At 53.0% G+C, this 122,582-nt stretch overlaps 6 protein-coding genes and 1 long non-coding RNA gene across 19 annotated transcripts; 5 read left to right on the top strand and 2 right to left on the bottom strand.

Moving 5' to 3' along the window:
* Window positions 1–11,137: 11,137 nt before the first annotated feature.
* Window positions 11,138–18,257, top strand: RNF215 (ring finger protein 215). 8 transcript variants are annotated; one of them, XM_027575200.2, is made up of 9 exons: window positions 11,142–11,497; window positions 11,759–11,902; window positions 12,377–12,448; window positions 12,536–12,621; window positions 13,044–13,200; window positions 16,657–16,776; window positions 16,853–16,996; window positions 17,249–17,351; window positions 17,439–18,257. In XM_027575200.2, exons 1-9 carry the CDS (start codon window positions 11,213–11,215, stop codon window positions 17,459–17,461), a joined length of 1,134 nt encoding a protein of 377 aa, XP_027431001.2. In that variant the 5' UTR covers window positions 11,142–11,212; the 3' UTR covers window positions 17,462–18,257. The 8 variants fall into 8 exon arrangements, with proteins under 8 accessions (XP_027430998.2, XP_027430994.2, XP_027431000.2 ...); XM_027575193.2 differs by having other exon boundaries at window positions 11,139–11,497; window positions 13,005–13,200; window positions 17,249–18,257; XM_027575196.2 differs by having other exon boundaries at window positions 11,140–11,497; window positions 13,047–13,200; window positions 17,249–18,257.
* A 138-nt stretch (window positions 18,258–18,395) lies between these two features.
* On the bottom strand, window positions 18,396–34,817 carry CCDC157 (coiled-coil domain containing 157). Of its 4 annotated transcripts, XM_027575188.1 has the most exons (13): window positions 34,411–34,817; window positions 34,117–34,208; window positions 31,447–31,588; window positions 28,627–28,885; window positions 26,541–26,712; window positions 25,181–25,826; window positions 24,468–24,545; window positions 23,925–24,115; window positions 22,417–22,593; window positions 22,096–22,264; window positions 20,847–20,986; window positions 20,345–20,433; window positions 18,396–20,256 (listed from the first exon to the last, which is right to left on the bottom strand). In XM_027575188.1, exons 4-13 carry the CDS (start codon window positions 28,872–28,874, stop codon window positions 20,007–20,009), a joined length of 2,160 nt encoding a protein of 719 aa, XP_027430989.1. In that variant the 5' UTR covers window positions 28,875–28,885; window positions 31,447–31,588; window positions 34,117–34,208; window positions 34,411–34,817; the 3' UTR covers window positions 18,396–20,006. The 4 variants fall into 4 exon arrangements, with proteins under 4 accessions (XP_027430989.1, XP_027430990.1, XP_027430988.1 ...); XM_027575189.1 differs by lacking the exon at window positions 31,447–31,588; XM_027575187.1 differs by lacking the exon at window positions 34,117–34,208.
* Window positions 34,740–55,010, top strand: SF3A1 (splicing factor 3a subunit 1). The gene is made up of 16 exons (XM_027575186.2): window positions 34,740–34,893; window positions 37,658–37,779; window positions 42,818–43,025; window positions 44,160–44,417; window positions 46,905–46,979; window positions 47,705–47,855; window positions 48,179–48,372; window positions 49,258–49,375; window positions 49,659–49,844; window positions 50,485–50,606; window positions 50,712–50,957; window positions 51,525–51,732; window positions 52,253–52,407; window positions 53,398–53,499; window positions 53,613–53,684; window positions 54,481–55,010. The coding sequence occupies exons 1-16, from the start codon at window positions 34,831–34,833 to the stop codon at window positions 54,580–54,582; spliced, it is 2,382 nt and encodes a 793-aa protein (XP_027430987.1). The 5' UTR covers window positions 34,740–34,830; the 3' UTR covers window positions 54,583–55,010.
* LOC113912260 lies at window positions 53,520–62,509 on the bottom strand. Its single transcript, XR_003516761.1, has 3 exons — window positions 62,358–62,509; window positions 59,822–59,918; window positions 53,520–53,655 (listed from the first exon to the last, which is right to left on the bottom strand). It is a non-coding gene; the product is annotated as an uncharacterized LOC113912260 (long non-coding RNA).
* A 75-nt stretch (window positions 62,510–62,584) lies between these two features.
* TBC1D10A (TBC1 domain family member 10A) lies at window positions 62,585–94,039 on the top strand. 2 transcript variants are annotated; one of them, XM_027575192.1, is made up of 10 exons: window positions 62,585–63,001; window positions 81,508–81,607; window positions 85,872–85,979; window positions 90,396–90,502; window positions 91,172–91,286; window positions 91,366–91,431; window positions 92,108–92,297; window positions 92,405–92,559; window positions 93,158–93,236; window positions 93,515–94,039. In XM_027575192.1, the coding sequence occupies exons 1-10, from the start codon at window positions 62,682–62,684 to the stop codon at window positions 93,646–93,648; spliced, it is 1,374 nt and encodes a 457-aa protein (XP_027430993.1). In that variant the 5' UTR covers window positions 62,585–62,681; the 3' UTR covers window positions 93,649–94,039. The 2 variants fall into 2 exon arrangements, with proteins under 2 accessions (XP_027430993.1, XP_027430992.1); XM_027575191.1 differs by having other exon boundaries at window positions 62,587–63,001; window positions 93,158–94,039.
* A 1,758-nt stretch (window positions 94,040–95,797) lies between these two features.
* On the top strand, window positions 95,798–100,856 carry CASTOR1 (cytosolic arginine sensor for mTORC1 subunit 1). Of its 2 annotated transcripts, none has more exons than XM_027577662.1 (9): window positions 95,798–96,568; window positions 97,191–97,261; window positions 98,398–98,585; window positions 98,672–98,804; window positions 99,061–99,187; window positions 99,632–99,745; window positions 99,916–99,998; window positions 100,094–100,188; window positions 100,320–100,856. In XM_027577662.1, exons 1-9 carry the CDS (start codon window positions 96,456–96,458, stop codon window positions 100,386–100,388), a joined length of 993 nt encoding a protein of 330 aa, XP_027433463.1. In that variant the 5' UTR covers window positions 95,798–96,455; the 3' UTR covers window positions 100,389–100,856. The 2 variants fall into 2 exon arrangements, with proteins under 2 accessions (XP_027433463.1, XP_027433464.1); XM_027577663.1 differs by having other exon boundaries at window positions 95,801–96,568; window positions 99,064–99,187.
* Window positions 100,857–114,411: 13,555 nt separating this feature from the next.
* OSM (oncostatin M) lies at window positions 114,412–118,865 on the top strand. The gene is made up of 3 exons (XM_027576662.1): window positions 114,412–115,008; window positions 116,608–116,741; window positions 117,296–118,865. Exons 1-3 carry the CDS (start codon window positions 114,975–114,977, stop codon window positions 117,842–117,844), a joined length of 717 nt encoding a protein of 238 aa, XP_027432463.1. The 5' UTR covers window positions 114,412–114,974; the 3' UTR covers window positions 117,845–118,865.
* The last annotated feature ends 3,717 nt before the right edge of the window (window positions 118,866–122,582 follow it).

Here is a 122,582-nt window from a genome sequence, read left to right as displayed (position 1 = left end):
GCTATGTGGAGGGAGTGGCATTGGAGCTGGGCCCTAAAATATGGGGCAGGAAGGAAAGGGAAAGAAAATCCATTCATTCCATGCTGGCACGATGGCATGAGCCAAGTTTGGGTGGTTGATGGGAAGCATGGCCAGAGAGGAGGGGAAAGCAAGAATAGGCAGTGAGGACCCTCAGAGAACCACAGTGTGGCCCTGCTTAGCAACGTCGGCCCTGCTAGACTGTGAGGTCTTTGGGAATCCCCACAAGCCTCCAACCCCCAGCACAGCAGCCTACACACAGGGGCTGTTCAATAAATGTATGCCGAATGAGTGAATGCAAGAAATGCTCCAACAGGCACAGAGTCAGGTGCCGAGGGAGCCCTGGGAAGGAGACACAAGCACAGATCATTCGGGCATCAGGCAGCTCACCTCACTTAACAGCCATGGAAATACAGACCCAGAGAGGGCATGGCCCAAAATCGTTAGTGGGGTGACAGATGTGGAGAGCTTTGCCCGGTGCCTGGCACATGAAAGACCTCCGCTTAGAGGCTGGAATTCACACAGAGCCCAAGGAATTCATCCCAGGAGCCCAAGGGCATCCCACCTCCCACAGCGGGGCCCCTGTCAACTCTACACTCAGGTCTCCAGGGGAGTAGAAAGCAGGAAGATCCCAGACTCTCTGGGTCTGAAGGCAGAGGTAGACTACAGCAGGCCTGCTAGAGACGCCTGGGAGACTCTGCACCTGACATGGCCTCCACCATGAAGGTCTGCAGCAGGGTGCAGAGAGTTGAGGGTCTCAATTCAGCTTTGTTGCTGAGAGGCCCCCCAACCCCCACCCCTGGGAGGAGTTTTTAGCTGTCCCAGCAGTTCCGCACTAAAGAATCATAGGCTTCTGGCTTAGGGCAGAAGGCATGGCTGCCTTCCTTGTTGGACACGTGGCTGAAATCTTTATATAAGATCCTTCCGGGGGCAAGATGTAGGGCCTATTCAAAGGAAAATAGAAAAATAGCCCCTTTACAGCCCTTTACAGTTTGCAAGGCACTTTCAGATCTAGCTTTTCATTTAAGCCTGTGATGACCCTCTAAGTCAGGTAATTTATCGAGGAACCTAGGGAAAGAGGCGGCCCCATAAGAGTATGTGCAGATTTAGGGCTTGCACCCAAGCCTCTGGCTTCTGGGCCAAATGCTTCCAGGAACCCACAGGCTGCAGTGTGGACTAGCCTGGGAGTTGCCTACACAGGCTCCCCAGGAAAGCACAAGGAAAACATTCACCCAGAAGGAAATCATCCCCAGCCCCAAAACAAGCCCCCAGGAATCTGGAGTTACCCACGATAAAGGTCTAAGTGAAGTACCCTTCTTCCAGTCTGCCCTTCCCAGGTCCTGTGGCTGCCTGCTTCTCCTTCCTCCCCTGAAACTTACCTTACCTCCGGCCCACTATGGAACAGCTAGTTAATCTGATAATATAAATCCTAGAATAATAATCTGGTCACCTCCTCTGAGCTGGTTACTAAGAGAGAGTCCCTCATCCACATTCCCACCTTTCCTCTCTTACCCCCTACCCCTGTCCAGCAAGTCTCGCTCCCTGCTAGGTATGTTGTTCCCCTGCTCAAGAATCTGCTGTGGCTCCCTAGTTCCTTCAGGAGTCAGCCCAATCTCACTGACTCGCATTTGAGGCCAAGGCCCATCTCGTCCCAGCATCCCCTGTGGGCCTCAACGGCCACTCTTCCCCTCTATGCACTTTCATTTTATTTTATTGTTTTTTTAGGATTTTATTTCTTTATTTGAGAGAGAGAGAGAGAAAGCGCAGGAGCAGGGGGAGGGGCAGAGGGAGAGGGAGAAGCAGACTCCCCGCTGAGCAGGGAGCCCGACAGGCCTCCGAGATCATGACCTGGGCTGAAGGCAGACACTTAACCCACTGAGCCACCCAGGTGTCCCCAAAACACTTTCATTTTAGTCAGAGAAGCTCCCTGCTGCCCCTCAGACAGAGCTCGGCCCTCCTGCCTCTGTCAGAGTTGTTTCCATCTCCTGTTTCCTCCTGCCAGATCCTCCCTGACCTTCAAAGCCCTGATCAAATGCTGTTTCCAGGAACTTCTCCCCGATCTAACCAATCCAACATGAGCCCTCCCAGACAGTAACCTCTCTCTCCTGACCTTGACACTGACTACCCTATGTTGCCATGGTTGACTATCAGGCAACAGCCTGGCCCAACAGGAAGAGCCCAGCCTCCTCGGGCAGGCAGACTGGAGGTGAGACCCAAGCCCTGCCACTTGTCAGCTCTGTAACGAGCGTGCTGTGTTGAGTATACCTTGCCAGGCAAGGTAGTGTTAACAGCTGAAAGAAGGCTGCCAGGCCTAGGAGATCTAGGAGGTGTGTGGGCTAACTAATGGCTCTAGTCTTGCCGGTTAGTGCCTTGGGGTTGAGATTCCCCTGGGAAGTGGCTGTGGGCACAGGCAGGAGCACTGGACTGGGAGTCCAGAGCCAGGGATTTCCACTGTGTTCTCGAGTGAATGTGCTCCCGTGATTACTTAGCAATGAGCCCTGGGGAGGGAGGGGGTGCTCCTCTGGGATATCTGCCTTGGCCTCTGGGCCTTGGATGACTCTGCTCTAAAACAAGGGCACTGCAGGGGCGCCTGGGTGGCTCAGTTGGTTAAGCGACTGCCTTCGGCTCGGGTCATGATCCTGGAGTCCCAGGATCGAGTCCTACATCGGGCTCCCTGCTCAGCAGGGAGTCTGCTTCTCCCTCTGACCCTCTTCCCTCTCGTACTTTCTATCTCATTCTCTCTCTCTCTCTCTCAAATAAATAAATAAAATCTTAAAAAAAAAAATAAAACAAGGGCACTGACCTCCAGATCAGAGGCCCCGGGTGCCTTGTCCTGATTCTCTGGTGCCAGTGTGGAAAGGGGTGGTGCCGTGATTGGCACCGTGGTTTGAGAGTTGGAGAAAACAGTCTTTCAAACCCTTCAACAAATATTTGTGGAACACTCTACTTCCATGGGGCCATGTCGGCAGAACTCTCTGGAAAGCCCTTGTGCTTGCAGGCGACCATGCAGAAGGACCCTGACTCCAGCCTCCTTGCCTCCTCTCCTTATCCCAGCCCTGCCACACGGGGTTTCAGATGCCTTAAGTTTCTTTCCAACAAAGTGGGGAAGGAATGAAGAAATCCACACTCCCTGGGATGACATGACCCTGACAGGAGAGGTGATAGCAGCAGAATGAAGAAGTGACAGTGATGGATTCACTCCTGTACCTGCCCGCGCTCTCCTCCAGGTGGTCTAGTCTTCAGCTCCTGCCTGGAGCTGGGAGCCAGAGCACCCTTCATTCCTTGGCTCCATGAGTATTTAGGCAGCAGGGATGGTGCCAGAACAAGGACCCCTGGGAGATCGAGGCTGACAAGGTCTTGCCCTCAAGGAGTTCTTGGTCCACAGGGAGATGGCTAAGGCAACAGGTCGTTCCGGCACAGTGCAGCCAGTGCCGCCATACTGGCGCAGTCAGGAAGCTCCCCACCCAGTCAGGGGGTAGGGGCATCTCGGGTTCCCCAGAGACCTGCTGATGACAAAGCGGAGTCGGCCACATTGGAGGGGGCAGGAGGCCTGGAAAACATTCACTCCTTTTGTTCCCTCACTTATTTCCTTGAGCACTGTGGAAATCCTCGCGTAGGAAAACTGCCATCAGGGAACTTACAGTATTGGGGTTGGGGGCATACCCAGGCTGAGCTTGGTCTGTGGATATGTGAGAGGGGAAGTGGGGGTCAGATAAAGAATCAAAGCTTAGGGGTACATGCATGTAGGAGAGGCAGGCGTTAGGAAGGACCTCTGAGCGGTGGGGAGGGGCTCTGAGCTGCTTGAGCTGAGGATGCTCTTTGCGGATGGCTGATGGCCGGACTGGGGGAGGTCCTTCTCCTTCGGGGGCCTCAGCATCCTTGGTGTGGAACCAGACCAGAACCTCGGCCAGGGCAAATTGAGACTGTGGGTGGAGAGTGCTTTCGGAGGCTGAAGGGCCACAAATGAGTCTCCCTGAGGGAGGGTGGGGTGTGTATAGGAGAGGGGGCGGGATAAGGAGCCTCCTTGTCAGGCCCCTCAGGTTCCAGCCCCAGCCCTGCCCGGCTGCCCAGTATAGAGGATGGCAACCCCTCTATTCCCGTACCCTTGCTGCCCCCTCCCAGCCCCCAGTGAGGAGGGCAGGGGTCTTCAGGGACTGCAGTCTAGGAGGTGGCAGCCAGGGCTCCGAATGACTTCCTTGGCAGCTCCTTGGCAAGGCCTCTCCCCCTGCAGTAATGCAGCGAGAGCCAAGAAAGCAGTCCTGACCAGGAGCCAGGGGGCCTGGAACAAAACCCCAGCTCCTCAGGGGGCAAAGTCACCCGCCTTCTCCAGGTGCCTGTTATCTGGGGAGAAAAATAATCCCTTGCCTCTCTCCCGGGGCTGCTGTGAGAATTCCAGGTGAAATAATGGGTGGAAAAGTGACGGTGCACAAAGAGGAGGCTTACTAGTACAATTATGTGTTATTTCTGAAGGCACAACAGAACAGGAGAAACCGAGCTCGCCCAGCTCCTCCCAAGGAGCCCACTTCCTCTTCACTTCTGCAGTCCACCCTGGCTTTGTGAAGACACAAATCCCCTCCCCGCCCCACTTTCCACACCCAAACGCCCCTAATTAAGTCCCTTACCTTCCCAGCTATCATTGTCTAATCCCTAAGCCCTTTCTCACCAGTCTCCAGTTGTCTCAGGGAGTCAAATCCCTTTAGAATGAGGTGGCCCAGTTAACTGTGAACCCAGAGGCTGGGGGCAGGGAGCAGGGACTTCGGGACTTCCCTGGAGTGGAAGGAAGGGCAGAGGAGAGCAGGAATGGCGCTGGAGACCCCACCCTGGCTCTGGACTAGCTAGCACAAGCCTGGAGACGTCCCTTGGGAAGAGTGGGTTTTCATTTCTACCCTGGTACCCTGCATCTGAGATAGAATCCAGAGTCTTTTTTTTTTTTTTTAAAGATTTTATTCATGCATTTGACAGAGAGAGAGCACAAGCAGGGGGAGCAGCAGGCAGAGGGAGAGGGAGGCAGAGGGAGAGGGAGAAGCAGACTCCCTGTGGAGCAGGGAGCCCGATGCGGGGCTCGATCTCAGGACCCTGGGATCATGAGCCAAGCCAAAGGCAGACGCTTAACCGACTGAGCCACCCAGGCGCCCCTAGAATCCAGATTCTACCACCCACCTTGTTCAGAGCAGGTCAGTGCCTTTGAGAAACAGAATGGCATGGGATGAGCCCCCTTGACTTTAGAGTGAGACTACCTGGGTTCAGGTCCTGATTCCATCACCTACCAAGGTTACTTGACCTCCATGCCTCAATTTCCCTTCCATAGGATGGCAATGATAATCTCACTCCCTTATACGGCTGTGATGAGATTAAACAAGTTTATTTGTGCACAGGGCCTTGAACAGTGCCTGGAACATAGTAAATGTATCAGCTGTTTTCACTTGTACTTCTTATTCCCCCCACCCCAATATTCTTGCCATTCATACCCCCCACACCACCTCTCAGAGAGGCCTTCTTCCCCTGGTACTGAAGCTGAAGCAGCCCCCAGCAACCCCCCCACCCTCATGCTATTTTAATCTCCTTCACGTGGCACTTACCGTGGTCTGAAATTACCTTGCTTGTATATGTGGTTATGGTTTCCTATCTATTCTAAAGGGCAGGAGCCATTGCTGGTCATGGTCGCTGTTCCATGTCCAGTGCCTAGATGACCCAATACTCACTCTGCCCCCTGAGGGCTGGGCCCAGGGAAGGAGCAGGTCCCTGGCCACCCCTCCCCTCAGTAGCCCTTCCTCTCCCCCACACCACAGTTATCTGCTGCTACTCTGCACCTGCCCTGTGTGATCTTCAGCAAGTCACCACCCCTCTTTGGGCATCCGGGTGAGGAAAGGGAGGGAGCAATGGAAATAGGCAGTCAAGTGACAGTCTCAGATTTTTCTAAGAAAATTTATTAGATGTCTTGGGGCTCACACCTATTAGGTGGAAGGACCTCAAGGATCTCTGGGGTCTGAAAATACAGCCCCCCAGCCTAGCTCTCTCATTGCCACTGGTCCTGAAAGCCCCCATGGGGGTAGGGGTGGGGTGCACTCCCATTAGCTAGGAATCACCTAGCTGAAGGCCCTTTGTAAAAAGAGCAGAGCCCAGCACTGGGCCCCTGCGTGGTCCCATTCCCCAGGGACTAGCTTGCCACCTGGTGGCGGCTTGATTACATTGGCCCTCCTCCATCTGGAAGGGTTCTCGCGGAGGGGGCAGACCCAGATTCTGGATATGGACTTGCCTTCCTGCCCTTCATCCTACTTCCAGCATCGCTCACAGAATGCTTTGTCCATTTTTATGCACAGCCTGGCATCATATTGAAGAATTCATTCCACAGCAGGGGAAGAACAGCCGTGGGCACAAACTCATGGAAGTCACCAGGCTTACCACACACTCTATCCCTGGTGTCGGTTCTAAGACATTTCACTGCCCCAACCCCGTTCCACTTTGGTAATGCATCCCAAACCTCACACTTTCATTAACAGCTTCATTTCTTCCTAGGTCCTTCTGCAACTTTAGGGGGTGAAGGAGATAGGACACTCCTCCATACAGTTCACAGCCCAGCCCAGGGCCAGGAAACCTTGTCATCCAAGACCCAAGCCACTTGGAATCACAGCATGTCTGGTGAAACGACTCCCTGCCCCCAAATTGTTTGGTCCGACTCTCATTTTCCTTTACAGATGGGGACACGAGCCAAGAAAAAGGAAGTGGCTTGCTTGGAGGGACACGGTAGAAAGAGTTAACAACTCTGTTACTCTTTCCAGCTCCCCCCTCAGCCCCAGAAGTGAAGCCAGCTGGGATCCGGGGTCTTGGCTCCTCTGGAGGGGCCCACAGGGCTGAGCATCCTGTCTGCCCAGCCCTGAGAGCAGGGAGGCCCAAGGTTCAACACCAGGCCTGCCTCTTCTCCCAGCTGGGATCTCGTCCTTCCCTGTGGGGTCCTCTAGTCTCCTCTTCCTCAGATGCCGTGCTCCCAAGCAAGGCCTCTCTTGGTACTCATTCCCTGCTGTCGATCTCCTGGCCTTAGCTGTCCTGTGCCTGGACTAATACTCCCTCCAATGCAGCTCTGACCTTCACTCCTACACCCGCCCCCACCCCATTCCCCACCAACACAACAGCAGAAGGGCCCTGGCTGGCCTGGGCTGGGCTATCCCCTGCCACATTTAGACTATCTCCCCAAGCACTTGCCTCTTCCAGGATAACTAACCATTCCCCAGTGGGAGGACAGACCACAGAGTAACTTTGGTTACTCACCAAGTTTACAGGGCCGCGCAGGCTCCCACTGATAGAAAGTTAGGATGTGGATATTCGTGGGGAAGCAGAAACTTGTTCCAGGCTGGGGACAGGTATAGGCAAGGGTCTGTGCCTGGTTGGTGTGTGTGTGTGTTGAGGGGGCAGTGAGGACCCCTCTGCCTAAGTGGGCAGGATGGGGTTAGGGAGCAAGTAGTGGGAATAGGGATAGGCAGACCGTGGAGCCAACAGCCTCACTGATTACAGGGTGTGTCCTTGCAACCCTGTCACTGGGGGTGACAGATGCGCTGGGATGTTCATAGAACTGGAGAAGCAAGACTCTCCGTGGACACAAAGGAGCCTGCATAGTGCATTTTGCAACTTACGAAGAGTGATTTCTTAGGGTACGAAAGAACATTAGTAACCCACACAAAGAATAAAGGATGATATAAGGAATACCCATGTGACTTAAGAAGCAGAACACCCCTGGGTGTCCTTCCCCAATTACACCCCACCTGGTAAACTGAAGTTAGTGCTTCTTGGTCTCTTGATTTTCTTTATAGTTTTGTTACAGATGAATTTATCTCTTAAAAAATATAGCTCCATGTTTTTTTTTCTTTAATTGAGGTGAAATTCACATAACATAAAATTAACCATTTTAAAGTAAAAAAATTCAGTGGTACTTTGTACATTCACACTGTTATGCAGCCAGCACCTTTATCTGGTTCCAAAAGATTTTCCTCACCCCAAAAGGAAACCTTGTACCCGTTAAGCAGTCATTTATCATTTCCCCTTCCATCCAGCCACCAATCTGCTTTCTCTCTCTCCTGACTTATCTATTCTGGATTTATCATTCAATATCTAGGCCTTTTGTGCGGCTTATTTCACTTTGCATAATGTTTTCAAAGTTCATCCATGTTGTAGCACGGGTCAGTACTTCATTCCTAATTATGGCTAAATAATAGCACATCATATGGACATATCAAAATGTATCCACTCATCCATCAGTGGACATTTCAGTTGTTTTCACCTTTCAGTTATTGTGAATAATGCTGTTATGAACATTGGTGTACAAATATCTGTTCAAGTCCCTGCAATTATTTTGGATATATACCCAGAAGTGGAATTGCTGGATGATACAGCAATTTTATGGTTAATTTTTTGAGGAACCACCATACAATTTTCCATAGCTGCTGCACCATTTTACATTCCCACTGTTGACCCACTTTGAGTTAAGTTTTGTATATGGTGTGAGGTAGGAGTCCATCTTCACTCTTTTGAATGTAGCTGTCCAGGTTGTCCCAGCACCATTTGTTAAAGAGACTATTCTTTCCCTTATTGAATAGTCTTGGTGCCCTTGCTGAAAATCAATCGGCCATAGATATCTGGGTATATTTCTGGACTAGCAATTCTATTCCATTGATCTATAAGTCTCTTAAGCCAGAACTACTGTTTTGATTATTGTAGCTTTGTAGTACATTTTAAAATCGGAAAGTGTGAGTCCTCTAATTTTGTTCTTCTTTTTGTCAACAGGGGGTATTCAGGGCTCCTTGCAACTCCATGTAGATTTTAGGATGGGATTTCCATTTCTTCAAAAAAGGTCATTAGAATGTCAATAGGAATTGCATTGAATCTGTACATTGCTTTGGGTAGTATAGCCATCTTAACAAGATTGAGTCTACCAATCCATTAACATGGATGTCTTTCCATTTCTTTAGGTCTTCTTTCATTTATTTTTGCAATGTTTTGCCGTTTTCAGTGCACAGGTCTTTCAGCTCCTTGCTTAAGGTTATTTCTAGGTGTTTTATTTATTTATTTATTTGGGCAACTATCATAAATGGAATCGTTGTCTTCATGTCCTTTTAAAATCATTCAGGGGTGCCTGGGTGGCTCAGATGGCTAAGCACCTGCCTTCAGCTCAGGGCATGATCCCAGGGTGCTGGGATCGAGCCCCACATTGGGCTCCTGGCTCAGCGAGGAGCCTGCTTCTCCCTCTCCCTCTGCCTCTCTCCCTGCTCATGCTTTCTCTCTCTATCTCTGTGTCTCAAATGAATAAATAAAAATCTTAAAAAATAAAATCATTCATTGCTGGCATAGAGATACACAACTGATTTTTGTGTACTGTTCTTGTAAGTCCTGATGTTTTTGAGCTTAAATTGTATGTATTATTTGGAGACTTGCTTTTTGTGCTAAGCGTTCTATTAGAATTGTCCGTGGTGAGACACACAACTAATCCATTTGTTTTTTTCTATTGCACAGTATTTTACATATGAATGTACCACAAATTTCTCTCTTCTCCTAGTGATGAGTTGTGATCTTAACTTGTATTTCCCTAATTAATGATTAGGTTGAGCATCTTTTCATATTTATTGGCCATTGCTGTTTCCTCTTTTGTCAAATGCTTACTTGCATCTTGGGCCCTTATCTATGCATTTGTATATTCTGCATAGGAATAATTTGGTTGCAAATACCTTCTCCCAGTTTGTTGCTTTCCCTACCACTCTATTACAAGGTTTTGATTAACACAAGTTTTTCATTTTATTGTGGATGCATTTCTTCAATCTTTTCCTTTATAATCTGCTTTTATGTAGAAAAAAATCTCTCCCGACCTTGAAGTAAACAGGATAGTCTTTTATGTTTCTTTCTAAAAATGCTTAAAGTATTACTTTTCATATTTAGATCTTTAATTCACATGGAATTGATTTTTCCGGTATGATGTGCAGTAGAGGTCCAATTTCATTGCTTTTTCTTATGGTTAACTCATTTTCTTGGCATGATTTGCCAAACAGTCCATCATACTGCCCCTCTCTCCAACTGCAGTGCTGCCTCTGACAAAGCCACAGTTCTGTGTGTAGGCCAGTTTCTGCCTTCTCTGTTTGATGCCCCATTTGTCTGTCTTTGGACTTACATCAGACTCTCTTAGTCTCTCCATCTTATTCCTCAGGAGCATCTTGACAATTCAACGTTAGTGGTTATATGGGTGTTCACTATAAAATTCTTTCCATTTTTTAGTATGTTTGAAATTTTTCATAAAAAAATATTGGGGGAAAGAGTGTTGTGGCTTATCTGGCCTTTGTCCTTTTATCAGGATACAATTTTTAAAAGGTTTCAGACGAGGAAATTCCCAGCAGCCACAACCCTTGGAGAAAAAGATGAGTTTTAGGACAGTGTGTGGACTTCTCGCATTCCTGTAGGCATCCGAGATTATTTGTTGGAGATGAGGCAGTGTTGCTCTAATATCGTGCCCGTTTCACTACCCAGAAAAATGACCTGCCTGAAGACCTAGCCTCTGGACCCCCCTGAGGAGCTGTGTCTGGCCTGCTCTGTTTAGGCAAACGTCCCCAGCCCCTCTTTCTGCCCCTCCGGGACCCTTGCCTCAATCTCCCCCATATGCTTCCCACGCCAATCTCTGTCTGGTTCTCTGTCTCCTGGAGTTCGGTCGGGGGGAGAGATGGAAGCCCAGGGAAGATGAGGGTGTGACTTCACTAAGGCCACACCGAGTGACCGTAAGGCTGGCGCACAGCAAGGGTCAGCCAGCCTCCAGGCCACCACACGTCCCTTGTTCCTGCCCTCTGGGGCCCTGATCGTGCCTCGGCCTTCCCATGTCGCCAACTATCTCCCTCGGTCTCCACAGCTCTGGTCTCCGCCAGCCTGACAACGCCGCAAGCCGTGTGACTACCTCCTCCCGGGCTCCGCCCCACTCCAGCCGCCACGGCCGCTGGCGCCGGAGTTCTCCGCGTCCACCAGGGGGCGCGCGCGGCCCGGTCTGGGCGCCAGAGCCGCCGAGGACTCACAGCCCCCGCCTCCCGGCGCCCCTCCCCGTCCGGCCCCGGCCCCGCCCCTCCCGGCGCCCCGCCCTGTCCGGCCGCGGCCTCGCTCCCTCCGCTTCCCTCCCCCCGCCCCGCGCCGGGACCCCCGGCGCCCCTGTTTCGTCTGCTCGCCGGGTCCGGCCATGGGCCCCGCCGCTCGCCCCGCGCTGAGGTCGCCCCCGCCGCCTCCTCCGCCGCCGCCGTCGCCACTGCTGCTGCTGCTGCCCCTGCTGCCGCTCTGGCTGGGCCTGGCGGGACCCGGGGCCGCGGCGGACGGCAGCGAGCCTGAGGCCGGGGCGGGGCGGGGCGGGGCCCGTGCCGTACGGGTGGACGTGAGGCTGCCGCGGCAGGACGCTCTGGTCCTGGAGGGCGTCAGGATCGGCCCCGAGGCCGACCCGGCACCCGCGCTGGGCGGCCGCCTGCTGCTGGTGAGCGCAGCCGAGCCATCTGGCCCCTGCCCGCCCCGCCGTAGACCCCGCACCCAGATCCGGCCTTTATCCTGGACCGAGCCGTAGCAGCTGAGCGCCCCCTCCCCGAGCTGCCCAGGTCTCAAACCCCGGCTTCCAAAACCTGAGATCCAGATGCCTTCCCCTTCAAACTCGCTCCCCAACCCTGGCCTTGCATCCCCTGTGTGTCCAGCCCCCCTTCCTCCTCCCTCCTCCCTCTGCCCATGGTCCCTTGCCCCACAGATGGACATCGTGGATGCTGAGCAGGAGGTGCCCGTAGAAGGCTGGATTGCAGTGGCATACGTGGGCAAGGAGCAGGCGGCCCAGTTCCACCAGGAGAGTCAGGGCAGCGGCCCGCAGGCCTATCCCAAGGCCCTGGTCCAGCAGGTGCACGGGGTGTATGTGGGGAAGGGGGCTGAAGGAAGCCGTTTCAAGGCATCTGCCAGAGCCAGACTACCAGGTGGGGCCCCTAAGGAGCTTCCAGAGAAATCTTGGGCCTGGATGAAGTGAGGGACCCCAGTTTGGAAAATTGAATCAGTATGGAGTGGAAGCAGGGAGGTGGGAGGAGGCCAGAGTCAGGAAGCTCCACCAGGCTCTGAGAGTATCAGATGGGGAGTTCCTGCTGAGAGTTGGTGGGCAGGCCTGTCCTACTAGGGAAGGCACATGATAGTTTGGGTCCCACAGAACATCTGGGGGAATGGCAGGAGGAATAAGAGTTTCTGCCCTTGATCTCAAGGAGCGTGCGGCCAGTCTGTCCAGAGGAAACACTCACTGCAGAGCCAGGAGCTAAGAACTGGTTGTGGGTAGTGAGACAGGTGTGTGGGCAGGGTGCCAGCTAGCTTCTGCCTCTGTCCCTTGCAGATGCGGAGGGCACTCTTCCTGGGAGCCTCTGCCCTGCTCCTCCTCATCTTGAACCATAACGTGGTCCGAGAGGTAAACCGGTTCAGGCAGTGGGGGTGTGCAGGCCAGGGAAGAGGGGACCAAGGCCAGCTGACCTCCTTGTCCATCCTTCTTCTACAGCTAGACATATCGCAGCTTCTGCTCAGGCCAGTGATTGTCCTCCATTACTCTTCCAATGTCACCAAGCTGTTGGAAGCACTGCTGCAGTGAGTTGGGGTTTAGGCTCCAAAGGACTCGGCCTGGGAGCTGGGTGCTGAGGGGTCCCTGAATCTGCCATGGTCTCAGGGGTCTTTTCCTGTTAACCTTAAGATCGTAGTCTCCTGGTCTGAAAAATGGGTGAGGGGACTGGAGCAAAGAGGCGGCTCTAGGGGCAGAGGGGAATTGGCTCCAGCAAGGAGGGAGCTGGATTCCTGATTGACAGGTTCTTTCCGAGACTTGCAGGCCTCCCTGCCCTGGCTGATGTGAGAACTGGAAAAACCAATGACCAGAAAAGGCCTGGGGGCCAAAGCAGAAGGGCTGTGGGATGTTACTTGGGAAGATCTTTCTCCTACAAGGCTGAGGTGGGTGGGTCTGGGTCTCTCCTCCCAAGAGCCCTTCTCTCTGGCCCCTCTGTGGCTTTTCGTCCCAGGAGGACTCAGGCCACAGCCGAGATCACCAGCGGAGAGTCGCTGTCAGCCAACATCGAGTGGAAGCTGACCCTGTGGACCACCTGTGGCCTCTCCAAGGATGGCTACGGAGGATGGCAGGACTTGGTGTGCCTGGGAGGCAGTCGGGCCCAGGAGCAGGTGGGTGCCTGGGGAGAGGCGGCTCGGGTGGCACTGCACACATGCCTTGTCTCAGATCCTGTGGCCTCTCCTCACCTTGGTGGCCAGGACTGCTTCTTCCATGCCCCAGGGCCGTAATGAGCACTCATTGACATGGTGGGTGCTCAGTGCAGTGCCTGATGGGGCCATGCATAATCAGTGTTAGTTACTATTGTCATGTCATTCTCCCGCTTAGAAGCCCTCCTTGGCTCCCCATTGCCTGCAGAATAAAGTTTAGACTCCTTAGCCTAGCTTTCACAGCTCTCCTGTTTACTCGCCTTTTTTTTTTTTTCCTAGTCTCTTCCTTATACCCTATCACCCTATGCCATTTCCTGGCCTTCATACACGCCCTGGCCTCCTGCCACTAGGCCTTGTCCATGCTTGGCTGCAGGCATGGACACTCTTTTCCTCTGTCTCCATTTGTCCCCATCTGCTTGCCTGCTTTGGAAGGCTTCCCTCACAACCTCAGCCCAACGTCCCTCTCTCCCTCCTTCTAAATCGCAGCAGTGCTTTGTCAGACCCTTCATAGTGTTCTTAGGATAGCTCAAAGTGTCTAAGTGTTGGGGAATCTGACTTTGTCTACCGATGGCTGGGGCTGTGTCTTATTAGTCTCTGGATTTCTCAATGCTGGGCATCGAGAAGGTTCACATTTATTCTGTCCACAAGCATCTCACGAGTCCCTGCTCTGTCAGGGCGGGCATGTCCTTTCTCCCGGTGGGCAGCCTCCAGCAGGTGTCAGTGGGATTGGGGCCATGCGAGGCAGCTTCAAAAGTCAGGCAGACTTGCAGACTTAGCTGAGTGATCTCAGGTTGAGCGTTTAATTTCTCTGGTCTCATGTTCCTCGTTTGTGAACAAGGATAGCACACGGCCACGGGATTGCCAGGGGGCATGTGTACATAAAGGTCACGGTGCGCACGGCGCAGGTGGGCCGCTCCTGCTACTCTGAATGTGTTTATTGTTATAAGTGCTTGAATAAATTAGCAGTCACCAGATAACTTTTGAGGTTCTAGGACATGTAGGGTTCGATGAGAAGGGCTGGGAGGGTCCAAAGTATCTGTGAGACCCGGGCACTGTCCTGAAGGGGCTCAGAGGCAAGCAGGGAAGGGACTCTCACACAAAAAGGCCTCGGCAGTTCAGCCCAGGCGCCATATGCTCATTCCAATTTGAGCAGCAGGAACTGAACCACAGTTGTGTGAAGGGAACAGGCACCGGGACTGGGGGGAAGGAAAGGGCTTTCTGGAAGAAGAGGGAGCCCCACCGGCTCTCCCCCTAGAGGGCAGCCCACAAAGACATCTGGGCGGTGCAGGCATTTGGTGAGGGGCTGTCAGATGAGCGAGGAAGTGCCTGCAGAGAGGCTGGAGCTAGGGGAAGAGTGGGCTGAGCAAGGGACCTGGGAGTGGGAATGTATGCAGTCCGCAGGTTGTCTGGCTGGTACAGAGGGCAAAGCTGAGCAGCCGTCCTGCCAGCCAGGGTGGGCCTGTTCAAGTGCCGGGTAGCCATGATAGCCAAGGTGGCTTACGGGTGGTTGGGGCCAGTTCTCAGCCCCAACCCTAGGGCCCAGTCACTGTCCTTCGAGCCTGGGAATCCAGAGCTACAGCACCCATGCATCAGAAAGGTCAGGTGGACCACTCCCTAACTGCTCTGATGGACAGACCCTGCCCTCCCTCCCTCACCTGGGGTCCCTAAGATGTGCTGAGCCTGAGGAGACTGGGTCTCCAGCCTGCAGCAGGGCTCCAAGCTGGCCATGCCCTTTGCCCACCCAGTGCTCACAGGCTGCTCCAGAGCATGGAGCTCCAGGTTCTGCCCTGACGAGCTTACACTGCAGTGGCCACTCAGTGAGTCCTGCCACGTGTCCGCCTGGCTCAGCAGGGCCCAGGGCACAAAGGCAGGGCAGCTCCAGCCCTGGGCTCCTGGGGCCCCGTCTGGGGAGGAGAAAGGCCATGGCCGTCACTCTGCTGGGGTGAGCACCGAGCTGGGGGTAGGCACGGGCCCTGTGGAACACAGTGGACACATCTGAGCTCAGCCTGGGGGCTTGGGGAGAGCTTCCCGGAGCAGGTGCCACCACCACCTCCCACTCCCCAGGGAAGACGGGCACAGAGACTGGAGGGGAGAGGGGAGGAACGGGAAGCTGGGGCTCATGGACATCTCTTGATAACGGCTTCTCGGGTGCCTCCACTATGAGCAAGAGCGGTGTCTTGTGACACCAGCAGCACCCAGCCTCCGTCGAGTGGTGTTCTCTTTTAGCAGCAAATCACTTCTCGGCCCCTCTCCCCCAACACGATGGTAGTTGAACTTCATCGTTGGCTGGGGAAGAACATGGTGGCAGAAAACTACTAGGAATGCGGAAACCTTTTAAATGTATGCATTTATTAGTCATGACACATCCAGAGACCCTGTGAGCCGGTGTGCCTGTGTGGGTGAGCCATCTGGGTTTTGCTTACTCTGCCACATCATTTCCTGAGCCAGCTGTTTTGTAGTCAAAGCCCAGCTGCCACACTGCTATGGGGTCGGGGGAGTTAAGTCAAGGTCAGTGCGTGCCCCCCCATCCCTGCCCCAGGAGCTCTAAGGTCCCGAGGGGCCTCTCAGATGTGGTTCCTTCCCACCAGCGGGAGCCTGAGGACCACCGAGGGCAGCAATGAGGAAACATACAGTAAAGAGTGTGAGGAGGGCTGGGCTGGGCAGGGGGAGGCAAGTGGGGAGCATCTGCCTAGCCCTGGTGGTCACGGAGAGCTCTGGAGCAAGGGGGATCCGAAGGCATTAGCTGAAGGAAGGGGTGAAGAAGAACTGGGAACACGAGAAAGAGCAAGGAGCATAGGACCCTGAAAGGACAGAGGGGAGGGGCGATCTAGGGCCTTGCCAGATGGCTGCTAGGAGTTTGGGGTCTCTCCTGAGGGCGGAGGCGTCGCAGGGAAGGGTGCCAAGCAGGGGTCCCGTGTGATCAAGTTTGCAGGTGAGATCCTTGTCGCTGTGGGAAATGAGCTGGTGAGGCTGGAGTAGGGCCCCCAAAGAGCAGAGGAGTGGGATGGAGGGGAGGGGTGCATGAGCCACCTAAGAGTGAAGCCACGGGACCATGTGAATGCTCGGCCCAGATGGAAGTGGGTAGGGATGGGGGTGGGAAAGTGATAGGGTCCTGGGCTGGGGAGTCTGTGAGGCTGCCAGAGAGAAGTTCCAAGAATGCAAAAAATACTGCGTTTGTTGCCCAGGGGAGGGGCTGGGGACAGATGTGGGTCCCCTCAGCAGCTGGATGAGTAGCTGTATAGACAGCGGGGGCAGACCTTGGGGGCACCGATGGGAGGCACGCAGGCTTCAGAAGAGGAAGCCAGGAGCCTGCAGGGACACGCTGCCAATGGACCTTACCTGCCTGGTCCTCAGAGTTGATTCACTGGGGAAGAGCGTAGAGCGGCCCCAGCATCCCTGACACCCTGTTCCTCTGCCCAGAAGCCCCTGCAGCAGCTGTGGAACGCCATCCTGCTGGTGGCCATGCTCCTGTGCACAGGCCTCGTGGTCCAGGCCCAGCGGCAGGCGTCAAGGCAGAGCCAGCGGGAACCTGGAGGCCAGGTGAGAGCCAGCACCTGGGAGCCCCCGTGCCCCCATCCCTCCAGCCTGCCTAACTGTGCCTGCCCTCCCCCACCAGGTAGATCTGCTCAAGCTCCGCGTGGTGCGGAGACTGGCATCCCTCAAGACCCGGCGCTGCCGTCTGGGCAGGGCAACCCAGGGCCCCCCAGAACCTGGTGCTGAGACCTGCGCCGTGTGTTTGGACTACTTCTGCAACAAGCAGGTTAGTGCCGCGGGCACTGGCCAGCCGTCAGCTGACCTGTGATGTCTCTCTACTCCCGAAAGACCCCAGAACCGTTCCTACCAGGCCTTTATCCTCCCAGCTCCTACTGTAACTAGGAAAGCAGAATGGGGTGTTGTGGGGCGGGGGAGGGAGGGTGACAGGCCGCAGGGGTTTCAGTTCCCTTGCACAGGTGGGGGACAGCCCCACTTGGAGGCCTGACTCTGGCCTGAAGCCTTCCCCCACACCCTGCAGTGGCTCCGGGTGCTGCCCTGTAAGCATGAGTTTCACCGAGACTGTGTGGACCCCTGGCTGATGCTCCAGCAGACTTGCCCGCTATGCAAATTCAATGTCCTGGGTAAGCACCAGCGGTGGGGGCCCTTGGCTGGCTTTACCTGCTCCCCACCTGACACCTCCCTCCCTGTCTTTCCCTCCTCCCCTGCAGGGAACCGCTACTCAGACGATTAGCTGCCCCTGCTGGGTCTCTGCATGTGGGCAAAGGACCCTCCCGCCTGCACCCTGGCCCTTGGCCTGGGCTCCTGGAACAGTACAGTGGATGGACAGGAAGCCCTGCTGGTGGAGGAAGGATAGGGGCCTCCCCTGCTGAGGGACAAGGCACCCCATTATATTCATACTGGGAAGAAGGGACCACGACCCCCAGAGTCTGGACCTGCCAGTCAAGAAAGAGAAGCCACCTTGGGGCCCTTCTCTACCATCCTGGGGTGTCTGTGTCTGCCCTCCTCGAAGGCAGCTCCCAGGACCCTGGGCAGCGGCCTGGGGAAGGAGGGTGTGGGGCAGTGCAGCTGTTCCCAGGGCTCTGGCGGTTCTCTGACCTGTCAGGCCATCCCTGGGGACTGAGGCTGCAGTGGCTGGCCGGGTTTTGTGCTTATTTATTGGGGGTTGGTTGTGGGAGGAGCTATTTGGCCTTGGGGACATCCGGCCTGACCGTCTTTCAGGACACATCTTGGTCAAGGCTGTGGCGTTCAACCCAGAGGCCCCTCCACAGATACTGCCCTCAGCTCTTGGACACTAGGAGCTGCAAGTGCTCCTGCCTGTTCAGCTGGGCTCCCTTCCCAGGCCTGGCTGGGACCAGAGGCCTTGAAGGCATCCAATCCTGTGCTTCTTGGCTGGGCTACAGGTTGCTGACCAGGATACTTGAAGCTGCAGGATAAATGTGGTGCATCCTTTAGGGACAGCCGGTTTTTTTAGATTTGGGGTAGGGGAGGTTTAATATTGAAGTAAATATGGATATATTTTAACATAAGAGATCAGATTCGTGTGGATGTCTTAAGACAAAAAAGTCACGTTGGGCTCTCCTGCCTGTGGGAAGGAGATTCTAAGACGGGCCCCAAGATCCCCCCAGCCCTCATGAACACGCCTTGTTGTAAACCTGCAACTGGGAGTCTAATGGGTTTTACCCCCATGATTAGGTTATAGTAGATGGCACAGTTGACCTTAAGATAGGGAAGGTATCCAAGAGGGCCTGACCTAACCACTAGAGCGTATTAGAAGCAGAGTTTTCTCTGGCCTGGTGGAAGAAGAGGAAGTCAGAAAGTTGAAGCAGGAAGGGCATTCAGTGCATGAGAAATTCTCTGTTGCTGACTTGAAGATGGAGGGGGCCAAGTGGCAAGGGGGGCAGACGGCCTCTAAGTGCTAAGAGTGGCCCCTGGTGACAGCAGCCACAGCAAGGAGGTAGACCTCAGTCCTACAGCTGCAGGAGTCGGAATTCTGCCAGCAATCAGAACAAGCCTGGGAGTGGGTTCTTTCCCAGAGCTGTCAGAAAGGAATGTAACCTGGCAGATACTTTGACGGAGTCTTCTAAGATCCTGAACGGAGAACCCAGCCACAGGGCCCGAACTTCTGACCTCCAGAACTGTGAGCAGAGGGGAACTGAGCTGTGATGGGTCCTCCCCCTGGACTTGGGCCCACGCCTCTTGCCTCAGGGACCTCACCCCAAGGGCTGGCTCTCACCTGTGAAGGGCAGGGCTCAGGGATCCCAGTCTCCCTTAGCAACGCCAGGCTCCAGAGAAGCCAGAGTTGGGCAGATAGTGGCCATGCCAGTTCAGCTACACACATGGCCCTTCTCGACCCTTCTCTGTAAACTGAGGCACTCTACCTGTTGGCCTTCTCATCAGGGGAAAATGTCATAGGAAGCTGGGAGAGCCCACCCTGAGAAGTCCTGAGCAAGGCCTTAGAGCCTGTCCTTCACTGACATGGTGACTCAGGGCAGGCTGGAGGCTTCGTGGAGAAAACTGGACTGTGGGCCTGGCGCGGCTGGGTGGCATGAGTGCCAGGGCCCCAAGAGACAGGTCTGGGAAAGCCAGGGCTTGCTGGGTGTCCCACTGTCTGGTTAGGTGAGGCCTTGCCCTGCCTTCTAGGGATCCAACCTCCTGGATTTAGAGAAACCCTTTGTGACTCACATTTCCTGAAGGTGAATAGTTCCTTAGTAAAATGAGGACTGACTTTCTTGGGTCCTTAATGTCCCCATCCTGGGTTCAGGGCTGGGGCTGGGGAAGGCTTCCCTGGCCTCTGCCTGCCTCTGTGAGCCCAGAGCCGGGACCCCCTTCTCTGACTCCTTCCTCACTGGACCTACCTTGGCAGCTGCTTTCCTTCCCTGACATACCCCCCTACCCTGACCCTGCTCTCCATTGGTAGGGGTCGCTGAGTCTATGTCGCCGTTTTGCCCTTGCTGTGGGGGTCAGAAGACTGCCTTTGACCTGGCCCAGGTGCTAACACTTCTTTCTGTCCTTGGTGTGCTCTCTTCTCCCACTGCCCTGTCAGGACGGAGGCAGGGAGCGCTCACTTACTGAGGGCCCACAGTGTGCCAGGCCTCTGCTGGCAGATGACCTGCAGGGCTGGGGACTCGGTGGTCCCTGCCCAGAACGGGGAAGGAAGGACTCTGCCTCTGGCTCAGCCACTGCTGTGAGGCCAAGGGAGCTGTGGGCACATGGCTGGCGCTTTATTACATTGAAGGTTGCCAGCTACCTGCCCTCCAGCCCCACTGCACGGCAGGCTACGTGGGCCGCTCCTGGGGCTGGTATGCAGGGCTGGCCTGGCCCTGGCCTGGTGACAGTCTCCTCCTCAGCCTGGCCAAGGCCCGGATGGGGTTCTGAGCACAGTTGGTTGAGTGGGTCATGTCCTCCAGGGAGGACCCGCCGGGCCGACTGCAGGATGGCTGAGGTGGGGATGCCCGGTGCTGGCATGGTAGGGTCCTGCCCGTGCTGGCTGTCCTGCGGCCAGGCAGCTGCCACCTGCCCAGGGGCCTGGGGGAGGACCAGATGGCAAGACCTCCTGTGAGTGAGAGGACCAGCCCACCCCTGTCTGCCCCACCTCCATCAAAGTCTTACTCACCCTGGGGATGCATTCTGGGCCTGGGCTGGGGACACTGTTACCTGGATTCCCTTGCTGGGAGGGACCCAGAGCTGGTCCTGGGGGATCAGCTGCAACGAAAGCCAAATTCAGAAAGGCCCAGGAAATCTCTCTGCACTGTTCAGCGAGGGTGTCATCGCCCTGGAGGGGAAGGGAAGGCCCAAACCCGAACAGCCCCTTCCTCTCGGGCAGGGTTTGGGGAGCCTTCCAGGGCCACCCCAGCAGTGGTAAGAGTGGGAAGTTTGGCTTTCTGACAAGGTTTCTGGTTGTCCTTGAAATAAAGGCAACAAGAGCTGGAGAGGGGAATTTAGAGCCGGGTAGGCACTGTACCACCCGCATGCCTGCTTGAAACGCTGGAAACCACATGTGATAAGGCAGGCTTGCAGTAGGTTCCCAGGGCGGGGTCTGAAGACCTGCTGGGTCAGGGGCCTCCTCCAAGTCCCCAGGGGCCGGCCCTCTCAGGTTGAGGAGCCAAGCTGCCCACCTTGAGGCTCCCCTGCTGGGCTACCTCCCGGATTTTGGACAGCATAGACCGGAGCCGCCCATTCTCCTCCTGCAGGACCCGGATGCGGATGTCGTTGGCCTGTACCTGCCTCTCCATGTCGTCTGTAACATTGCCGGAGCCTGCAGGGACATAATCTGTTACCTCACCCCACCACTGGTGCCCAGTGGAATAGGACCTCCGAGGGCACACACGCTAGCCAGGGTATGCCTTGGGTTGGTGGCCTGGTGAGCACAGGGGAGCCGAGCAGTTCCGTGCACCAGCCCCCCCCCCGCCCCCCCACCCCCGCACCTCATCTTCCTTCTCCTGAGGCCTTGTCCCGGTTTCCCACCCCCTACCTGCTGGGAGGTGACCACAGCATTGTAGAATTTGAGAGCTGAGTGGGACCTCAAGCTCACTGAAGACTTTGTAACTAGACAAGAGAGTGAATCTCTTCCAAAGCCTCCTGTTTTCAGAGGGCCAGAGAGACAGTGAGGTGTCTCAAGTCACGCAGCCAGCTCTTGGGTATGAGTCACAGGAATTCAGCAAAGACGTTCTTTCCACCACTTGGGAGATGGATGCTTTCTTTCTGACTCTGAACCTGAGCAAGTTGCTGCCTGCTTTGGTTCTCGGTCTTGTGGTTTGTGAAAGGGCTGTTACCCATCTTATGGGGTGGATCAAAGGACAACGGAAGGGCCTGGCACGTAGTGCTCAGGACTGATGACTTATTGTGACCAGCTAAATTGCAGTGGATCTTCCCGACAGCTCCGCAAGTGGATTCACCACCCAGGGGCGAGGGCTGGAGGGCCTGGAATGAGAACCTAGGTTGCCTGGCATCCAATCCTCTGCTGAGACAGGTACCTAGCACTCCTGTACCATGGGGTGCATGAACACTGGACAACTGGGGCGGTGCCCCTGAAGGTGGCCTTGTGGTGTGGTTTGGGGAGACACCAGGACAAGGGACACCAGGACGCTGAGCAAGGACTGGCACGTAACATGGTAAAGAGCACAGGCTACAGAGGCGGTTAGACCTACACACAGACTCAGCCATTTGACAGCAGTCCCCTCGCCTCTGGGCTTCTGTGTCCCCATCTACACAGAGTGGCGAACACATGAAGCACTGTGTCCTGGGGACTCAGTAGGGACCGTGCTGCAGGCCGGCGAGCTACAGACTCCAGTGTCTTGCCCAGGTGAGCCCTCAGCTGCCTGTCCGGGCCCCAACATGCCCTGGCCACCACCTCTGGGCCCCTACTTGGGATCTGGGCCTCGATGGGTCTGTGCAGGTCTGGAAAGGCCACCAGCAGCCGCTCCCGCTCCCGCAGCTCCACGAGCTCTCGTTCCAGCTCCAATATGGTCAGCCGCAGATCTGTCGTGGCCTGCTCCAGGCCTTGCTTCTCCCGTTGCAGGCTCTGCAGCAGCTCCTGGGGCAGGGGGAGGCTCAAGCCTTGCCCAAGGAATGGCTCCTGGCTCCCCTGGGGACACCCCTCTCCCATCTAGACACGGGACAGGCCTGTAGGCACTCCACCTGGAGAAAGGGAAGAGCCGTCCCGCACCTTGCCCTGCTGGCTCCTACCTGCTGGGCCAGGAGCTGGTTCTGCCCCTGCTCCCTCTCACTCTGTACACTCTGCAGCCGCTCCTCCACCTGGGCCCGCTGGGCCTCGGCCTCGTCCAGGCTGCCCCGCAGCTCCTCACGCTCCTGGTCCAGGCTGTCCAGCTGCTGCAGCAGGGCTCGCTGTTTGGACTGCAGGGACTGAGCCAGGGCGGGCAGGCAGGGAAGCCGTGAGGCTCACAGGGCAAGGCCCAGCCATGGGACAAGGGAGGCCATGGTATCTTTGACCCTCCTCCTTGTGCCCCGTCTGTGCAGAGAGGAGGCTGTGCACATGTGTGTAGCAGAAGGGGCAGAAGCGAGATAGGTGCACACCCCACTGGACCCCCCCAACCCAGTCAGGGCCAGGCCCCCCAGCTTGCAGACCCCTACCCCTTTGGAAAGCAATTGATTGACTATCAGTCTCGTTCCCTCTCTTTCCAGTCACAGTCTCCACTGGGAGAGGAATTCTGGGTAATACATTTTCTTCTCCTTAGGTCTCCCATGTTTCATCAGCCCACCTCACTCAGGACCCACTTTTCCTGACACCCACTGAGTGCAAAGCGGGAAGAACCAGTGCCGGTCTGCTCCAAGTCCTGGCTCTACCTCTGGCTGGCTGTGCAGCTTTGGGTAATTTCCTTAACCTCCCCGAGCCTCAGTCTCCTCATCCATAAAATAGGGATGACAAGAGTATCTACCTCCTATTGTTGTGGGAGGAAGAAGAACAAGAGGGCTACAGAGGCCAAGGCCCTGCACCTTGTTCACAGCACACATCTGATACCTGGTGACCGTGACTGTTTGCAGGGCACTGAGAACAGCACCTGCTTGGCATTGAAAGGCTTTCTCAGCCTGGGCCATGCCTGATGCTGGGGACTTCTACCTGGGGTCTTGGTTTCCCCTCCGAGCCTCTGAGAGTAAGACCAGTCAGGACAGTTCTCAGCCCTATCTGCTGCTCTAGGTGGCAGGTCACTTGCTCCCTTAGCCCTATCTTTAAGGATTCCTACAAGGCCCCAATGCCCAGGGCACAGCTATATCCTGGGTCTCGGCTCACCCTTTTTGTCCTCCCTGTCCTTCCTCTGACTGATGGACTAATCATTAGCCCTTGGCATCCAGTTCAAAGGCCACTTCCTCCCAGAAGCCATCCTGGATTCCCACAAACAGATGGGACTGTCCCTCTGTAGACCCCTGCAGTACTTTCGCCGCACCTCTTAGCCATCTGGCGGCAGAGCTATGGTGGCCAGGCTGCTTGTCCTCACCGGGCGGTGGGGCATTCCTCCAGAACAAGGCCTCCTTTGGCTGTATCTGTCCCTGGATCACTGTTTCCCCAGGGCCCGGGGTTCAGGGGAGGGCTCAAAGTCTTGGTAAAGATCAAACAAAAACCTGAGTGTGTGATGGGGAGCAGGTACCCTACCCAGGTAAACCCCCACCCCCCACCAGTGGAGCTCTCTCTTCCTGCAGCCTATGTCGCAGACACCCCCAGATGCTGGGGGCCTCACCTCCTGGTGGCGGACCATGCTGTCAACACGGGCCTTCTCCTTGTCCAGCTCTGTGCTGGCCCAGCGGATCTGCTGGCTGGCCCCATCCAGCCGCCCTGCTAGCAGCTGCACCTGCTCCTCCAGCTGCTGCACCTGCCTCTCGGCCTCTGCCCTGCGCTCGGCCTCCTCTTGAAGCTGCCGGGCCTTTGTCTCTGAAGGATTGAGTGGGCACGGGAAAGGGTAGAGCAGGTGAAGCCTGGGTGCAAGTCCCCGCACTGCCTCTGACCCAGGATGGGACCTGAGGTGGCGTGCGAGGGGTCACAGCCTGTCTCTGGGCCTCAGCGTCCTCAGCACAAAATGCAGCCTCAACCCTTCCATGGAAACAGAAGGTGCTCTCTGGGTGGGAGGTGGCACCCCAACTCCGGCCATCACCCAACAGTGTGGCCAGTCAGGCCCCGTCTCGTGGTTCCCAGAAGCCCCGGGGACAGAGACAGAGGGTGCTCATCCAGCTGCACTACCGAGCACAGGACACAGGGTACAGGGCCACACGATGGGGTTGCTCACCTATGGCCTGCATGGATTCCTGTTGCTGCTTCAGCTCCCCCTCCAGGGTGGCCACCTTCGTCTTGAGGTCACTTGTTTCTACGGCAGTCGAGAGAGAGAGGCCCTTCAGAGGCTCCCTTGGGCCTGGCTGGTGCCTTCACGCCCAGCGCACCCTGCAGCGTCAGGGCAGCTCGTGCTGTGTGGAGTGGCTGCCTGGGCCTGCAGAAGGTGCCAGAAGGCCTGGGCCCTTCCCCTCCTTCCTGCTGGCCGGCTGCCAGGTCTCTACACGGCTCTGGGCCTCCACAGAGGTGACAGGCTCAGGAAAGTGACCTGCCCAAATCCCTCAGGCCTCCTACCACCAGCGGGCACTGGCCCGCTTCTAAGTGCCATGGCTGTCTCTCTGCCTCAGCTCCCCTGGGGGATCCCCTCAGGGACACACGAGTGGGCGGATGAACTCCCCGGCTCCCTTGCCCTCTGAGGGGCCAGCCCTGAGGCACGTGTTCTACACCACCAGCTCCAGTGCTCCCCGGTGGGACGAAGCTCCAGTTGCCTGCAGGGTAAGCAGCTCGGTGAGCTGCCTTCCCTCGGTGTCTCTGACCCCACTGCCTAGCCTGGGTTTCTTCACCCCAGCGACGTGTCCCTGCAGCCCTGTTACGGGGCCTGCTTCCAGGAGAGCCCGCGCTAGGGCTGCAGCAGAGCCCGGGGAGTACGGGCTCAGCCTCCGGGGCACAGACCTGTGAGAAGCTGCTGCCTCTTGCGCCCCCACTCCACCAGCTGCCGTGCGGCCTCGTCCGCCTGTCGCCGCCGCTCCCCCTGCTCCTGCTGCAGTGCTTGCTCCAGCTGGCCCACCTGCTGCTTCAGTCCGTCCTTCTGCCCCTCGGCCTCCTCCAGCTGGGCCCTGAGGGGCCCAACAAGCTGAGTGAGGGCCCCCATGTGCTTACTGAGGCGGGTCAGGTCTTTGCTCAGCTCTGCTGCCCAGTGGCCCAGGGTGGCAGCTGGCAGCGGCCTGAGGCCCATGCTGTCCTGCACCAGCTGCTGGAACTGGCCTAAGGACGAGGGCAAGTTCTGGCCCTGACACAGGCTGATGAGCGCCTTGCCCACCTCCCGCAGGCTGCCCTGGACGCTGGTGCATGCATCGCAGGGCACCAGGGCCGTCTCCACCGTCTGGGAGTGAACGCTCCTCCTGTTCTTGGCAGTCCTGGCTGGACACCGCGGGGAGACTCTGACGGGGAGGCTGTCCAGCTCTTGGCAGGTCTGGGGCAAGCCTGGCGTCGGGGAGGGGGGCTTGATGAACTTGGCAGTCACAAATTCAGGGCTCCTGGCTGGCTCGCCCTTGGCTGTGGGCTTGGAGGTGAGGTTCTCCCCTTGGTTTACCCTTTTCTGTGGTCAGGAAAAGAAAGGGAGAGCAGATGAGGGAGATGGGCCTGGGAGGGGGATCAGTTTCCTGGGGATTATTCTGTGCAGCCTCTCCTGATGCTCAGACCCTTAGGGGTTATCTGACACCAATGTGAACGAGAGAGAGAACCTTCTTTCTTCACTGCCTCAACTTACCAAGTAGGCCAACTCTCTGCTGCCCCTGTCCCCCTCCCCAGGCTCTGTGCAGTTCCGTGCATGGTACGAGAGTGTAACAGTGAAGCCACCAGCCTCGTGCTGGTTATGGGGTTCTTGCCCAGTGGACTTGCTTGTTCTCATGTCACCATAGCTGCTCTGTTTTCCTTTCCTCCCTGTTACGGTGATGGTGGTCCTCACGGGGATTTGTGAAGATTACAGGATAAGCCATAACAAATGGGGTGAACATTTAACAGTATCACCCAACAACGCCCGGAGACGTAGAGACTGTTATTATTCCCACTGTACAGATGAACAAACTGAGGTGCAGGGTAGGCTTAGCATAAACAGCAGAGCCAGAGAGCCCAGACATGATCCCTGAGGCTTGCATTGCTAACTGCGCACTGCAGGGGCCTTGACTGGGAGGCTCCAGAGTTGACACTGTACTCCTTCAGGCAGTGTGAGGCCAGTGAAGGTGTGCCCGCATGGTGTGCAAGGAAGCTGGGACTGGGGCAGGCTGGACAGGTGTGAGGGTGACTAACCCACCTGGGGAGCTGCCTGCTGGTAGATCACACCCAGCCTCAGCAGGCTGTTCCAGAAGCGCCGCACCGTGAGCCCCACAGACATACAGGGCCCTACAGCCCGGGTAGGGGGCACTGTTTGCTCTGAGCCAAGGTCCTCCAAGAAGCTCGTGCAGCTCTGAAGCAGCAGCAGGAGCCTGTGGGCAGGGACGGCAGGGTCAGCTAGGGTAGAGCCTGGCACCAGCATGCCTGCACACCACACAACTAGCAGCCTCTGGCTCTGCGGACCTGGAGGGCCTTAGAATATGGTCTGCTGGACCAGCTTCAAATCCAAGAGCCACTTCCTCCAGGAAGCCCTCCCTGAGGGCTGAACTTGGGGGCATCTTCTGGGCCTCCTGGCTGACAGCACTTCCGCCTGGCTGTTCCCCACCACATTGGGATGCTCTGGCAGACTGGGTCTCGCTTCATTTGTATTGTGCGTGCTCCGAAAGTGCTGGGTGGTGGTGGCATTACATCACGTGGCTCAGAGCCTTCACCTTACAGAGGACAGAGCTGAGACCCCGGGAGCGGAAGGGCCTGCCCACAGCCTCAGGGTGAGCATGCAGGGCTGGGGCGCCTGCAGCTTCCTGATTCTAGTCAGGGTCTTCTCCTGCCCAGCAAGCTGCTTCTGTGACACTGGAGACATGAAGACCGCTAGGGGTCTATCCTAACTTCAATGTTCACAGTTAGAGTCGGGCTACTTTTAAGGAAGAGAGGCATTAGAAGGACAAGTTTGTATTTGCATGGGAACCAAACTATTTTAAAGGAAGAGGTATTGTATTTACAAAACATATGGGGCAGGTAAGTGACCTTGTCTTGTTCCAGGTGCAGAGGGGTCATCCTAAACTCACTAGGGTCTTAGGCAGAAAAGGCCTGGAGGAGGAGACACCAACTGCCTCCAGGCCCTGCCCCTCTCTGAGCTGAGGTGTCTTCCTCTATGAATGGGGACAACTGTGCCTTTTGCAGTGCTGGGCAGCATGGGGGGGGGGGGCGTGGGGGAGAGCCTGGAAAGAAGACAGAGCATGGTCTTGACAGAGGGGGTGGGAAGACATGTGAGCAACAGCTTCACAGGGGCATAGGGAGACTGGGCCTTGATGGATGAGTGGGGCTTGGCCAGACCAGGAAGGGATGGGCAGGGCGTTCCTAGTAGAGGGTGACAGGGAAAAAGGAAGGTGTGTTCAGGGTGCCAGGGTGGCTCAGTCGGTTAAGCGTCTGCCTTTGGCTCAGGTCATGATCCCAGGGATCAGGGGATCGAGCCCCACATCGGGCTCCCTGCTCAAGGGGGAGCCTGCTTCTCCCTCTCCCTCTGTTCCTCCCCGCCCCCCACTCATCTGCTCTCTCTCTCCCTTAAATAAATAAAATTAAAAAAAAAAAAAAAGGAGGAGGAAGGTGTGTTCTGTGCTTATACGTGTTTAGCCTCTCACGGGTTCCAAATACTTTCATACTGAGGGTGCCTCCATGCCTCTAGGTGGTTACCCTGGCTTCTTTGTCCCCAGGCAGGTCGTGCCCAAACTGTCCTTGCCTGTCAGGTCTCCATGATTTCCGTGTATGGTTTTGGTCACAGGGAGCCTGGGTGGTGGTCCCCAGGAAGTGGAAGGCTGATGGCCATGTTAAGTTTAATGACAGTGTAGAAGTGGAGGGGCTGCAGGGCAATCTTCCCAACAGGGCCAGAATCTGGAAAAACACACCCCGTGTCTGACCTTGTGACACACACTGGGAATGGCATAGCCCACAACACACCAGGAAAAAGGGCCTGGGACGGAAACTCTGAGCAGCAGCTGTGGTGTCCCCAACGCACAGAAGGCCTAAGGAGGCGGCCAACAGAAACTGGAGAGGTGGCCCTCGGAGCTGCAGTGCTGCAGAGACCAAGAGGGGACCCGCAACTCCCTGAGGGCAGACAGGAGGGGAAAGCACAGCGCACCACACAAGCTGAGATGGCTTGTGAGGGCCCTTGAGCTGGCAGGCCTCCGTATCCCTGCTTCGGGGGCAGGGGGGATTCCTGAGGCTGGTCTACCGGTTTAAGGGGCAGATGCCAGCATCCCGAGATCACCAGGTTTGGTCAAGGCCTTCACCTGTCGATGACCAGCTCCAGCAGAACAGCATGGGACAGCTGCGTGAACTCGGGGTCACCCGGCACATGGTCATAGTGCTCTAGCAGGGCCACCATGTCCAGGTCGCAGGCCACGCGGTCAGGGAACTTCCAGGAGGGAAAGCACACAGGCCCAGCTCGAGAGAACACATCCACGATGGTGCCCTGCAGGTCAGTGAGGTCCTTGCGCAGACTGTCCATGCAGGACTGGCTGCCCAGCAGGTGCGCCATCCTCGGGGCTCCTGGGGTGAGCAGAGAGGGTCCCTGTTAGCCAGAGCCATGTGGCTGCTGCCGGAGGAAACTTCCTAAAATCCCACTCCGCCCAGTTGGTCCTAGGCCAAAAGTCCAACCTAGACCCCGGGGAACAGTCTTTCCCGGGCCCAGGCTATGGGCCCATACCTGGTACTGGAGAGACCTCACCATAATCCCGCTCGTCCACCCTGCCCCACGTCTACACTGCCAGTTCCCTCCGAGAGCCTGTGTGTGCCAGACCCCTGCTAAGGGCTGGGCAGATACTGCTATGAATAAGAAGCACCCACAGTTCTTCTCTCCCTGCGCAAACCATTGACTAGGCAACTGACGACTAAGAGTTGTAGCTACAGTGTGACAGGACAGTGCTGGATCCTGCTGGGCCACTGTCATCTCCCACCTGGACCACCGCAGCTGTCTCTGGCAGGGCCGCAGGGCTGCCCCCTCCAAATGACACACTTCAGCTCTAGAGATCTGGCCCAAACCAGATCTGATCAGGTCACGCTGGCCAACGCCCCTCACGACTCCTAAGGGAGAAAGGCCACCTCTGGCCGCAGTCTCCCCACAGCCCTCTCTGGTCCCCACGCCACCACCCCACACTCTGCATTCCAACCCCCGTCAGCTCCAAGCAGCAGCTCAGGTGCAGGCACTCATTTCTGAACCTGGGCCCATCTGTCCATTCTGTCTGAAACATGCTTTCCTCATCCAATTCCCATTACCCACCTAATTCCTCCCATCCTTCAGGCTCCCTGGAAGCCTTCCCTGAGCACCCTCTAGGCTGGGTGAGATCATCTCTCTGGGCTTCCCCCCATCTGGGCCCTGATCCCTCTCTGCTGGAATGGCCTCCACGCTCCAGGCCAGGTCCCCCGTCCACCTTGGCCACTGTGGTATCCCCAGTATGGCCAGCCTACGGCCTGGCCCATGGTCGAGGCTCACTGGCAAGTGAATGACTGAGTAATTGAATAGAGAAATGAAAAGAATCCACAAAGAAAAACTTAAATACATTGATTTTGGAGGGGGGAAACAAGTCTTAAGGTGTAAGAGAGGAAAACCTGAAAATTTGTATCCATACCCAAGCTAATCACTCTGGTGATGAGGGGCCCATTATATGTGAATGCAGAGCCCCAGTCCTGCCTCTTCCTGGCTGCGTGGCCTCAGGCAAGTCACTGTACCCCTATGAACCCTAGCTGTCTCCGTTGTAAGATGGGGACACCGTCCCCAACCAGGCTGGGTAGTTGTGAGGTCATTAAAGGCATCCAAGAGTAAAGTGCTTGGTGCAGGGCAAGACACCAGTAAAAGTGCTCGAGCAATAGTGACCATTAGTCTAGTGATTACTACTCTTAGCAGTAGCAACAGCAAACACTATCCTTGTCTGTAGCCACTCCCTGCCCTCTATATGTCCCCTTTTCCCCTCTGCAGCCCACACAGAAGGCTTCTCGTCCATCTCTGGAGTCTGTGGACATCTGAAGCCAGTGATTTGGATGAATGGCCCCTGGTCCTTGACTCAGAAGGTGGAGAAGCGTGACACTGTCCTGGCCCCTCCGGTGGCTCATCAGAGGCCTTGCCAGTGTCACCCTCTTCTCTCTGTTCAGAGCTGGGCAGCCCTGGTCTCTCCCCACCCTGCAGCAGGGTCTCTTGTCCTTTTTGGGTTTCTCAGCAGCAGAAAGTGCTTCCTTCTACCACAGCTCCTCCCTGCAGTGTGGGGGCTGCTTGGGCAGTATTTAGGCCATGGTTAGTCTCTCTGATCTCCAGCAAGTCCAGGCCTGGTGGAGGAATCTCTCTTCCTCCGACCTACTTCCAGCTCAACCTCACTCATCCCAGAAAATGGCACCCCGACTATGTGCAACGGGGCACTTCCTCGGATTCCCTTCCTTTACCCCCATCCAAACACCTAGGGCTGCCAATCCCATGTCCAGACCACACTGAGAACCCACCACTGTGTTCGCCGTGCTGTTCCCCACTCCATCTTCTCCCCAGACTACTGCCACAGCATCCCTGAGGGGTCACCCTCATCCTTCTGCCCAGCACCACCTCGTCTGTCTGTATATGGCCAGAGTGATCATTTAAAAGGCAACTCACCCCCCTGCTTAGAGCCCTTGAATGGCTTTCTATAGAATAAAACACTGGAACACTTCCCTGGGTTCTGGCCCTGTGTGGTCTGTTCCCACTTCAGCATCTTACCACCCAGAATGTGCCTTCTCCTCCCCACACTTCCTCCAAATAACACACCTTCCACAGGTCCCCAGGCCAGGTGAGTTCACATGTTACATATTCTCAGAGCATTCTGTTCTTTTCCTTCCCAGCTGGTAGGGAAATATGCCACACTGGCACTGAATTATTATTTGAGTAATTATTTGCAGTTGGCAATCTGTCTCCCTACAAGCGCATGGACTGTCTTTTGAGTTCATTGTGGTATGACCTGGTCACGTGGGCCAAAGGACTTGAGGGCCAGCTGCTGCCCACAGGTCCTGGGACACTCAAAGGCACCCAGGGGTGATTCCTGAAGACTGAGCCAGCCTCTCAGGCCTCCCAGAGGACTGGGCCCTGGCCTCACCTCTGCGCAGGTGCCTGCCTGTGAAGCTGGATGTCTGGCTCTCAGGCTAGCTTGTGGGCTCTGGGGCTCAGGTCAGAGGCTCATCTAGGTGCCTGGTTTCCTGTCTCCAATGCAGGGCTGGCCCCGAGTAGCTCTTCAATCCCTGAGAATGGATGAAGGCAAGAGTGAGTGAGTGGGCAATTAGGGAGGCTTCCTGGCGCGGCAGGGAGGAGGCTGTCCCAGAAGAAGGAGAGGGTGTCCCGGGCTGGAGGAATGGAGCAAGGGAAAGCTCATGTGGGGTCACCTGTCTTGAGCCTGAGCACAGAGGTTGTGCTTTAACAGTGCTAGGCTCTGACCACAGGACCTACTGTGTGCCACTTCGTGAATCTACCTCCTTTATACAGACGAGGAACCTGAGGCTCTGGAAATTAGGGGATTAACCCAAGGTCACTCAGAGAGCTAGGATTCTTGAATCCAATATCTCTGCTCTGTCTTCAGGCCATGATGCTTCTAGGGCAGCACTGTCCAAAAGGAATATAATGCTAGCCACACGTGGGATTTTAAATTTTCTACTAGCCACAAAAAAAAAAAAAAAGAAAAAGAAATGGGTAAATTAAATATTTTATTTAACCTAATAAACCCCAAATACCATCACTTCAACATGAAATCAATATAACACCATTAAGGAGATTATTTTACAGTCTTTTCTCCATTCAGTCTCAAAATCCAGTGTCTCTCTGACACCTACAGCACATCTCAGTTTGGACGAGTCACCATTTTCAAATGCACCACCGCATGGATGGGTGGCCACTGTACTGAACAGTGCAGGTATAGAGGGTCAGATCCTGTGTGTTCAGTAAGCAAATGGTTACTGCGTACCTTTGGCATCCTGGACACCATGTCAAGAAAAGGGACAGAGAAGGACATGCAGAGCCCTGTCCCTAAGAGCCACTGTCTACCTCTGAGGATCTCTACAGTGGGCAAGTCTTTGGTATGTCAGCTCTGTCAGTTCCACCCACAGGGCAAAGAGTATCCACCCTACAACAGTCACAAACACACGCAGGCCCACATCCCTGTACACATACGTCGGTGTCAGACTCTTGTGAGCTATTGCCACTGGTGAGATTTTCTATCCCCAAGGAATGAGGCAGAAACAAACGGAAAAAACAGACTGAAACATTCTGGGTTTCCTTCCTGGAACGGGAGGGAGGAAAGCAAGCAAGCAAGCAGGCAAGCAGTCCCGCCCTGGGAGGAGGCATATTCAGGTGGAAAAGCACCTAGGACTCAGGAGCTTGTCTGTGAAGACATCGAGAAACACGGACCTGTTCACCCTCAAATAACTACAGTTGCCATCTGGGGCCATCCGAGATACGAACTCCTGTTAGATTCTGGTTCTGATAAGCAACCACAAATGCCAAAGCAGCAATAATATGTAAAAGGAAAACACAACCTTGAAAAAATCCAAGGTTACCTTATGTCATTTCTTCTGAACATTGGGGATTTGCCATTATAAACATGGCTTGAGAACCACTTCAGTGTGTGGCAAGTGAAGGAGCATTTGTAATTCTTTTCTCTGTAATTCCTGGGTCTTGAGTAGAACCCTCAGCCTAAAGCTGCTAACCCTGCACTGACTATTCCTGAGATCGTATGGGTGATGGCACTAATTGGGTCAACACTGCCCTGAGGAAGGAGCAGCATCTAACTCTGCCCTCCATCCTCAGTTCCCTCATGCTCAAGATGGACTTTTGACTTGCAGAATAGGGAAGGAGTCTTTCCCCCACTCCCATTCAACATGCAAGCCCCTTCTTTCTCTGAGTCATAGGACTCTACCTCTCTGGTAAAGATTAGGCCTACCTCCTGGCCAGTGCCCCTGCTGAGATTCAAGGTCACCACCAAGAAAACACTTTGGAAACTATGAAACCATCTATATCCCAGTTGTCAGCCTCTGACTCAGGACTGCTAATTGCCTGGATCCCGGGGGACAATGAAGGGACCGAGTGAAGACAAAGGAATAAGTAGCTGTACTAGTAGAGGAGTAAGAATGGCCTGGGTTTGGATTCCCACGCCACCAACTCTGAACTTCGCTGTCCTCGTCTGTAAATAAATTGCTATTAGAAATTAGTGATGTAGGGAAACCTGGATGGCTCAGTCGGTCAAGCTCAGGTCATGATCCCAGGGTCCTGGGATGGAATCCCGGCTCCTTGCTTAGCCAGGAGCCTGCTTCTCCCTCTGCCTGCCACTCCCCCTGCTTATACTCTCTCTGTCTCTCTGACAAATAAACAAATAAAACTTAAAAAAAAAAGAAATTAGTGATGTAATGCATGTAGTGTTTGGCACAGGATCTGGCCGGGTAAATGTTCAATAAATCCTAGCTATCACTATCATTCTACGTTAATAATTACAACAATGACATAAACCAGCTATGAAATGTGTGTGTGTGTGTGTGTGTGTGTGTGTGAAAAAGAGATGGGGTAAAACATTTGGGAGGGCATCTCTTCCTATTCTGCCTCCATTTCACAGGTGAAGAAACTGTTAAAACTATCCAGGCAAGGGCTAAAAGCCGGCGGGCAGTCTGGAGCTGGGATGAAGGGGAGAGGGGACAAGGAAGACAGGATCTCAGGACAGGAAATGGGAACGGCGAGATTCGAGGCGAGCTCGGGGAAGCTAGGGAAGTGGTCAACAAGAACGCACCTTTGGGAATGAGGGATGGAGCTTAAAGAAGTCTTGATTCGAGACTGTCCGCGGGGCTTGAGGGCGGGGCTATGGAAGGCCGAGGGTGGAACCTAGAAAAGGCAGTCCCACGGTTAAAGGGACCAGTGGGAATTAGGCCTTGGGACTTGGGACTTGGGAAGGGGATCTGGAGGAGGTAGGCGTGAAGCGAAAGAAGAGGTTAAGGAAGGAGGGAGGCGGGACTTTGAGGAGGCAGGCTGGAGGGGAAGGGGCTCTCCAAGATGACAGGCCAATGAGAGGGAGAGAGGAACCCACCTTTGGAGTAAAGGAGAGGGGGGCCAGGGCCGTGCGGTGTGTGCGAAAAGCGTCCGGCGGGTGATGTAGAACGTCTTCCCAGTCTCCTGCGTCTCAGCCTCAGCCCTTGTGGTCTGGTCGGCTCATAGAACTGCCCCTGGCGCGCCTGCGGCTCCGGGGATCCCCCCACAAATCCTAGCCGGATGCCTCGACCGCTCCCATGGCAACGGCGTCTCGCGCAGACGGCTCCAGGGAGGGGGCGGGAAGTTGCATCACGAAGAAGGGGCGGTCCCGGAAGTGCGTCAGCCTTCCCTCCTCGGCGACGACTCTCTCGGTCGCCGCCATCTTGCGAGCTTGTCGTATCGGCCGTGCGGGGAGCTGCTTTGACGCAGCACCGCTCACCTTCAGCGAGGCGGACTGGCAGCCCTGAGCGTCGCAGTCATGCCGGCCGGACCCGTGCAGGCGGTGCCTCCGCCGCCGCCCGCGGCCACCGAGCCCAAACAGGTACCGCGACCCCCGCACCTCGACCGGCAGCCCGATCCTCGGCCCGTCCCGTCCCCTCCGGCGCGGGCGCTCTTCACTCGTGCAGAGAAAGAAGCGGCCGCTTACGAGGGTTCGGAGGGACTGCAAGTCCCAGGAGGCAGCGCGCTTCCCGCTCTGCGCTGCCTTCTGGTAGCAAAAGAAGCGCTTTTGGAACAGTGGTTCTCAAAGTGTGGTTCCCCGACCAGCAGCCTCAACGTCACCTGGGAGTTTTTTAGAAATGCCAGACCTAAATACCAATGCATTTTAACAAGATCTCAAGGTGATTGGTTAAAGTTTGAGAAGCACGGATCCAGCCCATCCGCAGGTTTTCTGTGGTTATTGGGCCCACCGACGTGTCCTCCCCAGCCCGCCTGTTTTTGCCCAGTAATCCCTAGTTTCCCAGTCTGTACGGTACATTTTTGGTAATTCTTAGCATCTGCTCGGTGCTTATCTAAGCCAAACACCGTGCCAGGCTCCGACTTACCCAGAATGAATGAAGCACAACCAGTTTAGGGAGCTTACAATTCTAAGTGAGGAGATAGATACAAGTGAATATTCTATTGCTTCGATCACCATAAATGATATCAGTCAGCACTTAAATCAGCTGAGGGGGAAAGAGGTGTGTAAATAATTGCAGTATGGTGTGATAGGCCCTATAAGTATCAGATACAAAAGAAACTGTATTCAACATTTTTTTGATGGAGTGAAGGGGAAATTAAAGTAGGTGAAACCCACATGAGTGATAGGTAAATTGCTTTTAGAGGGATGAATTAGTAGTTTGCCATTCAGGTGATTGGAAAAGGTTAACAGCATCCTTTATTCGTTAAGCAAACATTTATTGAGCACATATTGTATGGTGATCACTGCTTTGGGTTCAGAATACAGAAGAGGTCCATACCCTTACCACAAATATTTTAAGTACATCTGTATCCCTGGCATTTTCCCAGTCACTTGGGGAAAAGTAAACGAGTTAATACCAGATAATTGCTAAGACACCAGGGTAGGAATCAGATGGTGTCTCTGGTCAAGAGTAAATTAAAAAGTGTTGCTGAAGCATAGGATTAGGAGAGTGGTGGCAAAAGATGCATTTTGGGGGCATTTTAACTTTTCCTAGTACACAGTGGGGAGAAAGAGAAGAGTTTGAAGCTGGATAATGACATTTGTGTTTCAGAAATTCAGATAGGTAGTGATGAGAATTGCTAGGAGCGCAGTTACTCAAAAGATGTTGAGGGCCTGCCCTAGATGTGGGGGGGTGGGACAGAGTGGATGGGCAAGCTCAAGTCACAAAATGGCTGGTGGTGCAGACTCTCCAGCTAAAGTGATGTGTTGGAATCCTGGTCCTGCATTCGGGCCAGTTAAGCTTTATGTTCCTCTGTTTTGTCATCTGTAAAATGGGGGTAATGAGTATTCACATCATAGGGCTCTTATAAGGGCCATAGAGTTAATATATTTAAAGTTCTTAGAAAAGTATATGGAACCTACTGTGTGCTTGATAAATATTATCATTGAATGTGGAGGCCGAGGAAGGGAGAGGAGGGCCATGATTCTGGCCTGGGTGACAGTGCATGGCTGGCCGTTCATGAGGAAAGCGGTTAAAGAGGAAAGTGCCTGGGAGTCAGCTGGATCTAGAGTTCTGTGACACGTAAGAATGATCTGAGACGTCAGTCTGGGGGGATTGTTCAGCCTAGAGGTGGTAGGGAAAGTAAAGGACATAGTTGTGAGTGCCTGAGGACAGTGTGAATACTGTGGAGAACAGAATTTTCGGGAACCTTAACATAGCACAGGAGTTCGGGAACCCTAACATAGGGCAGAAGGTGAAACAGGAGCCAAGAAGGAAACTTGGGTGGTGAGCAAGAAGGAAAGACACAGGAGAATGGGGCATGGGAGTTGAGTGGAGAGTTCTGTTGAAGGAGTGGTCATTGGTCATGTGACCAGACTGCTGTAGGCAGTCATGTTTGACTTTGGCAAGAGCACTTGAAATGGCAAGTGCTGAGAAGTATAGTTCTCAGGGAGGTGAGGAAGTGGGAATGGCAAGGCTGAGAAAATTCAGGATATTTAGCTACTAGAGGAAGAGGGGGAGAGCATAGCAGCAGGAAAGAATATGAGGGCAGGGAACTGCTATTTTTTTAAGATGAGAGACTGACCCTTTGTTTACTAAGGGGAAGAAGCTGGTGAAGAAAGAATATTGGAACTTATGGGACAGGTGATGTTGTATATTCCGGTGGGGTTTCACAAAACATTTGAGCATTGAGTGGTGGTTGTGACTAGAATAAGTGCAGAGGGAAAGGGCATAAGGAGCTGCCAGCAAAGAGTTTCCCGTCTTTATTCAGCAAATAGTCATTAATTATCCTGTGCCAGCCACATCCCTGGGTACAAACATGGCTTTCTGGATTCTGGAAGATGGTTTCTTAGAATGTGGTCAGATCCGCCCGCCCCCCCCCCCCCTCCCGGCCACCATCTGAATCATCTGGACATTTGGTAAAAATGCAGATTCCTAGTGTCACTGAGAGTGGCTAGCTGGGGGGTGCCAAGGAGGCTGCTCTTTTCGCTGGTTCCCCAGGAGAGTCCCATGCAAGCACAGTGCAGTTAAGAGAACCACTTTTCTGGAGCAGAGGGTCCTAACTCTAGGAAAGTCCGTGGGAGAGAGTCTTTATTCTCAATAAATTTTAGAGGAGTTTGACAGTCGGGATCCAGTCCCCCAGACCAGGAACTTCAAGGCATTATTTTCCTTTTCTTGTTTCCACAGCCCACAGAAGAAGAAGCTTCTTCAAAGGAGGATTCTACCCCCTCCAAGCCAGTGGTGGGAATTATTTATCCTCCTCCGGAGGTCAGGAATATCGTTGACAAGACTGCCAGTTTTGTGGCCAGGTAACATAGCTGCTTCTGTGTTGTCAGCCTAGGCCCATGAGCTCATCTAACACTACAGCATGGTGGTGAGGAGGGCCATGGGCAGGATTGATGTCTCCAGCATGGCATGGCAGTGGCAGAATGTGAGTCACACCCAGTCCCAGAGTCACCAGCAATCTGTGCTTCCAGAATAGGCCTGAGGAAGTGCCTAGGAAGCTCTTTTGTCACGGAGAGTATGTGTGTCTGTGTCTGAGCTGCTGATTGGAGGAAGACATAAAAAGGGAGTTGGTCATTCTCATTATGCAAGAACTGTACTTCTCTGAGCTTCAACTGACCCATCTGCAAAATGGAATAAAATACCACCTCAGAGTTGTTGAGAGGCAGGAGAGAGGGAATGGGACTGAGTGCAGTTCAGGTACATGATACAAGTGTCATCTGTCTTCGTGGATGACACGGAAGTCAGTGCGAGTTCCTCTCATCCTTCCCCATTATATTTTACATGCTCCCACTTCCTCAGATGGAATCCTCTTGATGGCCACTTGACTCCAAAGGTCAACACATCCCCTAGTTTAAAGTATTTAAAGTATTCTTTTGGCAGCCAACAGGCCACATGCAGCCTATAGAGCTCTTGTTTGTCCTCACGATACATATATTTTTAAAGATGTATTTATCAGGGAGGGAGGGAGAGGGGTGGGGAATTGGGCAGAGGGAGAGAATTTTCAAGCAGACTACCCACTGAGTGGGGAGCCTGATACAGGGCTTGATCCCACGACCCATGAGATCATGACCTGAGCCGAAACCAAGAGTCAGACACTCAACTACCTGAGCCACCCAGGTGCCCCATCACAATATATTTTTTTTAAACTTGAGTAAGTTGCCACCATTTAAAAATGAGATTGGGGTGCCTTGGCTCAGTTGGGTTAAGCAACTGCCTTCGGCTCAGTCATGATCCCAGGGTGCTGGGATCACGCCCTGCATCAGGCTCCTTGCTCGGCGGGGAGCCTGCTTCTCCTTCTCCCTCTCCCTCTCCCTCTGCCTGCTACTCTGCCTGCTACTCTCTTTCTGTCAAATAAATAAAAATTCTTTTTTTTTTTAAGATTTTATTTATTTATTTGACAGAGAGACACAGCGAGAGAGGGAACAGAAGCAGGGAGAGCCACCCAGGCGCCCCAATTAAATAAAAATTCTTTAAAAAAAAAAATGAGATTGCACAAAAAATCTGGATTTCTGTCTTTTGTCAACAAACTGGACAGCTCGTTGCGTATCAGCAATTGCTGGCCTAGAACACACTGCTGCCCTCAGTCAAGACATGTGTTCTCCAGAGGGCTATGCCTTGACCCCAAGGCAGTATCCCCATCACAGTACATCATTTTAACAGAGGATTCCTTCCTTTACCAACCTCCTAATAAAATGAAACATAGAAAGAGGTTACTCTGCTTGAGGCCTTTTGCTTGTTGGGCTCCATGCAGATTCGTATCCTCACATTTCAAAGGCTTTGATTAATCAGGGTATTGCATTAAATCTGCTCTGTGCTTGGTTGAACAGTGTCAGGTTTAGGGCAGTAAGTGTTGTGTTTATGATAAATGTTTAATGTGTCATAGCAACGCTCATGCTTCCCTTTTCGCCCTGATAATTTAAAAACAGAGTAACTAGGAAAAGAGTGTTAGAGGAAGAATCACCACAGTCTCACTATCAGAATGGTTTCTACTGGCTGTTTTCACTTTCCTGTTTCCTTCTGGTCCTTAATGTCTTTTTTTAGATCCTTGTAATACTAGTAGATACTTTCACATCCTGCTTTTTCCTTTTGTGCTGTGTTATAAGCATTTTCCCGTGTTGCTCTATGGTCCTCTGATACTGCGCTGTCCTCGGTGCACCATGTTGAGGTGACGGGCCTCCCTTGACTTGGCTGTCTCCTCTGTATTTTCCTTCAAGGTTGTTTCCAACATTTCAGTTTGGCGCACAAAGCTGTGGGGAAATCTGAGCATTTTCTTTCCTTTCTAGATTGTTTTCTTAGAAGAAAATTCTGTGTGGCACATTACTGGCTGTAAGAGCGTTTTTAAAGATTTTCTTAAACATTTTGCCAAGTAGCTTTCCAGTGATTTTGTGCCAACCTCTGCTGCCACAGAAATGAGTATCCAAGTTTTCTTAAAAATGTGTGCATCCATATTTTCTAGATTTATTTTTGGGTAAGGTTTATAGGCATTTTTAAATATCTGTGGACTTGATTTCGTTTACGTGGCAATGGAGGAACAGACCGGCATCATCTCACTCTGGGATAAAGGAAGCCTACAGGACCATCTTTTCACTTCTGTTGGGTCTCACATATTGGTTGATGGAGCGTACAGTTAAAATCACTGAGTATGTTTTTCTGAAAGAAGTTTTTTCTCTCTAGATTTGGTCTTCCCTTCCCTGCATTTTCCTGTCAAGAAACTAAAGTGGAAATTACCCTTAAAAAATCCCACCAGCTGGGTTGACTCAGAATCATGTCTTTTTCTGCTGAAATCTATTCCTTGTGTTAGAGAGCATAATTCTAAAATTAACATTAAGTTAATTTAAAGGAACAGAATAGCTTGGAATGAACATTCCTGACTTCTCATTTTCTTTCAAATTATTCCCAGATGTGGTGAGGTTATGGTTTAGGAGGCAGGGATAGAGGAGGCAAGCAGAGCCCTCCCTTTTCCAGCAGCCCTTTGTCTGCCCTGGGTGTTTGCTGGGCATGATGGCCTACTTTAGCAGTATCTAAGTGTGCATTCACCTTCCTTGTATGTGGTTTGCATTATTTGAGAAGGTGGAAGATGCTTCTTCCCCAAGCATGAGGTTCCAGTTGGACGCATGTACTGCCTAATTGAGACCCCATGGTGTTATTCATGCTACAGAGTGTGACCAGAACTTGCAGAGGAGCTAGCCTGGGTGTTGATGACAACCACCATGGCACAGTTTGTTATGGTGGCTAATCTGGGGCACAGCATTGCCTGTACCATGTGTGTCACCCTCCAGCTAGCAAGGCCGGGGTGTGAAAGTCTCAAGAGAGTGAAGCAACTTGTTGCCAGCAGTCCCTGGAACCATCCCTTGATGTGTTTACGGCATCTTTTGAGTGCTGGGCTCTGACTGAAGGAGTGAGGGAAGCCCCACAAACATCTTTTTTTTTTTTTTTAAGATTTTATTTATTTGAGAGAGAGCACATGAGAGGAGGGAGGGTTAGAGGGAGAAGCAGACTCCCTGCTGAGCAGGGAGCCCGATGCGGGACTTGATCCTGGAACTCCAGGATCATGACCTGAGCCGAAGGCAGTCGCTTAATCAACTGAGCCACCCAGGCGCCCAAACATCTTTTTTTTTTTTTTTAAGATTTTAGTTAGAGCGAGTGTGAACGGGGAAGGGGCAGAGGGAGAGGGATAGAGAGAATCTCAAGCAGACTCTGCACTGAGTGGGGAGCCTGACACAGGACTCTATTTCACAACCCTGAGATCATGCCCTGAGCCGAAATCGAGAGTCGGACACTTAACTGACTGAGCCGCCTAGATGCCCCACCACAAACATCTAATACCCAGATCATCTTTAGTGTTTATGGAACAGCCCTTTCTAGCCTTCATAGGAGTGACAGCCCTTGCATTTTAGACCGCTGTATGATTCAAAAAGACTTTGGCATCTCCTTAACTGATTTGATCTTCTAAGTACTCCAGGGTAGAGAGAGAAGGTGGTATTAGTCACATCTTATACATGGGAAATTGAGTCGAAGAGAAGTTTGGAACCCCAACTTCTAGGGAGCGGTGAGGGGCTGGAGATTGAGTTCAGTCACCAATGGCCGATAATTTAATCAGCCTTGCCTGTGTAATGACGTCTTAAAACCCTAACCAAAGGGATTCAGAGAGCTTCCAGGTCAGTGAACAAGAACACATCTGAGAGGGTGCCAGGAGGCTGATGCACCCCAGACTCTGCAGGGACAGAATCTCCTGTGCTCAGGACCTTACCAGACCTGTCCCTATGTGATTCTTCATCTGGCTGCTCATTTTTATCCTTTAAAATATCCTCTTATAATAAACTGGTAATCTAGTACGTAAAAAAAAAAAAGAAAGAGTGGGAGGTTTGGTAACTTGGTGAGTCAGTAGTGAGAACTCAAAATGTGTGTGTGTCCATATCTTATGTCTTTAGTGTGCTTTCTGAGTGACACAGGTGTTACATATGTGTGACACCTTGAAATATTACCATTGGGACACTTTAAAAATCAGGGTTCCCCAAATATCATGACTTTTTTTTTTATCCTGAGGTCTTTTAAAGGCACGCACGTAGGGTGTATGTGGGAAACTGTCTCGGTACTGGGAGAGATGGGAGACCTCCCTTTTATTCTTACTGCTCCCCTCATCATCTGGATGTGCCTTATGCAGCAACACAGGTCCACATCCTTGGAGAGCAGTGTTTCCTGCATGGGCCTCACCCAGTACTAAATGAGGTGATTTGGGGTAGTACTTGGACAAAGCATTACATGAAATTGTTGACATTTTGATGTTTTTTTCAATCCTTGTGGTTACCCAAAGGACAGAGTGTCAGTTTGGTGCTAGTATATCTTTAACACTACTCCAGCACCCTTTCATCTCCCTTTTTAATTAAGAGAACTGGCCTCAGTCTCAGCAAACTTGGAGCTTTAATATTACTTTAATACTACTTTATTCTTATTGTGTTTAATTCTGTTTCTTTTTGTTAGTAAAGCCATACTGATTTTTATTTGAAGCAGTAATATATGTCTTTCTTTTTAAGTACATTTTAAAATATGAAAAGAAAACAGTAAGTTTAGTTTTGGGAATGGCAAGACTAACAGAAGAGCTACAAGAGCGACAGAGGTCTGGGAGACCCTGTGGTAGAGGAGGCCTGGCCAAGGCTTGGAGGAGGCAGATGACTTTGGCCGCTGTCACAAGGAGCCTCACGGAGGACCTCTGCTGCACTTAGGGATGGGCTAATTTGAGTGATGAGTCGTGGCAAGAAGGGGGCTTGAATGGGCAGTGTTCTGCATTTAGGCAGTTGTAAGGGTTGTGGTGTTAATTCTTCCCTCTTTTCCTCCTTGTAGAAACGGACCTGAATTTGAAGCTAGGATACGACAGAATGAGATCAACAATCCCAAGTTTAACTTCTTGAACCCTAACGACCCTTACCATGCCTACTACCGCCACAAGGTCAGCGAGTTCAAGGAGGGGAAGGCTCAGGAGCCCTCGGCTGCCATCCCCAAGGTCATGCAGCAGCAGCAGCAGGCCACCCAGCAGCAGCTGCCCCAGAAGGTTGGAGCCATTCCCTTCCTTCTTATCCCCAGGGCTGAGAGGGAAGCCAGGCCAAGGAGGGGAAGATAATGAACTCTGCTATCTAAATCTCACTACCAGCCAGGGAGAGACATGAGGTTTCTATCCAAGGAAGAAGACACTGAGGCTCAGGTAGCAAAGTACTGCGGCCTTTGACATTTCCTGAGCACTGCTTGTCCAGCTCTGTGCTTGGTGCTTTAAGAGTCTCATTGGCACCTCACAGCAGCTGCTTGAGGAGGACAGCAAAGAGACCATTTTACAGATGAGGAACCTGAGGCTTGGGGAGGTACGATTTACCCAGGCCACAGGGTAGTAGTCCAGAGTTCAGTCTCTTGGCCTGTACTCTTTGCCTTGACCATGGAGTGAGAACAGTGTTGGGATGTGGCTCGTGGGCCCCTTCTTGAGCCATCCCTCCCATCCATCTCACCTTCCCAGGGCCCCTCCATGTGGCCTGCTTTAATACCTTAATTCTCTCTAGGTGCATCACTAGGGACAGTTAGGGTCGCCAGTGAAGGGCTGGCACATTTTGCCTCTTGTGTAACCTAGACTGGTCCCTTCTCTTTGCTGTATTTTCCTGGACCATGGTGACAAAGGCCGCCTGCTGTTTTACAGTGGGAAATAAAGGTTGGAGTAGATTCTGTTACCTTGAATTGCAATTTACTACTTCTAAGGCCTCAGGCTACCTCAGTTTTCTTACCTATAAAAGGGATTCACAGTACCTGTGAATCCACACGAACCATGTGGAGGCCAGGTGAGGTAACAAACATGGAAGTCCTCTGTCCAGCGGGTCCTCTGCACACATGTAGGGCTAACTGTGTCCTTCATCCCTGGGTGGGATTTAATAAGGCATGTTCCTGTCAGATTTTCTGCCACCCAGTTTTGGCGCTCAGTTTCAGGGCAACAGCAGAAATACAGAGGGGCACGGTTCTTGCTCAAAGCCATTCAGAGAGTTGAGGCCACAGTTGGCCAAGAAATTGGTGCTCTTATGAGTTAGGATCCTCTCACACTGTGGGCCACTGGTGTGCATGTGATTAACAGAAGTGTAGAGGTCTGTGCCATCCTGTCGGGGGTGTCTTCCCACCCCCTCTCGAGCCTCACATTCTCTCTGCATCTTAGGTCCAAGCCCAGGTGATACAAGAGACCATTGTGCCCAAAGAGCCCCCTCCTGAGTTTGAGTTCATCGCAGACCCCCCCTCCATCTCAGCCTTTGACCTGGATGTGGTGAAGCTGACGGCTCAGTTTGTGGCCAGGAATGGCCGCCAGTTTCTGACACAACTGATGCAGAAAGAGCAGCGCAACTACCAGTTTGACTTCCTCCGCCCACAGCACAGCCTCTTCAACTACTTTACGAAGCTGGTGGAGCAGTACACCAAGGTGCCTGGGCAGGGCAGGGGCGGGGGTGCTGGGCCTAGGGAAGGAAGGCACGTTAACGTAAGCACTGTATCTGCTCATGTCCACAAGGACATGACTCCTCTGTGGGCCCTCAGGCACATGTTAAAAATTCCAGTTCAGTGTAAAGTCTAGATTTTTTTTTTTTAATTAAGATTTTATTTATTTGACGGAGGGAGAGAACAAGCACAAGCAGGGGGGAGCAGCAGGCAGGGGAGAAGCAGGCTCCCCTTGGAGCAAGGAGCCCATGTGGGGCTCAATCCCTGAACCCAGGATCATGACCTGAGCCTAAGGCAGCCGCTTAACTGACTGAGCCACCCAGGTGCCCCTAAAGTCTTGATTTCTATTCAGTTCTGCCTTTTAAATGTAACATAGCCTGCTGGTTTTGAGAAGCGAAACGTGATTGATAACTGCCATTAGGTTAGTGCCTGCTATGTGACAATGCCAAGTGCTAGCTGCTTTTAAGTACATCAGAATCTCAGTTGCTTAGCACGGGACCTGAGAATAAGGAAGCCCTTAATAATTGCCTTCTTTTGCCCAATTTAATCTTCAGAAGAACCCAGGAGGTATTCCCTCCCCGCTTCCCCTTTTTCAAAAGCAGAAACAGGCTCAGAGAGTTGAAGTCACTTACTCATGGTCTCTCAACTAGTAAGTAGCTGCACTGACCCCAATACCTGTATTGTTTTTCACCCTAAAAAATACTTTGAATTAGAAATATAATTTAAATAAACATTGGGAGAGAAATAAGTATAGCCAGTATTGTTGAAATACTCATTATATACATAGCATTTTTTCATTTAATCTCTGGTAATCTGTAAGGTAGCCACTGCTATATTTATTTTACAGAAGAGGAAGTAGGCACAGAGAAGTTAACTTGGGCAGGGTCATACAGCTAGGGCTTGCTGAGTTGGGACTTAAACTCTAGCATTTTTTCTCCAGCCCCTAAGATCTGGGCTTCAGGGTCTGGAACAAGAAGGTCTTAATTATCAGGCTACATTATTGTAATCAAGAATTTGGACAAGTGAATATTAGTATTTAAAAACAATCAGATTGTTAATTTATTTTTTTAGGATTTTATTTATTTTTTTAGCAAAGACATAGCGAGAGAGGGAACACAAGCAGCGGGAGTGGGAGAGGGAGAACAGGCTTCCCGCGGAGCGGGGAGCCCGCTGCAGGGCTCGATCCCAGGACCCTGGGATCATGAACTGAGCCGAAGGCAGATGCTTAACAACTGAGCCACTGAGCTACCCGGGTGTCACCCAGATTGCTAATATATTGCAAAGCACACTGATTTGCAGTGGCTTTTCCTGCCCAACATGTAGTGGAGGTTGTCTTCCCGTTTTAGTGGCATGGTTCGTACATCTGTTCTTGGCAGTTAGAAACAGTACATTAAAGATCTGACTTGACTGTAATGATTTATTCTTAACAATTCACTCTAAGTATGTAACTAGGAAGAATTATAAAAATGTGTGTGTTTAGAAAATGATCATTTCAAAAAATGGAAGAGCAGCTAAAATAAAACGGTGGAAGGCCAAAGGGTTAGTGTAATTCATTACACAGTATCAATTTTAAGTGAGCCATGCCTTGATTTTCCCTAGTGGTCTACTTCCAGGGTTCAAGGTCCCTAAATCCCTTTTTATTCTGTTACTTTTCCTGTTCCTTCTCTCTCAGGATTGGGGTATTGACATTTAGTTCTCTAACCTGAGGGCACTGGTGTCTGTCTCTAGTCATGGGAGACTCTAGGGGCAGATTTATTCCTGAGGGAGAGGTATAGGGATGCTAGGAGAAGGCTGAGCCACTTTACCAATGATAATAAATACTGTTGGGAACCTATGCTGTTTTGAACAAAGCCATCGTTTGTTGTCTCATCAACTATGTATTCAGTGTCAGACTTTATTTCAAATGCTGGAGATACAATAGTGAATTTGTAATTTCTATGTCTTTATGTGGCGTTTCTGGTCTGGTGAGGGAGGTGACAAGCAAGTGCAATGTCAGTGGATGGATGTCCGCTGGTAATAAACACTATGGAGAAATAGAAAGCAGGGGACAGAATCTCGGAGCTGAGGTGTGTGGGCGGCAGTCTGGAGTAGGGTCGTCAGGGGAGCACATGCAAAAGGGCCTGGTGGCATGCGCAGAAGGGTGGAGCAGCCCCATGCCCTGAGAGCAGCCAGCGCATGAGGACTGTACGCTGGGTGGAGGGCAGAGCTTTTACGTGTTTTCCTGCCACTCCTTGCAGCAACCTTTTACATTGACTGTGCGGCTTTAAGCGGTGGTGTCAGTATTTGTAGAAGGCAGCCAAATTAGAGAGTTTAAGTGACTTGCGCAAAGTCACACAGCAAAGTGGAGTTGGGATTGGGACCTGGAACCCCATGCTCTCGCTTTTCCTGTGCCTTTCCACAGGCCCCGGGAAGCTCCCTCTTTGTCCTGTGTTGTACTGCACTGACAGTCGTTTTAACTCTTCCCATGTTTCAGATCTTGATTCCACCTAAAGGCTTATTTACAAAGCTCAAGAAAGAGGCTGAGAACCCCCGAGAAGTTTTGGACCAGGTAAACTAAATTATAACTAGTTACTGGTGGTACGAGTGACTTTGTGTGGGTTGTTTCATGTTTGGAAATAGGCTTCGAGGAGGGACCTTGTCGTGTTCCAGGCACAGGAGTAGGGGAAGAAAGGCCTTGTGGTCACAAAGGCTGAAGAACCCTGGACTCTCTGCTCCCTAACTTTCTGCTTTTCTCTCAGCTTTACTGGATCTTCCTCTTTTCTTCCCTCGCTAGAAGCTAACTCCTGAACAGGTTTTCTGGCGACAGATGCCTTTTGAGGCCCCAAGTTTTCAGCGTCAAGGAGAGAAGGCATATTGGCATTGCCTGTTTCGGGTGGCTGCATGAAGGCTTTGTTTCTCAGGCTCTCAGATTGCTGCTTCTCTTGTGGGTACTTGGTTGTCACACAGACTTCCTGGGACAGAGTTTGCTGCTCTGTGAGCATCGAGCCCCTTGCCAGCTCAAGCAGAAAACTCTGAGGTTATAACAAATGGCTGCCCTTGGGGCCCAGACACAAGTTTTCTATGGCATTTAGAATTGTTACATTCTGTCCAGGCTCTGGGCCTGACTGAAACCAAATGCAAATGCCATAGTTTCCTCCAGAAGTTCTCCTTATGGGTAGAGCAGCCTCCTGTTCCGAAGGAGAAGCTGGCTTTGGTGAAGGTACTGGAGGTGACCGTCCTGTCAGGAGCAGACCTTGATTCAGCTTAGCGTCATGCTGTTTCCTGTCTCTTCAGGTGTGTTACCGGGTAGAGTGGGCCAAGTTCCAGGAGCGAGAGAGAAAGAAGGAAGAAGAGGAAAAGGAGAAGGAGCGGGTGGCCTATGCTCAGATTGACTGGCATGATTTTGTGGTGGTGGAAACAGTGGATTTCCAACCCAATGAGCAAGGTAGGTCTGTGACTCCAGGTGAGGGAGTCAGGAGCTTGGAACCATCCTGGAATATCTCAGGTATACATCTCCTCCCAGGGAGTAGCACAGTCCCCCCAGAGGGTTTTATCTGTTTCATCTCTGCTGCCAGAAAACTTCAGATTTGCCACATGTCCCCAATTAAACCCAACTGAGGAAACATCGTGCCAGATCTTGGGTGGGCATCGAGAGCCGGAAGAGAAATCAGGCCCTTGGAGAACTTACAGTGTGGGGAGTGTAGACCAGTGGGCCTTTGATAAGGCGTATCTGTGGAGGTCTCCTGACTCTGGATTGCTCTCTGCCAGGGAATTTCCCTCCCCCCACCACCCCAGAGGAACTGGGGGCCCGAATCCTCATTCAGGAGCGCTACGAGAAGTTTGGGGAGAGTGAAGAGGTTGAGATGGAGGTCGAATCTGATGAGGAGGACGAGAAACAGGAGAAGGCGGAGGAGCCTCCTTCGCAGTTGGACCAGGACACCCAAGTGCAAGACATGGATGAGGTATACTCCTGGGAGGGCCTGCAAGCTGGCCTTTCCCTCTTTCACTTAAAGAGATGGGGGTGCTCTCCACAAGTCAGATCCAGCTCCCTTGTGAACCTTGAAAGGAGGCGTGGGTCCCGAGTAAGGCATCCTGGCTGAGCAGCTGCCCAGACCCAGGCAGCATAAGAGCCTCTTTCCAGCTCAAGCAACAAAGATTCATTCACAGGCAAGGATCTGAAAGCTGTGCTGGCTCTGTTCTGTGACCTTCCCCCCTTTGCCCAGAGGCCCTGCTCCCCCCTCGCCCCCCGCCCCCATGCCAGCTCTCAGTAAGGGAACACTTCGCCACATGCTTTGATGCATTTGAGCTTAGGCCCAAATGATCAGCAGTTCCCAGAGCTTTTCTTAGTGTAGCCTCTGCTTCCTTTTGGCCACCTCTACCCCCTCCAAGCAGGCATAGAGTCTCCAGAGCCAAGCTGTTCTCCTCCCCTTGGAAAGAATTTGTGTGTGAGAAGAATGGCCCCTGTGTCTGTGGGAATTGACTTTTTCTCTCCCTCCCAGCATTGCTCTATGAGCAGCTACCATTGAGCGTCGACTTGCCCCCCACGCCCCTCCCCAGCATGTTTAAGTGCCCTTGGCCTCCTGGGACTGCCTGGTGCCAGCTGCTGGAAATGCCTGGGCGGAGTGTTAGCACCACAGCCCCCAGCACTCCCATTCATGTTGTGAGGAAGGAGCTTGGCCAGCTGCCGGCTGGCCTTGGCTGCCCTCGGCTGCCCCCAGAGGCTTAGCACACGGACGCTGGCCGGCAGAGACCTAGGCTTCTTACCACCCTGAGAGCCGCCAGGGCTCAGCTGCAGGGAGGTGGCCTGTTGGGCCTTCTCTGAGTCCTGCCATTGCTTTGCTTTTCAGGGTTCGGACGATGAAGAAGAAGGGCAGAAAGTGCCCCCACCCCCAGAGACACCCATGCCGCCTCCTCTGCCCCCGACTCCAGACCAGGTCATTGTTCGGAAGGACTATGACCCTAAAGGTAGGGCCTGCTTTCCTGCCTTCACATGTTCCTTAGTGCTGTCTGTTTCTAGGAGGGGGTGAGGTGGCTTGTCACGAAGGCATGGACAGCCCCTCCTTTGCAGGCCTGGTGGTGGGGAACAGAGCTGAGTCATCTCTGGTGCCCAGGTGCCTTGCACAGTGCCAACTACAGCATCACACTAAATGGATGTGTCCTGGATGAGTGAGGCACAAATGAAACAGCAGTCTCTTAACCCGCAGCTACCTCCCAGTGTTGTGACTCAGGCATCTCTCTTTCCTTTTAGCTTCCAAGCCCCTGCCTCCAGCCCCTGCTCCAGATGAATATCTTGTGTCTCCTATCACGGGGGAGAAGATCCCTGCCAGCAAAATGCAGGAACACATGCGCATTGGGCTTCTCGATCCCCGCTGGCTAGAGCAGCGAGACCGCTCCATCCGTGAGAAGCAGAGCGACGATGAAGTGTACGCACCAGGTGAGGTGGGGTTCTCCCACCCAGTCCGTACCCCTTCTTTTATGTGGCCCTGACTCTCTTTGACCCAGGGGAATTTCTAGACTATGGTCAACTTGCTTTAAGCAAACAGCAACAACTGAGGTCAACAGAAAGTTTTGAGGATAGGTACAGCCTATGATGCCACAAAGAATTCCCCGTTTTCCAGAATCACTCTTCATAAGGCTCCTCCGAAGGCAGGCACCTGACATGGATGGCATCCCAGACATACCAGAGCTGGGAAAGTTGACCTTTCTGGGGCTGTCTTAGAATGAGGGCTCTGGTGGCTCGAGCACCCTTAGTGCTTTGAAATGAGATACGATGGAAAGAAAACCGTCCCGGAGGCAGGAGAGTAAGCTTTTAGTCCTGACTGCCACTTGCCATTGGTGTGATCCTGTGCTCTCAGTTGCTTTTCGTAAGTCACGCGGTCGGACAAGCTCTAGCGTACAGGCTTCGTGCTGGTTGGGCTTCCCCAGGCTCAGGATGGGCATGCTGTGTTGGGACCCCGACTCGGCCTGCCTCACGGGACCAGCCTCCACCCTGCACTGGGAGTGTTGCCGCTCTGTTAGGGCACCTGGTTTTAGTGTCCTTTCTGTCCCCGCCTCTGTTGTGTGACTGTATCCAGGTCTGGATATTGAGAGCAGCTTGAAACAGTTGGCTGAGCGTCGTACTGACATCTTTGGTGTAGAAGAAACAGCCATCGGTAAGAAGATCGGTGAGGAGGAGATCCAGAAGCCAGAGGAAAAGGTGCACTTCTGAGGGATTCTGGTGCCTTCCCCACCCTCACACTCCTATACTTTTGGGCTGCATCCTAGGAGCCCTGACGAGCTGTGGCTTTGCTTTCCCTTGCAGGTGACCTGGGACGGCCACTCGGGCAGCATGGCCCGGACCCAGCAGGCTGCCCAGGCCAATATTACCCTACAGGAGCAGATTGAGGCCATCCACAAGGCCAAGGGCCTGGTGCCAGAGGATGATACCAAAGAGAAGATTGGCCCTAGCAAACCCAATGAACTTCCCCAGCAGCCACCACCTCCGTCTTCAGCCACCAACATTCCTAGCTCTGCCCCACCAATTACCTCTGTGCCCCGGCCACCCGCGGTAAGCCAGTAACCACTTTGGGACTGATCTTGCAGAGCTTGGTTTTTGGGGTTGGACACTATTGGCTGAGAAGGACAACTTCCTTATAATGGGGACTAGGTGCTGTTTGGGTCAAGTTGAGAGACAAAGAACTCTTGAATTGTAAGTGGGAACCTCTAGTCTGATCATCCATCTGTGTGGGAGGATTGGAGCAGGGAGGGAGGCAAGAGGCAAATGTGAGAAGCAGACTTAGGGCAGAGAAGGGCTGCAGGGCTTAACAGGTCTTCGAGGACTGCTGGCCCGTCTCCAGGAAGCTAAGTTGAGGTCAGCCTCTTTAGTGGCTCTTCCAGTGTCTGCCACAAGCAGCTGGTTGAGTCCCAAGTGGAAAGAGTGTCACTCTGAGCCTCTCTCAGCATAGTTCCTGTCAGAGCCTGGTTGTGAGCCTGCAGTCTGTCAGCCTCAGGGGACTCCATCAGAGCTGTCCAGTCCCTATCCTCAAAGGCTGCAGGTGGCTAATCACCAGCCTCATATGCCCTTGAGGTCCAGCTTTGGCTTCCTCTGACCTCTGGGTCCCTTCTCCCCCCACAGATGCCGCCTCCTGTTCGTACCACAGTTGTGTCTGCAGTACCTGTCATGCCCCGCCCCCCGATGGCATCAGTGGTCCGACTACCCCCGGGCTCAGTGATTGCCCCCATGCCACCCATCATCCATGCACCCAGGATCAACGTGGTGCCCATGCCTCCCTCGGCCCCTCCTATCATGGCACCCCGCCCACCCCCCATGATTGTGCCAACAGGTCAGTGTGTCTCATGTCGCCTTCCAGACCATTGGGTCAGGATTATAGATTAAACACTGAGCAGAGCAGTGGCCGATGGTAGTGCCCAGCTGTTACAGCTGGGGGTCAGCCCGCCTAGCTGTTACAGCTGGGGGTCAGCCCAGAGGAGAGCCTTGGCTTCCCCATGTGAGTTATCCCTGAGCTAGGAGCTGGGAGCCACAGGTCCTGGGGGAGATAGGCTGACGTAGCAGAGCTGGGGTCTGTGCACCGGGGGTGGTCAGGCTCCAGACAGGTGCAGAGGGCCAATGGTGCCAGCGGTCATCTGTTCATCAGTCCTGCCCCTGCTGCCAGTCCCCTGCTGACCAGTCTGGGCAGTCTACAAGGTCTCCCTGCCAGGGAACCTGCTGGCTGCCAGACTCGGCAAGAAGTGACCCTTCCCAACCCTGACTGGGAGAAGTGGGAAACCTTTGCAGTCTCTCCTCACCAGCCCTGACTCCCAGGGCCCTTCCACTCATGCAGCTGCTTATTCCTGTCCTTGCAGCATTCGTGCCCGCTCCGCCTGTGGCACCTGTCCCAGCTCCAGCCCCGATGCCCCCTGTCCACCCCCCGCCTCCCATGGAGGATGAGCCTGCCTCCAAGAAACTGAAGACAGAGGACAGCCTCGTGCCTGAAGAGGAGTTCCTACGCAGAAACAAGGTATGTGATACAAGAGTGCCACCCGTGGTCGTAAGGCCTAGTTGGGGGATCCAGTCCTGCTGCAGTTACACACTCCCTGGCCCACCCTAGTCTGCTCTCATTGTTTTGGTCTCGGGGGCCTAAGTCAGCTGTTGGAAGCCTGTAAGAGCTTCTGAGTGCACAGTGGATGTGCAGTTAGCAAAGGAGCAGGCCGAATAGATGGTCCCTCTGGTGTGAATTACTGTGGAGACCAGCAGGCAGGACTTGGGTATGAATGGGGCCCTGGACACTGGAGGAAGTCCTGGGTGTGGTTCTTAATTTCTCTGTGGCTTTCTTCTCTGGCTCCAGCCCCTTGGAGTTCTCCCTGTTGTGGGGATTCTGTTGGGTGCTAGAAATAAGGGGAATCCTGGCACTGCCAGTGCCTAGGGAAGCTGTCAGGTTCTAGTGAGGAGGCAGAAACAGTGCTCGCCCCATCCCCCCAGTGCATTTGACCCGGTCTTTTTTTTTTTTTTTTTTCTTTCCGATAGCAGTTCTCATTTTCTGAGTACCAGCTGAAGTGCCAAGGTAGAGGTACACATTTTATGGGCACGTGTCTTTTCAGTGCTTACAACAGTACCATGCAGCTGTTGTGATCACTTGCTTTATAAATTTGGTGTTGAGGCTTAGCGAGACATGGTTAGAGGAGTTGGGAGCTCAGGTTTTCTGACTCTATAGTTTATATTCTCTCTTTCTTTCTTGTGCTTCTGGGGTTTACAGGGCATTTTCTTATCACTTTTCCAGTTCCAGACTCACCAGGAGGCAGGGTAGAGTTCATTTTGAAGAACAGAAACCAAATCTTGAAAAAGGGGAGTGAATTGTGCCATGTCGCTAGTGGTGTTAGTAGTGAGTTGGGCCAGAGTCCAAGAGCCCAGATGGGTAGGTGATATTGTTTAGATTGGCCCGGAATAGGAGAGCATAGTTCCTGATGGGCTCAGGGTTCCCCAGGTATAACGGCCATGTCCTGTTTTATAGGGTCCAGTGTCCATCAAAGTCCAAGTGCCCAACATGCAGGATAAGACTGAATGGAAACTGAACGGACAAGTGCTGGTCTTCACGCTCCCGCTCACAGACCAGGTATGAGTTGTTGCTGCTAAGTGGCATCTGGTGCAGGGGATCCAAGGAGTCAGGGGGTGCAGCTTTCTTCAGCTGACCTTAGCAAGGGGCTGAACAACCTCTCGGTCCCACAGGTCTCCGTCATCAAGGTGAAGATTCATGAAGCCACGGGTATGCCTGCAGGGAAACAGAAGCTGCAGTATGAGGTGAGTCAGATGTCAGTGGTCCTGCCCCTTGGGTCACAACGCCTCTGCCATCCCAGAAGCTAAATCCCCTGTGGAATCAAAGGAGTGGAGAGACATGTGGGTGTGGCCCTGTGAGTCTGTCCTAGAAGCGGTGATGCTGGCTGGGAGTACCAGGGCAGGTTAGCCTGACAGAGCAAGGCTCAGGGTGGCTGGGTCACAGTCTAGTCTTATGTAGAGCCCCAAAAACCTTTTGCCTCTGTGACTAGGTTGGACACCTGGGGACAAGATGTGGAATGCTGTGGTGGGTTTCTGGCCCAGTGGTGGAGCCATCCCAGCCAGTGTGGTCTGGGGTAGCCTGGTTTTGTGCAGAGACACAGAAGTGATAGTCCAGCTTAACCTGGTGCCCACCCGGCCACATGGGGCTGCTTTATTCTCCCTCTCAGGACTTTGACAAATGACTACTCTGAGCCTCAGTTTCCTGTTCTGTAAAATGAGACTCTTGGATTGATCTCTAAAAGGTCTTATGATTTGAAGAGTCAGAAATTCATGGGGTTGGTCTGGGCCAACTTTTTGGGGAGTTGACAAAGAGGAAGAGCATAGGTTACTAGGAATAAAGGAAAGCAGAGCATTCTCGGGGGAACTGGAGACCTTCAGTCCCACCCTGTGCCACCCCCATCCCTGCTCCCCACCATTGTCCCCCATCTTCTTTCAGGCCCCTGTATTCACTGAGTTCAGAGGGAATGGATGTTCGGAGTTGGGAGACTACACTGCTCAAGGCCAGGTTGCCCCACGCTAAATCATACCATCTGTTTTCCAGGGCATTTTCATCAAGGATTCCAACTCCCTGGCTTACTACAACATGGCCAATGGCGCCATCATCCACTTGGCCCTCAAGGAGAGAGGCGGGCGGAAGAAGTAGAGAAGAGAAACCTGATGTCAGGTCCCAGCCACTGCCGTTTTTGCCTGTCCTGTCTCCCACTGTCCCACCCTCTGCCCCAGTCCTGGGAGACCCTGCCTTGTACATTTGTTTCCCTCTTACTAAGTTTAGAAATTCAAATTGTCCTGCCAAATTCCGCCCCCCCGCCCCCGTCTCCACATTGATAAGGGAGAGCTTTCAAAGCCAGTCTCCTCCCCAGTAGTCTCTAGAATCCCTTTGTGTTTGAGTCTTGATTTGAGGGGGATTCATTTCTTTAGGTAGCGCATTAGATGTGAACCCAGAAATGTCCTATGGGGTAGTGTCATAGTACCAAGTGGCACCTGGCTGATAGAATATGGTTGTTTTCATTATTAATTATTTTGTATCTTGCCATGGGTTGTCTAATAAACCTCTTGTATCCTTTTGTGAAATCAGTGTCATAAGACTTGTCCCTTGGCCACCTGTGCCCTGTCCAGACCCAACCCAAGGCAGTACATTGTGGCTCCTCTTCTACTTTGAGGAATGTTGGGCTTTTTTTTTTTTAAGTTAAATACTCTTTTATTGAAGGAATTTTAGTATGCTAGAGGTAACATTTAAAAGTGTTAATAGGCTTTATGCTTTTTTTTTTAAGATTTTATTTATCTGAGAATGCACGTGGGGGTGTGACGGGGGAGAGGGAGATGCAGACTCCCCTCTGAGCGGGAAGTCCAATACGGGGCTCGATCCCAGGACCCTGAGATCATGACCTGAGCCGAAGGCAGACACTTCACTGACTGAGCCACCCAGGCGCCCCGGAATGTTACAGGGCTTTTAACTAAATTCTTATGACCACCAAGTCTTTCATGAATTTGTCTTAGATTTATTTTTATAGCTCTTAAAATGTTTGGATTCTCCAAAGGCATACCCTGTGTATTTAATAGAGTGCTACAAAATGCTTTCAGCATGCCAGGACCACAGAAGAACAAGGACAAGTGTGATGCAGTTCCGGGCCAGTGGGCAGCGGAGAGACACATGGAGATGAGACTGGAGGGTGGCCATTTCCTGCAGGCCTGGAATCATCCATCGCCTGATTGGCTCTGTGACCTTAGTCAGGTGGCTTACCCTGAGTGAGCACAGGGTCATGAAATTTTTTTTTAGTTTTATTTAAATAGTACTTAATTGTACCACAGCTATGAATTATTCTAAGAATTTTATAAAATTTAACCAATTTATTCTTTACCGTTTTAAGTACTTCATCAATTTTAACTTACGTCATACTGAGTTTTCCTGTTTTATGCTTGAGTCAGCTGAGCACAGAGACGGTGGGTTGCATGCCCACAGTCCACACAGTAAGAAGCTGAAAAGAGAATGTGTGCAGAATGCTTGTCACAGGCCTTACTCCCTAGTAAGAGCCAGACCCAGGCTGTTATTTTTGGAATTGTGCTATCACAGAGCTAGGCACTGCTATGGGCGTTTAGAGGGAGGATGGTGAGAGCCTGTTGAAAACTATTTCCTGATTTGAAACCTAAATCTCATTCTATTGTAAAGATCTTGTGTGTGTTTATCCTGAGAGTACATAGTGCCTTTTCTTTGCAGTCCCTCCATTGGATCCTCCTAGCTGCCCCACGAGGTCATCTCCAGGGCTCAGAGGGGTAAGGCCATTCCCAAGGTCATAGAACCAGTATTCTAGTCACCACCCTACCCTGCTCTGTACCACCAGCAGCCCCGCCTTCCCCCAGTCCCATACACACTCAGAATCTCAAAGCTTCTGACTCCAGACCTAGGGCTCAGGTGGCCCTTTTGCAGTACCACTTGTATGGCTCCATTACAAACTACTGATGCCTCACATTTTTAACTTGGTCGAGGGATGTTATTCCTATACCCTGTTCGACATCTGCCTCCCACCTAGTTGCTGGAAGTTCCCCCAGGGACCAGGGCTGAAGTGGGTTCCATGTTTTTGGGTATCTAAAATGAAGGCACTGCTGGTTGCTTCTCCATAGTCAACATCCAAAATTGCACTGAACACTGGGAAGGGGGTCAGGAGGCCTGGGGGTGTCCTATGATCCAAGCTCTCCTTTCTTCCTGGGATTGTTTCTGGGAATGGGGAACAGGGTGTGGTGTTGGGCACTCTCCCCCACAGATGGCAGATGACGGAGGCTGTGACTGGAGGCCAGGAATGCTTCTGGGTGGAATGTGAGTGAATGGGTCCTTTGAGTCACCCTCTGAGGCCCGAACCCAGTTTCCTGAAGCTCTTGAATGAACATCTGTCCTGGCTCATTCCCGTCGAAGAAGGCCCATTGACCAGGGTGGCTTTGTGACTGTCAATGGCCATGGGCCCAGCACTTGGGCCCAGCCCTCCACACTTGTGGTTTAGGGCCTGTGACATGAAGGCAATGCCTTGCTTACACAGCTTTTCTGAATCTCACTGCAGTCCTCAGGATTGTCTGCCCCATTTTTTAGATGAGTTAGATATACAAGGTCATGTAGCCAGTGAGGGCTCTGGAAGGCCAAAGCAGCTCTTCCATTCCTGGTGACCACACTGTCCTCACTGCCTCAGCAGACTGGACTGTGAAATGGGGAGAAATGTTCCTGTTGTGGGACTGCTGGGAAAATGGGCATGATTTGATGCTCTCAGAGAGGCTATCATTTTAGACTTACACAGAGGACTTTGGGAGTTGTAGACATTAAGGAATTTCACTTTCAATTCCACCAGCAGCTTGAATTGAGTACTTGTCATGTAGCCCAGAGGAGGCCGTCTGTGATTAGGCCCATTTTACTTTTTATTTTTTTAAAGATTTATTTAATTTAGAGAGTGGGGGGAGAGGCAGAGGGAGAGGGAGCGAGAATTTTTTTTTTTAAGATTTTATTTATTTGAGGGGCGCCTAGGTGGCTCAGTCAGTTAAGTGTCTGTCTTCGGCTCAGGTCATGATCCCGGGGTCCTGGGATTGAGTCCCACATCAGGCTCCCTGCTCTGCAGGGAGCATGCTTCTTCCTCTGTCTCTGCCGCTCCCCCTGCTTGTGCTCTCAGAGCTTGCTTGCTCTCTCTCAAATAAAATCTTAAAAAAAAGATTTTATTTATGACAGTGAGTGACAGCACAAGCCAGGGGAGAGGGAGAAGCAGACTTCCTGCTGAGCAGGGAGCCCGATGCCGGGCTCAATCCCAGGACTCTGGAATCATGACCTGAGCCAAAGGCAGACGCTTAACCGACTGAGCCACCAAGGTGCCCCAGGAGAGAGAATCTTACGCAAACTCTGTGCTGAGCCTGACCCGTGGCTCAATCTCACAACCCTGAGATCATGACACAAGCCGAAATCAAGAGTCAGACTCCTAACCAACTGCGCCACCCTGGTACCCCGACCCATTTCACATTTTAAGATTTTATTTATTTGAGAGAGCAGGAACACAGGCATGGGGAGTGGGAGAGGGAGAAGCAGGCCTCCCGCTGAGCAGGGAGCCCGATGTGGGGCTTGATCCCAGGACCGTGGAATCCTAACCCGAGCCAAAGGCAGACGCCTAACTGAGCCACCCAGGCGCCCCCCCATCTCACTTTAGACAATATATACAAACACTATATTAGGTTATGTTAGGATATATACTTAAATGGAAATATGTGGTGTACTTGAATTATAACAATTCTTATGTAATATTTATAATTCAAAAATCAAAAAGGCAAATACAATATGGCTTAAACACATACTAGTGTATAAGATCTTTAGAAGTTTGCTTTTTTTAAAAGTAAAATGTACCATCTTCAAGTTGAGATCATTAACTTAGGAATTTGCTCTTATCTTACATTGCTATATTTTGATAAAAGGTAAGTGAATAGGGGTGCCGGGTGGCTCAGTTGGTTAAGCGTCTGCCTTCAGCTTAGGTCATGATCTCATGATCCTGGGATGGAGCCCTGCGTTGGGCTCTCTGCTCACCAGGAAGTCTGCTTCTCCCTCTCCCTCCGCCCCTCCCCACCCTTCGTGCTTTTTCTCCCTCTCTGTCTCAAATAAATAAATAAAACCTTTCCAAAAAAAGGTAAGTGAGTTATTCTAGATACCCCTGAGTCATATAATCTGAAGCAAGACAAGATACACTCCTATTCCTTATTACAGAGAAGGTACTGCTATTGCCTTAAACTGAGTTTAAGTCAGTGTTCCCTGTCCCTGAGCTGTGGTGATTAGATTAGGGATAGGCATGTGTCCTAGTATAAACAGATGACACATGAAGGAATGCCGCCCCCTCACTATTGAGCAGAAGCTACCAGAAGAGTCTGTTGTATGGATGTGTGGAGGAAGGAGTCAACCTGGAGCTGCTGCCATGAGGGGCTCTAGTTTGAGATGAAGCAAGAAGGAGGACAAAGAAAAAATAAGGTTGCTATTACTGGTCAAGCTCTGGATCAGACATCTCCTGAAGCTCATTTACCTATGATTTTTTTTTTTTAAAGGTTTTATTTATTTGACAGCAAGAGAAGAGAGCACAAGCAGGGGGAGTGGCAGGCAGAAGCAGAGGGAGAAGCAGGGAGTCTGATGCTGGGCTCGATCCCAGGACCCCGGGATCATGACTTGAGCTGAAGGCAGTTACCAACTGCCAACCAACTGAGCCACCCAGTCGCCCCCTGCCTATGAATTTTTTTAAGCTATATAACCCACTAAATGCAATTTTGGGTTAAGCCCTTTTGAATTCTGTTCCCTGCCACTTGGACCAAAAGTCTTTCTCTTATCCTCGATGTAGGGATAAAGAAACTAGTTTGCCTACTCTTCATTGGCTGCTGGGCACCACCTGTCTACCTTCTGAACCTCAGCTCTCCTTATTACAAATAAAGGCTCTGACATCTGGACATCTACTCACAGCCAGTGCTGACAGATTTTCTGAGCACACGCAGTTCTACATTCCAGGGTCCAGGAAAGAGGACTTCCCTGGGTCCCGTGTGAGCACCTAGAGCTAAACTTTCAGGAATGACCCCAGTAGGATGAGTCTCCAGGTTGTCCATTTGGGCATTCCTGGCTAAGCATCTCCTCAATACCTACAGCAGCCAGTCTACCTGGATGTTTCACAGCATTGCCAAAGGCCTCTTACTACCCAGGGAGCCATGTAACTCTGCGGGGCATTCCTTTGGATCATTCATTCATTCATTCACTCCTACTTTCTCACTGCCGTCTAACCACCCCATTCTCTGAGCCTGCTTCTCTTTCTCCCAGATCCCCACAGAGAAGCTTACTTATTTCCATCTATTCCCCACCCCCACGAACACCCCCAGTATTCTCTATACCTTACCCTGTTTTATTGTCTTTTTCACACGTGTTCTTCCTCTAGTGCAATGTAAACTATTGATCCAGGTCTTCATCTCTTGTTCAATAAATATCAAAGAGCTCTGAAATTTGAAGAAATGTAACATTGAGTGTCTACTACGTGCTGGAGGCTTCAGAGATAGCTCATGCACTTCACCAAGTAATTTTTTTTTTTTTTTTTTTTTTTTTTGAGTAAGCTTTACACCCAATGTGGGGCTTGAACTCAACCCCAAGATCAAGAGTTGCATGGTCTACTGACTGGGCCAATCAGGCACCCCCTCACCGACTAATTATTCACATTCTTATTTTTCAGAAGAGGAAACTAGGGTTCTGAGAAGTTAATTTTGCACAGGAACGCCCAGTTCCTGAGGAGCACAGTCATGAAGTGAAGTCTCCCAAGCCATGTTCCATGGGTTAAATTAGGTAAACCCTGCTGCAGCCAACAGATTGTGATGGGAAATATTCAAGACAGTAATGGATTTGCAAAGTGCTTTGTAAACTATAAACACCATCACTCCTGGCTTCCATCTACAAAGTACCTCCATGCACCAGATGCTTAGCACATATTATCACACTGAAGTCTCAGAACAACTTCCATAAGGAGTTATATTTTCCAGTATTTCCACTTTGCAGATGAGGAAATGGGCTGAGAGAAAAGTGATTTAAGGTATACAGTGACAGCAGAGATTTGAATCCTGGGTGGTCTTGTCTAAGAAAATTAAAAGCTGGGGCCTCAAGGCCTTAATCTGAGAAACATTTACTCTCCCAGAGATGGACACCCAGGTGCTTCTTACCTATCCCTCACCCCCACCCCAAATACTTCTGAGGCAAACATCACTGTACATGGGCCTTTACAGAGCCGAACGTGTTTGGGATATGACCCTAGGACCAGAATTATGAAGTCAAAGGGTTGTGAATACTTTGCCAGGCTTAAGGCCTCACATCTGCTCCCCGGTGTCTGGCTCCTCTTTCCCTTCCCTGGGATAGGCCAACATCCCCATGTAAGGCCCACTCGCCCCTCCTACAAGCTGGGACTAAGAACCCATCACTGTCTAGAGCCATTGGAGAGGAGGAATGTCTTCCTAGACTGAGAGTTTAAGACCAAAATAGCCTGTGCCCACTCCCATGTCTGCTGTTGCCCTGTTTATGGAAAACCAGAAGCCTATGGAATGTGAAGACTGCACAGTGAAGTCTTCAAGAATGTCTGGGCCATGTGGCATCAAGGAAATGGCTGGTGAAATCACTCAAGTCTTAGGACCCCTCTGTTGGGGCCATGCCTTGGGCCCCTTAGCAACCTGTCCCAGGCCCTGCAGCCAGGCCTGGCTCTTCCGATCTTTTCCTGTTTCTGGGTCTGTCTCCCTCAGGTCTACAGGGACTATCAGATGACAACGTGGCTGCAGCTTATAAACTAAAAAGTACTGGGCTTACGTGAGGAGCTATCATTATGGCTCCAAGAGTTGACAATCCCTGGGGTGGGAAGTAGGCTTTTGGGAGCTAAGTCTATATAGATACAATTGACCCATGCCTCCTGATATAAGCTGTTGTTGGTAAGAGCTAAGTTCAAATCCTGCCTCTGCCACAGCTATTGCTGGGACCTTAGGCAGCTGATTTCACTTCCCTACACTTCAGTTTCTTTAACTGTAAAAATGGGACAAAACTGTATCTATCTCATTGCACAAAGATGATAACAGAAAGTGTGACCAATTTGGAAAACAGCTTGCCAGTTCCTCAGAAGGTTAAACAGTTACCATATAACCTAGCAATTCCCACTCCTAGGTATTTGCCCAAGAGAAAGGAAAATATATGTCCATACAAAAGCTTGTACCTGAATGTTGTTTCCCAAAAATGGAAACAACCCAAATGACCATCACTGATAAATGGATAAATAAAATGTGGAATTTGCATTTGGTGGAATATTATTCAGGCACACAGAGGAATGAAGTACTGATACATACTACAACATGGATGAACGTTGAAAACATGCTGAGTAAAAGAAGCCAGACACACAGGCCACATATTGTATGATTCCATTTATATGAAATGTCCGGAAAGGGCAAGTCTATAGAAATAGAAAGCAGATTTGTGGTTGCCAAGGATGGGGAGTGACTGCTAATGGATAGGAATTTGTTTTGGGGGTGATGAAAATGTTCTAAAATTAGGTTGTGGTGATAGTTGCACAACTCCACAAATATGCTTAAAACCATTGAATTATACACTTTAAACGGGTGATTTTTATGGTAGGTTAATCATGTCTCTCAAGCTGTTGGGAAAAAGATTACAAGAGAAAGTGGATAGAACTTGGGGCAATGAGTAGCCCAATAAACGTTGGTCATTATTCTTATTAAATAGGTCTCCCAAGAGCTAATTTAAATCCCTAGAAGCAGTGAGCAGGGGCGGCGGAACTTTTAGCTCAGCCTGGGTCTTTAAGCCGTTGAGTGCCCCTTGGGCGAGTCCCCGAATCCCGAATCCAGCCTGGGTCTCCTCAGAGCTTCTCATAAATGAATGGGTGAAACCATCCCTACCCATATCTCCTGGGTCTCGAGAGGACCCTGGGGTTCAGGAGGCAGATGCGGAATCCCCAGCGCACTTCCTCGGCCTCTAACGGCAGGCGACAGGCGGGCGGGGGCAACCCGGAAAAGCCCTGGGAGCTCTTTCAGGTAAGCTCTCTTGACTGACAGCCCGGGGGGGGGCGGGCTCCCGGTGACGGCTACCCCGCCCCCTCACGTCGAGTCGGTTGGCGCCAGTCTAGGGGAGGTGGGCGGGCCCTGGGGTCCGCGGCGCCCATTGGGCGTGGGGGTAAGCTCCCGGGAGGGCCTAGGGCCCCGCCCCTGGCCTTGCGGCGGCCAATGGACGCGGCGCATGGGCGGGGCGTCGGCGGCGTCGGCGGCGGCCCGGAGGCTGAGGCGGCTGAGGTGGCTGAGGTGGCCGCTGGGGCTGAGGCGGCGGGCGCGGCCGGGATGGCGAAGAGCCGCGGAGAGAACGGGCCGCGCGCGCCCGCGGCCGAAGGGAGTCTTTCGGGGACCCGAGAAAGCCTGGCCCCGGGCCCCGACGCCGCAGCCGCCGACGAGCTCAGCTCTCTCGGCTCGGACTCGGAGGCCAACGGCTTCGCCGAACGCCGCATCGACAAGTTCGGCTTCATCGTGGGCTCGCAGGGCGCCGAGGGCGCGTGAGTAGCGCCGGGGCTCGGGGCTGAGGGCCGGGGCTGGGCGCGGAATCCGCGCGGGGGGCCTCGACGCGGACAGAGCCGCGCTCTGGACGGACCGACACGTTCCCCTCCCAGCCAGAGACCGCCGACCCCTCCCCTCCCTGCCCCACCCCCACCTCCTCCCAGGCGGACTGACCCTTCCCTCACTCACGAGCCCGCTTCCGACTTAAGGACAGACAGGCCAACCCTACCTCCCCCTGCCCCCGCCCTCCAATAAACACATTGACCCGCCCCCAGGAAGCGCCCACAGTGCCCTCCTCCCAACTGCGGGACAGAACGACAGACACCTGGCCCAACCCCACTGCTGCCACCGCAGCCTTAGGCCTGATTGACTGTGCCACCCCTGGGAGGCTCACAGCTGCCCCTCCCCCGACAGATATCCTCTCTACCCCCATCCCCCAAGACCCACAGACGCCCTGTCTCCACTCTGCTACCCCCACACCAGGGAGATACCTTAGGCAGACGGACTTCAAAGGGACAGACTGCCCTGCCCTCATTCCACTCCAGGACAGACTGACCCTTACCTCAAGACACGCAGACTTCTGGGTGGACTGGACTGACATTGATCAGCAATCTCCCAGACAGTCCCACTCTGGGGTAGATAGGCCCTTCCCTTCATGGAAGGGTCACAGAGTGCTCTCCTCCCCCTTCAGAGGCAGATTTCTCTGTCACTGGCAACAGGTGGGCAGACACTCCCCCTTCCCAGGACCCACAGGGTGACAGTGCCTCACCTCCAGGACAGACAGTTGGCTGTCTCTGTGTATGCTGTGGAAACACCCACCTCCTCCCAAAACACAGACTTAAGGGGGCAGTCAGAGAGACAGCAGGGTCCCTGCTGGTAGCACACCCTGATCCCCACCCCCAGAGCATCCAGGACCCAGCTAGCAGGCAGAGAAACGTGAGGCAGTGAGGCAGCATCTTCTCTCCAAGGTTCTCTCCAAGTTACTGGGCAGCCACACTGCCCCACAGAACCCTCTGAGCCTCGTCCTCGCAGAGATCATATATATGGGCTGGCGGTCCCCTTAAGAAGGATAGACTCCAGACCCCACTCCCATCCCAGCTGTCCTGTCACATGAGACTAGTGTTCTGCACAGAAATGACAAGCCTCCCTCATGGTGTGCCTCCCCTTCGACAGAGAGCCTCACATAATTACCTGTGGGGGCCCATAGGACTCAGCCAGGACCCTACTCCAGATGGTCCTTTGTCCCCTTCTCTGACTGTCCAAGACTCCCCCAGCCAGTCTTATGACTTATGAAGGTGCCTTGACCATCTGTTAAGAACGCCACCCCACACAAGCAGCCCCATAAAGGTCACTTCCGGGATTTTACCCAGTCTTAAAGCCTCATATTTACCAGGCCTGCTTCTCCTTTGGAGAAGTGTAGCTCCCTGTCCTAAGGAGAGTTCTCTCCTACCCACTGGATCTGTCTCCTCCAGCCTCTCCCCACTTGCTCACAGCAGGCTAAACATTGCCCAGTGCAGGATGCAGAGAGCACCCCTTATTCTGATGCCTCACCTTGATTTGATGCTTTGTCACAGCCCCCCTGGGATTAGCTTGTGAGAAACCAAAGGAGACCTTAGGGTATGTTTTTTGAATTGAGGAGCAGTCGCTAGGGATTAGGGCCCTGAGAGGGACGGGGTCTTGACAAGTGGGAAAGGAGTTCCCAGTTGCATCTGTCGGTTCTTGGAAGGAAGAGCTCAGATTTGCTGGTGAATTCTAGGAGATAAGAATTCCTACTGCATTCTTATAGGCAGTTAACCATATATCAGGGTACAGGGCAGTGTGATTTGGTGGGAAAAGGCCAGACTTAGGGGGAAAAAAAATCACACTTGCTGGCTGTGTGACCTTGGGCAAGATCCTGAATCTCTGAGCCTGTTTGCTCACCATAAAGGGCAACAGTAACATGTACTCCCAAGATTACTGTGGGGATTAAGTGAGCTCAGGTATATGAAGGTGCCTAGCACAGTGTCTGGCCCAGGTAGTGGCCTAGAAAATGTTACTTTCCTTTCTTTTCCTTCTAAGGGTCTGAGAATTGATGAGAAGAATGAGGCCGTACCTCTGGTATTTATGAACAGAGACGCCCCAGTGGGAGCACCTCCCTTTGGCTGTGGTCCCCCACCAGGCAGCCAGACATCTGTCTTCCCCACACTCCAGCCACAAACCCAGGCTTTGCAGATGCCCTCAACATCACTGGTGTTTATAGAACTGGGGCTGAGGTGGGATCCCAGGTTCCCTCCTCTCTCCCTGCCTCACTTTCTTGACCCTGTTGATCAACCTAAAATCTCTGGTGTCTGAAAGTTTGACTGTGCCTGCTTAGTTTATATTTGTGGTTCCAAAGAAACCAACAGTACGTCCCTGCCCAAGGCCAGAAGAGGGGAAGTTATGGAAAGTTTCAGGGTGACTGCCCTAATGCTAATCTTGTGGTTAAGGGTGCTGGGAGTCCATGTGCTGTCCCAGAGAAGTGAAACGATAGCACTAATGGCTGAAGTGGAGAGGGCAGGGACTCTGGCTCCAAGATTAAAGGTCCATTTCAGCCACCGTGGATCAAAGGTTGTCTCAAGATGGTCAGTTTTGGCAGTTGCCAGGGGCTCAGGGGGTGGGGAAGAAAGCAGATCAGAGGCTACCCTGTTCAGGCGACTGTTAGGTGCCTGGCGTGAACAGATCATAAAATCATAGACTGTTGAAACTGGAAGGGATCTTAAGAGATTGACCCAGGTTAGCCTTTACTTTTACAGATGAGGAAACTGAGGCTCAGAGAGGAGAATCACTTGCTTAAGCATATTAGTTGGCAGAACCAAGACTTGAACCCAGGGTTTCTGGCTCCTGGGTCAGGACAGTTTCCACTGCCTTCACCATCCATTAATATGGCCTATGGCCCCAGCAGAAAATCAGGTGCTGGATAGGTGGAACAGAAGATTCTTAGCAGGAACCTGCCTGCCCTCATCTTTCCTGACTTAGTTCAGCAGTGTAGGAGGCTAACAACGATAAGCCAGCAAGGGTAACAATATGCTGTCATCACCGGTTTATTAGACTGATCAGCTTGAGGGCTGGGACCAGGCTTATTCACCTTTTTCTACTCAGGCCTGCAGAGAAGTAAATGCTCAATTAGTATTTATTTACTGAATGACATTTACTGACAGACATTTCAAGTCAAAAAGCTGAAGGTGACCCTAGAGATGGCTGTCATCATACAGATAGGTAAACTGAGGCCTGAGAAAAGTGATTAGCCTCACCTTTTCAGTTTGTTAGGATCAGAGCCAGAAACTAATCCCAGAACTTCTGATTCCCAGCCCTAGGCCCTTTCCACTTCTTTACCTTGTCTGTCTTTTGAGCCTACTCTACAGGATACCTTTGGTGAGCCTGTGATAGTCCCTGCCTGCTTGTGAGCAGTAGCCAGTAAGTTAGGAGAGACAAGAAAGAAACCAGCCAGTGAAGGGCCCTGTGGTTGGCATGCACACAAACAGAGGTGCTGGCAGCATTAGTTCTTTTGGCTTGGCTGGGGGCTGAGCTGGCTGTTAAAGCCCAGAAAGGACCAGAGGAGGAAAAAGAAGTGTTCTCAGCGGAGAAGGGTAGAAGGAGTGATGTCACCATTCCTATCACTTTGGAGTAGGAAGAACAGATCTATATGGGGACGTTCCTTCTGTAGCATAGAGGAGGTGGTCAGGAAGGGAAAGAAGGATACCAGTTGGATACCAGGTCTCCTGACCCAAGGGAGATGGCCTGAGAGAGGTGGGTTCCTGACCTCCCTCTTTTCCCATGTGATTGCCAGGACTGGCTTCCTAAGGCTGGAACTTCCCACCTAGTTTTCGTCTGCTCTGTGCTGCAGGCCAGATGAGGTGAGGAGCTACGCTTTCTGGGATCCCGTGGGTGTTGGCTTCCTGCTAGGGGAGAGAAGGATCTGAGCTGGGTCCAGAAAGAAACATCTGGAATAGTAGTGTCTTCTGCTGATTCAGTTCTCTTGTCCCCTGGGCCCTCCACTATTCCTAGCCAACTGTGGCAGCCCTATGGCTTTGGAAATCGTAGAACTGGCTTAATTGGCATCCCTATAGTTTGGCCTGTGCCAGTTTTTGTTGGGGCAGGGCCAGGGCCCTCCTGACAGGCCACAGCCTGTCTCCCTGCCTTCCCACCACCTTTTCCAGCTTGTAAGCTCAGAGCATCCTCTTTTCTTGAGCTATTATGGTTCCCAGGAGAGCATGGAACTGGCAGTGGAGTGGTCCCTGGGTGGTCCATCTGGAAGGAGGCAGCTGCACATGTGGAGCCCTGGTCTGTGACTTTAGACCACAGGCCATCCATTTTCTCTTTTTCTCTAGCTTCAAAGGAAAATCCAGTTTGGTGGCCTTGTGGGTGTTCTGGGGCCTCAGACAAGACTTGACTTGGTAAAGCAGGAGGCCAGTGCACCAGCTGCTGCCCTGGGAAGGTGCCTGTGTGTCCGCCTGATAGGAAATCCTAAGCTGTGGGAAAGAGATAAGGCAGTGGGCCCTACTTGATGTTTTGTCCTCCCAGCATCTGGGTCTGAAACAGGACCTCCAGAGGACCAGTGAGGCCTGGCTCTGGTCCAGCCACCCAATCTGTTTACACTGAGGTGGGGGAAAGAAGATGCTCTGTGTTCCCTCTTCATACAAACTCTGGAGTCTGGTTGTGTGTGTGACTTTGGACATGTTGCTTCACTTTACTAAGCCTCAGTTTCTCACTGTGAAATGGTTATGATAATACTGATTTTTGGAGGGGTTTTTGTGAGGTTTACAGGAGCTGATGTTTGAAGAGTCTAACACACTGTAGGTGCTCAATGAATGTTCTTGCTACTTTTTTTTTTAGTAATCGCTATACCCATTGTGGGGCTCAAACCCATTATCCCGAGGTCAAGAGTTGCATGCTCTTCTGACTGAGCTAGCCAGGCACCCCATTCTTGCCCCTTTTTAAGATTGGAGTGGCTAGTGGTCCCCTCTTTTCATTTTCTACTTGCATCTCTAGCTACGATGATGAGTGTCAGTGAGGTTCATTCCCCTGTGAGCAGGAGTGAGCCGTAACCAATGTTGCACCCTCACTTTCCCCTGAGAGGGGCAGTTATCCCCATTCTATGGACGAGCACACCAAAGATCTGAGAAGGAAGTGCCCAAGGTTTGCCAGCTGGTAAATGGCAGCACTAGGACTAGAACCTGTTTCTCAATGCCAAATCCAGTGACTAAGCCTTGCTCAGGTGGCAGCAGGCAGAAGACAGGTGCTCATTAGTCCCTGAGGCCCCCACACCCAGAGCAGGAGTTAGCAGGAACTTGGCTACCTCCCCATCCTGGTATGGAGGGCAAGGTAGGTCTCATGACAGCAAAAGTCCATAGCCAGCCAAGTCAGAGAAGGAACCAGTGAGAAAGATACTTGGGGAGGCCCTGGAAGCATGGCCAGATGAGGCCTGGTCTAGCCCTCCCATAGGCCAGAGTCCATGCTGCATTGCTGTTGACCCCAAAATACTTCCTAATGGTCATCTGACTTCAATATCTGTTCTGTGCCTTTGTTTCTTTGTAGCTAAGGCAGGAATTATGCTCCCTGTATAGGTGAGGAATCCGAAGCTTGGAAAAGCCTTGCAGTTAGTTAACAAGCCAAATTAAGGAGGAATCCTGAATCTTCTGATTCTCAGCCTGCTGCTACCCTACATGTCACTCACTGCCCATTCTCTTCCTGACTTCCAGCCAGTTGAGCATCCAGGCCGGGATACATTGTCCACTAGAGCAGAACTCAGCCATCATCCACCGATTGTCAGTGTCCTAGCTGATGACTTTATCCTGCAGGCAGTACATGTGAGGGGGAGGACGCCTCCTTTAGCTGCTTTGCTCTCCTGGGCCCAATGACCCTCCCTGGCAGGGAGGAAACTGTCCTGTCTGCCCCACTGGCAAACCAATACTCCTGATGCTTCACCTGCTTAGAAGCCTCCTATCCAGGATTTCAGGGCAGCTGCCAACTTTGGCTTTATTTATCTCACCTTTCTCTTTCCTTTCTTCATCCCACCCCGCCCTCTGCATGCCGTCTGCAGCTCCTAAGAGACTGTCACAGCTTAGTTCTTCACTGCTCATCAGGTAGGAAAGTAGGTAGCAGACTCAGGAGACCGGGAGAGAAACCCAAGTCTTACTTTTGCCAGCTTATCCATCTTAGTAGTGAGTTTATTTACCAAACATTTATTGAGCACCACTGTGCCAACCCCTGTGATTTGGACAAGGGATACAGAACTGAACAAGGCATTTGTGTCTCGTTGCCCTCAAGAGGTTCACAGACTTGTTGGAAAATAGAACCACAAACAAATCATTACAGTGTTGAGCAGTAAAGGCTATAATTGAGGTGTGTGGTTGCTCTGAAATATATAGGAAGAGGCAGCCAGCTCCATCTATAGCAGCCCAGGAAGAAGTGACATTGATCCAGGCCTCAGAAGGAGCAAGGAAGGGCATTTCATTGGGTGAGAGGGGACCTATGTGCAAAGTACCCCCAAAAGCCAGCTGTTTGAGAAATACGGTGTGCCAAGAGCAGAGGTGACAAGAAGAGCAGAAGGCAGGAGGAAGATGTGAAACAAGGGGAGGCTAGGAAAGTAGGTTGGGTGGACCATGCGTAGCCTTGAATGTCAGACTGAGGCCTCCTGTGTTTCATCAAGGTCAGTCTGGTGCTGATGTAGAGAGGAGCTGGACCGCAGGCAGTGAGACCAGTTGAGGGAGTTCAGGACAGCCCAAAAAGGCAGTGGAGAGGTCTGGAAGTGGTTTGGAGCTATGAGGATGAAGAAGCCAGCAAATCAGTAAGGCTTGATGCCTAACTGGCTTTGTGGACTGATGGGGAATTGGGAAGGCTTGGGACAAGATGAAGTGGCCCTGACCTCTCACAGAATCCATACTGGGGCCCTTTGACCACAGGGAGGGAAGGCCTGAAGTGGACTTTGGGCTGCTGCTGACTCTGCTTTGTCACAGCCTTGGGCTCCCCAAGGTGCCTGGCATGGCTGGCATGCCCAGAACACATCAAGGGGTTCTTTGTCTCTCTCCAGTAGGAGAGCGGGTTAGCTGGCCTGGTTGAGTGGTGGTGTGGGGTGAGTGGTACTGAGCTTTGTGCTCTCTGCCTAGTAAGCATATTGGATGGCAAAGAAGGCTACAAGGAGAGCCAGACTCCTCTCCAAGGAGAGAGGAGTAAGGCCTGAGGGCATGGAAAACCAGCCTTAAGGTGGCGTGCAGCTGGAGAGGGTAGGTGTGGGGGTAGGTGTGGGGCTTTGGGCATAGATAAACTGGTCAAGGGGAGGCACATGGCAGCCAGGGCCAGCTTGACCTCACCCTGAGTCTTTATTCTGTTCCTGGAACTGGGTTCTCAGCTGGGGCAGGTGGAAATAAGTCCTGTACCTGTGAGAAGGTGAACCCCTTAGCACTTAGGGGCATCGCCAGCCATTTCTCAGAGATGAAAGAGTCTGGCTGGAAATGTGGATTTAGGCTAGTAGTGGGAAAGGGCTCTGAATGAGGCACAGGAGTCAAGGTGCTGGTGTTGGCTCCACCACTGACCCTTATGGTGTGTGACTGAGGTATGTCCTCTCTCTTGACCATGAGGCTAATGCTCCCTGTTTCTCACCCAGCACTTACTGTGTGTGCAGCTGGGGATGGGGAATGGGGGATGCAGACCTGGTCCTGCCCTCCCAGGACTTACAGCCTAGCAGGGAAGTCAAATATTCAATAGGTAATTAAAGACGTGGCCTGTGTACAAAAGGATTGTCAGGATCAAATGAGGTAACTGGATTAAGAGCATAGCATAAACAAAGACTGCTGACTAGGGGTCAGGAGATCTGAGTCCCCAGCCTCCTCAGTGGATCCCTAACTAGCTGTGTGACCTTGAGAAAATTGCTTAATCTTTCTAAGCCTCAGTTTCCCTCACATATAGACCGAGGCAGTTTTAATGGGATGATGTTGAAGAGCTCTTCTGCTTCTGAGACTGACCTTGGAGTATTTGAAAAGTGCTTTGAGAAGTTTTTTATGAGGTACCATGCAAGGGCAAGGGGTCGTCATGGCACAGCCCACAGAGGCCAATTCTTCCAGCATGCTCTGTTCCTCCTGTGGGAGGACCTCTCTTTGTGTGTAGTACCAGTGACCCTCATGTCTTTGGGAGTATAATCAAATCAAAGGATGCTCTGATTTGTCTAGCTCTTTAGTCTGCAAAGTGCTTTCATTCCCATTGCCTTACAGTAGTCTTTACAGGAGCAATGGGAAATCTGTAGGATGTTTTATTTTCCCTGTTTACAGCCAAGAAAACCAAAGCTAGGCAAGTGATGGAATTGGGCCTGGAACCCAGGACTCCTCCTTTCCAATTATCTATCTTACCAAAGCTGGTGCCCACTGTGTGGCCTCTCTGGGCCACCCTCCCCCCCCGCCCCGCATCCCAGCTTTAGGACTTCAGTCCAGCCCTAAGTGTCTGTGCTTCTCCTGGTAGGCTTCTCAAGTTGTTTTGAGGTGTTGTGATGAATGGTACACTTCCTGTCCCAGATCTTCACACACAGCCCCTCACATGTACCCTAAGACAAGGCAGGAGCAGCTGGCTAGTGAGGGGGCTCAGGAACATAGTGCAGAGAACTCTTGTTCCTCCTGAGTGCACTCTGGGCCCTGGGCTCTGTGTGTCCAGGAGCGTTCCTTCCCAGCCAGCCACTTTTGGAGGACGCTGCTTCTTTCCCTTCCCTTTCTGTCTTGGTTTTACAAAAAGGGAGAACCTAAATTTGGGCCTGGGGGAGCCTGGGTTCAAGACACCAGCATACCTGGCTCTGTCACTTTCTAGTCATGTGACCTCTCTGAGGTAAATGGGCCAGGTGGTGGCACTGGGAGAGAGGGGGTGTTATGAGGATTAAGAGAGGTGATGTTGGTAAAACACCCAGCAGTGTGTGCCACAAAGTAAAGGTACAGGATGGCTCTTAACAATTTGAGTGTGAATTATCCTCTGAGGTTCACTTCAGGCCTTTGGCATAATGGTGAAGATCCAGATTCCTTCATGTGCTCTGCCCACCACCCTTGGGCTCTGGGGTAAGGCAGGAGCCAGTCCCACTCAGCTTGTTGTCTGGAGCTTTCTGGCCTCCCAGGGCAGGCTGGGAATCCCCCCCATCAGTTCCTCTTTGAGTCATTTGGAACAGAGTCCTCAGGTGACCCTGACTTCGAGGGCCTGATCTTCCTTCTCTTTGGTCTGTGAAGATAAAGCAGAAGTGAGAATAGAGGTGGGTCTGCTGAAAGATTCAACTTGAAGCCTGCAAACATAGTGCTGCCTGGGGTCTCAGGCCTCCTGGGTGGTGACAGTCCCTTGGGGAAGAAATCAGAATTTGTGTCATAATTACCACCACCCTCCCTGGGCTTTCTGTCCTGCCTCTGAGTGACCCCTTCCATCCTCCCAGCATAGTCACATGGTAATGCCATTGTACAGAGACGTCTGCATGGTGAACCAGGCTGGACCATCATAATCCCCATTTTACAGAGGCAGATACCAAATCTCAGAGAGGTAAAATGACTTGCCAAGCATCACATAGTTTATGGCTCTGAGTCCACAAAGTTCCCTGGGATCAAGGCTTGTGTGCACCCAGACTAGTAGTCAGCACTCTGTGCTGGAGTTGAGGGACAGAGTAGGAGAAGAGCAGGGACTGCATTCACCACCCAGGGCTGTCTTCTGCTCACCCTGGACCTCAGATAGTTACTGGCTTGCTGAAAACCTGTTTCTTCATCTGTGGAAGGTGGTGGTAGTGGGGGAGGGGGTGATAATTAGAGGACTTATTTCATAGGCTTGTTGTCAGGATTAAATGAAATAATGTAAGTTAAGTGCTGAACATCATGTCTGTTGCATAGCGAGTGCCTGGTAAGTGCTCTAACAGACATTCAATTACATTAATTGAATATTAGAATTATAATGTTGTAAAAGGCTGTCATCAAGCACATCTGTGCTCAGCCTTGTGCTGGGCTTCAAGGAAGATTCAGAGCTGGTATCAGGCCAGAGAGGGAATGTTCTTTATCAAGCACTTTCTGTATTTTGCCCACCTGATCTCAAGGTAGGAGAGTATTAGAAGAGTATTCCCATCTCACTGTGGAGAGAACTGAAACACAGAGTTCCAGAGATCACAAAACTAATGATTCTGTCAACACACATTTATTGGGCACTAGTTAGGTACCAAGCTCTGTTCTAGGCCCAGGACACACTGTGGAGAATGAGATGGGTAGAACCCTCCAGGAGCGCACCTTCTCATGGAATGCTGCCTCAGCAGAGCAGATAGTCGGGTGGGGAAGCCGTACCTGCTCCACTAGACTGCTCACATTCCCCAAACAAGCCATGCCCTTTTCTGTTAACTTGTGCTTGCTCATAGTGGGTCTTCTGCCTGCTGTGCCTTTTCCCCTTTCTCACCCTGGCCACTTCCTATCACCCTTCGAAGACCATCTCAAAAGTTAGCTCCCCTTTACCTGAACAGTCCCCCAACCACACACCACGTGGGGGCTTCTTGTAGTTTCCTAGCACCTTCTTCATGCTTTTGTGATAACACTTCCATGTGTACCAGTTATCTACTCACCCATCTGTCTCCTCTACCAGATTGACCTCTTCAAGGGCAGGGACTGCATTTTATTCATCTCTTTGTAGATTCAGCCCTGGAACCCAGGCTCTGGAGAAATGTGTATAGAATATAATGAGGGGCTGATTGTGTTCTGTCCCTGGAGTAGTTAGGAAAGGCTTTGTAGGCATGAGAGGGAGTTCTGAATGAGGCCATGGAAGATGAGTGGGACTGAATTGGAGTGGGGGCAGGGGTGACAGAGGGCCTTTTAGAGAGAGGGCCACCTAGAGATAGGGTTGGGGAAAGAAGAGGGATGTTTAGAGAAAATAGGAGGGCCTGAGATCCAGGGCCTTAGGTTTCTTTTGGACAAGGAGAGGGCAGTAGGGAGCCTTGAAGGAATCAGTGAGTCAAACAGTGAGTCGAAACTAATTTGGTAAGATCTATCAGTAAGATCTAGAAGTTTGGTAAGGATGGGTGAGGGGGTTGTACATGAATCAGGATGGCCCCTGGGTGTCCACAGTCAGATTGTGATCTGAGGACCTGGTTGCCTGTGGGAAGTTTCGAGCACTACTCTGTCTGCTAAGAGTGGGGGCTTGGGGAAGGGAAGTCTTCTATTGAGAATAGTCTCCATACCTTTCTGCCAGTGTCAGGGAGAGCTGCCCTGGGGTTTCTGCTGTGGTCTGTGCCTCCCTAGCTGGGTAGGGGAATGGGGATTCCTTGCTTTTTGGAGCCAGCAAGGTTGATGCCTAAAGGAACCATTTCTTCCGCTTGACATCAAGAGGGGTGGAGCTAACAGAGTGGAGAGCTGGGCAGAGGCCCAGGGCACCAAGGCCAGTGAAGGGTGGAGAGAACCTGTTTACCATTGTGTACTGACCCAGGGCTGGAAGGAGCAAAGCCAGGGAATTCCTTATGGGAAAGGGAGGCAGGCCCAGAACTAGCTTGCACTGGGAACTGGGGAGAGTGAAGCAAGGCAGACTCTCACCCAGACAGAGAGCCTGGACATTGCCCTACTCTTAAGTCAGTGGCTGCCAGACCGCAGGAGGGAGCGCCAGGCTGCTGCAGACCATCTTCCTTTTCCACACTGACTCACAGGATGGCCTCGGGCAGATCACTTACCCTCTGCCTATGGGCCTCCCTGACTGTCTGGGGTGGAGGTAGACTTACTGGGTGATCTCACAGTCCTCCCAGCCCTGACTGTCGGCCATTTGCACCACCCCCCTCCAACCCACCCTCTTGCATTCCAGTTTCCTATCATCAGTTATTATGGAGCTGGCATAAAAGCTGTTTATACTTTCAGTCATTACCACCTCTTAGGTTAATGAACTCCAGAGGTTGTTACCCAGCGTGCAAAGTAGGTCAGCCTTTTGTTTATCCTCACTTTTTCCAGCTCTGGGAGAGGGAAGCTCCCCCACCCTTGTCCCTGGTTCGGTCATTGGCTGTGCTCTTTCTGCACATCCACTTCCCAGTTTTCCACGCTTTCTTGTCACTCATTCCTGCCCTTCTCGGCACAGAGGGTAGTGGTTCTCTACTGGGTGGTAAAGAAGAGAGAAGAGAATGTGACAGGCACTGAGGCCTTTAGATTATATTGAGGCCAGGTGGTGAGACACTTTATATTTATTGGATAATTTAGTGCTTAAGTGGCAGCTTCCACTTCCAGGCTGTGTAACCTTGGTCAGATTACTCAGCCGTGCTGAGCTTTAGTTTTCTTGTCTATTAAATGGAGATAACAAAAGCTACTTCCTTGGGGAATTGTGTGCATATGTAGTACTTGGCAGAGCTACTTGATGGCCAGTGCTGGAAATGTGTCCACTCTTACTGCCTCATGTGATCTTTACCACTGCCCTCTAAGGAGGTGGTATTGCCCCCATATTACAGGTGGGGAACCTGCTCGGAGTGGAGCAGCCTGCCAATTTCAGACAGCTATAAAGTGATAGAGCTGGGATCAGAAGCCAGGAGTTACAGTCTCTGTGTCATTAAGTAAATTACTTACCGAGCGTCAGTTGCTTCATGGGTAAAATGGGCATAATCCTGCTCTGCTGCATGTGTATGTGTCTATGTGTGGGGGCCAGTCAGATGAGAAAAGGGATATGAAAGTACTAGGTGAGCTGCAAATACCAGTCACCTAATAGTTACCATTTGCTGGCTGCTCACCAGGCTGGACCCTTATACACATTTATTCCTTATTGCAGTCTTATAAAATCTGAGGTGTGTATTATGGTCCCACTTAAAGATGAAGAAGTTGAGACAGGGAACGCAAGTATTTTGCCTATGGTCTCCCACGTGGAGGAGCTGGAATGGAAACCTAGGTTGGTTGGCTTCAAGATCCCCACTCTGTTCACTCTCCCCATACCTCAGCTGGCCTCCAGTGGTTGAGATGAGGAGGATCAAATCCTATAGTCTGTGACCTTGGGCTTTCTGTTTGGGCTTTGTTTCTCTTCAAATGAAGAGGCTTTCTGTTTGGGCTGGTTTGGAGAGTGAGGCTTGGAGGAGGGGGTTAAAAATGGTTCCTTGGGACCAAGATTTATCTTCCACCATCAGATGAAGGGGGCATGGGCATGGGCACCATACCTGGTTGACTGCCAGCCAGAAGGGCTGAGGCGTGCTTGGGCAGAAGGCAGACAGCTAGAAGGACAAGTGGGGAGAGAGCCCCAGTCTTTGGTCTTAAAGCCTTGGGAACTGGTCTTGTCCCTCTGAGCTCTTGCAAACTTCCAGCTTCTGGGTTTGGAGAGAAGGCTAGGAAACTGGGAGCCTGCAGAGCATGGGGTCAGCAGAGTATCACTGCTGCCTTGGGCCATGGCCTGGCATAACACAGCTAAGCCTAGCTCAGCCTGAGAGCTCAACAGAATCTGGGATCAGTCACCCCCTGGCTGCCCAGTTTTGTCTCTTCTGTGCCTCTCTCCCTCAGGAGGGGGTGGCCAGCAAACAGCATTTTGCCCAGATTTGCCATCTCCTGACTGAGGTTCTGCTTGGGAGCTGTGCCCATCCAGCATATTGGCTTCACTGAGCGTTGCTGGGTATGGGCAGGCTGCTCCCTGGGTCAGTCAGAGCACTGGAGATGGGGATAGACTGTCTCTAGGGGCTTGGGGACCAAAGATAGAGCCCCACAGTGGCATCTGGAGAACGGCTGATTTCCTCACAGTCTTCCCAGGCGAGTCCAAAGCAGCACACGAGTCACTGTGGCAGAGGGGAATCCCTGGTTCTACCACTTAACTTAGTAGCTTTGTGACTTTGCCCAAGTCATATAACATCTCTGATTGGGTCAAGTTTCTCAGGTGCCAAATAGTAATTAATCTATTAATTAGTGAGGGATCCACCTCACTGAACCATTAGTGGCACAGATAAAATTGGCGTAAGCAGAAGTGGCTTGTAGCCCTGAATGCAATTCATATGAAAGTAATGATGTCATGAAGAAAAGCAAGCAGGCACCTGTTGAATACCTGTGAGATGCTTGGTGGGAGTTACAGAAGTTCAAGACCCAGTCCAGTTAGGGAGGGACAGTGCTAAGCAATATGAGCAAGTTACAATGAAGTGCTCATTTCATCTCTTGATTCATTAATGAATTACTGCTGAAATCAGCTTTAGGGGATTAGGACCAGCATTAAAAGAAGACAAAAGAAATAGACTAGAATAATATAAAATTAAAATGAGTATTTCAGAATGCATATAAGAGTAAATTATTTCATAAAATGTATTTCAGTTATGCGGGTGTGTGTGTGTGTGTGTGTGTGTGTGTGTGTGTATAAAATCTCAGTATAAAATGTATTTCTTATTGTGGGTCTCAGTTTGAAAACTTTGAGAAATAGTGTTCTAAGTCAAGATTGATGTCTTCAGGTTGGAGGACAGTTAATGAGATCGGGGCAGGCATGGAGACTATGTGAAGGCTGAGGGCTTAACCTGTAGGAGCAGAGGAGTAAGGGTTAAGAGCATGGGCTGTGGAGTCAGGCAGGCTTGGGTTTGAGTCCCAGCTCTGTCACTTCCAGCTATATGGCCTTGAGTGAGGCGTTTAACTTTACTAAGTCTTGGATTCTACTTCTGGAAAATGGAGAGAATGGTATTATGGTAGGGTTATTATGAAACAGGAATAGGAAGAAATTGGTAAGTAGTAAATGATGTATAAATGGTAACTACTATTGCTGCTGGTATTTGAAGCTGTGGTTTTTATTGATATATTGGGCTCTGAAAGGGTTGCTGTGACGTAGAGAGGGGAGAAGAAAGGGCATTCCAGGTAAGGATGGGTGGTTGAAAAGGGATAAGCACGTGTGTGCCTGGGATGAGACTGGTCTGGCTGAGATTTGTGCCACCTTAAAAGAGGGTGTTGAGATTATAGATAGACGTTATCAGGAAAATTTTGGCATTACATGGGGAAGAAAGTTTTAATAGTAGAAACTTCAACAATAAGCTTATTGTGATAATGAGGCCCCATCCCTCGTGGAATTCCAGCATGGGTTGGGCCACTAGAGACTGTTCTCATTAGGCTCTTTAATTGCAGAGACTCCCTCAGGCCACCTTAAAGAAAGAGAGGTTTTCTGAAGGATAAGTGAAGCCCTCAAACTGAAGCACCCCTGACTGTGCCATTGGTTCTTTAAACTGGCCATTTGGTCAGCTTCCCTGTCACTAGAAGCTGGTTCATGCTCTCCCTCCACTGTCAGGGGGAAATTACCTCAGATAGCGTCTACACCATCATGCTATTTGCAGGGATGCCCCTGACTCCATCTTCATCTCCTGGCTCCTTTCTGGGCATCCTTTGAGGATCAATTCACAATTAAAGTCATTCCAGTCATCTAGGGAAACAGGTCCAGAGAGGGCACAGGGCTTACCTATTGTGGAAGGGATTCCTATACCAGACAGCAGTCTGATCAGATGCCTTTTGAGATCCTGACTGACTACGCTGAAGGATATGTGAACCTTCTGGTTTTTTGTTTTTTTTTTTTTTTAAAGAATAGCCTGCAACTTTTTAGGGGCACATTTTGTGCATCAAGAGAAATCTGCCTGCAGTTAGAGAGCACATGATGTGCTGAGTGGTGGGTACAACCAGACCTCTAGTGTCTTCCTTTTCACCATCTCCAGGTGACTTAAACTCCTCTGCTATTGGAGGAGAAGCCACCCAAATGACCATGTTTCCTCAAAAATTTCCTCAGTTTAAGTTTTTAAAAGCCAAATAGGTCTTTCGATTGACGTGTACATTTAAAGTAGTGGTGGGGTTTTTTTATTGCTTCTTTTTTTTTTTTAAGAGTTTATTTATTTGACAGAGACACAGTGAGAGAGAGAACACAAGCAGGGGGAGTGGGGGAGGGAGAAGCAGGCTTCCCGCTGAGCAGGGAGCCCAATGTGGGGTTTGATCCCAGGACCCTGGGACCATGACCTGAGCCGAAGGCAGACACTTAACAACTGAGCCACCCAGGCGCCTCTTTTTTATTGTTTCTGAGAAGATCTTGCCAAATCAGTGGTATAGCTTAAAATCAGTAGTGTCTTAGAATCCAGGAAATATGGTCGTTTGTTTTGTAACCAATTGAAATTCCGGCCTGAGGTTTGATGTTGGGGCTTTGAAACTGCTAAAGCTATTATCTGACATCATTTAAAGGAACACTCAACTTGACTGTGTTCCCCTATGTATCTGCAGTTGGGAGAATGGGTATCCCTGAGGCCCTGCAATCAGATCTTTTTTTTTTTTTAAAGATTTTATTTATTTATTTGACAGAGAGAGAGACAGCGAGAGAGGGAACACAAGCAGGGGGAGCGGGAGAGGGAGAAGCAGGCTTCCCGTGGAGCAGGGAGCCCGATGCGGGGCTCGATCCCAGGACCCTGAGATCATGACCTGAGCCGAAGGCAGATGCTCAACAACTGAGCCACCCAGGCGCCCTCCTGCAATCAGATCTTATCAACAAAGACAGACCTGGAGGGTTGAGGTATCAAACGGGCATGTATTTAATCACATGGGAATTCACTGGAAGCTGGAACTCCCAGGCAAAAGCCTTGCCCTCTGTGAGCCTCAGTCTTCTCATCTGCTCAGTGGGAGGATTGGATCAACAATTATCCACATCTACAACTGCCAAAACTTCCTGTTAACATAACGTGGGCATCCCCTCTCATTTAGTTAACTAGAAGACTCACGTGACTTGTGTAAGTTAGTGGTTTGTAGGCGGTGGGAGGCAGCATGTCCTGTGATGTCTGGGCCTTTGGTTTCCGTTCCTTGCATGTGTAGGGGTTGTCTGGAGACATACATCTGTCAGTAAATGTCTTGATATAAAGGTGTGGTCTCTGGTTTTCTCCTTTGGGGAGGGAAAGGAAAGGAGTGACCTCCTGCCCTGGTTCTGCCTCTAGGTGGTGAGGGGGTCAGCAGTTTGAGAGGAAAATGACCTGTGTCAGTGTATTGAGGGGGCCAGGTTTGCCTCAGGCTGTTGTTTCTCCTCAGCTGTTCAGCTCCGAAGCTGCTCTCAGGCCTGTGCAGTTCCCCAGATAAAGCTCAGTAAAGAAGACCTGCCCTTTTGTGTTTTGGAGGCCTCTGTTCTGCCAAAGCCCCTCCCTCTGCTCTTCCAACCAGTAAAAGTCACAGCAGCACATTTCCTTCCGTCAGAGAATCAGAGAATCAAGGCCTGGGCCAAGCCCTAGCCCCATCATGTCCTGTTCCTAAGGGCCTCCTCCCAGCTGCCTGAGTGCTTCTGACCCTGCACTCCTTTCTGGGAGGTCAGGCAGGACTGAGTACAGGCTCTTGGCTAGGATCTAACTTGGATTTGAGTCTGGGTTTTTCCACTGATTTGCTCTTTGACCCTGAGCAAGATACCCTCCCTGGGTATCTTACCTCTCAACGTCAAGTACTTTTTTTAATTGGAAAAAAAGTAAAAGTTTAAAAAAAAGAAATTTGAAAGATCCATAATCCACCACTTTGAAAGTGATTTTAAGAAGAGAGCACATATGTGTGTGTACAGAGGTATACACATACATTTTTTTCATTATTTTCTTACCAATATTGCTCTGTAGGCTAAATAAGAAAGCATCTTTAGAATACCCAGTCTCCAAATGCTAGTCCCCTCCTCTTTGCCCCTGAGAGTTATGTGAACTCAGGAATTCCTGGGAACTCACTTCTTGGAGGAAGCCCACTCGCTTGAAGTACGCTCTGGCTAAGCCAGGGATTCTGCCCCAGCCTGCCTCAGCAGCCTGCCTGGGGTGGGTCTTCATGCTCCAGTGTTTTCCCCTGTGACTCTAGTGGGCATTCAGAGCCCAGCAGAATGTTAACACCATGAGGGCCAGGACTTTGTTCTAGTCGAAGGAGTGTTTCCCCATAGCCTGCCCAGAAGCCCTGGCCCTAGAACAATGCCAGCACAGCTGTGATAACTGCTCAATTAGTAGATGTAGAAATACAAGTGATATTTGGTGAGGTTTTGAAGCATGTGTAGGATTTTGATAGGGTAGAGACAACTTGGAGTCTATTCCAGCAAAGGGACTGGTATGAGTAAGGTTGAGCGGTGGGAAAGGGCCAAGGTATAATTGGGGAAACTATGAGTAACTAGCTTTGCTAGAGTGAAGAGGTGAGCATGTTATTTCTGTACTTGTTTGACTTTTTTTTTTTTTTTTTTAATCCAGCTTTACACCTTGCATGTAGGCCCTCTGAAGAGGCATATTTATTTAGACAGACCCAGGACAGGAATGCTTTGCTTTGGTGCACAGATGCAGGCACTCAGACTTCTGCCCCCAGAGAGGCCCAGTGACCCCTGGCCCCCTGACACATTGGGGGATTGGGCACTTAACCTGGTATCTCTTTGGCTTATGCCTTTTAGGGAGGGGGCAGCATTCCCTCTCATCTATGTTAGGGTGTTCATGGGTTAGCAGCCCTAAAGGGAACACGGGGATGGGAGACAGGGGCAGGAATGAAGGCCTGACAAGGCTGGTGGCTGGGGCCTAAGCCAGGGCCTTTGCTTTTCTTGGCACCTCTGATAGGCCCTGCCCTTTGCTCCACAGGCTAGAGGAAGTACCCCTGGAGGTGCTGAGGCAGAGGGAGTCCAAGTGGCTGGACATGCTCAACAACTGGGACAAATGGATGGCCAAGAAGCACAAAAAGGTGAGGGGCCTGGCCTTGGGCCTTGGGCTGGGAGTTGGCAGCCTGGGGAAGAAAAGGAAGAGGGAGGAATTGTATCAGCTTAGAGGAGCAGCAGCTTCTCTAACTGCCAGCAGCCTTGAGTGTCCCCATCTGCCAGCTCTGAAAAGGGAACAGAAGCTGGTGGAGGGCAGGGACTAGTCTTTACTTGGTCCTCCAAGATGACTTCAGATTCACACAGAACTTTGTCCTGGAGTCAAACTTCAAAGCTACTTTTAGCCAAGAGCCCTTAATAGGCTGCTTTCCTCCAAACCTCTTGGGAGAAGTTCTTGCTGCTACTTACCACCGACCTTTCAGGGAGGACTTTATAGTGCTAGTAATAGCTAACATGTGTTGAACATTTGCGGTGTGCTGGATACTTGACTTGAGTGACCCTTACAACTCTCCAGTGAGGATGGTAGCAGTGGTACCCCTACCTTATGGGTGACCCACAAATCAAGGTTTGAACCCAGGCAGTCTACATTTAGTGCCTGCATTCTTCATCACCACCCTCTAGATTAATGTGATGAGTTCCCTTTTGCCTCCTGGACAAAGGAAAGAGAATGAAAAGTAACCTCACAATTTAATGGTCTTATAAAAATGAAAATATCCAGTGGTCCTCTCCCAGTTAGTCTTTCCTTAGACACTAGCTCTGTTGCCCCATAGGAACATCCTTGTGCACCACAGTGTGTGTGTTGATGCCCTTGGCCACCTGGGCAGGATCCAGTTACTCCCTAGCCTAGTAGAGGCCTGTCCAGGGTCTCTCTGCACAAATTCCCAGGGCACAGAGTGAACCTGCTGTCCCACTGTCATCACCTGACATGCTGGTCTGGTCCAGGCTGGCACAGCTGGCTGCAGGGCCTAGCAGAAAGCTCAGGACTGAAGGTCAGATATGGGCTTGGTCCCAGCCCCACTACCTTCCCCTCTTCATGCCTGTGGCTAGCTGTGCAACTTTGTGTGAGTCACTTCACCCTCTCAGCCTCAGGTTCCCTGGTTGAGTGGTAATGACAGTCATGTTGGGAGGCTCCCATGAGTTGGTGACTGTAAAGCCCCTGTGCCTGTGGAAAAGAGGCACACCTAGGCCTGGGCTCTTGCTTGCTGTTCTGTATAGGCTTTGTAGCATTCATTTTTTGCTTATTAAACATTTCTCTTAAAAATTTTTGTTTTAAAGATAATTGTTCTAACTGCTTCCTGCATGACTCTGGGGTCTATTTTCCTGCCTCAACACACACACTGTGGTGCACAAGGATGTTCCTATGGGGCAACAGAGCTAGTGTCTAAGGAAAGACTAGGAGAGGACCACTGGGTATTTTCATTTTTATAAAACCATTAAACTGTGAGGTTACTTTTCATTCTTTTTCCTTTGGCCAGGAGGCAAAAGGAAACTCATCACATTAATCTAGAGGGTGGTGATGAAGAACGCAGGCACTAAATCTAGACTGCCTGGATTCAAACCTGAGGTTCTTAACCTTGAGCTTCAGCTCCCTCTCCACTGTCTGTTGTGACTAGTGGCTGGCAGAGACAGTGGATCTTTCATGCCCCAGCCTCCCTTGCAAATGGGGATTCCAGAGGGGAGTCTTGGGGAGCTCCTTTCAGCAGAGCAGGCAGCACTACTTCCTCTTCCCTTTTGCTTCCCTGGAACTGTGGTTAGAGGCCAAGGGCTCCCCCTGCCCAGTAGGGGCCACCACAGGAGGCTGTACCCTGTCCTACCGAGAGGCCCTAGCCCTCTGCTCTCTACTCCTGCCACCTCAGCTGTGGTCACCCTGGCCCTAGGAGCTCTTCCTGCTTGGCTGTGCAGGCTTGGGCTCTCCCCCTGGTCAGGAAGTCATGGCACAGGAGGGACAATACCTGCTTCAGGAAGTAGGTCCAGACCCAGTACTTCTCCTGGACTTATCCTGAGTCCCCAGGAGGGGACTGTATAGAGGCAAGGTTCTTGCTGGAATGCTGTCTTCCCCTGTAGGGCTCTGCTCAAACTCTGGCCAAGTCCTCCCAGAGTTCAGCAGGCAGGGTGTGGCCTCACTCTGCTGTCAATCAGAGAATGATAATCCCTTGTGTTTTCTGTTTGCTGAGAACTTTCTCTTCCTTTATCTTTTCTGATCCCCACCATTGCCTCCTCTCTAAGGCAGGCAGGTGGAGCTTGCCATCCCTATCACCTCTGTGCTAAGGAGGATTCCAGAGGCCAGAGTGGGAAAAGCTGGCTGTATTCCTGGTTGTCCATCCTCACCTCCCCAGCCCCACCTGAGTGAGGGCAGGGACTCTTTGAGAACCTTAATGGACTGAAGGTATTCCTGGGCTCCCCTAGGGCAGGCCAACTATGACAGGGGGCTGTGATGATGTAGGGGGGCTGGCTCAGGTCAGGCTAAGCTTGGCCCTGAAGAGAGCCTAAAGGGCCTGTGGCTCTAGGCCATACTATATCCCTTTGCCAAAGTCTTCTCAGACCAAGTGGCCTCCTTAAGGAGACCCTTGTCCCATAGCAGCAGGAAACTACTCACAGAGTCTGGGGCAGTTCCCTTCCACTCCCTTCCTCGCCCCCTCCTCGCCCCACCTCTTCACCCCCTTTGCCGGCAGTCCCAGAAGCTCAAGCTTAGCTCCCATGATCAGCCACTCTGCTCTTCCCCCACTGCCTCCAGCCTGTCTGCCTGTCTCCTTCCTGGTTCTTGACACTCTCTGACCCTTGGAAAGTTTTCTCTTGTTTGTGCTGGTCATCAGAAAGCTAGGCCTTCTTTGCTCCTCTGAGAGATTCCAACGGGACTGTTTGAGGGGGTTTCCAGGTGAGGGGAAGTTAGGTGTGAGCCTGAGCCCCTGGGGCTTCTGTGTCAGGCATTTTCCTGGGATGGAGGGGTGGAGAGGAAGGGATTTATTGAATACAGACTATGTGTCAGGCCCCCTGCTAGGCATTTTCCCACCCTTCTAATAGAATCCTAGGTATTGCCATTCTCTTCTTAACTATTGATGAGTATTGATTGGCTCAAGGTCAGCACTGGGTTCAAACCCATATCCAGTTGCTCTTCCCACTGCCCTGAGTTCCCGTCTTCATCCCAGGCCAGGCTGCTTAGTGCAGGGGCTAAGGGGAGTATCATTGGCCAGTAGACCCCCCACCTCCATTCTATAGGAGTGGTGCCTTTGCTTTTGCCCTCACCCTCCTTGACCATTGGCCTTGAGGTCAAGGAGGACAATCAAGGCAACTGCCTCAGTCTCATTCTGTCCCAAAGCCCAGGTGGAGCTCACCTCTCATCTAGCTCCGAGAGTCCAGTGGAGTGCGAAGTGCATGGGGCTGGATCCCTCTAGCCTGTGTGGTATAGGAGGTAGTGGGTTCCTGATGGTGTGACCTTAATATTTTCCCACTCTGTGTTTCAGTTTTCCCATTTGTAAAAGACATGATGATTTTTCAAACTGGATTTTGATGGTGGAAGCCTTTTTCTAATAAAGACAGCAAGTATAAGAATTGAGCCCTAGCTCTGGGTTATAAGCTACCCCAAACACTTCCTCCTTCTCCTCTCCCAGTCTGTGAGTGGTAGGAAAGACCTGTGGCATTGTAGCAAGAGTTGCAGTCAGGACTCACAGCCAGGCCAGCTGCGTCTGCCCTGGGCTGGTAATAGTGGGAGCTCAGGGTCAAGGAGAGCAGAAGAGAGGATTCATGACCAAAACAAAGAGGGAGCCATTCTGATCAGTTCCCATCTTCCTTCTGAGTTCTGCTGAGTTCTCTCCCCTCTAGGTGGGCTGTGTCCTGCCACATGGCTACTTAAACACCCCCATGGAAGGGCCCAGGCCATGTCTCTGGGCACATTCTGGTCATCTCAAAAGCTACCCTCCCCGCAGCTGCAGCTGCAGCTGTGCCCCACACCATGCAGATCCCTCTCTAGTGATAACCAGTGGTGCTCCTCCAACTTGGAGGAGCATTTTGATTCAGTTCCATTTTGATTCAGAAAATGGTCATGGGGATTCAGAATTATGTAGGAGACCTCAGGAACATCTGTTTTATCACTAGGCCAGGGGACAGCGAGACTGACATCACCTGGTGGCAGCGTATCTAATTATAGCCATTACTCCCCCTGCCCCTGGCATCCTAGGCTTTTCATTGTAGCAATAGTAGCAACAGGAGGGAAGTCCTCTTTTCTCCCCTTTTCTGCTTGCCCAGTATGCTAACTGAAGGCCTACCAAACACCAACAGAAGAGCTGGGCTGGCACACAGCCTCTGGAGGACTTGCCTCGGTGGATGCATGAGCACAGTCCTCTTTTTGACTTTCAGATCCGTCTGCGGTGCCAGAAGGGCATCCCACCTTCCCTGCGGGGCCGTGCTTGGCAGTACCTGTCAGGAGGCAAGGTGAAGCTACAGCAGAACCCTGGAAAGTTTGATGTGAGTGGCCCTTCTTTCATCCTACCCGCCCTCCCACGTCTCTTGATGTCCTTCACATAGCAGCAATCCTCCATGTGCTTACTTGGACCTCAGCAGTATGAGCTGATTAATAGGTCAAATGCCCCACTGACCAGGCCTGTCCAACCTGTGACTCCTGGGGGCTCTGCCCACCTGAAGCTCCAGCGCTGAGCAGGCTTCAGAGGGATGGACAGATTTTCCGTCCTCCATTCCAGCTCTTTCTCTTGTCAACCACCTAGTTTTGTTTTCTTAGGCTTAATAGGCCACCTCCCAGCTCTTGGTCATCAGGAGGGGACACTCAGAACCACTTCCCTGACTCCCTTGGGCTCTGTGCTCTGGGCCTTTGGGGGCCTGCCCTCAGGGTCACTGAACCCTCAGTAACTCTTAGCTTCCCATCCTCGACTCTTCTCCTGCCTCACCCAAGCTGGCCAGACACAGTTCACCCATGCCACTAGTGGGGTTGTCAGCCTTAGGGGTGGCAGAGCCAAACCAGTATCCTTTGGGGTTAGAAACCAGTCAGTGGCCAGAGAGGGTGTCCTCTGTAGGCATGCCTTCTCCTCCCTACTCGTTGTCCCCTCCCCCATGGCTGCCAGAGTAAGAATACCCCTACATTCATGGGACTTCTTAGGGCCCACCTGGGCTGGGCAGCAGCTCCAGCATGCTCCCCTATGGGAGGCACTTGGCTCCCCTGGGGTTACCCCTGCTTACCTGCCAGACCTGGCCCCAGGCATCAGGGTTTCTCCCAAGCTCTTAGGGCGGGTGACAGGCAGTGAAACAGAGTTGCCAGCTACCAGCTCTTTGTTGACATACTTCATGCTTTGGCAAACACTCCTGTTTTGCCAAACCTGTTCCCTGAGAAGAGTGGGTGGGGCGGGGCAGCCTAGAGTTTCTGCTGTTGACCTGAAGAGGGTAAGAGTCATTTGCTAGCAGTACTTGTCCGTGGGGCTGTAGGGTTTGGTGGAGTGTCTGGTTGGAAGCAGCTCTGGGAATCAGGGTGATTGGACTGTCCCACAGAGCAGCAATACCAGGCCTCTTGACTCCAGTGTCTTCTTCCATCCCTTTCATTTCAGGAGGCTGCATCCTGGGTGGAGGGGGGAGGTTCAGTTGGGAATCTCTCCCCAAGTCCATGGTTTACCTCTGGCTGCTAGAGCATAGGCATGGGAGCCAAGAGCTTCGTCGGCCTGGCCAGACTCCTGGTTCCATAGTTAGCAAATGTGAGCACATCCTGTGAGTAGCAGAGCACAGAGCTGTGTGTGCATTTTGTGTGTGGGGAGTAGTGTATCTGGAGAGAAATCAGCCACCTTTGTGAAGTCTTGAGGGTTGCTTATGGGAGAAGGCTAAGAAAGGCCTTCTAGATCCTCTGAAGCTGAGTGGTGGGTCCCCAAGTCAGTCCGGGAGACTGGAACAGTGGGTTTTTTTTTCTTTTTAAATTTTTATTGTTATGTTAATCACCATACATTACATCATTAGTTTTGGTGAAACAGTGGTTTTTGAGCACACCTAGTAAGGACTTTGCCTGTGGATGACATGGAGGAAGTGAGCAAGGATGAGAAGCTCCCTCTGGCTGCTGTGGACATGACAGCCAGAGGCAAGGGTACAGTGACAGGCTATTGGTGGCAGCACCTATTCCTGTATTCCCCTGAAGACCCAGGTGGTTGACCCCAGTTTCAGCTGTCAAGGCAGGTTCTGCAGCCTCTCATGGCTCCATATTCTCCCGTACTTGCTACTTCTTCCTCCCTCATTGGGCAGGGTGAGACCTTTGGCCTTTTCTTACCTGGTTTTCTTCTCTGGCTTCACCTCATGGTGGTGTGAGTGCCTTCAGGCTCTCTTGGAGGTTGCAGTAGCTGCATCAGCTGCCAGCAGCCCACACCTGCCTTTGATTCCCAGAGCCCTTTCTTCCCACAGGCCCTTCAGCTATACGTCTTCCTTTCTCAACCACCCATGTGTGGTTAAGTGCCTTGGGCTGCTGAGGTACCCAGTGAGCAATCCTAGGAACTGACTTCTTGGGTTCTCAGGTCCCTACCTTACCAGAGCCCTCTCGAGAATTTGTGGGATCCTCCTCCCCTTTCTGACAAAAACAATCCTGCTTTGTACTCAGTATCTAGCCCTGGGCTTGACTTAGGAGGTTCATAGGACACATACAAGCCCCATCTTTAGAATATGTGGGACTCTAGAGGTTGTATACCCACTTCTTCAGCTGTGTGCCTGACCAAAAGCCCTCTGAAGGCATCTGGTCCTTCTCTCCACCTTCCAGCCTTGAACACTCTTGTCAGTTTTTTTGCTCAGTACTTACTCTCTCATGTCAAGTTACCTGACACCCCAGGGTCTTTAGTTTAATGTTGGGACACACCCACTGAGGGGGCACAAGAGGGAGAGGGACTTTTATGAAGACACCTGCCAGTCAAGGCCAGGGCCTGGGTCTGTGCCCACAGGTGTGTTTGCTGAGAAATCTGGCCCTCATCCCAGGGGCCTTCCCTGCATCATCAGCCCTGCAGGCAACGTGTACATGGTCTGCTTCCCTGCTCAGCCCTCTGGGTTTCCTTTTTATTGATTTTTTCCTTTCTATTTTTAGGATCTTTTTAAAAGATTTTATTTATTCATTTGTGAGAGAAAGAGCACACAAGCAGGGGGAGTGGCAGGCAGAGGGAGAACCAGGCTCCCTGCTGAGCAAGGAGCCTGATGTGAGACTCGATCCCAGGACCCTGGGATCATGACCTGAGCTGAAGGCAGACACTTAACCAGCTGAGCCACCCAGGTGTCCCTATTTTTATGATTTTTTTAAAAGATTTATTTGTTGATTTTAGAGAGAGAGAGAGCACAAGTGTGTGTGAGTTGGGGGAGAGGCAGAGGGAGAGGGAGACAAGCAGACTCCCCGCTGAGCAGGGAGACTGATGTGGGGCTCGATCCCAGGACCCTGAGATCATGACCTGAGCCAAAACCAAGAGTTGGATGCTTAACCAACTGAGCCACCCAAGTTCCCCTATTTTTTCTTTTTTTTTTTTTAAGATTTTATTTATTTATTTGACAGAGAGAGACACAGTGAGAGAGGGAACACAAGCAGGGGTTAGTGGGAGAGGGAGAAGCAGGCTTCTCGCTGAGCAGGGTGCCCAATGTGGGGCTCGATCCCAGGACTCTGGGACCATGACCTGAGCCGAAGGCAGACGCTTAATGATTGAGCCACCCAGGTGCCCCTTTCTATCTTTTAAAGTTGAGGTATTTACAGAGAGTGAAATGCACAGATCTTAAGTGTGCAGTTCAGTGAATTTTGACAAATAATACATATCCATGTAACCAACAGGCAAATCATGATATAGAACATTTCAAATGATGGGGAAATGATTTTTCTTTGTGTAATACTTTGTTTTTAAAACGGTACTCATGTTAAAATGTTCACAGACATTCCAAGAAAAGACTAAAACTTTGTTGAAACCCCAGCACCCAGAGATGGCTCTGAGTTTAATGGTTTGACAAATGTCACATCCTTCCAGATAGCACTCTGTGCAGATTCTTCTCTCCTTTTGACACACACACACACACACACACACACACACACCCCTCTGGCTCTGAGTTTAATGGTTTGACAAATGTCACATCCTTACACACACACACACACACACACACACACACACACACCCCTCTGGCTCTGAGTTTAATGGTTTGACAAATGTCACATCCTTACACACACACACACACACACACCCCTCTGGCTCTGAGTTTAATGGTTTGACAAATGTCACATCCTTACACACACACACACACACACACACACACACACACCCTTACACCCATTCCTAGACAGGTGATGCCACTTGCACAGGGAGACAGCAGAGGAGTTGGGATCAAATGGCTCTGAGTCAACCTTCCAGGCCCAGCTCTACCATTTTTCTAACCATGAGGACTTGGGCAAGTGACTTTTCTTTGATCCTCAGTTTCCTCATCTATGAACAGTATAATGATAGGACTTTTCTTTGAGGTTAAGAAGAGTCAGTGAGGCCCACGGGTTGCTCAGAGCAGTGCTAACAGGTGATAGCTTTTGCTTTGATAGTAGCCTTCCCTCTTAAGGACCTAAGGTGTTTGAGTGAGTCCTGAGTAAAGTGCCTGAAGGTTATTTCCAGCCACAGCTGTGACAGACACTCTTGACTACATGGGTCTTCCTGGAGCCAGGGTCACCCCTCAGGGTTTCTAGGGCCCTTCCCTCCTTGCCTCTTTGCCCCTTGTCTTTCATTCTTCTCAGGCTTCCTTACCTGAGCTTCCTGACTTGTCTTCAGGAAGGTCCAGTTCGTGATGGGATTGGGTGGGCATTGCCCCTGGCAGAGGGCTCCTCCAATACCTGGGACAGTTGTATCTTCCCAGCAGCCATCCCTAACTCCTAATACATGCTCTTGATCTTGCTTCTAGGAGCTGGACATGTCCCCTGGGGACCCTAAGTGGCTGGATGTCATTGAACGTGATCTGCACCGGCAGTTCCCTTTCCATGAGATGTTTGTGTCCCGGGGAGGCCATGGGTGAGCAGACTGGATCTTATGGGCTGGAGGTGGCCTGGGCCCTGTCCCTCAGGGCGCAGAGGATGTAAAATGAGTTTGGGTGTATCTCCGGGGCCCAGAAACTGGGAGTCCCAAACTCCACTGTTAGAGTTTCCCTTTGGTTTGAATCGGATGGGTCTTCTTAGCTTCTTCTCTTACCTTTGGGGCAACTTTCATTTACTCCCCAGCGTGCTAGAGCTTGCCTGGTCCTCTTCTGGAAACAGGTTTTGGTGGGGAGAAAGAGGGTTAGAGATAACTGGGTGTGCAGAAGGTATGTAGGAGGGGAAGGATAGGCAGGCCAGGCCAGAGGCCCAAGATAGACACCTAGGACAAAGCTATCTGGCCAAGAAGACACAGCTGCTGAATGAGAGGCCCACACTTCCAGCCCTGACACACTCTTACCCTGTATCTGGCATCCTGCCTGGTTCTGCCTCTGCTTTCTCTTTGAGCCTCTGCCCTCAGCTGTCATATGGGGTGGGGCGGGGGAGGTGCCCTCTCTGCTTCCTCCTCTGGTCTTGTGAGAGTCTGAGTGCTGCAGTGGGAAACCAACCCCTTGCTGACCAGAGTCAGGTCACCAATTCTGAGCCAGGTCTGGTCTGGTAGGCGTGGCAGTCATACCTATCTTCCCTGCCCCACTTGGCCCTTCTACAGCCAGCAGGACCTATTCCGTGTGCTGAAGGCCTATACCCTTTACCGACCTGAGGAGGGCTACTGCCAGGCCCAGGCACCCATTGCCGCTGTTCTGCTCATGCACATGCCTGCTGAGGTACCACCGGGCCCTGGACGGGTGAGTGGGTGGGCAGGGAATACCCAGCAGCAAGGCCTCATGTCTCTCTCGCCCACAGCAAGCCTTCTGGTGCCTGGTGCAGATCTGTGAGAAGTACCTGCCTGGCTACTACAGTGAGAAACTGGTGAGTGCTCGCTGGGTCCAGACCAGGCCTGGGACCTGCCCTTTGTGGCCTCTCCAGGCCTTTCTCTCCACAGCCACTGTTGCCCCAGCTTAAAACCTTCCCAGACTTCTGTTGCTTTCAGGTTGACGACCCAAGGCCCTCCAAGGTCAGGTCTTCTAGGCTCCAGAGTTATTGGTTCCACCCTGGCCTCCATGGCTGCTTCTAGCCATCTGGCTGCTTGGCAGGATCACAGTTCCTCCAGTGCACCAAGTTCCTCCCTGCCTCTGCCTTGAGGCTTAAACCTCTACTCCCTTCATTCCCATAATAACCCTTCCTTTCCTTCAGCTTTTAGCCCTCAGAAAGCTTTTTGTGACTCTGACAGGTGTGACCTCTGCACATGCTAATTCAGCATTCCTGGTTCTGCCATATTCTGGGCACTTAGCCACCTCCCCCATCAACGCCCACCCTGTCCCCCGTCTCTTTGCCCCTGTGATTCATCTGTTTGCCCCTTTTCACTACATGCTTCACGAGGTAGACCAGCTGTGTGTGGTTTGTTCTTCAGTGTATCCCAGCACCCAACTCAAGGTTGGTTCCCTGCAGGCAGTAGCTGCCTGAGGGATGAACGAATGCCTGCCTGGTACTGGGAGCCAGAGTGTCGCCTACAGTCCTGGCCCCACGGCCTCACTGTGTCCCCCAGGAGGCGATCCAACTGGATGGGGAGATCCTCTTCTCCCTGCTGCAGAAGGTGTCACCCGTGGCCCACAAGCACCTCAGCCGGCAGAAGATCGACCCGCTGCTGTACATGACAGAGTGGTTCATGTGTGCCTTTGCCCGCACCCTGCCCTGGAGCTCTGTGCTTCGTGTCTGGGATATGTTCTTCTGTGAAGGTACTGGGCTGGGCTTGGAGGAACAGCACTGCCTCTAACCCAGCCCACAGGGGGCCTCTATTTTCAGAGAAACTCCTTACAGGCCCTTTTACCACCCCCTCATGCAGGAGTCAAGATCATTTTCCGGGTGGGGCTGGTGCTGCTGAAACATGCGTTGGGCTCCCCTGAAAAGCTCAAAGCCTGTCAGGGCCAGTATGAGACTATCGAGCAACTGCGGAGCCTCAGTCCCAAGATCATGCAGGAGGCCTTCCTGGTCCAGGAGGTACGGCCCACACCCTCCCATCATCCCTGGGTGGGAGTGGGAGACATGGGGGCCCTTCAGAAGGGGCCTGGTAACTCTCTGCCCCGAAGATGGGTTACTGGTGCCAGGCCTGGTGCTCAGCAGCTCAGGATGGTGTGGGTAGACCTTATCCTCCTGTCTTAATGAGAAGACAGGGGCACAGAGAGGCCTAGGTTTGCAGGGCCTTCCCTGTTCTGAACCACTTAGTAATGAGAGGAGCTACAATTCATCACCCTCTCTTCTTTCCTGGTACCACATCCATGGCCTTGGCTTTATTTTCCCTTTTTTCTTTCCTTTGTGGATTTTTGTCTCTCAGGGACTGTACTTAGGTGACACATAGTTAGGCAGGTGGACTCGAGTTGTGGGCAGCTTTCTAGTTGAGGCAGTGGGTCCCAAGTGCCTGGGTCACTTGGCACTTGGCTCTGGGACTTGTGATCACCACAGGGACCAGACCCTCATTATTCCTAGGGTCAGCCTTTAGTGACCAGGGCTGGGGCATGGTGATGGAGAGCAGGGCCAGGTTGGGAAGTAGAGAGGAAGTTTCTTCCTGGTGCCCATCTTCCTGTTACCATGCACACAGGTGGTAGAGTTGCCGGTGACAGAGCGCCAGATTGAGCGTGAGCACCTCATTCAGCTGCGGCGCTGGCAAGAGACCCGGGGTGAGCTGCAGTGCTGCTCTCCACCCAGGCTGCATGGTGCCAAGGCCATCATGGAGGCGGAGCCAGGCCCTTGGCCCACCCTGCAACCTTCACCATCCATCCGCCTGCCCCCAGATGCCCTGCTCCCTGGCTCTAAAGGCAAGCCCAAGCCACCCAGACAGAGCCAGAAGGAGAAGGAGCAGTGGAAGCAGGCAAAGGCAAGCGGGCAGCTGGATAAGTCCCCAGTCCCAAGTCAAGCCAAGGTGGCAGCTGCTGCAGGAGATACATGTCCCCCACAGGATGTGCCCCTGAAGGATCCAGCCCACCAGGACCCAGCCCTGCAGGACTCAGCTACCCAGGATTCAGCCCATCACCGCTCCCAGGATTCAGTCCACCACCACTCCCAGGAGAGCCTGACGTCCCAGGAGAGTGAGGACACCTACTTGTAACCCTGGCACCTCAGGCCTGTGGGGTGGGGTCTCCACACACCTACATGGCTCACAGACTGACATTCGAGGGCCTGCCCATGCTCTGAGGGCCCAGCTGCCTGGCCACTGGGTGGCAGAGAGTCTGGCTGGCCCAGCACAGAGTCTGCCTGAGCTTTTTTATTTATTTTCTCCAGAGTGGAGCTTGGGCCAGCCCAGCTCGGTCAGACAGAAGTGAGGGCCAATGGGCGGGGCCTCACTCAGCCCCCTTCTCCTGGGGGGATGCTTCCCAGGGCTAGGGTGCTGTTGTGAGGAGAGAGGGTGGGGTAAAAGGTGGGGTGCTCTTTGTGTAAAATAGAAACATGGTTTTGTACAGAAATAAACAGGCTTGTGTAGAGAGTTGGTGTATGGCTAGGGACTGGGAAGGGGAGCCACCCCTGGTGCTCAGCATCTCCTCTCTACCCTACAGAGCACCCCATCCTGGCCCCAGCCCAGCACTAGAGCCTCTCTGAGAAGTACCTTTGCCATAGGCCAGTCCTTGTTCCTGGCCCCCACTTTTGCTTACCCCATTCCCTCTGCCCCGTGTCCACCAGTCTGCCATGGATGAGGGCCTGCTTCCCAGGCCTTGATGCCTACTCATCTTGGGGGCAAGGGGCGGGGGTTTCTTTAAGGAGGTCTTTTCAGGGTCTTCCTCCACCAAGGCCCCTTGCCTAGATGCCACTTCAGACCCCAGTAAGGTTCTGAGTGTTCATTTTGGGTTGAGTGCTGGCACCAGGAGTCGGGGACCATGAATGCCCTTACATGCTAAGTCCAGGCCTCCATTGGACACAGAGGGATGAGGGAAGAAGTTTGGGTCTTTAATAGAAGGCTGCCTCGGTTTCCTGAGCACTTAGCATGTGCCACGCTGGGCTGGTTGTGCCACCAGCTGATCAGGTAGGCTCTATTATCCCCATTTTACAGATGAGGAAACAGAGGAGCTGAGTGGGAAAGATGAAGCTGGTCGATTTGCACCTAAAACCCCTTAGCTACCTCTCCTGACCAGGGTGTCTGGTGACCTGGCAATGCCCCTTAGGGCCCAGGCGGTCACAACCTGATGACTGGTGAGGGTGAGGACAGGGTGTCCCTGGGAAAGGCCCCCCCCTTCTGCTGAGGAAGCAGCTTTTCCAGTCAAACAATAGCGGTTGTTCCTGGCACGCTACCAAGCTGGGCTGGGCCATGGTGGAAGGGGGTGGGAGAGGGAGGAGAAGAGTCTGCCTAGGAGTTTTCAGGCATCACAGAGCCTGGGCCTGGAACATCTTGTCCTGGTACAGCTGGGGATACTGAGGCCTAGGGAGGTCAAGTGTCATATGAGCCTATCAGGGCAGGCTACCCACTTTCTGCCTCCCACCCCTCACCCCTGTATTTTCCCACCCCATCTGTACCTGCCATGAGAGGCTTTGAGGACAATCCCCTCCCCCTGGCTCTCCAGGGGACAGGCCAGGATGTGGCAGCTACAGTGTTCCACAGGAATCCCTTGAGCCAGAGAGTCAAGGGAGGGAGGGTGCTGCCCAGCTTCCATCCGCCTACAGTAGAGGCTCTTGAGCAGGCAGGAGGCTTGTGTAGGCCTGTTGGGTCCCAGTCAGGCCTGCGGCTGGCTTTAACCTGTTTGGTTCAAAGCCTCAGATCTGAAGCCTGAGGATGCTCAGGCCAAAGCCCCTCCAGAGCACGCTCTGTCTATCCTGCTACAGGGCCAGCCTAGGTGTGCTGATACCTGCTTAGCCTTGGAGTCTTCTTAAACCTGAGGCGGCCTGAGCAGAACCCAGTTCTAATGTGGAAATGAGCCCAAGTTGGTCTAACAAGCCTCAGATCTGGGGCATCTGCCAGTGCTGGGGGCCTCCGTGGGCATGAAGCAAGTTTACATGTGCTCAGGCCAGCTGGGTTCTGCTAATGGCTGCAGGCTTTGGGAGGCCTCAACAGGGTTCAAGTCTCAGGTCTGAGATCTGACTACCCAGTGAACCCCAGACACATGGGCCTGTCCCCTGAAGTCTGGGCCTTGAACATCCCGGGCCCAAGCACTTAGTCTTGAAGGGTCTCAAGCCATAAGCCTGGCCACCGTCATCCCCTACCCCACAGTATGTTATTCAGATATAAGTGTCTGGGGCCCTCCCTATCTCTGTGATCCCCGTGGGTAGGCGCCTTCTTCCTCCATAAGGGGAAGGAGGAAGAAAGGTAGGACACTGTTGGGAGAGAATCACAGTCACCAGGGCTGCACAGCCTACCCCTCCCCCTCCATACTCCAGAGTTTTCTGGTCAGCACTCTGGTCCCAGCTGAGCCCCGGTTCGTCTCGCGGCCCTTCGGAGCTTCAAGGATATCAGTCATGAGACTGAAGGACAGAAACCATTCCACACCTCCCTCCACACCTGCTTCCGACCCCAGCGAGGAAGGAGACCTGCGGAAAAGGCGGAGCCCCAGAGAGGGGGCGTGGCATGGGCGGGGCCTGAAGGACTCCAGCGGGTTCGGATCAGCCTGTGATCCCCGAGCCAATGCTAAAGGGGTGGAGTCATTAGAGGCGGGGCTCGGCGGGCTGGAACGGGAGGGATGAGACGCTGACCTTAAGAAAGAGGCGTGGCCACTTTGGCTAGGCCTCCCGCCCCTCAGGGCGTGGCTGTCAGGGAACTGGACGCGGCGTGGGGCTGGGAGGGTCCGCGGCGTAGCTGGCGGCAGGGACGCGGCAGAGCAGCGGCTCCTTTAAGCCCCCGGCACCGCCCCCACCGCCCCGCCCCCGGCGGCGGCCTGGGTCTGGTAGGCGGCGGGGTCGGCTCCGCGCGGACCGTGATGGAGCTGCACATCCTAGAGCACCGGGTGCGGGTGCTGAGCCTCGCCCGCCCAGGTCTCTGGCTCTACACCCACCCGCTCATCAAGCTACTCTTCCTGCCCCGCCGCAGCCGGTGCGCGCCCGGGTTCGGGGGCACAGGTGGGGGTGGGCTCCGCTATTGCTCCGGGACGGGGTCGGGAGGTTAACATCGCCGCGGGGCGAGCGGGAGCGGGTGGGGAGGGCGCTTCTCCTCCCTACCCCCCCGCCCCGCCGCCATCCGGCTTGGGCCTACCCTCCCTGGGACCGCCGCCTATCCGGCCCCGTGAGGCCCCCTCCCAGGGCCAGTTAAGGCGCAAACAACCTGGGGTGAGCAAAGCTTAACTCCGAAGTGGTGTCAAATGGGGGCAATTCCTTCAACTGGCGACTGCGGGGAGCTTCTTCCAGACGCCTCCCATCGGGTCAGAGGGGCTGGTCTAGGGGGCCCAAAGTCCGACTCGCCCAGGGCTGTAGTCGCGGGTTAGCCTCTCCTCCTTCCCGGAACGGAGGGTCGGGAGCTCCTATAGAGGTCGGGAGGCGAAAAACAGTTCGTCATTCCGGTGATGAGGCCCACACCCCACTGGCCCGGGGAGAAAATTGAGGCTTGAGGGGGCAGGAAGGCGCCCAGCAGGGGGGGGTCTTTCTGGGCGAACTGGAGCGAAGTCCTGCCCGCCCCCTCCGCGCAACCCAGGCTGAAGATGCCCCCCACCCCCATCCAGGTGCAAGTTCTTCAGCCTGACGGAGACCCCCGAGGATTACACGCTCATGGTGGACGAGGAGGGCTTCAAAGGTGGGGGCTAGGCTGGGGAAGGATGTCGTGCTCCCCTCTTTGTGGGATTCTCACTAGATCCTGGGTTACAAAATCGCAAGAGCTGGGGCCTTGAAGGTAGATGGGTCTGGGTTCGAATTCGACTCTGCCACTGACTGGCTGTGTGCCCTTGAGCAAGTCACTTCCTCTTATGTAAAATGGGTATAGTTATGGTTCTCTACTAATAGGGTCCCATGAGAACTTTATAGACAGGGCTGTGAAGGGCACTTAGCAGCCTCAGGCCAGTGGCAGGGCCTCAGTTACAGTTCAGGGCAAGAATCAGAGGTTCCTGTGGCAGTTATATCCCCCTGGCCATTATTTCTCCCTGGACTTATCTCTCTGGTGCCGATCACCCCCTCCCTGGCTCGTCTGGGAACTCCAGGAGTCTGAGGGTTGGGAAAGGAATGCAGGAGCAGGCAGCCAGCCCACGTCAGGGTCCTGGGGGGGCCTCCTGGCTGCACTTGGGAGATTAGCAGCCACCCGGGCCCTGGCTCCTGCTCTGGACTGGACGCCAGCCTGGTTCCTCCCTGAAGCTGACATCTGGCTCCTGCTCCTGCCAGCCTGACCCCTCCTCACAGGCCTGGAGCCTCAGGCCGCAAAACTGAGGCTTGGCTCATCCTCTACTGCAGCCCTTCAGGCCTTCGTTTCCCTGTTTGTACTGCAGGAAAGTCTAGGTCTGCCGAGGGAGAGGAGCATCCCTCAGCTAGCCTTATTTGCTGGCGCCCCCTGGTGGTGCCACGTGGTATAAAAACCTCTTAACCACTGAACGCTATCGTGAGGTGTATGCTCTCATCCCATTTTACAGATGAGGAAACAGATTCAGAGAAGTTAAATCATTTACCCCAGGTCAACAGCAAGTAAATGGTGAAGCTGGGATTTGAACCCAGGTCTGTCTGAATCTGGAAGTTTCCATCCCTAGCAGGCCAGCACCTGAAGCACTTCTCAGTCCTTGCATACATGCAGTTCTCAGGAGCAGAACTTGGGAGAGGGAGACAGCCCCAGTCTCCACACCTACCCTTACCTTGGTAGAACCCCATTCCCCCACCCCCAGCACAGATAACCGAGGGGTAGGGGCCAGCCCCATAGGCCCTGACCTGGTGTATACTTCCTACTCGCAGAGCTACCCCCATCTGAGTTCCTTCAAGTGGCTGAGGCCACATGGCTGGTGCTGAACGTGTCATCCCACAGCGGTGCAGCAGTGCAGGCTGCTGGGGTCACCAAAATTGCCCGCTCAGTCATTGCGCCCTTGGCGGAGCACCATGTGTCTGTGCTGATGCTGTCCACTTACCAGACGGACTTCATCCTGGTGAGTTTTTGGCAGGCTCCAGTGCGGGGCACGGTGGGCCTGGGTGCCTGGGGACTCATGTGATACTTCATCCCCCTGTTGTCCAGGTGCGGGAACAGGACCTGTCCGTGGTGATCCACACACTATCCCAGGAGTTCGACATTTACCGAGAAGTGGGCGGGGAGCCTGTGCCTGTTGCCAGGGATGATTCCAGCAATGGCTTTCCCCGTTCTCAGCATGGTGAGGCTACCCTCTGACACCCAGGTCTAGGCAGGGCCTCCTCTTCCCACTGGGGCCCTTCCCTTGTGAGGGTTGGTCTGTGGGCGTGATACCAGCTGACACTGACTGCCTGACAAGATAGGGAGATGTGGTGGAGGAAAGAGGTGGGTTCCTGTAGAGCCTGACCCTACACCCCACCCAGGCTCCTCCCTGTGTGGCCACCAGGGGGCGCCCCAGCCCACAGTCGCCCTGACAGCTGCTGCCTGGTCCCTCCTAGCAGGGCCTAGCCCCACGGTGCATCCCATCCAGAGCCCACAGAATCGCTTCTGTGTCCTCACCCTGGACCCTGAGACATTGCCAGCCATCGCTACCACACTCATCGATGTCCTCTTCTATTCATACAGGTGGGCCTCATTTGCACCTTGTCTCTTTGTCCTCACACCATTGTTCCCTATGCTGTGTCCCACCACCTTCTGCGTGTCCCTCTGTGCTCACACCTTCTGCGTGTCCCTCAGTTCTGCCGCTCTGTGCCCTGTTCTGTGTCTTGGGTTCCTGGCAGCCTGCAATGCCCATGTGCCCCTCACTGATGTTCAGGGAAGATCCCGATGGCACAGCTTCAGCCCTTTCCTGTAGTGTGAACTGAGACCACCCTGAGCCATGCTTTGGTCTGGCCGTCTGCCAACCCTGGGGTCCAGTGTCTTTGGAGGAGGCGAGATTCAGCGTCCTCTCCCCCGACACCATCAGGAGATCAGGGCCCTCAGACAGGGGAGGGAAGTGGCCCAGATTGGGGAGGAGACACAGTGGGCTGGGTGCCCCGAAGAGCACTTGAGTCTCCTGTCCTTTTCCAGTGCCCCCAAGGAAGCAGCCTCTGGTGGTACTGGACCCAGCTCCATTACATTCTTTGCCTTCTCCCTCATCGAGGGCTACATCTCCATTGTCATGGACGCTGAGACGCAGAAAAAGTATGTGACTCCTGAGCCCTGTGGACCACAGAGCCCGAGTCCAGCCCTAGGGAGGGAGGAGGTGGAGCATCAGACTCTGAGGTCACCAGGTCCCCCTGCTTCCAGGGGCTCACACTGGGGCAAGGAGGGGATGGGTGGGTGCCGTGCCCACTACCCACCTGCCTCTCCAGGTTCCCCAGTGACCTCCTGCTGACCAGCTCCTCAGGAGAGCTGTGGAGAATGGTGCGCATCGGTGGACAGCCCCTGGGCTTTGGTGAGGGCTGCTTCTTGTGTGCTGGGGACTTGGGGAGGACCTGGGGGGAGCAGCCAAGATGATCCACATGGACTCCCCACCCCCATAACCCTCAGATGAGTGTGGGATCGTGGCCCAGATCGCAGGCCCCCTGGCTGCGGCCGACATCTCTGCCTACTACATCAGCACCTTCAACTTTGACCATGCCCTGGTGAGCACCATGGGTTGGGCTCCTGGAAGGACACTGAAGCCCAGGAGGGTGGAGAGGGTGCAGGATGAAGTCCATCTAGGCCAGGAGGTCGGCGTGGCCCTGATCCCTCCCCTCTGCCCACCTGCCCACAGGTGCCTGAGGATGGCATCGGGAGTGTCATTGAGGTCCTCCAGCGACGGCAGGATGGCCAGGGCTCCTGAGGCCTCCACGCTCTCCCTTCACCCCAGGCTTCCAGAGACTTCTCTAAGCTATTTCCTCAAGCTCTGGGATGAGCCCTCCCCACCCCCATTCCTGCCGGGGGTCCCCCTCCTTCTGCTCTCTGTACATAAGCTGCGTGCAGGCACCGGCTCTCACGTGGACACGCGTGTCTGCCCACGCAGGGGACCACGGTGCTCTGGGCTTCCTCTGGGAACCCCTCACCCCATCACTCCCTGCGCGGCCTCAGCGTTTGCACATTCCCTGCCTGAGGTCCGAGCCATCCCCCACTCTCAGCGCCCCGGGCCAGCTGCTCCCTGGACAGGGCCCTGATTTCCGTTCTGCCTCTGGCTGGGTTGCCTTCCCTGGCCAGGTGATTCTGACAGTGCCTGCCCCTCTGGGGGGCCTCCGAGAAAAGTATTTTTACATCTTTCTCCCTTTTTTATTGACTTGTTAATAAAGGGCTTGTAGTTATGAAGGGTTGGGCTGTGGTCCATGGGGGTTGTCTGAGCTTGGGCATGGCTGCTCTTCGGCTCCTCCCAGCCCCTCTGCCTGAAGTCCTGGTCTGTCCCTATGTAGCTGGCTCTGGCTGGGCTCACCTAACTCAGTTCTCACCTCCGGGAGAACTGAACCTTTGAGAAGGGAAGTGACTTAGCCAAGGTCACCTGATTCCCATCCAGGGCTACCTGCCTCTGAAGCCCAGCCTCTTCCTTGCTTGCTGTTTCTGGAAGAGGCCAGAAAGTTCTGAACATGGTTAGAGACTCAGAGACCCTCCTGCCTGGAGGTCCCCCAGCCTTCCCTGCCACCTTGGGTGTGACTGGCCTATTGCAAAACCCCTCAAGGAGGGCCCAAAAGCACCTTTCTTCCAGGCTGCTGCCTGCTTGCTTTATGGACCATGCCTGAGTCCTGGAGGTCCCTCACAGGAGTCCTTTTTGGCCAAGAGATCAGTTAGTTCTTGTCACCAGGGCTGTCCTGGAGTAGTAGTGGGAGGGGGCCAGCCAGAGTGGGGACCTGGGAGTTCAGGCACTGGGCTTCCTCTGGCTACGACAGGACAGGGGCCTGGAAGCCACCTGAAACCCACTCTGCCTTCAAAGGCTACTGTTCTGGGCCAGTGACGGGTTTCCTGCCACAGAGGGGCTGCCTCCTTGCTCTGTGAGACTGGGATTCCACTGTGAGCCAGATGGGACCCTACAGATGTCCCAGGGAGGTTATCAGGTACCCTCAGCCCAGACCCGCCCGCACTTAGGAAGGGAAGAAGGGTGTGACTTCGGCGTATTCAGAGGTCATAGTGGCTCCCCAGAAAAGCCAGAACAGGGGCCAGGCCTCTGGCAGTGTGCCCGTCCTGCCCCTGGGAACTCAGGGTCTGCAGATCACAGGAACAGAGCGCACAGCCCAGCCCGGTGAGTGAGCGGTCGGGGACCCTAGGCCAACCCCTTCCCTTCAGCCTCCGTTTCCTCATGTGTATCAAGGTCTAGGAGGCAGCTCCCCCAGGACCCCTCTACTTCTTGGTGCTGGGAAGGGGTCATTGCTTTGTAGTTTGACTTTTAGGGGAAGAGGGAGTTCTGGCTTCTCTCTGGTGGGCACACCTTGGGCCCTGGCTCAAAAGTTGTCCTGGGCTAAATGGGGGCTTTAGAACCAGAATTCTTGGGGCTCCCCACCTGCAGGTAGAGAGCTCCTGGGCCCCATATTCAGCTCTGGGGGGTCTGTCCATCTGTCTGCTTGTGAGTCACTGCCTTATTTGGGTGTTTCTGTTATTCTGGCCTTCCGGGTGCATCAGGCTTCTCCTAGTCCCTCAAACCGGGTCCTAATCTGGCATCGGTTCTTGGTACTGCCCACAGGACTGGCCTGGGTAAGAGGGCCCCAGCGGGCTAGTCTGACTGGGACCCAGGCCTAGAGCCCGTGTGTGTCTCTCTGCCACATGTGTGTGAGTCTATGTGGAGGGGTTTTAGCTCCCAGGGCATTAGGGTGTTTGGGGGCCATAGCGTCAGCTTGGCTGTCAACAGGTTACAAATGGGGAGATCTGCTCTGGGATTGCCAGGGACCCCAGGACCCACCTGGGGTCAGGGCACAGGGCTTGGGAGGTGACTGGGGCACACTCAGCTGAAAGTGGGACGTGACCCTGGATCTCACATGTGTCTAATACTCTTGGTGCCATCAGATAGACAGGCTTTAAGCTGTCCGAGGCTGAGGTGGAGGCTCACAGAATCACCTCTTTGTCCCGCCTGGGCCCCTGGAGAGTTCTAGAACCAAAGAAATCAGTCTGGTCAGCCTGGAGTTGGGCTCAGCTTGGGTCATTCATAACTGAGGTTGGGGTTGTTCACTGGCACACGGCCCATGTCCTTACGCTTCCAACCCTGGGCATCCCTGTCCGCCTGTCCACATCAGCACAGTCATTCCCCAGTGCAGGGGTCAAGGCCCCAGGCTGCAGAGCCCGAGTGCCCACCCTCATAAAGATGGAAGCCTTTGCCTGGGGAAGGCCCTGCCCACAGTCCCTTGGGTAGTAGAAAGGTGCTCTCAGCCCTCCTATCTGCTGGGAGGATGTGAACCTGCGGGGTGGGGTCGGGGGCTCTTGGGTGGTTGGGGACGGGAGATGAGGAAAGCTCAGGCAGGGACACTCAGCGGCTCATGTCCACCCTCTCAGATTTTACCTGCGCATACAGAGGGAATGATCTTGTAAGTCCTCCTTGAAGTTATCTGAGCAGAAATTCAGGGTTTTAAAGTCCTCATTCCCACCCCTGCCAGGCAGGCTGTATGGTCCCATGCTTGTTGCCAAGTCGCTCTAAAGCTGGCTTCTTGGTCCTGTGTAGAAGGGAGAATAAACCCGTACCCTCTTGGATGTCCCACCTGGCTTCAAGATCCCACATGGTGGGAAGGGACCAGGCAGGAGGCAGGAGGCAGGAGGGCAGCCCCATCTGCAGCTAGCTGACTGAGTCCAGGCAAGCTGATTCCCCCATCTGTACAAGAGGTGGGAAGGCATGTGCTCCAGTCATTCACGTATTCAACACACGTTCTCGCACGTTCTCGTTATCCCCCCTCCTTTACACGAGGGGAAACTTAAGCACAGAAAGGTGGAGGGACTTGCCCAAGGTCACAGCTGGGCATGGCAAAACCGGAATGCAGAAAGGTTAACTGGGGCCATAGCCTGGGGAGGTCCCCCGGGGGAAGGGACACTTTGGCTGAACCCTGAGGGATGGGGATGATTTTGCAAGATCCCTCGCAATCCCAGCTGTCTGCGTCGGTGGCTGGTGTCTGCCGCCGGTGGCAGTGAGTGTGTGGGCAGGCACGCGAGGCCTGGCCCCGGCTCCTTCCTGACCCTGGGCTGGGCCCAGTGGTTGTGTTGGGCAATGGCCGTGGTTTGTCTCACTTTCCCAGGCGGGCCCTGCTGCTGGGGTTCTGGAGCCAAAGGTGCCTCAGATGGGGGTGCCCGGAGCTTCCTTCTTGGGGGGGGGGTGTTGGTCATGATGCTGATGTGGCTGTGGATGCTTCACGGGTGTCGGTGTCCATGTGTCCCAGTGTGTCCTCATGCATCTGCGGCTACACGTGCATCCGATTTCATCCGAACATCAGCTGTGTGCCTGGCTCCATTTCTGCATGCGTCCCGTGTATGCATGGCCGGAGGCATCTGTGCCTGTTTGTGCGCATGTGGACGTGGGTGGTGCTGGTGTCTGTACGTCTGCCCTTGTCTGTGGCGGGGCAGTTTCTGTATGTCCGCATGTGCCGGTGCATGCATCTGCATCTGGTGTTTTCGTGTTCACATGTGTGTCCGTGTGCACCCTCCTGTCCACTTTCCTTCTCTGGACCCACATCCTCCCGGGCCTTCCGGCCTCTCCCTAATCTCAGGAGGCCCAGCTTGCTGCGGTCACCAGGGGACTGCTGGGCTGTGCTGGGTGCCCCCCAACTCCACCCCTCCACCTTCGACTTCCACCTCAGCTGCCTCACCCTCCCCAGTCTCCCTCCTACCTTTCTGTCCACTCCTCCTCTGTCCCTTGTCTTCTGTCTGCAGCCCAGAGCAAGCCTGCTCTGACTTTCTTCCCCTCAGTCTGGGCCCTCTGCCGTGACACAGAGAGATTGACACCTCCCCCCGCCCCCCACTCCCAGCTTCCCAGCTCCTCCGCCCTCCACGGCCTGGCCTTCCCCACTTCCCAGGGTTCTGATTCAGCCCACAGTTGTCCTCACCTGTGCTTCCTCAGGCTTCCTGCTGGTCTCCCTGTCATCTGGCTGCACAAGTGAATTTTCCCCAGCAAAATCTTACTATGCCCCCTCCCTCCCTAATCACCGGCCTTGGGTAGACCCTTGCTCGGGAGGTCTGCCTTTGAGACCTCCTGGCCGCAACAGCTCTTCTGTTGGCTACTCTGCTCTTGGACCTTGCCTTAGACTTGCTCTCCCCCAGAGCCGGGAGCTTCTTCCTGGGACAGCTGCCAGACCCTGTCCTGAGCTGGCATGCCCCAGCCTTTGAAGTTGAGCTGAGCCTTCTCTAAAGTCAACGAGCAAGAGCTCCGGGACAGTCGCTAACCAAGCAGTAATAGGAGGGGCTGTGAGAGGCCTCGGACTCTCTCCGGGCCCCTTGCAGCCTACTCGCTGCTTTCCAGCCCCTTGGTTCTCCTGTTTTTAAGCTCTGCCTTAAAAAAAAAAAATTTTTTTTTAATTGAGGTGAAAGTCACATAATACATAACTGACCATTTTAAAAAAATTTTATTGTTATGTTAATCACCATACATTACATCATTAGTTCTTGATGTAGTGTTCCATGATTCCTTGTTTGTGCATAACACCCAGTGCTCCACACAGAATGTGCCCTCTTTAATACCCATCACCAGGCTAACCCATCCCCCCACCCCCCTCCCCTCTAGGACCCTCAGTTTGTTTTTCACAGTTCATCGTCTCTCATGGTTCGTCTCCCCCTCCGACTTACTCCCCTTCATTCTTCCCCTCCTGCTATCTTCTTCTTTTTCTTTTTTCTTAACATATGTTGCATTATTTGTTTCAGAGGTACAGATCTGTGATTCAACAGTCTTGCACAATTCACAGCGCTCACCATAGCACATACCCTCCCCAATGTCTATCACCCAGCCACCCCATCCCTCCCACCATAACTGACCATTTTAAGGTGAATAGCTCAGTGGCATTTAGCACATTCACAATGTTGTGCAACCACCACCTGTATAGTTCTAGAACGTTTTCGTCACCCCAAAAGGAAACCCCATACGTAGTCATTCCTCATTCCCCTTCCTACCAGCCCCTGGCCACTGCCAATCTGCATTCTATCTCTGTAGATTTCCCGGTTCTGGACATTTCACATAGACAGGGTCTATGTGACTTTTGGCCTCTAGCTTGTTTGACTCAGCCTGATGTTTTTGAGGTGCATCCAGGTGGTAGCACGTATCAGTACTTCGATTCCTTTTTGTGGCTGAATAACATTCCATTGTATGGACATACCACTTTTTTTTATTCATTATCTGTTGATGGACATTTGGGTTCCCACCTTGGGCTATTAATGTGGGGGCGCCCAACATTTGTGTGTACTGCCCATATTCTGCTTCTCTTCCTTACATGCTTGCTCTGTGGACAGGGTGACCTGGCCCCAGCTGGCCACATTCTCCATCACCCATTGAATGTCCACCAGTAGGCCTTTGGACAGAGCAAGCTTTGACGGCCTTTTCTCCCCTTGGAGCTGCAGGACGTTTCTCTTTCTTTCTTTCTTTCTTTCTTTCTTTCTTTCTTTCTTTCTTTCTTTCTTTCTTTCTTTCTTTCTTTCTTTCCTTCCTTCCTTCCTTCCTTCCTTCCTTCCTTCCTTCCTCCTTTTCTTCCTTCCTTTCTTCCTTTTTCTTTCTTTCTTTCTTTCTTTTTCTTCCTTCCTTCCTTCCTTCCTTTTTCTTTCTTTCTTTCGTCTTTCTGTCTTTCTGTCTTTCTTTCTTTCTTTTCTTTCTTTCTTTCTTTCTTCTTTTCTTTTCTTTTCTTTCTTTCTTCTTTCAAGATTTTATTTATTTGAGAGAGAGCACGGCGGGGGGCAGGCAGAGGGAGAAGGAGAAGCAGGCTCCCTGCTGAGCAGGGAAGCCTGGTGAGGGGCTCAATCCCAGGACCCTGAGATCGTGACATGAGCTGAAGGCAGACGTTTAACCGACTGAGCCACCCAGGTACCCCTGTTTCTTTTTTCCTTTTTGTTTTTTTAAGATTTTATTTATTTGACAGAGAGAGACACAGCGAGAGAGGGAACACAAGCAGAGGGAGTGGGAGAGGGAGAAGCAGGCTTCCCGCTGAGCAGGGAGCCCCATGCGGGGCTCCATCCCAGGACCCCGGGATCATGACCCGAGCCGAAGGCAGACGCTTAACGACTGAGCCATCCAGGCGCCCCGTGTTTCTTTATTTCTTATCAAGATAAACACCCAGAGTTTCCTTGGCATCTTCCCAAGAAAAAGAAGGGGAAGAAGGCAGGTCTTTCACAGCACCTGTCCCAGGTCATTTCCTCCAGGCATCCCTGCTAGCGAGTCCCACCTGTGTGTCCCGGACTTCCCTTTGGGACCAGGGCTGTCATTTGTAGACAGCCCCATGGGGACCCCGGCTGGTTCCCTCCATCTTTTCTCCAGTTGCTTTCTCTGTTGAGCAAAGTCTCTGAGCTTTTGCAGCAGTTGGCACCAAGAGAAGGCTCCAAGCCCATCCCACTTCCTCCCTCTGTCCCCTCCACCCCTCCGGCTTCCATCCTCATACCGGGGCAGCTCAAAGGACTCCCCACTGCAAGTGCCAGGAAACCAGCTCAACTAGCAGAAAATAGACTGACATCATTGTCCTATGTAGCTGGGACTAGCTGTGGGGTTGGTCCTGGCTTCAGGCAGAGACCAGGGGCTCAGGGAGGTTGCTTGGCTTCTCTGGCTGTGCCGGCCACGTTCTCACCCACTTGATAGGACCGCACCCCACCCCATGGAGCTGGGGAAAGTGACTTTTCACAGCGCCAGACCGGTGACATCCCAGCTCCGAAACCCTGGCCATGTAAGGGAGGCTTGTCTCCTGAGTCTGGCATCAGTCTTGGGGAAGGATTCTGATTGGTTCTGCTCAGGATGCAGGGGCAGTGCTAGACTCCAGGGTACTACGAAGGCCAGGCTGGGTTGGGCGCTCCCTCCTATGGCCTGGGGTGAGAAATGAGCAGGCTGACAAATGGTGGGTTTCCAGATCCCTCCACATGCTCGCTGTTGGCTTGTGTGTTTATTCACCCTTTAAGACCTGGATATAAAAAGGCATTCACAGCAATTTCACTTACCTGAAAGCCTAGTCTTTCTTGCTGACCCTGGTACCTGACACATACAGTGAATTACTGAAATATACGTTGAATGAGGACAAGCCACCACGCTTTGTCTGTTTTTGCAAAATGCAGGACTGTCCCCTCCAGTGAAGGCTTCTTTCCATGAGGCTGTCAGGTGCTGCTTAGGTGCAATTCACTCTGAAGTGAATTCTTTAAAGGAAGTAGGAGAAATGCCCTTTTTCTTTTTCAGCTTGTTTTCCGGGAAAGTGTTGAAATCTGCAGTGGCTGAAAGAATATATTTCGAATTCACTTTAAAAAAAATCATAAAGGAAAAAGCGTCTTTAAAATCAAGGCTTCCTAAAAAAAGAGAACATGTGCTTTAGTGTATTGTGAGTGATATAATGCTGATTTCCTTGGGGAAAGGTGATCAAGAGAAAGCCTCCAGGAGAGCCCGTTCCTGCCAGCAGCGAGGTGGACCTGCACTTCCAGGGGCCTGGCTGCAGGTGCATTGGATGTGGGAGGCACACTTCTGGGCCCTGCAGCCTGGAAGCCACACCTGACCTTTCCTAGGGCTTCTACAGATGACCACATCTGTATGGCCATGCATTCATCCAGTCACTAAGGATTTGTTGAGCACCCACTATGTTACATGGCCTGTGCTGTGCTCTGGAGAGGCCATGGGGAGCCACAACCACAGCACATACCCTCCTGGAATTTGGGGGGGAGCAAGGACCAGCCTGGGCTGGAGGAAGTTCAAGGAGGGCTCCTCTGAAGAGGTGAAGCTTGGACTGGGTGACAAGTTCATTCAGTAGGAGGAGATTCAGGCATGGGAATAGCATATGCAAAGGCCATGGGGTGAGAGCTCTGTTTCCCCGAGGGACTGAGGAAGGTCAGAGAATGGGGTGGGCTAGAGAGGTGTGGGTGAGGCTGGGGAGGTGGGCAGGGCCTGGTGGCTGTGGTAATGACCTTGGCCTTACTCAACATCAATGTGAAGCCAGGGAATTGTTTTAAGCAAGAGGGTAGCACCAGGCTGTGTTGTACAAGCCCCCCAGGGGGGCTGCAGTGGCAGAAAAGCCATTTTGTGGGTGGCCCCATTTCCTCCCTCCCTCTCCGTTAGACTTCCAGCCACACCTGCTTTTCTCTAAACTAGACCAGGCCGTCTGGGTGGCTCAGTTGGTTAAGCATCTGCCTTGAGCTCCGGTCATGATCTCAGGGTCCTGGGATCAAGCCCCGCATCGGGCTCCCTGCTCAGCAGGGAGTTTGCTTCTCCCTCTCCCTCTGTGATCTCTCTCACTCTCTCTCAAATAAATAAGATCTTAATAAACAAACAAACAAACTAGACCTGTGCAGTCTTGCTTGCTCGGCACCTCATGTAGTTCCCTCCACATGGAATTTGTAGCATCTCTTTCCTGCATTTCTGCCAGTTAAACTGACATTTTCTTTCCAGACCTGTAGAAATACCAGCCTCCTCCCCCAATCACTCCCTGGCTGGCCCTTGACCAAGTGGATCTCCGTCTTCCCGCTGTGAAAGACATATGTTTTCAAGTTTGCTGAGCCATGTGGCTGCATTAGTTCTGGGCAAGCCACTGTGTGTATGGTGTGCTGGCCAATCACGTGGGCCGAGGACAGCTGCCTGGGCTCAAACTTGTCTTTGCTCCCTCCCAGCTATGTGACCTCCCACCAAGTGCCCCATCTCTCAGGCCTCAGTTTCCCAATCTACAGGATGGAGACAATGATCTCTGTGAGGATGGTTGGGAGGATTCACAGAGCCAGCCTTTTGTAAATGCTCAGAACTGGTCTCGGCACACAGAAGAGCTCCAGAAACATGTCTGATTATTTAGCACTGGGCAAACAGCATATGCCTGGGGCACCTGAACATTTTTGGCAAGAATAGGATGTTTCAAAATAGGCATTGTATGTTGTCATCATGAGAAAAGTCAGGACTCCATTGGGCTTCCTGATCCTTGTTTAATGGTTAAGGTTGTTTTTATTTACAGTGACCTCAGTGCTTAGAGCCACTAAGGGACGCCATGGGGGCTCTGTAGGGTTCTAGGCCCTCTGTGTTCATCTCTCCTGTCCTCTCAGCTCACAGAGAGGACTCTGGGCTCAGAGAGGGTGGTGAGGGGGCCGTTGTTCTAGGCCAGTCAGAGAGAGGATAGCAGGCCAGCACTCTTACCTCCTGGTAGCCCCACCTCAGAGTGGACCATCCCCCCCCAACCCCTCCGCCACTGAAGGCAGTAAGAGAACAGAAGGGAGCTCCTTCTCTCCCTCTCTCTGTTGCACTTCCCTGAATAGGTGTTCAGGCCTCTGGAAGGGGGCTCAATTACCCAATTTGGGGGAGCCACTGGGCACACGGGGGACATGGCTTCCCACGCTATGGAAACACAGGTCCCAGAGGAACTCTGTTGCAGGTCTCAGCCAAAGGATCCTCCAGCCCAGGGTGACCTCACTGGCCTCATGGGGAGGGCCCTGGTAGATCCTTGCTCACCCCAGGGTTTATGTAACATCATCTTTCCCAATCGTCCTCAAAGCCAGGCTATGACATAAGCAAATGTGCGCCTTTGTCTGTCCCGTTGACTGGCTGGCTGGCGGGTATTTCTGGAGCACTAGCTGTGGGCCAGGCATTTGCATGCATTATTCACCAAATTACGCTCACTGTCCTCTTGAGGTAGCATTTGCCGCTGCATTTTAAAAAAATAGAGATACAAAATATAGATTATCAAATTTCTCATTTTAAGTGTAGAATTCAGTGGGTTTTAGTATATTCAGAAGATTATGCAACCCTCACCACTATTTAATTCAAAAACACTTTCATCACCCCAAAAGAAACCCCATGCTCACTCCCTGTCCTGAGACCCCCTCCAGGCCTAGCAACCACTCGTCTGCTTTCTGTCTCTATGAATTTACCTATTCTGGACATTTCATACAAATGGAATCGTACAACACGCTGCCTTTTGTGACTGGTTTCTTTCGCTTAGCATCATGTCTTTGAGGTTCATCCACATTGTAGCATGTATCAGGACCTCATTCCTTTCTGGGGCTGAATAAGATGCCATTGTATGGATAGACCACATTTTTAAAATCCATTTTCTGTTGATGGACATTTGGGTTGCTTCTGCTTTTTGGCTATTGTGAATAAATGCTGCTGTAAATATTCGTGTGCAAGTTCTTGTGTGAACATATGTTTTCAATTCTCTGGGGTGTACATGTAGGCGTGGAATAGCCGCAGGTATGGCATCTCTGTGTTTAAATGTTGGGGGGCCTGCCAGACTGTCTTCAAAGCAGCTGCACCATCTTGCATTCCCACCAGCAGTGTGTGAGAGTTCTGATTCTCCCCTGTCCTCACCAGCACTTGTTACTGTCTGTCTTCCATGAAAGCCACCCCAGGGGGTATGAAGAGGTACTTCACTGTGGTTTTGAGTTTGCATTTTCCTGATGGCTAGCGATGTTGAGTGATTTTTTCTTTTTTTTTTTTTTAAGATTTTTTATTTATTTGACAGAGAGAGACATAGCGAGAGAGAACACAAGCAGGGGGAGTGGGAGAGGGAGAAGCAGGCTCCCCGCTGAGCAGAGAGCCCAATGCGGGGCTTGATCCCAGGACCCTGGGATCATGACCTGAGCCGAAGGCAGACGCCCAACGACTGAGCCACCCAGGCGCCCCGAGCAGCTTTTTATGTATTTATTAGGCATTTGTCTATTTTGAAGAAATATCTATTTGTTTCTCCTTTGCCCATTTTATTTTTATTTTCATTATGTTTTTTAAAGATGTATTTATTTTTGAGAGAAAGAGCACACCGCGAGAGAGAACGGGGGGTGGGGTGGAGGGGCAGAGGGAGAGGGAGGTTCTGAGAAACATAAGGGGACTCCGAGCTGAGCACAGAGCCTGACACGGGGCTCGGTCTCAGGACCCTGAGATCATGACCTGAGCCAAAACCAAGAGCTGGAAGCTTAACCGACTGCACCACCCAGGTGCCCCTATTTTTTTTTTTTTAAGATATATTTATTTGAGAGAGAGAGAGCGCATGTGTGAGGCGGGGTGCAGGGCAGAGGGAGAGAGAGAGAACCTCCAGCAGACACCCTGCTGAGCACAGAGCTCCATCTCACTACCCTGAGATCAGAACCTGAGCCAAAACCGAGAGCCGGATGCCCAACCGACTGAGCCACCCAGCTGCCCCTTCCTTTGCCCATTTTAAATTTGGGTTGTTTGTCTCTTGATTGTTAAATTGTGCCACTGCAGGCCACAGGGGAAACTGAGGCTGAGAAAGGGGATGCGATGGGCCAAGAACACTAGGATCATAAGCAGATTGAGACTGGTAACTGGGTTGGTGTCTACCTCCCACCTTAGCAGGTCAAGGGTCACTGTCTCTCTTCCCAGATGAGTGGCCTCCTTCCTCCAATTCTGACCCACACCCAGGCCACCCCAGGTCCTGTTCTTGCATTTAAAGCAGTAGAGCCCCAGGGCGGAGGGTGGGCCGGAAAGACAGGGGAACAGCAGTTCTGAGGAACCAAGCCAGTCTTCTTTCCCCCTCCGAATCACGCGGACCCAGCTGACGTGACCCCGGGAAGAGGGGACAGCCCGGGCCTGTGGTCAGGGAGCCTATTTATACTGGCTGGGCCGTGTTGCAAGCCCTTCCTGCTGGTGAGAGGGACGTCACTGGGCGCTGACCTCACCAGAAACGCTGACGCATCTTCCCCTCATGCTTTGCTCGGTTGGCCAGCCGGGTCTCCTCACGTTGGGGCCACTCCCTGTCCTCCTGCACATCACTGTCCCCTCCCACCGAGCTCTGGACACTCCCCCATGGTCCTCACTCCCTGCAGCCCTCCAAGCATGCCCTCTTGCAAGCCGTTATGGGCGGAATTTTATCCCTTAAATCCTTGTGTTAAAGACCTACCCCCACAGTACTTCAGAATGTGGCTGCATTAGGAGATAGGGTCCCCCTCAAAGAGGTGAGGTACAATGAGGCCTAATCCAATATGACGGGTGTCCTTCTAAGAAGAGGAGATTAGGACAGACACACAGACGGGGGGACAACCATGTGAGGAGACAGCGAGAAGGCAGCCATCTACGGGCCAAGGAGAGAGGCTGCAGGATGATATCGGCCCTGCTGACCCTTCAGTCTCAGACTTCTAGCTCCAGGATGGCGGGAACATACATTTCTGTCGTTTCAGTCCTCCTGTCTGTGCCATGTTGTTACGGCAGCCCGAGTAGACGAATATATAAGCCCTCTTTGCCGTTGGTGGCCCTTGGCCCTGGGGCCTGTACACTGCACCTCCGAACGTGGTCTTTCAGACTCGACAGCCCGGGTTTGGATGCCCTCTCGTCTTAACTGTTCCTGCCCAGGGCGATGCAGCGGAAAGGAAAGGCGTGTAGCTTCCCCCCAAGTGTGGAGGATGGTCCGCAGTAGCTGAGAGGGGCAAGAAGCTCTCCGGCCAATTGTAGCTCTCCAGCCCAGAGCCCGGCCCTGCGCTTCTCAGTTGCCTCATGAAAGGGAGCCAAAGCATCCCTGCCCGGGAGCTCTCCCTTTCAGCGCTGTTGCAAGATGAGATCAGGGCTGTGAAATGAAGAAGGATCCCAGCTTGGCATGGGCCCCAGGAAATGGTCTTGTGGGGGTGGGCACAGAGATGAGGAATTGAGCAGAAGCGACGTTCTCAGGAGGAGAATCCAGAACTGGCCCTTGGGGGTGGCGAAGGTGGGTGTGGTGAGTGCCATGCTGGGGTGCCAGGGAATGGGTGGGAGGTGAGGAACAGCGTCCTGGGCATGGTCGGGGGGGGGGTGGGTCTGGCTTTGTCCGCTACAGGATCCTCAGCACTTGGGAGTGGCTGGCTCAGAGTAGGGCCAAATAAAAGTTCGTTGAACACATAAATGAGTAATGGTGAATGTGTCTGCAGAGGAGAGAGCAGGTGGGAACAGCCCTGGTGGTCAGGATGGGTGTCGGAGACAGGGATAGACAGGAGGGTGTCTGACCCTCCCTCCGCTCTCCCTGTCTGGGCTCCACAGGCCCAATGCTTTCCCCAGCTGGCCCCTTCCAGGGGTCCTACCCTGGTTCCCTGGGCTCCTGAGGCTCTCCTCCCCACCGGGCTCCTGAGGCTGGCCAAGGACCCTCTTCCAGGCCTGGTAGATATGCCGGGGCCGCCTCTCTGCCTCCCTGTCTGCCCTAACCCCGGCCTCACTTTACCCGAAGCAGAGTAACAGGTTGACTAGAGAGGTGTGGTCTCCAGAGCTCCTTCACTCTGACGTCCAGAGGTCTGCAAGGAGCAGAGGATCAACCACAATCACTATCTTTCAGAGAAAGTGAAACCTGGTCCCCAACCGTCACCACGGCGACTCCCCCACCCTGGCTTCCCCTCTGAGCTCACAGCTTCCCCATCTCCTCTGCCCCCCACACTACCCCTCAACAGCTAGTACTTGGAATTAGACTTTCGTCTTTCTTTTTTCCTTCAAAGGACTTTTGCCTTTTATGTCCATGACAGCGGCAGCACTATGAGCCTGGCCCAGGAAATGCTTTTCGAATCCTCATTTTACAGGTGGGGCCGCTGAGGCCCAGAGACGTTAAGTGACTTGCCTCTGGTCACACAGCATGTCGGCAGGCTTGAACCCTAATTTCCTGTGTCTCTTGTTTCCCCCCAGAGGACCCTGTCTGTAAAGAAAGGTCCTGGCTGCAGGCTATGGGCCTGGGATAAGGAAGGCTGGTTGCTGGGGGGAGGAGGGGCATGATGGGAGAAAAGAGATGGCTGGGAGCCCCGATGGGGGATGCAGGTCCTGGGGCCAGAACCACAATCTCGGGGCTGCCAGCCTGGGTCTGGCTTTGTGCCCAGAGCCCGGTGGTTTCCGCTCACAGATGTCCCAACAGCCCCGGCAGGAGGGCGGGAAGGGCGCTCAAGAAGGAAGATGTCTCGCTCCCCTCAGCCCCAAACCACAGTGGCTTGTGAGGCCGATGGCTCCTGGGCCGAGCCTGGCCTGTGGGCCCTCCAAGGACCCAGTTGGCACACTCTCCCCTCTATCCTGGGCACGGCTCCCTGCAGATGGCGTGGACCCCCTTGCTCCCTGCTCACCCCAGGAAGGCTGAGGCTGCGGTTTGCATCATCCTTGGGCGTGGGGCTGACCTCGAAGAACGAATTCGAAGAAAACAGGAGGAGGAGCAGTTTGCCACCGCACCCAGCTCCCATTGGCCGCCCGTGGAAACTTTGGTTTTTGGGGTCATGTTCCCAGAAGGCCTGCCCTTCCCCCCCCTCCCCACCCACCTCACGAGGTGTTGGCCAATCGCCCTGGCGGGCATAAAGTGGCTGCCAGCCCGCAGGGCTCCCAGCCAGGAGGTGTCACCCCCAGCAGGCGCCGGCCGGAGCTCGGGCACCCAGCATGCGGGCACAACTTATGCGGAGGACGCTGCCCAGTAAGTACTTCCTTCCTCTCCGCCAGCACCCGCTTGCTGTGCCCACAGGCACCAGCGGGGAGCAGGGGCACCTTCTGTCCTTCGGGAGCTGGGAAGGCCAGGCACCAGAAGGATGCTGAGAAGGGGAGAGAGCCAGGAGGTCAGCAAAAAAAGTGGTCCACTAAGAACACAGCATCTTCACAAGGTAGAGAAGGAGTTTCCCCGGAAGGCTTCTAAGGGGAGGTGATATAGAGGCGACTGAGGGAGCAAGAGTATAAGGAAAGGGGATAGATTGAGGGAGAAGCCAGGGAAGCAGGAGGGAGGTGGGTGCCGTGCTGGGCAGAGGAGGAAGCTGCAGAAGCTGAGCAGGAAAGCAGTGTGATGTCTGGAGGGGCGGTGAGGCCTCCTTCTTGCCCTGATTCACAGGGTCTCGGATGGATAGACACAGTCCGCCAGGCCCAGGGACCCTGGAGCCCACACAATCACACAGCATGCATAGCCACACCCACAGGGTGACATGCACACAGAGCCACGTGATGTCATTCAGAGCCCTCAATCTCACCAACCCGGGAACCCCCACATGCAGCCTGGGCCCCCAGGGTGGACTGGGCACAGTGCTTGTGCGTGGTCAGTTCGTTCCTCTGCCTCACTCAGACCTGGACACACACCCATGAAGACACCCTAGTCCCACGTGCACACAGCGCTCACATGGAACCCCCTCCCCCCCGGCCCAACCCGGCTGCAGATACCTGGGGAGGTAGCAAGGAGCGCCCTATGGTCTCAGTGCCTGGGTGGCCAACCCCTCAGCCGTCCCCAGCAGCGTCTTCCCCAAGGGGCTGAACGGCTCTTAGGAAGGGAACATGGTGTCACTGCCTTCCGGGCCATTGCGCCACAGGCCCCTTCCGACCACATGGCTGCCGGTGCCTGGGGGGTGGGTGTGGGGAGCCTGCCAAGCAGTAACTATGCCCCCCCCACCCCAAACAGCCTGGCTCATAGCATCCCTGGTGGGCATGATAGAAGTGGACACTAATGGAGAGAAGAGGAAGGTGCACGAGGTCGAGGACAGTGCTGGCCTTGTGTGACCTGGGCAAACCCTTCTCCCTCAGTGCCTTGATTTTCCTGTCGGTAGAATGGTGCTATGGTCTAGATGATCCCACACATCCTTTGCAGACAGAACCTTCTGCGGGAACGGCAGCCTCTCTTGCTTGTGCAGGCATAGCTCCGGGCACCAGGCTGCTCCCAGGCTGAGCCCACCTGCACAGAATGCCAGGGTCTGTGACAGGGGAGCCCAGGGACTTGGCGCAGAGGCCTTGCAGGGAGCAGCCCCACCTGGGCTGCCTTGTGTCAGATCCTAAGGTTGGCAAGATTGGCAGGCACAGGAACTCCTCTCAAGGGCCTGCTTGGTGAAGCCCAGCCACTACTTTGGATGCTGGGAGGTGACTCACTGGGGAGGTGGTGGTGGCCCCAGCAGGTGCTGCAGTGCATACACAGTGCCCAGCCCCACCCTCGACGGCATGAAGCCTGGGACGATGGGCTATGCCCTCTGAGGCCCTCGGGGGCGGCCTCCCTGACCTCCCCAAGTCAGGTGACACCCCCCCCCCCCCCGCTTCTCTGCCCCAGGTCTGGTCCTCGGACTCCTGTTCCTGAGCACGCCGGCCATGGGCAGCTGTTTGGACAAGTACCAAGAGCTGCTTGCGCAGCTCCAGAAGCAGGCGGACATCATGCAGCGCACCAGCCTGCTCCTGGATCCCTATGTGAGTGCCTGGCCCCTGGTGGCACCTGAGGCTCCGAGAACTAGTTTAGGGCAGGAGTGAGCCCAGAGAGGATGAGGCCCAACTCCCATTCACGCAACTCCCACTCCATACGGGGCCGGTGGGGAAACCAAGTCCCCGTATAATTCCAGGGCCACAGGGAACTCTCCAGGCCTAACTCTGAAACACTAAGGAGACGATAGAGCTTTCCCAGCTTGTCCCAACCCTCAGGTGTAGTGGTAGAAACACAGCAGTGACCAAAACAGAGACCTGCTCTCCTGAAGCCCACGGTTACACTCCCCGCACCACAGTCACCGCCTGGGCAGTCACCCCAGCCAGCCCCCCAGCATCCTTCTGTCCCCTGACACTGGGGAGTCCTCACCCCTCTCTGGCCTCAGTTTCTTGATCTGTACAATGGGAGGACTGGATGGGGTGCATGAGGTCCAGCATTTCAAGGCAGACCAGAGCAGACTTGTCTGTGAGTGTGTGTGTGTGTGCACGCGTGCGCACGCGGTGGGGGCTCTAGTGCTCACCCCCTGATTCTCCTTTCCCTCCAGATCCAAAGCCAAGGTTTGGACAAGGATGGACTGAAGGAGCACTGTCGGGAGCGCCCCGGGGCCTTCCCCAGCAGGGATGCCCTGCAGGGGCTCGGCAGGTGGGAATTCCTGCGGACCCTTGACACCACGCTGGGCCGCGTTCTGCACAGACTGACTGCCTTGCAGCGGGACATCCCCAAAGCCCAGGACTTGGAGACGCTGAATAGGGCGAAGCAGAACATTCGCGGGTTCAAGAACAACATCCACTGCATGGCCCAGCTGCTTCCAGGCTCCTCGGAGACAACAGAGCCCACTCCGACAGACCCAGGGACGTCTCCGTCGCCCACCCCCACCTCAGACACCTTTCAGCGCCGGCTAGAGGGCTGCAGGTTCCTGCATGGCTATCACCGCTTCATGCACTCCGTGGGGCAGGTCTTCCGAGAGTGGGGGGAGAGCCCAAGTCGGAGCCGGAGACACAGCCCCCACCAGGGCCTGTGGAAGGGGACCCGCAGGATGCAACTCTCCAGGAAGAACAAGAGACTCCTGCCCAGGGGGCAGCTGCCCCGGTAGCCTTAGGGGCACCCCTGGCAGATAAAGGATCCACAGGTACTGTGTAGGATGGCATCTCCCTTGGGGCCTCCAAACCCCACTCCCCTCTGTTCCCCACCTCTCAGAAGTGCACTTTAAGGTGTGGGAGCTAGGCAGGCCGCTCTACCTCCTCCGGGCTGGGACAGTAGAGTCCGGCCATTGAGCCCCCAGCCCTGAGTTCCCCAGTCTCGGTGGGGTGGCAGGGTTAGGCCACGCGGGGCCAACTTTCCATTGATTCAGGGGTCTGATGACACAGGTTGACTCATGGCCAGACTGACTGCCCTCCCCCCCCCCGCTCTGCTCCCCAGAGGCCTGCCGGCCCTTCCCTCTCATGACTTGCAGGGCTGTTGCCCCCAGACTTCCTCCTTTCCATGGTGGCTTGGTTCCGAGGGGGAGGTCAGGGCCTGAGCAGGCCTCCTATGCCTCATTGCCAGTCTCAGACCAGACACCTGGACATCTGGGTGACCTCACTTTAGGCAGCTGTGACAGGGGCAGAGTGTCCTAGAAGAAGCACTGATCTGGGTGGGGGGGGGGGCACTCTAAGAACAGGGCTCAGGTCCCAGCTCAACCCCTAACTCACTCTGTGGCCTCAGGCAGGCCACTTTACCTCTCTGGACTTCAGTTTTCTCTTTGTGATTCGAGGGGGTTGGTGTAAAGCCCTCTCTGCTTGTCAGTTGCTGGGATTCAGTGACATAGAGTGGCTATCGGAATGCAGTGCAAATGGACATGGCCAGAAGACTTGAGTTCTCTATAGACCTACTACCTGGAAGCGCTCAGTCTTGGGTCCCGGCTGCTGGCTGCTCCCCCTGGTGGTGCATCATGAAATATCCTCATGCTGAAACAATGGTTGTGGGAGGGGGGCGGGCAGAAGAGGCTGGGCCAATTCTTTGGAGGGATATGACTAATTTATCGATTTTTATTAGTTTTTATCTGTTTCCTATTTATAAGGCTTATTTATGATGTGTATTTAATGTTATTATTGTGCCAACATATATTTAAAACTTGCCTGGTTTCTAAAGCCCCTGTGTCTCTCTGTTACCTTGTGGGAAAGGATTTGGGAGAGTCTGGCCTCTTGAAGAGACAGAGGCTCCGACTTGGGGTGTCTCAAACACAGACAGGGCATTTATCCCGTCTGAACGTGACTCCTTGAGATTCTAGGGGCTAGGGTTGTCGGGGTTTAGGAGCAAGAAGGGAGGGAGGAAGGCTGGAGCTGTGGTTCCCTGTGGGTGTGTGGCGTGGCTGGGAGTCTGTATGCTGATGTGGGTTCCATGAAATAGACAAGATACTAACAGATCCTGCCTCAGACGTGCCCTGTGACCTGCTCTGTCCTTGAACCTGCTTCCTGGGGGGCCCTAAGGGGTAGGAATTCCACCTGGCCACCAGAAAACTGGGCTCCCTCCTGATGCTCAGAAGCCCCACCTTTTCTTTAATTTTGAAATTTCTTAATGCGTGAAAAGAACATCCCCAAAACAGAACAGGTATTGACTTAACAGCGAAGCACTATATAAAGGAGCCCCTTCCCCACTTAGTAAATAGGGATATAGTATAAACAGATGTGAAAGAAGGTGAACCCTTGAGGATTAAATGCAAACCCTAAAGTTGTACACAATATGACGTTGTATATATGCCAAGGAAAGCTAAGGCAGCAGCTACAAAGGAAGAGCTAACAGAAGTGGATGAACTTGACCTGGATCCGTCCCTGGCCACCCCACCTCCTGGGACTGGGGGCCAAGATGGGAACAGGACTTAACATCAGGGGTGGAGGAGAGCCTCATGTGGGACTCTCTGTAATAGATATGATCCACTTTGCAGATGAGAAGACTGAGCCTTAGGGAGACTGAGTGACCTGCCCACGTCCTCAGAACAAATTTACAGGGATGGCGGGCATGTGTTGAATTCAGGTCCTTTAGATGCCAGGGCAGGAGCATCTTCTGTTACCCTTCAGCCTCTGTAACTTGGCCAACAATGTCATTGAGTCCCTGAGGGCACAGAGCTCCCAGGCTAGTAGGCAGACAGGCAACAGACACGCAGAAGAACCAACAGGACATTGCAGCATGAGCTCGGCAAAAACTAACGCGGGGTGATGTAACAGTGAGAGACCCAAGCAACAGGGGTTGTCAGGGTGGCATCTGGAAGAGGCAACTCTGAAACCGGAATGATGCACAGGAGAAGGGGCGGGGCCTGCAGGTGGTGGGAATGGCTAGGCCAAAGGCTCCAAGCATTCAAGGATCAGCATATAGTGAGTGGGGGGCATTGCTGATTTATCAAAAAGGCCCAGACAAGGAAAGTGTCTTACTCAAGATCACAGATGGAACTCCAGTGCAGAACTCCAGGCCCTGACTCGCAACCAGCAGTTTTCCCGGGCCATGCCCAGTGTGTTCCAAGTGATTTACCAAGTACCTAGTAAGAGCTTCCCACTGTCCCCCACTGGGCTCTCCCTTGCTCTCAAGGCTCTGGCCACACAGTCCACCTTTTGGCTCCTGATATGCCCAGGGCTCCCTCCTACCATGAGGCTTCTGCCTGTCATTTTGATCAGTGCATCCTCGGCTATTCTTCCCTATCACCCATGGTCTGGGTCCAGCAATTTGGTTATCTGAAAACTGTCTTATTGGCAGGCCCTCCCTCGCTGTGATTTTTTACCATCTGCCTCCCCTCGCTGGCCTGGAACCTGCTAAGATGGAGACGTCATCTGCTTCCCTCTGCTCCATCCCAGCACCCAGCACAGTGCCTGCACCCAGGAGGCGTTCATCGAGGAGCAGGGCAGGTGGGGCCCTGGGGGGAGTCAAAGAGCTGAGCAGCATGCCCTGCCCTAGCATGGGGGTGGGGGGCTTTCCTGAGGCTGAGCTGCTGGGAAGCTGTGGGTGGGAGGTGGCAGACACTGAAAACCAGGCACGCTCAGGTTCTCAGAGCGGAAGGGGAGTTGGGGCTGCGGCAGGGCGTGCGGTTGCCCACGGAGTGAGCAGAGGTTGGTCTGTGGAGGAAGAACTGGGAAGCCCGGGGCGGCTGCCCCCCCACCCCTGCCTGGGCCCCTTGCCAGCCCCCTACTCTGTGGATAAGCCCCAGGAGAGGTGTCTGGCTTTGAGCTGGAGCAGCACCCACCACCCACCTGCCCACGTAGGAAGCAGATCAGGGAGATCCAGAATCTGGAGAGGGAGTCTCAGGGGTCCTACCTCCGAGGACTTGTCACCTCCCTGCTGTGCCCTGAGAGACCATGGCTGCAGGTGCCCCCGAACTATCAGCTCCAGCCCGGCGCTCTCTCAAGCATACAGACCCAATTGCTAGAAACTGGGAGCTGGGAGCCCTGTGGATACCTCAAGGCCAAGGTCACCCCCACCCCACACCCGATCCCTGCTTCCTGTTTGCCCCACAGAAGTTCCAGAACCCCAGTCCTCACCTTCTCTCTCAGCCTCTTCTCTCCCCATTGATCACAATGTCCCGTGGTTTCTCCCACATCCTGCCTCAGGCACATGCCTCCCTCTCTCCCGACAGACAGCTAGGTCCTGGCTCCCTGGACATGGTCAAAAATCTCACTGCCCTATTTTTTTGCTCACAAGCCTTCAGGGACTCCCTCCTGTCCTCCTGCTGTGGCACCAATTGCAAACCCCTCAGCATATGTAACATGCCAGGCCCCTGCTCTCATGCCCAGCCGGCTTTGCTAGCTCATGTCTGTGTTCGATCCACACTCTGCTGGCCCCCCACCCCATCCAGGCCTCCTGACCTCCCCAAAGCCTACGTTTTCCCACCCCCAGCCTGCTACCCTCCCACCCTGAGCCCTAATTCAAATGCCCTGTCTCTTCGATCTCCCCATCCAGAAGGGCTTAGGTGCCTGCCTGCAGGGCATCATTTTTGGAGTCAGCATCTAGAATCAGAATAAGATTTATCTGATCATCCCAGTGAGATTGGGGTTCCCACAACCATCTGCTGTGACAGGCAGTGGGGCGGGGCTCAAATATTGCTTTTGTGGCCCAGAGGCAGCATTTTCCCTGGAGTGGTGGTACCCTGTGAGCGGGCAGGTAGCAGATGCTTCCTCCCCGGTGGTTGTGTGAAGGGTGAAGGGACAAAGTGGCCCTGTGCCCCAGCTGAGCTGGCACAGGCTCAGGAAGATAAAAGGGTCCTGGCCTTGCTGCAAGCATCAACTCAAAGCCAGGTTTTCTTTTTCTTTTTCCAGTTTTTCAATGGGACACTCAGCCCCTCAGTCAACTGCATTTAACACACAAGGATGGAAAGTTCCCCAGGATAGGGGGCCCAGAGGGCAGGGAAACTGCTGGGAAAAGGCAGGGATGGGGTGCCCAGCACTCACTATCTACCTGCCAAACAAACTCAGGGCTTGCAAACAGCAGAGTCGGGTCTTTGGCCTCCATGACCTTCACTGTCCACCACTATCAATGTGATTCTTTTCTCCGTTTCTCGAGGGATGAGAAAATACTTGAGAGTCAAGCAAAATGAGTTCAAACCCCAGCCACTCTGCCCTTAAACCTGTGTGACCTCTGAAGCCGAGCCTCAGCTTTCCCCTCTGTACAGTGGGCTAACTTGGCTCACCTCCCTGGCTGTAAGATTTCCCAGGAGAAAACAGACAGACAGACAGACACACACACACACACACACACACACACAGAGCGCTATTTCAGCATTATCATAAGCTGTCGCTGAGCAGGTGCACAAGCAACGTTCTCTTTATTTTCTCTCTCTCTTTTTCTCTTCCTTATTGGTTTTCTTCAGA

This window comes from Zalophus californianus, chromosome 14, assembly GCF_009762305.2.
Source record: "Zalophus californianus isolate mZalCal1 chromosome 14, mZalCal1.pri.v2, whole genome shotgun sequence".
Lineage (NCBI taxonomy): Eukaryota > Metazoa > Chordata > Mammalia > Carnivora > Otariidae > Zalophus > Zalophus californianus.
Note: the sequence above shows the minus strand (reverse complement) of the source record. Positions and strands in the feature narration are given on the sequence as shown.

Coding starts and splice junctions, on each gene's coding strand:
- TBC1D10A (XM_027575191.1), top strand. CDS start 62,682: ATGGACGCGGCGCATGGGCGGGGCGTCGGCGGCGTCGGCGGCGGCCCG. Junction 91,432..92,107: donor GCTACTACAGTGAGAAACTG/GTGAGTGCTCGC, acceptor TGTGTCCCCCAG/GAGGCGATCCAACTGGATGG. Junction 92,298..92,404: donor GGATATGTTCTTCTGTGAAG/GTACTGGGCTGG, acceptor CCCCTCATGCAG/GAGTCAAGATCATTTTCCGG.
- OSM (XM_027576662.1), top strand. CDS start 114,975: ATGCGGGCACAACTTATGCGGAGGACGCTGCCCA. Junction 115,009..116,607: donor TATGCGGAGGACGCTGCCCA/GTAAGTACTTCC, acceptor TCTCTGCCCCAG/GTCTGGTCCTCGGACTCCTG. Junction 116,742..117,295: donor GCCTGCTCCTGGATCCCTAT/GTGAGTGCCTGG, acceptor CTTTCCCTCCAG/ATCCAAAGCCAAGGTTTGGA.
- RNF215 (XM_027575193.2), top strand. CDS start 11,213: ATGGGCCCCGCCGCTCGCCCCGCGCTGAGGTCGCCCCCGCCGCCTCCT. Junction 11,903..12,376: donor CCAAGGCCCTGGTCCAGCAG/GTGCACGGGGTG, acceptor TGTCCCTTGCAG/ATGCGGAGGGCACTCTTCCT. Junction 13,201..16,656: donor GCAGTCGGGCCCAGGAGCAG/GTGGGTGCCTGG, acceptor TCCTCTGCCCAG/AAGCCCCTGCAGCAGCTGTG.
- CASTOR1 (XM_027577662.1), top strand. CDS start 96,456: ATGGAGCTGCACATCCTAGAGCACCGGGTGCGGGTGCTGAGCCTCGCC. Junction 97,262..98,397: donor GGACGAGGAGGGCTTCAAAG/GTGGGGGCTAGG, acceptor TCCTACTCGCAG/AGCTACCCCCATCTGAGTTC. Junction 99,999..100,093: donor TGGACAGCCCCTGGGCTTTG/GTGAGGGCTGCT, acceptor CATAACCCTCAG/ATGAGTGTGGGATCGTGGCC.
- SF3A1 (XM_027575186.2), top strand. CDS start 34,831: ATGCCGGCCGGACCCGTGCAGGCGGTGCCTCCGCCGCCGCCCGCGGCC. Junction 37,780..42,817: donor ACTGCCAGTTTTGTGGCCAG/GTAACATAGCTG, acceptor TCCTCCTTGTAG/AAACGGACCTGAATTTGAAG. Junction 47,856..48,178: donor TTTCCAACCCAATGAGCAAG/GTAGGTCTGTGA, acceptor GCTCTCTGCCAG/GGAATTTCCCTCCCCCCACC.
- CCDC157 (XM_027575188.1), bottom strand. CDS start 28,874: ATGGCGCACCTGCTGGGCAGCCAGTCCTGCATGGACAGTCTGCGCAAG. Junction 25,827..26,540: donor ACCAGCAGGCAGCTCCCCAG/GTGGGTTAGTCA, acceptor TCCTGACCACAG/AAAAGGGTAAACCAAGGGGA. Junction 22,594..23,924: donor GCATGGTCCGCCACCAGGAG/GTGAGGCCCCCA, acceptor GCCCTGGCTCAG/TCCCTGCAGTCCAAACAGCG.